The sequence below is a fragment of the Sceloporus occidentalis genome, unplaced genomic scaffold (genome assembly GCF_023333645.1).
Source record: "Sceloporus occidentalis isolate IW3139 unplaced genomic scaffold, rSceOcc1.0.p SCAF_39, whole genome shotgun sequence".
Taxonomy (NCBI): domain Eukaryota; kingdom Metazoa; phylum Chordata; class Lepidosauria; order Squamata; family Phrynosomatidae; genus Sceloporus; species Sceloporus occidentalis.
Genome location: NW_028317019.1, coordinates 8,643,335 through 8,787,513, shown reverse-complemented (window position 1 = coordinate 8,787,513; position 144,179 = coordinate 8,643,335). Strand labels below are relative to the sequence as shown.

The following is a 144,179-nucleotide window of genomic DNA, read 5'->3' as shown; positions in this document are numbered from 1 at the left end:
AGGGGAGGCCATAGATCAGATCTCTAAGGTAATGTAGCTCTTATTCAGCCCAGGAGCTACAGCTTCTCCACCTGGGACATAAAGCAGGTCCTCCCACTCCTCCTCTTTGTGAAAGAGAAGTCATGATGATAGAGTGACTTTGAGTGCTGCAGGGTTTCTAGTCAAACCAAGCCTAACCCTTGTCTCTTTTCTCAGGAACTTCATCTTGGACACCTTGTACACGGCTTTGGAGTGTCTTTTGTTGGAAGTGACCGAAGTGCAGGGCCACCAGGATCCCCCTTCCCACATGATGGCCAACACAAAGGCCAAGCAGAGGGAGCTGGGCTCCAACAGAAAGAGGCTTCAGAGGTACAACAACTCTTTGGTAAGTTGCCATTCTGACTGTTAGTTTCATCTGTGTTTGGGCCGGCTCATGAAAGCAAGCAGAGAACATACTGTCGCAGTTTGGCAGAGAGAGTCCTGGTTAATCCTCTGTCACCTCATTTTTTGAGGGGGCTTTGAAAATGTCCTATTTCACTCTCCTCCTCCCACTTTCCCCCTTCTCCTCAGGTCAGTTCAGCTGCTGCAAAATGTGTTCCAAGTTCAAAAGAGTGTGCGTCCCATCAACTCAAAAGAGGGGAGAGGGGAGGAGGGAAGGGGGCAGGATCTTTCCCTTTCCAGGAGTCGGAGCAAAAACAAACTTTTGTACCCTTCCTCACTTGTGTGATCATTATAATTAACAACTTTGGCCATCTGGACCACCTTCTGATGTTGCTTGTCCACATGAGTCTTTCTTTCCCAATCTGTGAACTGCTGGGGGATATGGAAGAATATCTCTGGACTTAAATTGAGGGTGGGCCCAGTGGCCCTCAGCCCCAGAGTGCTCCCCAGAACTGTTTTTTAAAAAGGAAATTTGCCTCTGAAATTAGGTGAGATATGGCTAAATGATTCATTGGTGACTAAATGTACTATACATGTTGACATAGTCAGTATCTTAATCAATCAATAATATTCCAGAAATGGCCTAATTTATATTGTTTATCATATTATATATTATATTGAAAGAATTTAAGACAAACTGGATCTCAAAGGCTGTAGCTTTTTCTTGCTTGCAGAATTTAAAGTTTATTTCCTGGAGTGATTTCTGCAGTGTTGAAATAATATTTGCAATGCACCATGTGCTTTCCTCCCCTTTTGTTTAGTCATTTTCTGGATGAGGGCTATTTTCTGTTGCAGGTGATCTTTGCGGATGTGGCAATATATTTCACTGAGGACGAATGGAAACTGTTGACGAAGAAGCAGAGACTGATGTACAGTTCTGTTATGATGGAGAATTATGAGAATGTGGCCTCTGTGGGTAAGGAACCTGAATCCATTTCCCTTCCTGTGAAGACTGAGGGCCCTTTCATAATTCACTGTCAGAGCGCTATGATTCCACTTTAGAATTATAGAATCAAAGAGTTGAAATAGACCACAAGGACCATCCGGTTCAATCTTCTGCAATCTTCAGACATTCAAAGCATCCCCAAGAGATGGCTATCCAGCCTCTGTTTAAAAACCTCCAAAGAAAGAGACTCCACCAAAATCTGAGGGTGTATATTCCACTGCTGAAGAGCTTTTACTCTCAGGAAGTTCCTCCTAAAGTTTAAGTTGAATCTCTTGTCCCTCTGGCTTGCATCCATTATTCCATGTCCTTTTCTCTGGAGTAGCAGAAAGCAAGCCTGCTCCATCCAGAATATGACATCTCTTCAAATATTTGAACAGGGCTGTCATATCCACTCTTAACCTTCACTTCTCTAAGCTAAAAATACCCAGCTCCTTAAGTCATTCCTGCGAGAGCATGGTTTCCAGACCGTTCTCCATTTTGGTTTCCCTCCTCTGGACATGCTCCAGCTTCTCAACATCTGTTTGAATTGTGGTGCCCAGAACTGGACACAGGATTATTGCAAGTGAGCCCTGACCAAAACAGAATAGAGTGGCACTATTACTTCCCTTGATCTTGACACTATACTCCTATTGATACAGCCTAGGATCACATTGGCCTTTTTAGCTGCTGCATCACACTCTTGACACATGTTCAACTTGTGCTCTACTACCATTCCTAGTTCCCTTTCACACGTAATTTAATTGACATAACAACTTCCTGCGGAATCATGAAATTTCTAGTTTTAGTGAGGAACTATTGTTCTCCACTTTGTAAAGTTTCTAAATATCCAATCCTAAACTGCCAATTCTGGAATGTTGTGGGACGCAAGAGCTATGCTTTTAGGGGATTTTGGTACTTAGCTCAATAGAGTGAAATAGTTTTACTGGGGCAATAGTGACCTCTGGACTCAGCCAATCTATAGCAGTTCCTGAATCAAACAGATCTTCAGAGGCATTTGAAATAGGTTTTTATGTTTTATTTAGGGGGAAAGCAAAACACACATACACATGCATATAAGTGTTCATGCACACACTCAAGAACTAGGTAACAAAGGTGGAGTGGTGAATAGATGTAAGACTTTGATAATGGTGATACGTTATCTATCCAGATCTTTATTCCAATTGCTGAGGATTTGAAATAAGGAGAGGTCAGTAGTTCCCATGACAATTGGGGTTGGTGAGTGCATTGAGGTGTTTAGCCATGAAAACAAACAGAGTGTCTATCTGTAACTGGACTGACACCGAAGAACAGGGCTGATATTTATACTGAAATTGGTTTCTGCTTGGGAGCAGAAACTGTGGGTTCAGAAAGGTTTATATCACTTTAGAATATTTCCTTTGTGGGGGAAGAATGGTGTGAAACGAACTGAATGCAATGGGTGTTTGATGCAAATACATCAGACAAAAGGCATTAGCTCACCGGCTCTCAGATTCTTGTTGGCTCTGAATTTTGATCGTGTTCACAAGCCAATGTACGCTACAATCTGAGGGTGATGCACCCAAATACAGCTCAAAAATATCATAGCAGAGTACGGACGCAAATATCCAGATATAGGCATTGGCAATGCAATGACCACTTTTCACACTTAAAAATAAGTCACAAACACAGTCGATTTCATTGAAATCCTTGGAGGTTCTCTATCTTGAGTTGCAAAATAATACAAATATTTGCAAGGTCTCCTCTCCAACTTCCATCAACTTCACCATCTCTTGCTCACACAACTCAGATCCAATCCACTCCAATCCTCATGTGAGCTGCATACTGTATTGGTTGTGAGTCCTCTCCTGGTGACAAACAGCATGAAGCATCCTCTGCAGTTAGCTTGCATCATGCCTTGGGCTCTGACTCAGCATTCAGTGGCCGTCTCACAGGATATGATGCCACCTGTCAATCAAAGTATTTTTGCACATGTTTAATTGAATATTTTTTTTCAACAGTCCTTTGACTATCTTCTTCTACTGATTCCCTCAAGGCAGTTCCCATATGGTCTCTTCTTTGCTAGCTCCTAGGAGTAAGAATGCAACTGTTCAATGGATTTAGGGGCATAAGCATCAGGGTCATGATTAGGTTACTCACAGCAACTTTATTAATTTAATCTCTAAGAAGGAGGGATTAATGAGGGCTAAATCATGCGGTAACACCCTCCTCTGTTAAGTCTGATTTTCAGTCTCATCTGTAATTGTCGTTCTTTACAGAAAAACATTTGAGTCATGAGAGAGTTCACACAGGAAAGAGGTCACATAAATGCCAGCATTGTGGGAAACATTTTGCTTACAAGTCAATCCTAGTCATGCATCAGAGAGTCCACACAGGAGAGAAGCCATACAAATGCCAGCATTGTGGGAAAGGTTTTTCTCAGACGTCAATCCTAATGATACATCAGAGAATCCACACAGGAGAGAAGCCATACAAATGCCAGCGTTGTGGGAAATGTTTTTCTCGGAAGTCAATCCTAATGATACATCAGAGAGTCCACACAGGAGAGAAGCCATACCAATGCCAGCGTTGTGGGAAATGTTTTTCTTGTAAGTCACACGTAGTGTCACATCAGAGAGTCCACACAGGAGAGAAGCCATACAAATGCCAGCGTTGTGGGAAATGTTTTTCTTGCAAGTCACACGTAGTGTCACATCAGAGAGTCCACACAGGAGAGAAGCCATACAAATGCCAGCGTTGTGGGAAATGTTTTTCTTGTAAGTCACACGTAGTGTCACATCAGAGAGTCCACACAGGAGAGAAGCCATACAAATGCCAGCGTTGTGGGAAATGTTTTTCTCAGAAATCAATCCTAATGATACATCAGAGAGTCCACACAGGAGAGAAGCCATACAAATGCCAGCGTTGTGGGAAATGTTTTTCTGAGAAGTCAAACCTAGTGAAACATCAGAGAGTCCACACAGTGGAGAAGCCATACAAATGCCAGCATTGTGGGAAATGTTTTTCTTCAAAGTCAGACCTAGTGAAACATCAGAGAATCCACACAGGAGAGAAGCCATACAAATGCCAGCGTTGTGGGAAATGTTTTTCTGACAAGTCAGCCCAAGTGAAACATCAGAGAGTCCACACAGGAGAGAAGCCATACAAATGCCAGCGTTGTGGGAAATGTTTTTCTTGTACGTCACACATAGTGTCACATCAGAGAGTCCACACAGGAGAGAAGCCATACAAATGCCAGCGTTGTGGGAAATGTTTTTCTCAGAAGTCAAACCTAGTGAAACATCAGAGAGTCCACACAGCGGAGAAGCCATACAAATGCCAGCATTGTGGGAAATGTTTTCCTCAGAAGTCACACCTAGTGGCACATCAGAGAGTCCACAGAGGAGAGAAGCCACACAAATCCTAACATTATATTTGTCAATAACGAATACAAAAAATATATTTTCAATCCAGCAGTGCAAAGGAAAGGCCCTTGTGATCTTATTTGTAAAAGTTGTCTGTCAATATGTCTCTATGTTTTCAAGTTGGATTTTGTTAAGTTTAGGTTTTAATTGCCAATAGTATAGATAATTGCTTTGGGTTGTCAATTTGGCTGGGGATTGTGGGTTGTGGTATAGGTTAGGTAGATGGGAGGTTGGGATTTGTTGCAGCTGGTTAGAATAGTTATGGGAATTATAGCTTTTGCAATGTGTTGGATTTTGGCTTAAGAAAGTTGGAGGCCGGCATTAAGAGAAAGGGCTAGTTTTTGGGAATGGCAAAAGGGGGCTTGTTACCTGTGGGGCAGAGACTGTGGGAATTGGAGGTGGGGGCTAGGTTTGGAAGAGGGTCATGTTTTTGGTTTTAGGGGTTTTAATGTATTGTTTGGATTGGAGTGGTCAGTTCTGGCTTAAACACTGAATTTCTATGTGTTCTCAATAAAGTTCTTTACTGTTTCAACACACTGGACTTTGATGCACAGAATTTCTGAATTTGCCCAAAACTGACCCTTTCTTCTCTCCTCAGTTCTCATCTCCATTCCCAGCCATAAGAACAGCACAGACACACAGACACAAACATACAGGATACACAGAGAGAGCTATATTTCCAAAGCAGAGCCTTCCTTTCCTGCCTTTCACTCCTGAGTCCAGCACTGCACCTTGGGCTCCATTGCAGTCTCCTCAAAGGAATACAGGAGGGAAGGAAGGGGAGGCCACTGAACCCTGGCGCATACCTTCTTTACCACAAAGGCCGCCAGCGGAATAAGCAGCAGCATCTAGGACCTGGCAATCCCTGCGCATGCTGAGGAGGGGCCTTTGGGACTATATGCGCCTGCACAGTCTCAGCCCCAGAAGCCATTTCTGCCCTCACAGTCTGTTCTTAGGGAGAAAAGTGGGGAGAGCCCTTGTTCATTCAGAGGAATGGCTGGAGGGGAGAAGCCCCTCTTCTCCCCCCAAAGAAAGGCAGGGGTCCTGCAAGGCCTCCTCTCCCTCTTTCCTTCCCTGCCCCCTCCTTGGGGGATTCCTTGGGTCCCGGGTACTTGGGGAGTTATTATGAGAAATGAAGGCCGGTGGGACCCTTGGAGAGAGTCATGGCCATGGAGGGGAGGGGGATCCAAAGGTAAAAAGGTCTTTGAGGAGCCCCCTCCCTTGTGGAAAGTGGGGCCGAGGAGAGACCCTCTCTTCTGATGCTTCATTTGGGGAAGAGTTTTGTGCCAAATAGAAAGCATTGCACAGGATAGGATTCAATAGCATTTTTCTTGGGGGAGGGGAGTTTTCTCTGGAGTCCTGAGGGAGGGGGCTCTGGGGGGGGAGAGAAGAGCCAAAATCCTCTTGGCCAAAGCCAAGAGGAGGGAGACGGAGGGACCTCAAAACTCTGGCAATCCCCTGTCAACCTGGGAACTAGGCTTAGAGACCCACAGGATCCAGATTGGGCACCCCCTCACATACTTACCTTTTCCTTCACAACAACCCTGCAGAGGAGGACCAACAGAGAGACCCACAGCCCCAGAAACACCCCCCCCCCCAGTTCTGGGAGCATACTGAAAGGGCTTTTGACCCCCTTGAAGACACGTTGTTATTATTATTATTATTATTATTCTACTTTTTCCTCAATGGAATCAAAGTGGATTACAGTAATAAAATAACATACAATTTAAGAAATACAATTAAAATTCCAAATCCCCAACCCTTCTCCCAATTATAAAAACATTAATCAACCTTTAAAAATCCTATTAAACAGAAAGAAAATTTAAAACTTTCATAATACAATACAGTAAAAAAGTTTTTTCGGGCGAGAAATGGGTTATTTTCTGAAGGAGAGGTGGGAGGGCAGGAACGATATACATCAATAGCAATTTCCATCACACTAACGATGGCAAGGGTAAGGGTCAGGAGGAGGGGGAGGCAAGTCAATAGATCTCATCTAGTCTGGAAAGAGGTCCGTCTTAATAGCCTTCCTAAAGGCTTCCAAGGTGTTAATAGGACGGATCTCATCCGGAGGTCGTTCCAGAGTGAACCAACACCTTGTATCTTGCCCCGAAACTAATGGGCATCCAGTGATGGGATTTAAGAACCGGTGTAATGTAGTCAGTTCTAGAAGAGCCCGTAACCAACCTGGCTGCCATATTCTGTATCAATTGAAGTTTCTGAACTTGGCACAAGGATAGCTCCATGTAGAGTGCGTTAACAGAAGTTGAACACATGTACTACTGTTTCAAGGTCTCCCTGCTCCCCGCCCCATGTCTCCAGAAGATCTCACATAACAGCTTCATGTAAATGTTGAATAGCATTGGGGACAGAATCACGCTTTGAGGGACGCCCGACTTGAGCTCCCTCTTGGACGAAGAACTGTCCCTAAGTCACAGGAATCTGCCTGAGATGTAGGACCTGAACCACTGGAAAGCAGTGCCCCAATTCCCAACTCTCCCATATGTTCCAGAAGGATACTGTGGTCAATGGTATTGAAGGCCGCTGAGAGGCCTTCAATAGCACCAGCAGGGTCACACTTCCCCTTTTCAAAGAGCTGTCGATGCTCAGACGGAGGTCATCGACTAATGTGACCATGGCTGTCTCAACTCTGTAACCCATCCTAAATCCAGTTTGAAATGGATGTAGAAAAATCCATTTCTTCCAAGACTGCTTGGAGTTGAATGGAGACTGCCCTCTCAATTGCCTTGCCTAAGAATATTAAGATCCAAACTGGCCTGTAATTGTTTCTGTCCAGAAGTCAAGGGGAAGGCTTTTTGTAGAAGTGGTTTAACCACCGCCTCTTTGAAGCAAGATGGAAGACAGCCTTCCCTGAAAGATGCATTAGTTATATGTTTAGCAGCATCTTGATGGTATCTCCCCTCTGGACGGCCAGCCAAGACGCCAAGGATCAAGAGAGCAAGTCCTCTTTTCATACTCCCAAGGAGCTTCTCCATATCCTCTGTACTAACTGACTCAAATTGATCCAGAATAACAGTATGGGTGGAGGCTCTGGATACCTCTCCTGTCACTTCTGTCGTAAGGCCAGCATCCAAATCGGCTCTCATCTGAGAGATTTTGTCCGTGAAGTAGTTATTAAAAGCATCACAACAGGCTTTTGTAGGTTCTAATAAAGAGTTCAGGGTTCTGGAAGCTATATATTAAATGGGACAGTGTTGAAAGATATGTAGTTTGGCAAATGGGTGATATAACCCAAGAAAAAGGTTTAGTTCACAGAGACTGGAAGAATCTTAAAGTAAAAGTTGAAAGAATAGATGTGTATATGCAGAACATGTTCACGTCTATAAACTTCTCTGTCAAACATACTGGTGGCGACCAGATGACAGACAAGCGTTGGTGGGACCCCAAAAGCCATCAACCAACTGGAAAAGGAGATTCAACAGAGGGAAAAAGACCAAAGATTGTGATGAACTATCTAGAGAACGGGATGATTTTGATAAGGGACACTTTACGGTCTACAGAAGAAGATGTAAAGATTGCTCAGCGCACTCAAGGAATGTGGTCCAGTGAAACAGGAGGAAGCAAAGACTTTTTACTAGATGAGGTGTTAAGTCCACAGCCGGTAAAAAGAAACACGTGGTCAGTTACAAGGACTGATCCAGAGAAGACTCCTAAAAAGGACAAGGATATAATTGAGTTGATAGACTGGAAAACCAATATATTGTTGTTTGCCATTAGTATAATGGAAGATGAAGTGTTTTCAAAACCATACTGGGAACGGGGCAAAGTAGTTGGAGATGATGCTCCATCAGCCTTTAATTCAATAAGAGAAAAGGGTTAAAGATTAAATATGTTTGATAAAAACATTTAAATGGAACATATAAAGCTCTAAAATTGGGGAAAAGGTTAAGTGTTATTAAAATATTAAAACCCAACAAGTGATGTGGGGTATGGATATAATATGCTAAACATATAAGAAAATGATGGTAAGTTGTTATAACAGGTAGAACTGATATTAGACATATGTTTAAAAGGGGAACATACAGGAAAATACCAAAGATATTTAAGTTGGAAATGGTTATTGATAAAACAAGTATATGAAATATATCACATGTGTCACCTGATGTGTGTATAATGTTATATATAATGGGTAAGTATAATTGATAACTGGGAGTTCCTTGGACCATAGAACCGTTTGGTTCTGTGTCTCAATGAACCTATTAAAGGGGGGAGGCGTGTGACGGACTGACTTACAAACCAGCCAATCAGAAGCCAGAGACTCTAAGCCAATCAGGTGCTGGCTGAGGAGTTTGAAGCTTCCGCTTGGCAGTTGGGTGGCGTCAGTTAGGGTTTGCAATCCTGAGGGATGAAGCGGGAGTTCAGTGGGAGATAGTGATAGAGAGGATGGGAACGGCAGAGTCCAAGAGAGGAGTGGGTTCCCATAGTTCCTGAGGGATGGTTACTTAAGGAACTGCTTTGTCCAGAGAGGGACAGGATTAGTTCTGGAGAGTCTAGAAGAGAGACTCAGTGGAACCAGACTCAGGAAGAGGGCTTTGGCTTACATCATTTCTTGAGTGATAGTATAGCCTGTGTGGCGGAGTTATTATTATTATTATTACTATAGAGTTAAAACCAGACATGTATATAAATAACAAAAGAAGACATAGTAACAACTCCATCTCAAAGATACCTTTGCCTATTCTGTGTTAAAAATAAACTTATATTCTTGTTAATCAGCCGCTCGGTCTGTGTTTTAAAATCCATCCACACGACTGTCCTTCAAACACCCAAAGAAGTGTCAGGTCAAAATAGAAGAGAGGATTGTGAATCGTTACGTCATCTATTAGAGAGTTAAATCTGATTCTAGGTTTTTTCCTGCCCAGATGGTTTTTTGCAGGTCCTTCTGCCGTTCTAAAAATGGTTTGTCATTAAGAAGGATAGTATAGTCTGAAATGAAAAGAGTAATTTAAGCCCTACATTCATTTTACCTGCCCTGATCCTTCCCAAGAGGGATAGGTTGAGTTTAGCCCATCTATTGGGATCTTGGTTGATATCACCCCATATTTTCTTGTAGTTGCTTTTAAAGAGGTCTCGGTTTTTAGAGGTGAACTCAACACCTAGATATTTGACCCTTTTTTCTACTTCAAAGCCAGTCTCCTCTTGTAGATTTTCCTGATCCTTCTTTTGTTAAATTCATTGGTAAAATTTTTGTCTTATCCCTCTTAATCTGGAAACCTGAATGCTGTCCATATTCCTTTAATTTATAAAGCAGGGGATTAACACTTTCTATTGGGTCAGATAAGTATATCACCACGTCGTCCGCATATAGTTTAAGTCTGTACTCTTCCGGTTTTATTTCCAGGCCTTTGGTCTTCTTATCTTCTTTAATGCTAGTCCTCAGAGTCTCTAAAGTGGCCATAAATAGCAAAGGTGAGAGGGGTATCTCTCATTACAGGTAACGCCTTCGCTTTTCCCCCATTAATAATAATTATCGCTGTTTGTTTTCAATAAATTGCATCTATCCAGCTGATAAAGTTATCTCCTAGAACCATGTTTCTTAAGGTTTCCAGCATGAAGTTCCAATTAACTTCATCGAACGTCTTTTCAGCGTTGAGAAAAATTATAGCTGCTTTTTCATCTATTTTCTTCTCATAGAAGTCTATAATATCTAGTAAATTTCTCGTGTTGTTTCTAAGGTGCCTTTTTGGGAGGAAGCCCGTTTGGTCTTCGTTTATGATATTTCGTAGGGTTTTTAAAAATCTTTCTGCTAAGATCATTGCGAAGATTTTATAATCGTTGTTAAGGAGAGAAATCCTTAACAGCTCCTTACTTTCTTTAGGAATCAGTGCAATATCAGCTCTCTTCCAAGAGTCAGGCGTTCTTCTTTGTGAGAGTCTATTTGTGATTTCTACTAGGGGTTTAATTAGCTCTTTCTGTAAGCTCTTGTAATATATTTCACTTAGGCCATCTGGCCCTGGAGCTTTGGGTGCCTTGGTTTTACTGGGCAGTCTCTTCTGTTTTGAGACCCAGGAGCTTACTCTAAACTTCTTGTCCACCTCAAGGAGAAAAGATTCATTATCTAGGTCCATAAATTCAGCCAAGGCTGGTATTATCCTTTTATATAGATCTTCGTCCTTCTGTTCGGGAAGACCTCTTATTCCAAGACATCTCTCCCTAAATCTTTGCTCTAATTTAATTCTTTCTGCTGTATCTTCAGTATGTTCTTTTGTTAATCTCTCTATCTCTTTTTCCAATTTTTTATATTCTTCCTCCAGGAATGTCACTCTTTCCCTGATTTGTGTTAATTCTGATGTTATCTTTTCCAGAGAGTATTTATGTTAAGCAACGGGGTGGACATTAAACCAACAGAATCCCCAGACTTTCCCTAGTCTTTAAGCTGAAATAAATACATTCGATGTGGTCCATCTTACAGATAGGTATCCTGGCCAAAGCAAGATTGGATGCATGGACCAAAGGGACGTCCCCTTACCTGCTCACTGACAGAGAACCCGGCTGGTAAGGCCTGAGCCCAGGTGGCTGAGCTATCTTCACCAGCCAGGTCTCCGTGAAACAAGCCAGGTCAGCCTCTTGGTCCAGTAGGAGATCATGGACTATGTGCATTTTATTTTTGACTGACCTGGCATTACACAAGAGCAGGGAGAAAAAAACTGTGCTTTTGCCTTTTGGGCTTATCCCTTTTGGGATAGCAGGGTGAATGGAAGGGGAGAGAGATATCTGTCAGGGTCCTAAGTGCAGCCTGTCTTGCAACACAAAAGGCAGTACTTTGAAAAAGGAACAGCTTTTATTGAAGAAGATACATACAATAGAAGTGACGTTTTGTCAGGAATGAAAGAACTTATAAACCTATCACTTTTCTAACCATATCAATTAACTCCACCCCATTAACCAATAAATTATTAATTGGATAGCCTTTTCCCACACAGTGTCCTCCCATATGGGATTCTGGCAGCGTTTCTAAAAACAATTAAGCTCTCATGTGCCTTGGACCATAGAACTCAGCCACACAACACTTTAATTAACATTATGGCTTAACGATGTGTGTGTGTGTGTGTGTGTGTGTGTGTATCTATATATCTCTATCTATCTATCTATAGATATAGATATATAGATATATTATGAAACCTCATCCATCCCAATCTAATACGATACCATATTTTTTTTATATATAGGTTGAGTTTAGCCCATCTATTGGGATCTTGGTTGATATCACCCCATATTTTCTTGTAGTTGCTTTTAAAGAGGTCTCGGTTTTTAGAGGTGAACTCAACGCCTAGATATTTGACCCTTTTTTCTACTTTAAAGCCAGTCTCCTCTTGTAGATTTTCCTGATCCTTCTTTTGTTAAATTCATTGGTAACATTTTTGTCTTATCCCTTTTAATCCGGAAACCTGAATGCTGTCCATATTCCTTTAACTTATAAATCAGGGGATTAACATTTTCTATTGGGTCAGGTAAGTATAGCACCACATCGTCCGCGTATAGTTTAAGTTTGTACTCTTCCTGTTTTATTTATTTTATTTATCTTTCGGCCTCTGAGGGAGAGAGAAGGCTGGCCCAGTTCCATCAGGGGCTAGCCTGAAGAAAGAGGCTCCTCCCTCCCTAACTGTCATCTTTCGGCCTCTGAGGGAGAGAGAAGGCTGGCCCAGTACCATCAGGGGCTAGCCTGAAGAAAGAGGCTCCTCCCTCCCTAACTGTCATCCTTCGGCCTCTGAGGGACAGAGAAGGCTGGCCCAGTACCATCAGGGGCTAGCCTGAAGAAAGAGGCTCCTCCCTCCCCAACTGTCATCGTTCGGCCTCTGAGGGAGAGAGAAGGCTGGCCCAGTACCATCAGGGGCTAGCCTGAAGACAGAGGCTCCTCCTTCCCTAACTGTCATCCTTCGGCCTCTGAGGGAGAGAGAAGGCTGGCCCAGTACCATCAGGGGCTAGCCTGAAGAAAGAGGCTCCTCCCTCCCCAACTGTCATCTTTCGGCCTCTGAGGGAGAGAGAAGGCTGGCCCAGTACCATCAGGGGCTAGCCTGAAGACAGAGGCTCCTCCTTCCCTAACTGTCATCTTTCGGCCTCTGAGGGAGAGAGAAGGCTGGCCCAGTACCATCAGGGGCTAGCCTGAAGACAGAGGCTCCTCCTTCCCTAACTGCCATCCTTCGGCCTCTGAGGGAGAGAGAAGGCTGGCCCAGTACCATCAGGGGCTAGCCTGAAGAAAGAGGCTCCTCCCTCCCCAACTGTCATCTTTCGGCCTCTGAGGGAGAGAGAAGGCTGGCCCAGTACCATCAGGGGCTAGCCTGAAGAAAGAGGCTCCTCCCTCCCCAACTGTCATCTTTCGGCCTCTGAGGGAGAGAGAAGGCTGGCCCAGTTCCATCAGGGGCTAGCCTGAAGAAAGAGGCTCCTCCCTCCCTAACTGTCATCTTTCGGCCTCTGAGGGAGAGAGAAGGCTGGCCCAGTACCATCAGGGGCTAGCCTGAAGAAAGAGGCTCCTCCCTCCCTAACTGTCATCTTTCGGCCTCTGAGGGAGAGAGAAGGCTGGCCCAGTTCCATCAGGGGCTAGCCTGAAGAAAGAGGCTCCTCCCTCCCTAACTGTCATCTTTTGGCCTCTGAGGGAGAGAGAAGGCTGGCCCAGTACCATCAGGGGCCAGCCTGAAGAAAGAGGCTCCTCCCTCCCCAACTGTCATCTTTCGGCCTCTGAGGGAGAGAGAAGGCTGGCCCAGTACCATCAGGGGCTAGCCTGAAGACAGAGGCTCCTCTCTCCCTAACTGTCATCTTTCGGCCTCTGAGGGAGAGAGAAGGCTGGCCCAGTACCATCAGGGGCTAGCCTGAAGACAGAGGCTCCTCCCTCCCTAACTGTCATCCTTCGGCCTCTGAGGGAGAGAGTAGGCTGGCCCATTTCCACCAGGGCTAGCCTGAAGAAGAAGAGCCCTCCCTCCAGTCCATCTGCCTTGGTCCAGGCCTCAGAGGGAGAGAAGAATGCTGGACCTGATTCCCTTCCTCCTCACCATTCCCTTCTCCTTTTGTGTCGTGTCTTTTAGATTGTAAGCCTGTGGGCAGGGAACTGTCTGTTATCCCCTCTATTGTAAACCGCTCGGATTCCCAGTGATTGGGCGGTATATAAATAAAACCTATTATTATTATTATTATTATTATTATTATTATTTCCAGGCCTTTGATCTTCTTCTTTAATGCTAGGACTCAGAGTCTCTAAAGTGGCTATACATAACAAAGGTGAGAGGGGTATCTCTCATTACAGGTAACGCTTTCGCTTTCCCCCATTAATAATAAGTCTCACCGTTTGTTTTCTGTAGATTGCTTCTATACAGCTTATAAAGTTATCTCCTAGAACCATGTTTCTTAAGGTTTCCAACATGAAGTTCAAATTAACTTCATCGATCACTTTTTTGGCCTCGAGAAAAATTATAGCTGTTTTTAAATCTATTTTCTTCTCATAGAAGTCTATAATATCTAGTAAATTCCTCGTGTTGTTTCTAAGGTGTCTTTTGGGAGGAAGCCCTTTTGGTCTTCATTTATGATATTTTGTAGGGTTTTTTAAAATCTTTCTGCTAAGATTTTATAATCGTTGTTAAGGAGAGAAATGGGTCTGAAATGTTTCACCTCCAGCACCTCCTTACTTTCTTTAGGAATCAGTACAATATCAGCTCTCTTTCAAGAGTCAGGTGTTCTTCTTTGTGAGAGTCTATTCATGATTTGTACAAGGGTTTAATTAGCTCTTTCTGTAAGCTCTTGTAATACATTGCGCTTAGGCCATCCGGCCCTGGCTCTTTGGATGCCTTGGTTTTACTGATTGCTTCTAGCACCTCAGGAGCTGTTATTGGTTTATTAAGTTCGAATCTCTGTTCTTCATCAATCTTTACTACATCTTGTCTGTCCAAAGATTCTTGTATCCTCTCCTGGGAAATATATTCTTCTTTGTGTAGGTTTGTGAAATATTTATATACACATTCTTTCATATGTTTTTGGTTGGAATGAATCTTGTTCCCTTCTTTAACCCTTGAAAAGATCCATTTCTCCTTTTCCTTTTTCAGTTTCCATGCTAAGCATTTGCCAGGTTTATTAGCATTCTCTAAGTGTCTCTGTTTGATGTCTCTTGATTTTTTCTCCTGGTCTTCTATTAGCCATCTGGATATTTCCTTTTGAATCTTCTTAATCTGTTGTTGATTCATTTTGTTTTGGGGGTTTTCTTTAAGGAATTCTTCCTTATCCTTTAACTTTCCCTGTAGTTCTTTCCAATTCTTTTCTCTATTTGTTTTCCCTTTCGTAAGATTGTTCCAAAGAGAAACCCCTCATTTCCGCTTTCCTTGTGTCCCAGACGATCTCTGGGCTGACTTCTCCATTCAGATTTTATTCAAAGAAGGATTTAAGTGGGTTTGTTTTTGCTTTATCTAGAATATTTCCGTCTTTTAACAAAGTCTCATCTAGTCTCCATATCAGTTCCTTAGGTTTATTCTTCAAAGACAATGAAATTGGATCGTGATCCAATAGGATTTTTAGTAGGGTTTCTACTGCTTCCACCATTGTGCTAATAGTTGGGGAAGTCAAGAACATATCTATTCTCCACCAGGATTGATGGGTGTTTGAAAAGAACGTAAATCCTTAGACAGACCATACTTCATTCTTCAGTATCTTCTAAAGTGAAGGCTTCTTGTAAGTCAAAGAAAGATTTCAGCAATTTCCCTTGCTTTAAGTATATATTGTTGTCTGCTTTTCTATCTATCTGGGGGTCTATCAGTCTATTCCTATCTTCCATCATTAAGGTCCTATCGCACATACAGTCTGGCATTTGTTTTTTCAATTTGTCAAAAAACACAGGCCTGTATTTCCTAAGGGTACATAAACTCCCACCATTAGGATCCTTTGGTCTTGTAAAGTAACTTCTACACCAACCAACTATCCATTGGCGTCTGAGAATACCTCTTTAGATTCTCATTTATCCTTCACATATATCACTACAGCTTTTCCCTTCTTTTTTGAGGCTGCTATGTATTCTTTCCCCAATTTGGCGTTTTTCAGCAATCTTATATCCTCTTTCTTTATATGGGTTTCCTGAAGGCAAATTACATCAAGTCTCTGTTTCCCTCAATAATGGAAAAGTTTACCTCTTTTTTTGGGCTGTTAATTCCTTTAACATTCAATGATAGGATGTCCGTCTTTTCCCGTTTCATCGTCATATTCTCCATCTATATCGTTCTCTCTTGTGTTTGGATCTGGTTTCCTAAACAGTTCTCCTTCTTCTGTTTCTTCTTCTAAGCTCTTTCCTCCTTATCCTCTTCTCCTTTTCCAGGGTTGTTTCTTCCTTCTTTCTGACTGTCCCCTTTATTAAGTTCTTTTTCATTCTCATGTAGAAAATGTCTTTCTTTTTGTACCGAGTTGATTTGGTATCTTTTTTGCTTGAATTGAAAAGATAGGCCCTGAGTTAGTTCCCTTTTGTACCAGATTCCATTGCTGCGCAAAACCTTAGTCAATGGTCCATATTCCTTCCTCTTCCTTAACACTTTCCCAGAGATAGCTTTAAACATTAAAATTTCATTTTCTTCAATTCTGAATCTTGTATGAAAGTGTTGTTGTAGAATTGCTTCTTTCATTTGAGTCCTAACAAAATAAATCACAATATCTCTGGGCAGTCTCTTCTGTTTTGCGACCCAGGAACTTACTCTAAACATCTTGTCCACCTCAAGGAGAAACGTTTCATGATCTAGGTCCATAAATTCAGCCAAGGCCAGTATTAGCCTTTTATATAGATATTCGTCCTTCTGTTCGGAAAGACCTCTTATTCTAAGACATCTCTCCCTAAATCTTTGCTCTAATTTAATTCTTTCTGCTGTATCTTCAGTATGTTCTTTTGATAATCTCTCTATCTCTTTTCCAATTTTTTATATTCTTTCTCCAGGAATGTCACTCTTTCCCTGATTTGTGTTAATTCTGATGTTATCTTTTCCAGAGAGTATTTATGTTAAGTAATGGGGTGGACATTAAACCAACAGAATCCCCAGACTTTCCCTAGTCTTTAAGCTGAGGCAAATATATTCGATGTGGCCTATCTTACAGATAGGTATCCTGCTCAAGGCAAGATTGTCTTTATGGACCAAAGTGACATCCCCTTACCTGCTCACTGATGGAGAACCCGGCTGGTAAGGCCCGATCCCAGGTGGCTGAGCTATCATCACCCAGCCAGGTCTCCGTGAAACAAGCCAGGTCAGCCTCTTCGTCCAGAAGGAGATCATGAACTATCTGTGTTGTATTTTTGACTGACCTGGCATTACACAAGAGCAGGGAAAGGTTCTGTGGTTGGTTTGGTATGCTCTCCAGCCCTTTTGGGATAGCAGGGGGAATGGAAGGGGAGATAGATATTTGTCAGGCTCCTAACTGCAGCCCCTCTTGCAACACAAAAGACAGTACTTTGAAAAAGGAACAGCTTTTATTGAAAAAGAAGATACATGCAATAGAAGTGACTTTTTTTGTCAGGAATGAAAGAAAGTATAAACATTTCACTTTTATAACCATATCAATGAACCCCACCCCATTAACTAATAAAGCTAATCAATTGGATAGCCCTTTCCCATGCAGTGTCCTCCCATCCGGGATTCTGGCAGCTTTTCTAAAAACAATTAAGCTCTCATGTGCCTTTTCTCAACCAATGCACCTGTGGCCTTGGACCACAGAACACAGCCACACAACAGTTTTTATATATATATATATATATAATAAAATGAAACCATATGAAAATATAATAAGCATAAACCCATAACTATATAATACGATATAAAAATACCAATAATAAATAAAATAAATAATTTTTTTAAACTTCTATCCCGCTTTTTGCCAGGCAATCAAAGCGGCGTACAACAGGTTAAAATACATCCATATATACATAATCCCCCCTTAAAACAAGCTTAAACAATATAAGATTAAAAACTACATATTAAAACCGACTAAGCTAAATAAAAATCATCATAGGCAGAGTTCGCTGGATGGGAAGTCTTATTTGTGGCCGAGAATTTTATTCCGGGAAGGCTTGCCAGAAGAGATCCGTCTTAATGGCTTTTTAAAAGCTCTCTAGATTGGTAATTTGACGAATCTCATCCGGCAGGCCATTCCATAAATTAGGAGCGGCTGCAGAGAATGTCCTCTGGGAGGTCGCCATCAACCTGGTCTTTAAGGGCTGTAAACTCTCTATGTTCCCCCTCCATTTACAGAGACCAGTCTTTTAAACTCAAGCCTCAGTTAGAAGAATGATTCCCACATGTTCCAATCCTAGCAAACAACCACATTCTCTAGCCACGATCTCCCCAACTCTTTCTAGTACCTTCTATTAAAGCACATATTAAAATATATTATTTTAACCCAGTATAATCCCCATCTATCTCAACTCTAACTTAAACCTAAACCTATAACCCTTATGGCATGAATTCTTAAATGAATAAATGAATAAATGCATGAATGAAGGGATTCATGACATATTGTGACTTCAGGCTGGTGCTCCTTACCTGAATGGGACTGGCCCATTGTGATCTCAGGCCAATGCTCCTTGTCTGCTGCCATGAAATGGGACCATTGTGAATTTAGGCTAGTGCTGATTACCTGAAGGACTGAGATGTGACCCTTTTGACTTCAGTCTTGGATGAAGGATTGTGACGGTACTATTGTGACTTCAGGGTGGTGCTCCTTACCTGCAGGATTAAGACTGGCCATTGCAACCTCAGGCCGATGCTCCTTGCCTGAAGGATTGAGATAGGAGAATTGTCACTACAGACTGGTGCTGTGTACCTGAAGGATTGAGACTGGCCCATTGCATGTCAGAAACAGTGTATAAGGGTTCTGTCATAAAGGGTAAAAATATTAGTTTGGTTATTAGAGTTAAAGTAGGAGTTATAGTTGTAGTTCATAGTAGGCACTTTAGAGTGATGGGTTATAGAAAGCATGTAGTGGAAAATGTTAGAAGGGCAGATGGAGTGACTTTTAGATGAAGGAGGGCGTTTGGAGAGGGGCTGGGGTTGCCGCTGGAGACTGGTTATCAAGGAGGAGTGAAGCTGGCTTGGGAACACCACTCTTCATGGTGAGGCTGTCTGGAAGAAGGGAAGGGAAGTATAGGCAACCTTGGTATCTATGCAACCTCCGCTTGTGTTGCTTTAGCTTGGGAATTGGGGGCTGGCTTAGGGAGGGGTTGAGCAAGTTCCTTTGGACTTCAGACTTCGCTTGGGAACACCGCTCTTCAAGGTGAGGCTGTCTGGGAAAAGAAAAGGGAAGTATAGATAACCTTGGTATCTATGCAACAAAACCCATGCAGCCTATTTCCCAGAAGAAGCCGAGAAGGTACGATGCGTGGCGGGGAGACTGGAAGGGGAAGCTGCTAGATGGCTGGTACAACTGTATGACAGAGGGGCACCAGAATTGCAAGATTTAGCCTCATTTATGACTGCACTGAGAGCCCAATTTGAAGACCCTTTCCGTGTCGATTCATTTCCTTTTCAGTTCTAAACCCTTAATATCTTTTTTTAAATCTTTTATTGATTTTGTGGTGCGTTAACCAGAATAATTATATTCCTTCTTTCTTTAATTCTTTTATTGTTTTCATCATTCCTCTTCCCCATCTTGAATTAAAATATTATTATAGGTGATCCATTTCCCTTTGCTAGATTTCTCTTCTTTATGGAAGGCTTGTAGTGCAGAAATCCATCTTGGTATTCTGATATATAAGTGTGTGTGTGTGTGTGTGTGTGTGTGTATAAATTTAATTTTTTTGTCATATTTTTAATAATGCTTTTCTTATTAGATGTTTATTGAAATTTTTCATAGTTTGTGACACCTTCATAAATCAAATATACTTTAATAATAATAACTTTATTACGGCCATTTGGCCAGCACAAAATCAAATATGCATGCCATCCTCTTTCCGGACCATCACTTTCTAGAGTCTTTTTTCTCTTAAATTTACCCAATCCATAATCCATGTAAATGCGCTTGCATTATAATATGTTTTCAAGTTTGGAAGGCCCATTCCTCATTTTCCTTTCAAATCTTGGAGCGCTCTCATTTTTATACTGGGCATCTTGCCTTGCCAAATAAATTTTTGCAAATCTTTAGACCAGACTTTAAAAGGTTTATTTAATGAAATTATAGGGATGGTCTGAAATTAAAAAAAAAATTGCCTGAAAGATTCAGACTGTCCCATTGTGACTTCAGTCTGATGCTCCTTGCCTGAAGGATTGAGACTGTCCCATTGTGAAGTTAGGTTGATTCTCCTTGCCTGACGTACTGAGATGGAAATAGTGTGACTTAAGGCTTGTGCTCCTTACCTGAAGGATTGACACGGGCCCTTTGCATCTTCAGGCTGAAGCTCTTTCCCCAAAGGATTGAGAATGGCCCATTTTGACTTCAAGTTGATGCTCCTTTCCTGAAAGATTAAGATGGGACTATTGTGAATCCTGGCTGGTGCTTTTTTCCTGAAAGACTGGGACTGATCCATTGGGCCCTCAGCTTATGCTCCTTTCCTGAAGGATTGAGGATGGCCCACTGTGATCTCAGGTTGATGCTTTTTGCGTGAAGGATTGAGACTGGCCCTTTGTGACTTCAGCCTGGTGCTCCGTGCCTGAAGGATTGAAATGGGACTATTGTGAGTTCTGTCTGGTGCTCCTTGAATGAAGGATTGAAACAGTACTATTGTGATTTAGGCCCTGTGCTCCTTACCTGAAGGATTGACACTGACCATTTGTGTCTTCAGGCAGATGCTCTTTCCCTGAAAGATTGAGACTGGCCCATTTTGAGTTCAAGTTGCTGCTCCTTTCCTGAAGGATTGAGACTGGCTCATTGTGACTTTGCACTGATGCCCCATGCCTCAATCCTTCTGGATTGAGATGGGACTCTTGGGACTTCAGGCTGGTGCTCCATAGTTGAAGGCTTGAGACTGTCCCATTGTGATCTCAGAATCATAGAATCATAAAATCATATAATCCTTGAGTTGGAAGAGACCAGTAGCGTCATCCAGTCCAACCCCTTGCCATGCAGGAAATCTCAATCAAAGCATCCCCAACAGATGGCCATCCAGCCTCTGTTCACCTCTTCTCCAGGCTAAACATCCCCAGCTCCCTGAGTCTTTCTTTATAGTGCATGGTTTCCAGACACTTCACCATGCTCCAGTTTCTCAATGTCCTTTTTGAATTGTGGTGCCCAGAATTTGACACAGTATTCCAGGTAAGGCCTGACCAATGCAGAATACAGTGGCATTATTACTTTTCTTGGTCTAGGCACTATACTTCTACAGATGCTGCCTAAAATTGCATTGGCCTTTTTAGCTACCACATCACACTGTTTACTCATGTTCAACTTGGGGTCTACTTGGATTCCAAGATCCCTTTCACACGTAGTTTCATTCAGCCAGGTGTCCCCCATCCTATATCTGTGCATTTCATTTTCCCGCCTTTAAGGGAGTAACTTACATTTCTCCATTTCGAATTTCATTTTGTTAGCTTGGGCCCAGCTTTCTTGTCTGTTCAGGTCATTTTGATATTTGATCCTGTCCTCTGGGGTATTAGTTACTCCTCCTAATTTGGTGTCATCTGCAAATTTGATAAGTATGTCCCCAATTCTGCCATCCAAGTCATTGATAAAGATGTTCAATAACACTGGGCTCAGGACAAAGCCCCACTGGACACCCCTCTGGTCACTTTTCTCCAGGATGAAAAGGAGCCATTGCTGAGCAACCTTTGGGATCGGCCAGTCAACCAATTCCAAATCCATGTAACAGTTACCTTATCTAGCTTGTTTTTGTGTTTGTGTTTTATATACTGTTTAATTTGGTTAACTGCTATTAAGAGACATAGCTATGAGATTCTATGATATGGGGTGCACTATAAACCTTTTATTAAATGAACAGGAATTGCAATCCTATATATACATATTATCAGACATAACTCCAGAGAATGTTAGCCTTTTGGATGCCAGAAGGTTCCTCTCCTTCTTCAGAGCAAGAAGCAACACCTCAGCTGCCTTCTAGAAGATAAAGCAAAAAGGCTTCCAAAAGAACTGAAGCCTTGGGCAAGTCACACTCTCTCAGCCTCAGAGGATGGCCATGGGAAACCCACTCTGAAGGAACCTGCCAAGAAAACCCCTTCAGAGACTCCCATAAGGTCACCATAAGACCTGGAAACAACTGGAAGGCAGACACCAAGAACAACATTGGAAATAGGTGCAAGCCTTGCCTTGGGAAAGTGCAATGACTGGGCTCCAGTCAATGGAGGTCTTCTTCAGGCAGAAAAGGGAGGTTTATGCAAATGCAGAATGACATCACTGCTATGGAAGGCTCTCTTGACCAATCAGAGAGCAAGATGAAGGTTCTTCTGGAAGCTTCCGTGAGAAGGAGATATAAGGCCTGAGAGACCAAGAGACAGTTGGGGGAATTGTGTCGGTTGGAGATAGAGAGAGAGAGAGTTAAAGAGCGGATCTTGGAAGTTAGTTTCAGAATTGGACGCTTAGGTTTATTTATTTTAATAGCTTGTAGGAATTGAATATTATATACTTACAAATATTATACTTGCAAGATTCTTAATATCTTGTATGACTTATATTTCAGTTATATTTTGTTATTAATAGTAAATACCTCCTTGCAGTATCTACCACTCGACGCTCCTTTTACACGTGTTTTGGCTCGGTTGATACTTGGGAAGATCAGTAAAGAAGTAGAAATAAGGTTCCTTAACTGGTCCCAGTGTAGGTTAAGGGAAACCCTTTTATATTTCACTGGATGATGGCAGCATGATTTCAGGAAGTTAAGGGTCTGCTGGGCTAAGAGCCATAATGTCTAAATGTCTAATTAACAATTTGTAAGCAAGCCACTCTGATAGCCTTTTGGCTGAAGAGAGGGGTATAAAACATTATTATTATTATTATTATTATTATTATTATTATTATTATTATTACAGGGCCGCGGTTTGGCTGCTTGGACCACCGGAGATCATCACAGTGAGTCAGTTGGAAAAGCCATCTCCAGAAAATAAAGGTACTTGAGGAGTTTGCACTCTACGTCTTTCTGTAATAATAGCTACAAAACTGATAATAGCATTTGGGACATTTAGTCTTTTAAAAACAAATATGGCAGATTTAAATGTTGCTTTAAAACCTCTTTCCATCTGCCAGCTTTGTGCTGGTTTTGGGGGGAAATGAGAAAGTGTTGGAAGGGAGGGACTGCCAACAGAATTAGGAGATGCATTGCAGGCTATGGACAGTTTGCGGCCAGGTAAGGTCCAAAAGACACGGCAGCAATAGTCCAGTTTGAGAGTGCTTTAACTGCCCTGTCCCAGTGCCATGGAATCCTGGGAATTGGAGTTTATTGTGGCACTAGAGCTCTCTGACAGAGAAGGCTCAATGTCTCACAAAACTACATTTCCCAGAATTCCTGAACACTGAGCCAGGGCAGTTAAAATGGTATCAGATTGGATTATTCCTGCAGTGTGTTTTGGACTTAGGTGAACCTTGTCAAGTCACACTCTCTCAGCCTCAGAGGATGGCAATGGCAATCCCTCTCTGAAGAAACCTACCAAGGAAACCCCATGATAAGGTTGCCTTAGGGTCGCCGTAAGTTGGAAACAACTTGAAGACACACATGAAGAACAGAAAATGTCTGCAGTTATTTCACAAGTTGTACATGGGAATGGGAGGCAGTGTGGTGCAGTGGTTTGAGTGTTGGGTTACAACTCTGGAGGCCAGGGTCCAGTGCCCCACTCCTCCATGAAACCAGCTGGGTCCCTTGGACAAGACGTCACACTCTCTCAGCCTCAGGGAAGGCAATGGCAAACCTCCTCTGAACAACTCTTGCCAAGGAAACCCCAGAAGAGGCTCCCCAGAAGTCAACAATGACTTGGAGCCACTCCACAAGAAACAACAAAGACTCAAGAAAGAGACAGCGTGGTTTAGTGGATGTAGCACTGGACTATGACGCTGGAGCCCAGGGTTCGAATGCCCTCTTGGCCATGGAAATGCACTGAGTGACCTTAGGCAAGTCACAATCTCTCAGCCTCAGAGGGAGGCACTTGCAAAACCACTTCTGGACAAATCTTGCCAAGAAAAGCCTGCAAAGGTCTTTTCTTACGATTGTCATAAGTCAGAAACAATTTGAAAGCACACAATGACAAACGAGAAGTAACACCACTAACACAAGGCAGCTAGGGAGAGAGAAAGAAAGAAAGAAAGAAAGAAAGAAAGAAAGAAAGAAAGAAAGAAAGAAGGCGTGGGAGTTGAAGTCTTTGTTTCAGAGGGACTGGAGGGGTCTTACTGCAGGGCAGGACCCCTCCTCTTTCTGGCCATGTGGATGCTGGGAGATCAAGTCCAGGAAATACACTGTAAATCCCATTGGCAAGAGAAAAGGCTACTACTGCCTTTCAGATCCAGTTTGCCCCAAATCCTTTTTGAGGCCAGAAACCCCTTTGTTAGGAAGCGAACCCCGAATATCTCAGGAAGGCCCTATATCTCCCAAGGCCCCCTCCCTCCAGGACCTCCTTCCTCTCTTCCCCTCAGTCTCTCTCTCTCTCCCCTGAAGGCCTCAAACTGCCAACTGCCAAGCGTTGAGGCAGAGGCAGCGCTTTTGTGTTCTGGCAGCCATTTTGTGTTCTGGCAGTGCTTTTGTGTTCCAGTGGCCATTTTGTGCTGCTTGTGACTGTGGGGAATAATGTTCTGGAACCTTCTCTGAGGCCTCAGTTGAACAGAGGCTTTTCTTTCTCTCCTGAGGCTCCAGAGTCAGAAGGAGGCCAGGCTCCTTGGGCCAAAAGGAAGGAAGTGTGTCCCTTTGTGCCTCTGACTCTCCATTTTGGGGGGGAGGAAGGAAAGAAGGAAGGGGCCTGTGGTGTCTGAGGAAGGGGAGGCTGGGACCCAGGGCCAGTGGGGAGGCTGGGCTTTGGGGGCTAGGAGAGGGAGGTGGGAAGAGACCCTCCTTTGGGCCCTAGCTGGGGAGGGTCTCACCGGTCCTTGCCTCCCCCTTTGGGAAAGGAGAGCCCCTCAGCCCCCTGGACTCACTTCTGTCACTCATTCCTAGAATGCCTGGGACTCAGAGGAGTTTCCTATGCATTGTCACCTTCTTCCCTCCATGGCCATTGGCACTGACCTTTCCCCATTGCCTTCCCTCCCTCAGCCCTTGGACCTCCTCCTCCTTCGCACTCAGAGCAACCCTTCTCTACGGCTGAGGGAACGGACTCTGACCCAGGGAAGCTCCAGCCATAAAGGACTGCAGAAGAGCCCTTTCTGGAGCTGCAGGAATCAGGGTCTTTGTATTGAAGGTAGGCTTTTATTCCTGGAGCTGGAAGAGGACCTTTGTTTAAATGTTTCAGTCCAGGATTGTATGGAAGGGTTGCAGCTGAGAGACTGAGCCCATGCTTTGCAGGAATAAAGTCCCAAATGCAGTCTCTAGCAGAACTGTCTTCCCAGAAGGTGGAAGTTAGATTTCCAGACCCCAGACACACAGTGCGCCAGTGAGTCCTTTGTGTGAGGACTGTGTGTATGTGGTGTTTGCTAGAGTTTTATGAGGTATTTGTTTCACTGGGTTTATAAAATGAGTTTACATACATCTTCACTTCCCCCAAATGAGCATAATCCACGGTTCAATGTTCAGTCATAAACATATACATTTATAGATTTTTGTTGTATAAGTGCAACATATTCAGCAGTGTGCATCTTTTTAAAAATATACAAGGAAAAGTGAAGAAATTGTCATTTTGACAATAGATCCATTCAGAAACAATGCACCCAAATGTACATGCCTCAATTTCTATGTGGCTTTAGCAAGCAGAGGGAGGAGGTGCATACTTCATGCTCCTGCTATGACTGACATAACAAAAACAGCAGTTAAGCTTAGAGAAATAGTATCATCTACAAAAATGAAATGATTATTTTGACCAGTGTCTAAATGGGGAGGGGGCCATGATGAGGGGAGGCCATAGATCAGATCTCTAAGGTAATGTAGCTCTTATGCAGCCCAGGAGCTACAGCTTCTCCACCTGGGACATAAAGCAGGTCCTCCTCTGTGTGAAAGAGAATTCAAATTCTCATCAGTCATGATGATACAGTGACTTTGAGTGCTGCAGAGTTTCTAGCCAAACCAAGCCTAACCCTTGTCTCTTTTCTCAGGAACTTCATCTTGGACACCTTGTACACGGCTTTCGAGTGTCTTTTGTTGGAAGTGACCGAAGTGCACGGCCACCAGGATCTCCCTTCCCACATGATGGCCAACACAAAGGCCAAGCAGAGGGAGCTGGGCTCCAACAGAAAGAGGCTTCAGAGGTACAACAACTCTTTGGTAAGTTGCCATCCTGACTGTTAGTTTCATCTGTGTCTGGGCCGGCTCATGAAAGCAAGCAGAGAACATACTGTCACAGTTTGGCAGAGAGAGTCCTGGTTAATCCTCTATTACCTCATTTTTTGAGGGGGCTTTGAAAATGTCCTATTTCACTCTCCTCCTCCCACTTTCCCCCTTCTCCTCAGGTCAGTTCAGTTGCTGCAAAATGTGTTCCAAGTTCAAAAGAGTGTGCAGCCCATCAACTCAAAATAGGGGAAAGGGGAGGAGGGAAGGGGGCAGGATCTTTCCCTTGCCAGGAGTCGGAGCAAAAACAAACTTCTGTACCCTTCCTCACTTGTGTGATCATTATAATTAACAACTTTGGCCATCTGGACCACCTTCTGATGTTGCTTGTCCACATGAGTCTTTCTTTCCCAATCTGTGAAATGCTGGGGGATATGGAAGAATACCTCTGGACTTAAATTGAGGGTGGGCCCAGTGGCCCTCAAGCCCAGAGTACTCCCCAGAACTGTTCTTTAAAAAGGAAATTTGCCTCTGAAATTAGGTGAGATATGGCTAAATGATTCATTGGTGACTAAATGTACTATACATGTTGACATAGTCAGTATCTTAATCAATCAATAATATTGCAGAAATGGCCTAATTTATATTGTTTATCATATTATATATTATATTGAAAGAATTTAAGACAACCTGGATCTCAAAGGCTGTAGCTTTTTCTTGCTTGCAGAATTTAAAGTTTATTTCCTGGACTGAATTCTGCAGTGTTGAAATAATATTTGCAATGCACCATGTGCTTTCCTCCCCTTTTGTTTAGTCATTTTCTGGATGAGGGCTATTTTCTGTTGCAGGTGACCTTTGCGGATGTGGCAATATATTTCACTGAGGACGAATGGAAACTGTTGACGAAGAAGCAGAGACTGATGTACAGTTCTGTTATGATGGAGAATTATGAGAATGTGGCCTCTGTGGGTAAGGAACCTGAATCCATTGCCCTTCCTGTGAAGACTGAGGGCCCTTTCATAATTTACTGTCAGAGCGCTATGATTCCACTTTAGAATTATAGAATCAAAGAGTTGAAATAGACCACAAGGACCATCCGGTTCAATCTTCTGCAATCTTCAGACATGCAAAGCATCCCCAAGAGATGGCTATCCAGCCTCTGTTTAAAAACCTCCAAAGAAAGAGACTCCACCAAAATCTGAGGGTGTATATTCCACTGCTGAAGAGCTTTTACTCTCAGGAAGTTCCTCCTAAAGTTTAAGTGGAATCTCTTGTCCCTCTGGCTTGCATCCATTGTTCCATGTCCTTTTCTCTGGAGTAGCAGAAAGCAAGCCTGCTCCATCCAGAATATGACATCTCTTCAAATATTTGCACAGGGCTGTCATATCCACTCTTAACCTTCACTTCTCTAAGCTAAAAATACCCAGCTCCTTAAGTCATTCCTGCAAGAGCATGGTTTCCAGACCGTTCTCCATTTTGGTTTCCCTCCTCTGGACATGCTCCAGCTTCTCAACATCTGTTTGAATTGTGGTGCCCAGAACTGGACACAGGATTATTGCAAGAGAGCCCTAACCAAAACAGAATAGAGTGGCACTATTACTTCCCTTGATCTTGACACTATACTCCTATTGATACAGCCTAGGATCACATTGGCCTTTTTAGCTGCTGCATAACACTGTTGACACATGTTCAACTTGTGCTCTACTACCATTCCTAGTTCCCTTTCACACGTAATTTAATTGTCATAACAACTTCCTGCGGAATCATGAAATTTCTAGTTTTAGTGAGGCACTATTGTTCTCCACTTTGTAAGGTTTCTAAATATCCAATCCTAAACTGCCAATTCTGGAATGTTGTGGGACGCAAGTGCTATGCTTTTAGGGGATTTTGGTACTTAGCTCAATAGAGTGAAATAGTTTTACTGGGGCAATAGTGACCTCTGGACTCAGCCAATCTATAGCAGTTCCTGAATCAAACAGATCTTCAGAGGCTTTTGAAATAGGTTTTTATGTTTTATTTAGGGGTAAAGCAAAACACACAGACACATACATATAAGTGTTCATGCACACACTCAAGAACTAGGTAACAAAGGTGGAGTGGTGAATAGATGTAAGGCTTTGATAATGGTGATACGTTATCTCTCCAGATCTTTATTCCAATTGCTGAGGATTTGAAATAAGGAGAGATCAGTAGTTCCCATGACAGTTGGGGTTGGTGAGTGCATTGAGGTGTTTAGCCATGAAAACAAACAGAGTGTCTATCTGTAACTGGACTGACACCGAAGAACAGAAGTCGGGGCTGATATTTAGACGGAAATTGGTTTCTGCTTGGGGGCAGAAACTGTGGGTTCAGAAAGGTTTATATCACTTTAGAATATTTCCTTTGTGGGGGAAGAATGGTGTGAAACAAACTGAATGCAATGGGTGTTTGATGCAAATACATCAGACAAAAGGCATTAGCTCACTGGCTCTCAGATTCTTGTTGGCTCTGAATTTTGATCGCGTTCACAAGCCAATGTACGCTACAATCTGAGGGTGATGCACCCAAATACAGCTCAAAAATATCATAGCAGAGTACGGACGCAAATATCCAGATATAGGCATTGGCAATGCAATGACGACTTTTCACACTTAAAAATAAGTCACAAACACAGTCGATTTCATCGAAATCCTTGGAGCTTCTCTATCTTGAGTTGCAAAATAATACAAATATTTGCAAGCTCTCCTCTCCGACTTCCATGAACTTCACCATCCCTTGTACACACAACTCCAATCCAATCCACTCCAATCCTCATGTGAGCTGCATACTGTATTGGTTGTGAGTCCTCTCCTGGTGCCAAACAGCATGAAGCATCCTCTGCAGTTAGCTTGCATCATGCCTTGGGCTCTGACTCAGCATTCAGTGGCCGTCTCACAGGATATGATGCCACCTGTCAATCAAAGTATTTTTGCACATGTTTAATTGAATTTTTTTTTCAACAGTCCTTTGACTATCTTCTTCCACTGATTCCCTCAAGGCAGTTCCCATATGGTCTCTTCTTTGCTAGCTCCTAGGAGTAAGAATGCAACTGTTCAATGGATTTAGGGGCATAAGCATCAGGGTCATGATTAGGTTACTCACAGCAACTTTATTAATTTAATCTCTAAGAAGGAGGGATTAATGAGGGCTAAATCATGCAGTAACACCCTCCTCTGTTAAGTCTGATTTTCAGTCTCATCTGTAATTGTCGTTCTTTACAGAAAAACATTTGAGTCATGAGAGAGTCCACACAGGAAAGAGGTCACATAAATGCCAGCATTGTGGGAAACATTTTGCTTACAAGTCGATTCTTGTCATGCATCAGAGAGTCCACACCGGAGAGAAGCCATACAAATGCCAGCATTGTGGGAAAGGTTTTTCTCAGAAGTCAAACCTAGTGAGACATCAGAGAGTCCACAGAGGAGAGAAGCCACACAAATCCTAACATTATATTTGTCAATAACGAATACAAAAAATACAGAATACAGAAAAGGCCCTTGTGATCTTATTTGTAAAATTTCTCTGTCAATATTTCTGTATGTTTTCAAGTTGGATTTTGTTAAGTTTAGGTTTTAATTGCCAATAGTATAGATAATTGCTTTGGTTTGTCAGTTTGGCTGGGGATTGTGGGTTGTGGTATAGGTTAGGTAGATGGGAGGTTGGGATTTGTTGCAGCTGGTTAGAATAGTTATGGGAATTATAGCTTTTGCAATGTGTGGGATTTTGGCTTAAGAAAGTTGGAGGCCGGCATTAAGAGAAAGGGCTAGTTTTGGGAATGGCAAAAGGGGGCCTTGTTACCTGTGGGGCAGAGACTGTGGGAATTGGAGGTGGGGGCTAGGTTTGGAAGAGGGTCATGTTTTTGGTTTTAGGGGTTTTAATGTATTGTTTGGATTGGAGTGGTCAGTTCTGGCTTAATCACTGAATTTCTATGTGTTCTCAATAAAGTTCTTTACTGTTTCAACACACTGGACTTTGATGCACAGAATTTCTGAATTTGCCCAAAACTGACCCTTTCTTCTCTCCTCAGTTCTCATCTCCATTCCCAGCCATAAGAACAGCACAGACACAAACATACAGGATACACAGAGAGAGCTATATTTCCAAAGCAGAGCCTTCCTTTCCTGCCTTTCCCTCCCTCTGCACCTTGGCCTCCATTGCAGTCTCCTCAAAGGAAGAAAGGAGGGAAGGAAGGGGAGGCCACTGAACCCCGGCGCATACCTTCTTTCCCACAAAGGCCGCCAGCGAAATAAGCTGCAGCATCTAGGACCTGGCAATTCCTGTGCATGCTGAGGAGGGGCCTTTGGGACTATATGCGCCTGCACAGTCTCAGCCCCAGAAGCCATTGCTGCCCTCACAGTCTGTTCTGAGGGAGGGAGGGAAGTGGGGAGAGCCCTTGTTCATTCAGAAGAATGGCTGGAGGGGAGAAGCCCCTCTTCTCCCCCCCAAGAAAGGCAGGGGTCCTGCAAGGCCTCCTATCCCTCTTTCCTTCCCTGCCCCCTCTTTGGGGGATTCCTTGGGTCCCGGGTACTTGGGGAGTTATTATGAGAAATGAAGGCCGGTGGGACCCTTGGAGAGAGGCATGGCCATGGAGGGGAGGGGGATCCAAAGGTAAAAAGGTCTTTGAGGAGCCCCCTCCCTCGTGGAAAGTGGGGCCGAGGAGAGACCCTCTCTTCTGATGCTTCATTTGGGGAAGAGTTTTGTGCCAAATAGAAAGCATCACACAGGATAGGATTCAATGGCATTTTTCTTGGGGGAGGGGAGTTTTCTCTGGAGTCCTGGGGGAGGAGGCTCTGGGGGGAGGAGAGAAGAGCCAAAATCCTCTTGGCCAAAGCCAAGAGGAGGGAGACGGAGGGACCTCAAAACTCTGACAATCCCCTGTCAACCTGGGAACTAGGCTTAGAGACCCACAGGATCCAGATTGGGCACCCCCTCACATACTTACCTTTTCCTTCACAACAACCCTGCAGAGGAGGACCAACAGAGAGACCCACAGCCCCAGAAACACCCCCCCCCCCCCAGTTCTGGGAGCATACTGAAAGGGCTTTTGACCCCCTTGAAGAGAAGTTGTTATTATTATTATTATTATTATTATTATTATTCTACTTTTTCCTCAATGGAATCAAAGTGGATTACAGTAATAAAATAACATACAATTTAAGAAATACAATTAAAATTCCAAACCCCCAACCCTTCTCCCAATTATAAAAACATTCATCAACCCTTAAAAATCCTATTAAACAGCAAGAAAATTAAAAACTTTCATAACACAATACAATAAAAAAAGCTTTTCGGGCAAGAAATGGGTCGTTTTCTGAAGGAGAGGTGGGAGGGCAGGAACGATATACATCAATAGCAATTTCCATCACACTAACAATGGCAAGGGTAAGGGTCAGGAGGAGGGGGAGGCAAGTCAATAGATCTCATCTAGTCTGGAAAGAGGTCCATCTTAATAGCCTTCCTAAAGGCTTCCAAGGTGTTAATAGGACGGATCTCATCCGGAGGTCGTTCCAGAGTGAACCAACACCTTGTATCTTGTCCAGAAACTAATGGGCAGCCAGTGAAGGGATTTAAGAACCGGTGTAATGTAGTCAGTTCTAGAAGAGCCCGTAACCAACCTGGCTGCCATATTCTGTATCAATTGAAGTTTCTGAACTTGGCACAAGGATAGCTCCATGTAGAGTGTGTTACAGAAGTCGATCCAAGAGGTGAGCAGCGCACGTACTACTGTTTCAAGGTCTCCCTGCTCTCCGCCCCATGTCTCCGAATGATCTCACCTAACAGCTTCATGTAAATGTTGAATAGCATTGGGGACAGAATCACGCTTTGAGGGACGCCCGACTTGAGCTCCCTCTTGGACGAAGAACTGTCCCTAAGTCACAGGAATCTGCCTGAGATGTAGGACCTGAACCACTGGAAAGCAGTGCCCCAATTCCCAACTCTCCCATATGTTCCAGAAGGATACTGTGGTCAATGGTATTGAAGGCCGCTGAGAGGCCTTCAATAGCACCAGCAGGGTCAGACTTCCCCTTTTCAAAGAGCTGTCGATGCTCAGACGGAGGTCATCGACTAAGGTGACCATGGCTGTCTCAACTCTGTAACCCATCCTAAATCCAGTTTGAAATGGATGTAGAAAAATCCATTTCTTCCAAGACTGCTTGGAGTTGAATGGAGACTGCCCTCTCAATTGCCTTGCCTAAGAATATTAAGATCCAAACTGGCCTGTAATTGTTTCTGTCCAGGGGCTCAAGGGAAGGCTTTTTGAAGAAGTGGTTTAACCACCGCCTCTTTGAAGCAAGATGGAAGACAGCCTTCCCTGAAAGATGCATTAGTTATATGTTTAGCAGCATCTTGATGGTATCTCCCCCTGGACAGCCAGCCAAGACGCACAAGGATCAAGAGAGCAAGTCCTCTTTTCATACTCCCAAGGAGCTTCTCCACATCCTCTGTACTAACTGACTCAAATTCATCCAGAAGAAGAGTATAGGCAAAAGCTCTGGATACCTCTCCTGTCACTTCTGTCGTAAGGCCAGCATCCAAATCGGCTCTCATCTGAGAGATTTTGTCTGCCAAGTAGTTATTAAAAACATCACAGCAGGCTTTTGTAGGTTCTAATAAAGAGTTCAGGGTTCTGGAAGCTATATATTAAATAGGACAGTGTTGAAAGATATGTAGTTTGGCAAATGGGTGATATAACCCAAGAAAAGGGTTTAGTTCACAGAGACTGGAAGAATCTTAAAGTAAAAGTTGAATGAATAGCTGTGTATATGCAGAACATATTCACGTCTATAAACTTCGCTGTCAAACATACTGGTGGCGACCAGATGACAGACAAGTGTTGGTGGGACCCCAAAAGCCATCAACCAACTGGAAAAGGAGATTCAACAGAGGGAAAAAGACCAAAGATTGTGATGAACTATCTAGAGAACAGGATGATTTTGATAAGGGACACTTTACGGTCTACAGAAGAAGATGTAAAGATTGCTCAGCGCACTCAATGAATGTAGTCCAGTGAAACAGGAGGAAGCAAAGACTTTTTACTAGATGAGGTGTTAAGTCCACAGCCGGTAAAAAGAAACACGTGGTCAGTTACAAGGACTGATCCAGAGAAGACTCCTAAAAAGGACAAGGATATAATTGAGTTGATAGACTGGAAAACCAATATATTGTTGTTTGCCATTAGTATAATGGAAGATGAAGTGTTTTCAAAACCATACTGGGAACGGGGCAAAGTAGTTGGAGATGATGCTCCATCAGCCTTTAATTCAATAAGAGAAAAGGGTTAAAGATTAAATATGTTTGATAAAAACATTTAAATGGAACATATAAAGCTCTAAAGTTGGGGAAAAGGTTAAGTGTTATTAAAATATTAAAACCCAACAAGTGATGTGGGGTATGGATATAATATGCTAAACATATAAGAAAATGATGGTAAGTTGTTATAACAGGTAGAACTGATATTAGACATATGTTTAAAAGGGGAACATACAGGAAAATACCAAAGATATTTAAGTTGGAAATGGTTATTGATAAAACAAGTATATGAAATATATCACAAGTGTAACCTGATGTGTGTATAATGTTATATATAATGGGTAAGTATAATTGATAACTGGGAGTTCCTTGGACCATAGAACCGTTTGGTTCTGTGTCTCAATGAACCTATTAAAGGGGGGAGGCGTGTGACGGACTGACTTACAAACCAGCCAATCAGAAGCCAGAGACTCTAAGCCAATCAGGTGCTGGCTGAGGAGTTTGAAGCTTCCGCTTGGCAGTTGGGTGGAGTCAGTTAGGGTTTGCAATCCTGAGGGATGAAGCGGGAGTTCAGTGGGAGATAGTTATAGAGAGGATGGGAACAGTAGAGTCCAAGAGAGGACTGGGTTCCCATAGTTCCTGAGGGATGGTTACTTAAGGAACTGCTTTGTCCAAAGAGGGACAGGATTAGTTCTGGAGAGTCTAGAAGAGAGACTCAGTGGAACCAGACTCAGGAGAGAGGTTTGGGTTACATCATTTCTTCAGTGATAGTACAACCTGTGTGGCGGAGTTGTTGCTGTTGTTGTTGTTGTTGTTGTTGTTGTTATTATTATTATTATAGAGTTAAACCCAGACCTGTATATATGTAACAAAAGAAGACATAGTAACAACTCCATCCCAAAGATACCTTTGCCTGTTCTGTTTTAAAAATAAACTTATATTCCTGTTTAACCAGCCGCTTGGTCTGTGTTTTAAAATCCATCCACACGACTGTCCTTCAAACACCCAAAGAAGTGTCGGGTCAAAATAGAAGAGAGGATTGTGAATCGTTACATCATCTATTAGAGATTTAAATCTGATTCTAGGTCTTTTCCTGTCCAGATGGATTATTGCAGGTCCTTCTGCCGTTCTAAAAATGGTTTGTCATTAAGAAGGATAGTATAGTCTGAAATGAAAATAGTAATTTAGGCGGTACATTCATTTTACCTGCCCTGATCCTTCCCAAGAGGGATAGGTTGAGTTTAGCCCATCTATTGGGATCTTGGTTGATATCAACCCATATTTTCTTGTAGTTGCTTTTAAAGAGGTCTCGGTTTTTAGAGGTGAACTCAACACCTAGATATTTGACCCTTTTTTCTACTTCAAAGCCAGTCTCCTCTTGTAGATTTTCCTGATCCTTCTTTTGTTAAATTCATTGGTAAAATTTTTGTCTTATCCCTCTTAATCTGGAAACCTGAATGCTGTCCATATTCCTTTAATTTATAAAGCAGGGGATTAACACTTTCTATTGGGTCAGATAAGTATATCACCACGTCGTCCGCATATAGTTTAAGTCTGTACTCTTCCGGTTTTATTTCCAGGCCTTTGGTCTTCTTATCTTCTTTAATGCTAGTCCTCAGAGTCTCTAAAGTGGCCATAAATAGCAAAGGTGAGAGGGGTATCTCTCATTACAGGTAACGCCTTCGCTTTTCCCCCATTAATAATAATTATCGCTGTTTGTTTTCAATAAATTGCATCTATCCAGCTGATAAAGTTATCTCCTAGAACCATGTTTCTTAAGGTTTCCAGCATGAAGTTCCAATTAACTTCATCGAACGTCTTTTCAGCGTTGAGAAAAATTATAGCTGCTTTTTCATCTATTTTCTTCTCATAGAAGTCTATAATATCTAGTAAATTTCTCGTGTTGTTTCTAAGGTGCCTTTTTGGGAGGAAGCCCGTTTGGTCTTCGTTTATGATATTTCGTAGGGTTTTTAAAAATCTTTCTGCTAAGATCATTGCGAAGATTTTATAATCGTTGTTAAGGAGAGAAATCCTTAACAGCTCCTTACTTTCTTTAGGAATCAGTGCAATATCAGCTCTCTTCCAAGAGTCAGGCGTTCTTCTTTGTGAGAGTCTATTTGTGATTTCTACTAGGGGTTTAATTAGCTCTTTCTGTAAGCTCTTGTAATATATTTCACTTAGGCCATCTGGCCCTGGAGCTTTGGGTGCCTTGGTTTTACTGGGCAGTCTCTTCTGTTTTGAGACCCAGGAGCTTACTCTAAACTTCTTGTCCACCTCAAGGAGAAAAGATTCATTATCTAGGTCCATAAATTCAGCCAAGGCTGGTATTATCCTTTTATATAGATCTTCGTCCTTCTGTTCGGGAAGACCTCTTATTCCAAGACATCTCTCCCTAAATCTTTGCTCTAATTTAATTCTTTCTGCTGTATCTTCAGTATGTTCTTTTGTTAATCTCTCTATCTCTTTTTCCAATTTTTTATATTCTTCCTCCAGGAATGTCACTCTTTCCCTGATTTGTGTTAATTCTGATGTTATCTTTTCCAGAGAGTATTTATGTTAAGCAACGGGGTGGACATTAAACCAACAGAATCCCCAGACTTTCCCTAGTCTTTAAGCTGAAATAAATACATTCGATGTGGTCCATCTTACAGATAGGTATCCTGGCCAAAGCAAGATTGGATGCATGGACCAAAGGGACGTCCCCTTACCTGCTCACTGACAGAGAACCCGGCTGGTAAGGCCTGAGCCCAGGTGGCTGAGCTATCTTCACCAGCCAGGTCTCCGTGAAACAAGCCAGGTCAGCCTCTTGGTCCAGTAGGAGATCATGGACTATGTGCATTTTATTTTTGACTGACCTGGCATTACACAAGAGCAGGGAGAAAAAAACTGTGCTTTTGCCTTTTGGGCTTATCCCTTTTGGGATAGCAGGGTGAATGGAAGGGGAGAGAGATATCTGTCAGGGTCCTAAGTGCAGCCTGTCTTGCAACACAAAAGGCAGTACTTTGAAAAAGGAACAGCTTTTATTGAAGAAGATACATACAATAGAAGTGACGTTTTGTCAGGAATGAAAGAACTTATAAACCTATCACTTTTCTAACCATATCAATTAACTCCACCCCATTAACCAATAAATTATTAATTGGATAGCCTTTTCCCACACAGTGTCCTCCCATATGGGATTCTGGCAGCGTTTCTAAAAACAATTAAGCTCTCATGTGCCTTGGACCATAGAACTCAGCCACACAACACTTTAATTAACATTATGGCTTAACGATATGTGTGTGTGTGTGTGTGTGTGTGTATCTATATATCTCTATCTATCTATCTATAGATATAGATATATAGATATATTATGAAACCTCATCCATCCCAATCTAATACGATACCATATTTTATATATATATATATATATATATATATATATATATATATATAATTAAAATATAAGAAGCATAAACCCATAACAACATAATACAATATAACAATATCAATAACTCTCTATGTTCCCTCCTCCTTTTACAGAGACCAGTCTTTTAAACTCAAGCCTCTGTTAGAAGGGTGATTCCTGCATATTCCAATCCTAGCAAACAATCACATTCTTTAGCCATGATCTCCCTGCCTCTTTCTAGTATCTTCTATTAAAGCACATATTAAAACATATTTTAATGCACCATAAATCCCAGCTATCTTAACTCTAATTTAAAGCTAAACCTATAACCCTTATGGCATGAATCCCTGAATGAATAAATGAATGAATGAAGGGATTCATGACATATTGTGACTTCAGGCTGGTGCTCCTTACCTGAATGGGACTGGCCCATTGTGATCTCAGGCCGATGCTCCTTGTCTGCTGCCATGAGATGGGACCATTGTGAATTTAGGCTAGTGCTGATTACCTGAAGGACTGAGATGTGGCCATTTTGACTTCAGACTTCTGCTCCTTGGGTGAAGGATTGAGACGGTACTATTGTGACTTCAGGGTGGTGCTGTAAACCTGAAGGATTGAGACTGTCCCATTGCAACCTCTGGCTGATGCTCCTTGCCTGAAAGATTGAGATGGGAGAATTGTCACTTCAGACTGGTGCTCTTTACCTGAAGGACTGGGACTGGCCCATTGCGTGTCAGAAACAGTTTATAAGGGTTCTGTCATAAAGAGTAAAAATATTAGGGTTTGGTAATTAGAGTTAATGTAGGAGTGATAGTTGTAGTTCATAATAGGCAGTGTAGAGTAATGAGTTATAGAAAGCATGTAATGGAAAATGATAGAAGGACAGATGGAGTGGCTTTTAGATGAAGGAGGGCGTTTGGAGAGATCGATGGGGTTGCAGCTGGAGACTGGTTATCAAGGAGGAGTGAAGCTGGCTTGGGAACACCACTCTTCAAGGTGAGGCTGTCTGGGAGAAGGGAAGGGGAAGTATACACAACCTTGGCATCTATGCAACCTCCGCTTGTGTTGCTTTAGTTTGGGAATTGGGGGCTGGCTTAGGGAGGGGTTGAGCAAGTTCTTTTTCAAAAAGGTGTTAATGGATGTTTCTGCCTGGATTCATCAATAAAACTTCTTTTGTTTCAAATGGGTTTTATTTTTTGAGCAGAGGACTGACTCCAGATCTCACCGTTTGTAAAGTCTCACAGTTTTAACTCCAATGGAGACCCAGGAACAAAAAGAGTCCTTGGGGAACCCGGTGGTTCTGGAGAGTCCGGTGGTGGAGGAGCAGGTGCCTTTTTCAGAGGAACTAGGGCCAAGCCCAAGACTGGGAAACCTCCTGAAGCTCACACCATCCAGGCCACCACTGGAGGAATTGGGTTTCCGGCCCCAGACTGGGAAAAGGAAGGCCGTCGGGGGGCAGAGTGACAGCCTGGGACCTGGCAGTGGGGGAGTCCCTTGATAGCCGCCCCAGCACAGAAGAACCCTAGGTAGACATTTATTGAATGGAGGAAGACATAAAGGAATTAAAGGACCTTATGAAGTGGATGGTGCCCAAGTTAAAGATGCGGAGGAGGAAGACGTCAGAGGCGAACCGAGGGAAGCTGATGCTCCTTGCCTGAAGCATTGAGACTGTCCCATTGTGATCTTTGGTTTCCAAACTCTTCACCATTTTAGTAGCCCTCCTTTGGACGTGCTCCAGTTTCTCAACATCCTTTTTAAATTGTGGTGCCCACAATATTCCAGGTGACCAAAGCAGAATAGGGTGGCACTATTACATCCCTTGATCTAGATACTATACTTCTATTGATGCAGCCTAAAATCGCATTAGCCTTGTTAGCTGCCGCATCACACTGTTGATTCATGTTCAACTTGTCGTCTAACTGGGACTCCCAGATCACTTTCACACGTAGTTTCATTCATCCAGGTGTCTCCATCCTATATCTGTGCATTTCATTTTTCCGCCCTAAATGCAGTACCTTACATTTCTCCATATTGAATTAAATTTTGTTAGCTTTGGCCCAGCTTTCTAGTCTATTCAGGTCATTTTGAATTTTGATCCTGTTCTCTGGGGTATTAGCTACACCTCCTAATTTGGTTTCATCTGCAAATTTGATAAGTATGCCCTCATTCCTGTCATCCAAGTCATTGATAAAGATGTTGAATAGCACTGGGCCCAGGACAGAAACCCACTGAACACTTCACTGGTCACTTCTCTCCAGGATGAAAAGGAGTCATTTTTGAGCACCCTTTCGATTCGGCCAGTCAACCAATTACAAATCCATGTAACAGTTTCCTTGTCTAGCTTGTTTCATGTTTTTATTTTATATACTGTTTAATTTGGTTAATTGCTATTAGTGAATTGCCCAGAGTGGCCACCAGATGGCGGTCCAGGATAGAAGTTGGTGAGAAGCCCACGGAGGCTGCAATGCCCTGAGTATCCACAAGAGGGCGGCGCTGTATTAGGAATGTTCTTGATTGATAAAACCGAAGTCTATGGGGACTAATGTGATTTTCCCATTGGCTCCCATTCCTGAGGGGGTGTGGCCTCCTTCCCTTTACCTGGACCTTCCTCCGCTCCCATTGGCTGCTGTTCACCCCCCTTGGTTGCCCTGAAAGCGAAAGGACCACCAGAAGGAAATGGGGGGACTTGCAGCGCTGCATTGTGGGAAATTTGCAACCGGGGGGTTTGCGGTGTTGAAACAGAGCAGAAGTGAAGCTGCATTCCACACCAGACCAATTCGGAGTGGAATCGGAGTGAGCTTGGAAGCGGTTCCTCCTTCCATTAACCCTAAAGCTTTGTTATTAGGAATGTTTGAAGATAATCTGGATAAGAAACATGAGAAAACCTTAATGTATATGGTTTCTATTGCCAGGATCCTGTATGCAAAGAAATGGAGATCGAAAGAGCAAGCCAGTCTTGAAGGATAACTATTTTCACCAAATTCAGAATTATAGTAAAGGGTAAACCTTTCCAACAACAAAGTAAACCAATTGATTTCTTCCAGCATGCTTTCAGAGAGAGAAAAGTAATCATCTCTTTAACCTCTAACATAGTATCCCAAGATGTAGCTGATAATAGCATATAATTATATCACCCCATTTCTTCCTAATGTGGTCTAAGACTTTGCACCAGTCCTTAGGAACAGTCTCCCAGGAGCCTTCTTTAATCCTACAGGAGAGTTTATCCATTTGTATCATTTCATATAAGTAAACAGACCATCTTCTAGAACTTATACTTCAAATGGACAACTGAACCGACAGAAGAGAAGTGGGTTGCAAGAGAGGACTAAGCTTTATAAATCAATGGTGGCGGAAGTCTTTTAGTGTGGAAGATGATAATGTTAGAAGAAGTAGTTGATAGATTAGCAAGGTGTGTAGAAGATGTATATTCAGAGGCAGATTCGTAAAGAGAAGAGATAAGATTAAGTAAGTGAAGAAGGTTAGAGTATGTATGAACGAGGAGGAAGAGACACGGGAAAGTGGGATTAGTTGGATGAGTGAGGTAAGAAAGATAAAAGGAGCGAGGAGCTGATCTGAAGAAGGTCTGAGATGGGAGAAGCCAAAGAACTGACTGTTGAACCTCTGAGGATAAAAGGCTACATACAAATATTGATATATCATATACCTTGTCAATGTAACTGTCGGTGGTTTTTTAGAAAGATGTATGTATGTATGTTTTATTTTAAACTCAATAAACTTTATTTAAAAAGAAGAAGAAAGGAATCGCCTGTGATAACACAAAACGTTGTCGCCTGAATTCGCATCGTTGGACCCCCAGTTGCTACGGATCTGAGCTGCAAAGAGCTGCAAAAGCCTCCGTGTGATAAACACAGTCTTTGAGATTTCACAAGGCTCTGTGGTTTTGGGAACAAGAAACTAATCATCATAATTGTTCTTAATGATAATAATAATAATAATAATAATAATAATCCCATTCATAAAGGGACACAACTGAAATTACAAGTTTAAGAAAACAAACTCTCTTTCCCTGGAGTTTGCACCCATTGCTCCGTCTCCCGGTCTCCTCCGCTGGGAGGAGGGAGAGCATGGAATTCTGGGAAAGGCTGGAGGTTGGCTTGGATTGAGCCTGAATAGGGTTCTAGAAGGCTGGTGGCTTTGACCGTTGGCTAGTTAGGAAGAAGAAGGGCTCCTTCTGGGTTTCGTTGGCAGGAAAGGGAAGGTGGGGGCCTCGAGATGGCGATGGGGGACCCCCAAATTTGGTTCCTCTGTGAGACGGATGGCTGAAGGGAAGAGCCCCCATTTTGGAGCCAAGGATGGGGGTCTGGAGGTTCTTCTGTAGGGAGGCAGCTTTGGGGGCCGGAAGCAAGGAAGCCCCCCTCCTCCTCCCCTCTTCTCCGGCTGCCAGGCCTCCTCTCCTCTCTTGGGAGTCTCTGTGGGGCCATGAGATTTTGGAGAGGGATCCAAGAGAATCAAAGGGAGGCTGGGACCAAGGAACCTCAGAATATGATCAAGATTGCAAGGTTCCTTCTGAGGAAGGAGAGGCAAACTAGGAGAGGCTGCAGCTGTTTTGCCTGAGCCTCTGGGAAGGGCCCCTCTTCTCATTTCTCCTTCACTGTCTTCATGGAGGGCAGACTCCTTTTGCCCTTTGGACTCAGTTTGCAGCAATGGCAGTGAGCTGAAGAGAAGGGGAGAAATGGCAGCAGGAGGAGGAAACTGTGGCCTTTGAAGAGCAGCTGAAAAGGTGGGAGGGCAGAGAATGAACCAGGGGAGGGTCCCTGCCAAACTGGAAGAGTTGGAGGGTATGCAGAAGGAGCTGGGCCTGGAAATGGAGGAGGAGAAGGGGGCTTATAAAATGACCTCCGTGGATGAGGAAGCTGGGCCAAGTCCATGACATACAATGGCCCAGTGAAATGATGTCCATGTTGTAGGAGCCAGTGTGGCCTAGTGGTCTGAGCATAGTGGAACTAGGACTCTGGAGATCAGGGTTTGAATCCCAGCTCCAACATAGAAACTCTCTGGGTGACTGGGCAAGTCACACTCTCTCAGCCTTAGGGGAAGGCAATGGGTCATTTAAATATTGCAGTTGCTATGGTTGTTGTTATTGGGTTGTTGTTGTTGTTGTTGTTATTGTCTATCATTATCATTTTATGTAGATTATTGCAAGAAAAAAATAGACCCATTAAAATCAATCAGACACATGATTCCCACCCAGCCCTCCTTTTATTGACATCTTTGGGAGTCATGAAGGCTGGGGCCAACCCTAGGACTCCAATCCTAGACCCATTTTCTAGAAATTAAGGGGATGTACAGGCCACCCCTTTTAGCGCCAGATCAAGGCCATGGCAAACACGCTGCTTTTTGCAGCTCTTTTTTGAACTATGATAAGGTACAGTGTGGCCCTGATGTGGCCTTTCCATGGTGCAAAAAGGAGCTCCTTTCTGCACTGGGGAAAAAGTGCCATATCCGCCAACGGTGCTTCTTTTCTGCACTCCTTTGGCAATGCGTCATCTGGATGTAGCACCAGAGGAACGCCGTGACATCACCTGCGATGTGGTGCAATGTGCAGCATCACACAGGCATGCGGGAAGAGTCAGGGAGTGCGCTGTGCAGACGCCATCTTCGCCCTCATGCCGGCTAAGAATGCTGGTCTCTACACCCCGAAAGGCCCAGTGAACTGTCTTAGTCTTCCAGCATTCACAAGATTCTCTCTCTGAGGGTTTGGAGGTGAGACTAATAATAGTAATAATAATAATATCATCACTAATTAATATCCTGCTTTCCAATGGATTTATTTTGAAGTTTAGGGAAGGTTCAGGTTTGATTTGCCCTTAGCGCTATTGAATTGTATTTTCGGTGGTCCATGAAAGATTGCATAAATGTGTGCACATAAAAACACTTTGTATTTTCTGCAGGTGTGGAAAGAACCAAGATGGCTTCCAAAGGAAGGGAGAGAAGAGAAACAGCCCTCAATTCCTCCTTTGTGAAAGAAACTGGAGGAAAGAAGACCTCCAGACAGGTTAGTGTCCAGACCTCCTTTTTTGTGGTGGAGCCATTGGGAATTTGACTGACTAGGATGCAATGGGGCTGTTATTTACAATCCTCTGTCTTTCAGCGAAGGCTATTTTCTATTGCAGATTACCTTTTGAGATGTGGCAGTGTTCTTCTCAGAGGAGGAAGGACCACTCTTGAGTCCAAAGCAGAAATTTCTGTACAACGAGGTGATGATGGAAACCTATGAAAATGTGTCCTCTGTGGGTAAGGACCCATTGCCCTTCCTATAGAATGGGGACAAGTGCTCTAGAACACTACATTGCATGCAACACTGGTTCCAATTTAATTTTTATAGCAACATCCTGTGAAATCATGGAATTTGTAGTTTGTAGTTTCTAGAACTGCCCACATTACACCGGTTCCTAAATCCCTCCACTGGCTGCCCATTAGTGTCTGGGCAAGATACAAGGTGTTGGTTGTAACCTTTAAAGCCCTACATGGCTTAGGTCCAGACTACTTTCAGGAGTGCCTTCTTCCACACAATCCTCCCTGCACTGGAAAAAGTCTCCTAAAGCCTAAGACTAGATTGGCTACAACAACCCAGAGGACCTTTTCTTCTGCCTCTCCTAGGCTTTGGAATGACCTTCCGGAAGAGATCCGTCACATCACCACCTTAGAAGCCTTTAAAAAGGCTGTTAAGATGGATCTCTTTTGTCAGGCCTTTCCAGATTAGGGCTTTTCATTGTCACTGACACAGTTATTGATACCGATACCTTGGCTAACTTGCATAGATATAAGTTCTCCCATCAGTCTCTCCACCCTAATTTTAACCCCTTTTTTCTTTTTCTTATCTGTATTGTAATTTATCTTACTTAGAGCCCATACAGACAGGCCAAAATAAAGCTCCTTCGGGTCACTTAGGAGGTATGCTATTTAAATGATGCATGTGTCCTAAGAGCCAAGAAGCCATGCCAAAGCCATGCTACAGTCCTAAGGACTGGAGTGCAGCTTTGGTGCAGCTTCTGGCCTCTTAAGACGCATGTGTCTCTGATCATACCTCCAAAGTGACCCGATGCAGCTTTATTTTGGCATGTCTGTTCAGACCCATCATTTACTTTTATAACTGGGACTGGGGTGTGGGAGGGAGGGTTAGGGTTTGGCTATTATTTTAAATGTATATTTTACACATATTGTATTTTATTACTCTTTCTTGTAACCCGCCTTGATTCCTTCAGGAAAAGGCGGGATCCAAATAAATTATTATTATTATTATTATTATTATTATTATTATTATTATTATTTATAAATTCACCCAGAGTTAGAGGGCATAAGAGTGGAGTGGAGTCATCACTGTTGTATATAATGATGCAGAAATGCATCAGTCATCCTTCAAAGGAGATAGAAGGAGATGACATTGTAGATTCTTTTCTGTGTATGAACTGAACTTTGGATAGAGTAGAAGAATGTAAATTGAGTAACAGCATAGAAGTGTAGTAGTAAAGTAAATATGAAATAGAGAAAGAAAGGAAAGTTATGATACATAGTAAAGTATAGACTAAATTAGAAGTGAGGAAGCTGAAATAAGATCTTCTTTCCTATTCTTCTAGAAGTGAGAAAGAAAGGGAGAAAGAAGATAGAGGTGGTAAAAAGAGAGTTATGTATGTAGTTGGAGGTATGTGTAACTGTAGAAGGTAGAAGTTGCAGTTGGGTAGAGTGGAATGATGAGTAAGAGAGTGGCGCAGTTGTGAAGGAGATAGAGAGAAAGGAGGAGAGAGGTGGAAAGAATGAAAAAGAAGGTAGTAGAAAGGTAGGATGACATGCAGTTTAAAGAATAGAGGAGGTAGGAAGGAGAAAGATGGTAATAATAAGAAAATAAGAAGAAGTGTGATGTATGTTTGAATTGTAATTTTATTGATTGTATGGTTGTTTATTCTGAAAATAAAAGGAATTTGAACATTATTTATAGTTTGACCTCAGTATCTGCTGAGGTTTGGTTTCAGGACCCCACTTAGTAACCAAAATCCGTGGATGTTCAAGTCCTATTACAAACAATGGGGTTGTAGTATGATGAACCTTACATAAAATGGCAAAATCAAGGTTGGCTTTGGGGGGATATATTGAGATGCAGAATCTGTGGATCCTGAGAGCTGACTGTGAAAGGTTAAAAAGCAGTTGAAATCATCCTGTTAAGAGAAATGTAACCCATGTAATTGGACTCATGGAGAAGTGGTCAGATGGAACCAAGGAGAACGTGTTTCTTTGGTTGGTTTCCCTGGAAAGAACTGAGAATCTTGACCAAGGAGGGAGTTGAGTCAGTTGAGGCTGAGAGAAGGAGGAGAGACCTCAGGACAAGAGCATTTCTCTGGGTTAGTTTCCCTGTTTCCTATTTGATATTAGTGTTTTGAGTACTGTCTTTCTTACAGTGGAACCTACTCCTGCTTTGTGAAGGCATCACAAGTTGGACTGGTTGATCTCACCTGAAAGCATCCTTCTTATTCATTCATTCCTATTGTACCTTCTTTGAACTGTATGGTTGTGTTATTTATTACATTTCATCCCACCTTTCTCCCATGGGTGGCTCTCAAGGTGGCTTAGAATTCAAAATGTAGAATCAAGAAAAGCATCTTTGGGTGTCCATTAGACAAAAATGACTTGGAGACACACCAGCACCACCAGCAGCAGCACCACAACAAGGCAATGTCACACCTTCTTCCCCTCCTTTCTTTCATTGGTCAGATCCCTGATTTTGTCACATCCCTAATTTTGCTTTAGGACTAATCTGCCCAGTTTTCTTCTCTCACAGGCCAAAGCGAGTGAGGCCAAAGTTGGAGATAAAGGGATCCCACCACAGGGCCCTTTCTACGTCTCAGCTGGGAGTGAGCCCATAGCTATTGTGGAACAGGAGGAAGAAGAGGAGGAAGAGCAACTGGACCTGGAAACATTTGACATTGGCGCGTTACAGACCGCCCCTTTTGGGCAGCCTGTAGGTGCTCCTTTCCTCACCGGATCAGGGCCTCAGCTGCCAGAGAAGCAGCCTCCAAGGCCCCGATCCGCCGCTTCCCCACGGCCTGGAAAGGAGTGTCCTTGGGGCTGTTTTCTTTCTTTCTTTCTTTTTTGCCCGAAGTGCAGTACCTTACATTTCTCCATGCTGAAGTTCATTTTGTTAGTTTGACCCAGCTTTCTAGTCTATTCAGGTCATTTTCAATTTTAATCCTGTCCTATGGAGTATTAAGTGCTCTTCCTAATTTGGTGTCATCTGCAAATTTGATAAGTATTCCCCCATTTCTGTCATCCAAGTCATTGATAAAGATGTTGAATACAACTGGACCCAGACAGATCCCTGTGGGAACCCAGAGCACCCAAGGGAGGGGACCTCAGTTGCTGGGATTTGTAGCACCCCAGGGACTTTGGGAAAAGGGAGAGAGAGGAAAGCAGATTCACTCCGGTTCCTGGATCTGCAACAATTCGGAGTCACTCAGATCGGAGAAGCCCCAGGCTGCTTCTGGCTCTTCAGGATCAGGATCCAGCCCAGCCATGCTGCCTTTGCAAGCCTTGAGTTGCCTGGGAGATCCGCCTCTTCCCAGGAAGAGTTTCCTTGCTGCCTCCCCTTCCTTGCTTAATAAGCAGACCCTTGGAAGGAAGGAGGGACCTGGGTTCGAGTCATGGCTTGGGCAAGAGATCTGGGACTGACTTGGCCAGATTCACAACTTCCAAGATGAAAAATAAAATAAAATATATAAATATATATATTTGCAAATGTGAATCTGCAATGCCTTCCAAGCGCAGGTTTTTATTTTATTTTATTTTTCATTTTGAGAGCTGTGAATCTGGCCAACTCAGATATCTTGCTCAAGCCAGGACTCGAACCTAGATCCATATATATATATATATATATATATATATATAATTTGCAAAATGCCTTGCCAAACTAGACATCCCAAATACGTAGAGAGCTTGCAGCCCCTTTGAGACTCACTGAAAGAGAGAGGTTGACAGAAGGAGCCTTCCTAGACTTAGGTCTTCTTCCTCAGATGCATTTATTATTATTATGTATAGAGATCTTGTAGCACCTTTGGGACTAACTAAAAGAAAGAAGTTGGCAAATGCATCTCAGGAAATAGACTTAAGTCTAGGAAAGCTCTTGCTGCCAATTTCTTTCTTTCAGTTAGTCTCAAAGGTGCTACAAGATCTCTGTACATACTGATTCTACTGACTTACATGGCTATGTCTTTGAAGAATCATAGAGTTGGAATAGACCACAAGGGCCATCCAGTCCAACTCCCTGACATGCAGGAACTCTCAATCAAAGCATCCCCGACAGATGGCCATCCAGCCTGTGTTTAAAGACCTCCAAGGAAGGAGACTCCACCACTCTCCGAGGAAGGAGTGTCTTTCACAGTCGAACAGCCCTTATTCTTAGGAAGTTCCTCCTAATGTTGAGGTGGAATCTCTTTTCCTGGAGCTTGCATCCATTATTCCAGGTCCTAGTCTCCGGAGAAGCAGAAAACAAGCTTGTTCCCTCAATATGACATCCCTTCAAGTATTGAAACAGGGCTGTCATATCACCTCTTAAACTTCTCTTCTCCAGGCTAAACATCCCCAGCTCCCTAAGTCGTTCCTCATAGGACATGGTTGCCAGACCCTTCACCTCCTTTGGACACGCTCCAGTTTCTCAACATCCTTTTTGAATTGTGGTGCAAAGAACTGGACACAGTAGTCCAGGTCCGGACTGACCAGAGCAGAATAGAGCGGCACTATGACTTCCCTGGATCTAGACACTATATTTCTATTGATGCAGTCTTTCCTCTGCCCTACTTTCCAGGAGGGAGAAGGCTCCTCAAAGCCCCTATTACATTTGGACCCTGATCCCCTCCATGGATATGCCTCCCTCCAAGGGTCCCACTGCCCTCTTTTCTCATAATAACCCCTGAAGTACTGGGGCCCTAAGGAATCCCCTGAGGAGGAGACAGGGAAGGAAAGAGGGAGAGAAGGCCTGGAAGGCACCCTGCCTTTCTTTGGGGGGAGAATAGGCCTTCCTTCCTACTTATGACCCCTCAAGTGCCCCCCAGAAGACCCTCCAGCCATTCCTCCATAGGAAAGAGGGATCTCCCCACTTCCCTACCTCCCTGAGAACAGCAGCAATGGCTTCAGGTCCGAGACTGCGCATGCGCACATACATCCAAAGGCCCCTTCTGATCATGTGCAGGGATCACCAGGGTCTTACTGCTGCTGCTGTTTGTTCCACTGGCGACCTTTGAGGGAAGGGAAGGAGTGCACTGGGGGTTCAGCAGCCTCCCCTTCCTTCCTTCCTTCCTTCCTTCCTTCCTTTATTCCTTCCTTCCTTCTTTTGAGGAGATTTTGAAGAGGCCCCAATAGAACCCAGGAAAAGCAGGAAAGGAAGGCTCTGCTTTGGAAACAGTCTCCCTGTGTATACTATATGTATATAGATAGATATAGATATAGATATAGATATAGATAGATGTAGTGTGTTTGCCTCCTCTGTTCTTATGGCTGGGAATGTTGCTGAGAACTGAGGAGAGAAGAAAGTGTCAGTGTTGTGCAAATTCAAACTTCTGTGCATCAAAGAGTCCAGTGAGTTGAAATAGCAAAGAACTTTATTGAAAATACATAGTCAGGAATTCAATGTTTAAGCCAGAACTGCCCTCCCCAAGCCAAAGAATATATTGAAACCCTAAAACCTAAAACTCCACCTTCTACCAAACCTAGCCCCCACCTGCAATTCCCACCATCTATCCCCCACTATAAACCAGCCCCTCTTTGCCATCCTTCTCACACGCACAATCTCTCCCTGCCCCAGACATTCAAAGAAGCTAGCTCCCTTTCTGTTACTACTGGTCCCCAACTTTCTTCAGCCAACATCCCTGCTCCCCAGCTACCTAACCTATATTATGACCCACAATCCCCAGCCAAATTCATAACCGAAAGCAATTGTCTATATTAGTAGCTATTAAAACCTAAACTTAACAAATCATAACTTTAAAACATAGACAGACATACAGACAGAAAAACCGTACAAATAAAATCATAAGGGCCTTTTCTTAGCGCCGATTAATTGAAAAAATATTTTTGCATTCCTTCTTTACAAAAATAATGTTTGTTCACTGCTTGGATTTGTGTGGCGTCTCTCCTGTGTGGCCTCTATGATGATTGAATAGGCATGACCTCCAAGAAAAGCATTTTCCACACTGCTGGCATTTGTATGGCTTCTCTCCTGTGTGGATTCTCTGGTGTTTCACTAAGTCTCCCTTCAAAGAAAAACATTTCCCACAATGCTGGCATTTGTATGGCTTCTCTCCTGTGTGGACTCTCTGATGTTTCACTAGGTCTGACTTTGAAGTAAAACATTTCCCACAATGCTGGCATTTGTATGGCTTCTCTCCTGTGTGGACTCTCTGATGTTTCACTAGGTATGATTTCAATGAAAAACATTTCCCACAATGCTGGCATTTGTATGGCTTCTCTCCCGTGTGGACTCTCTGATGTTTCACTAGGTTTGATTTCAATGAAAAACATTTCCCACAATGCTGGCATTTGTATGGCTTCTCTCCCGTGTGGACTCTCTGATGTTTCACTAGGTTTGATTTCAAAGAAAAACCTTTCCCACAATGCTGGCATTTGTATGGCTTCTCTCCTGTGTGGACTCTCTGATGTTTCACTAGGTTTGATTTCAATGAAAAACATTTCCCACAATGCTGGCATTTGTATGGCTTCTCTCCCGTGTGGACTCTCTGATGTTTCACTAGGTCTGACTTTGAAGTAAAACATTTCCCACAATGCTGGCATTTGTATGGCTTCTCTCCTGTGTGGCCTCTCTGATGTTTCACTAGGTGTGACTTCCTAGAAAAACCTTTCCCACAATGCTGGCATTTGTATGGCTTCTCTCCTGTGTGAATTATCTGATGTCTCACTAAGATTGCCTTCCAAGAAAAACATTTCCCACAATGCTGGCATTTGTATGGCTTCTCTCCCGTGTGGACTCTCTGATGTTTCACTAGTTCTGACTTTGAAGTAAAACATTTCCTACAATGCTGGCATTTGTATGGCTTCTCTCCGGTGTGGGCTCTCTGATGTGTCACTAGGTTTGACTTCCGAGAAAAACCTTTCCCACAATGCTGGCATTTGTATGGCTTCTCTCCTGTGTGGACTCTCTGATGTCTCACTAAGTGTCCCTTCCGAGAAAAACCTTTCCCACAATGCTGGCATTTGTATGGCTTCTCTCCTGTGTGGACTCTCTGATGTCTCACTAAGTGTCCCTTCCAAGAAAAACCTTTCCCACAATGCTGGCATTTGTATGGCTTCTCTCCTGTGTGGACTCTCTGATGTATCACTAGGTGCGCCTTCAAAGAAAAACATTTCTCACAATGCTGGCATTTGCATGGCTTCTCTCCGGTGTGGACTCTCTGATGCATGACAAGGATCGACTTGTACGCAAAATGTTTCCCACAATTCTGGCAGTTGTATGGCTTCTCTCCTGTGTGGACTCTCTCATGACTGACACGTTTTTCTGTAAAGAAGGATAATGACAGACAATACTGAATATCAGAGTTAAGAGAGAAAGGTGTTAGCCCAAGATTTATCCCTAAATTCACACCTCCCTATTTGATATAAAGTTGGACTGGAAGACCTAAGCATGACCCTGTTGCAGATGCCCCAAATCCATGAAACGATTATATCCTTACTCACAGTAGCTGGCAAAGAAGAGATTGTGGGGGAACTATCTTGAGGTAATCAGTAGAAGCAGATAGTCATACAGACTGTTGAAAAAAGATTCTTTTAAACATGTGTAAACATATTTTGATTGAAAAGTGGCCTCATATCCTGTGAGACGGCCAGAGAGGGTTGAGTCAGAGCACATGGCATGATGCAAGCTAGCTGCAGAGGACACTTCATGGGAGTTAGAGTATGTTGTGGCACCAGGAGATGACTCACAACCAATACAGTACACGGGTCACATGTGGATTGATTGGATTGGAGTTGTGTATACAAGAGATGGTGAGCATGATGGAAGTCAGAGAGGAATGCTTGCAAATGTTTTTATTATTTTCCAACTCAAGATAGAGAACCTCCAAAGATTCGAATGAAATCAGCTGTTTCTGTGACTTACTTTTAAGTGTGAAAAGTGGTCAGTGTATTGCCAATACCTGTATCTGGAAATTTGTTTCCATACTGTGCTAATATTGTTGAGCTGCATCTGGGAGCATCGTGTTCATATTGCGCTGTACATGGGCTTGTGAACAGGACTGGAATTCAGAGCCAACAAGGACCTGGGGACTGGTGTGCCAAACCCTTATGTCTGAGGTATTTGCACCAGGGCCGGCTCTTCCATATAGGCCACATAGGCAGCCGCCCAGGACGCAACAAGTTCAAGGGCACCATTTGCGCTCCTCTTGGAGCACGCACGTGTGCACGCATGCTCAGCTCCAGCCCCAGGCAAGCACCAGGGCAGCAAAAGCGCTCCTCCTGGCTTTGCTGGGCTGTGCGCCGCCCGGAGGAGATGAAAGGGCACTTGCTGGAGCGCGCACACATGCATACACACAGCCCCAAACAAGCACCAGGGCGCCACTTGCGCTCCTGTAGGCTTCAGGAGGAGCGCAAGTGGCACCCTTGCGCTTGTTTGAGGCTGCGCACAGGCACTCCAGCAAGCGCCCTTTCCTTTTCTCCTGGCCCTGACTCCTTTCTGCAAAGCCAGTAAAAAACCCTGAAGGAGAGGCTGAGAGGGACAAGAGGCTGCATCAGGCTGCATCCACACTGAAGAATTAACCCGGTTTGGCAGCGCTTTAACTCATTTCTGGCTCAAAGCTATGGATTCTAGGAGTGTGAGCATGTTGTGGGGCCCAGATATCAAGGCTTAACTCTTTTCTGGCTCATGGCTATGGGATTCTGGGAATTAGAGCATGTTGTGGAGCCCAGATATCAAGGCTTGACTCTTTTCTTGCTCAAGGCTATGGAATTCTGGGAGTCAGAGTATGTTCTGGGGTCCAGATATCAAGGATTAACTCTTTTCTGGCTCATGGCTATGGAATTCTGGGAGATGGGGTATGTTGTGGGGCCCAGATATCAAGGCTTGACTCTTCTGGCCTCTTTTTATAGGACACGTCCTACATTTCAGATTTCTACCCAGAAGGAATTTCAAAACACCCTTATTTTTTGTAAGATGAGCAGATGTCCTCCTTTTCTAGGACGTGTCCTATGTTTCAGCCTTCTGGCCAGGATGAATGTCAAAATGTCTTCCATTTTTGGTTGGATGACCACACGTCCTCCTTTATCCAGGATACGGCACACATTTGAGCCCTGCCCAGGAGCAATGTGAAAACATCCTCCATTTTACCAGGGTGACCAGACATCATCCTTTATCCAGGGCACATCCTACATTTCTGCCCAGGAGGAATTTCAAAACATCCTGGTTTGTTCAGAGAGTTTGCCTTTGCCAGTCTTTCCTTGAGGATGAGAGTGTGTGACTTACTTGCCTAGTGGGTTTTCTTGATTTGTTCAGAGAGTTTGCTTTTGGTGACTTGGGGGTGTGCGAGTGAATGGGTGTGTGCCTTCAAGAGGTTTTCTTGGGAGGTTTGTCAGAGAGGGTTTGTCTCTGCCATCCTCTGAGGCTGAGAGAGTGTGACTTGCCCAATGGTTTTCTTGGAAGATTTGTTCAGAGGGGATTTGCCTTCACCTTACCTTAAGGCTGAGAGAGTGTGACAAGCACTGTGATGTCCCTCGTGGGCCACACCATTTGGACACGGCGCATGAGCCACGTCATCGACACGTGCCCCATGTAAGATATTTAGCCTTCTCTGTTGGAGAGAATCAGATTTTCATTGAAGCCTGGTATCCAGAGTCATAGAATCATAGAGTTGGAAGAGACCCCAAGGGCCATCCAGTCCAACCCCATTCTGCCATGCAGGAACTCTCAATCAAAGCATCCCCAACAGATGGCCATCCAGCCTCTGCTTAAAGGCCTCCAAAGAAGGAGACTCCGCCACTCTCCAAGGGAGCGTCTTCCACTGTTGAACAGCCCTTACTGCCAGGAAGTTCCTCCTAGTCCAACACACAAAGCTATATCCCAACCTCCTACCAAGGAAGAATGTCAAAATGTTCTCCATTTTGAGCATGACTGAGAAACATGAATTTATATTGTTTTTTTATTAATGTTTTTGGCTTTTAGTTGGTTGTGTTCTCCATTTTTGAACGTCCTACAATTTGTCCTACATTTTATCGTACATAATGTCCTACATTTTCCCTACATTTTGAGGGCTTACCGGAGGGGGACCAAAATATTTCTCGCCTAGGGTGGCCAAATGTCTAGAGCCAGCCCTGATTTGCACCAAGCACCCATTGCATTCAATTTGATTTTGGACAATATTTTCCCCACCCAGGAAACATTCTAAAGCGATTTAAAGCTTATAGAAAACTCAGGTTCTGCCCACTAGCAACAATTTCAGTATAAATATACCACCTGGCTGTTCTTCAGCACCAGTCCAATTGCAGATAAACACTCTGTTGGTTTACATTACTAAACCCCTCACTACACTCGCCAGCTCCACTTGCGATGGGAGTTACTGACTTCTTTCCCATTCTGGACCCTCAGCAATTGGAATTAAGTTTCATCTAGGTTATGTATTACCATTAGCAAAGCCTAACATCTGTTCATCACTCCCACCTTTGGTACCTAGTTCTTGTGTGTGTGCGTGAACACCTATATGTGTGTGCATGCGTGTACAGTGCACTTGCGTCATACGCGGGCATGCCTTATGCGGATTGCAGCATACATTAAAAGCTACACTGAGAAAAGGGGTGGTGTGCACCATAAGGGTTAATAGCGAGTGTGCCTGTCAGGAGCGTGTCCGCTCCACTGCACGGAGCCCCATTCATTTAAAGAGGGCTTGAGAATACACTGAATTCTCCTAATGCCAGGGGGGCGGAACAGGATGACTACCGAGGTCACTGTTGCCCCACTCTCTTCTGTGAGCTAAGTATGAAATTTCCCTAAAAGCATAGCACTTGGGAGTATCCTCTCCAGACTCCAGCATTTCGGTTAACAAAGGGCTTCTGAAATCAACCATGGAGCTAAGCAAGCTCAAGTTGGAAAAGAAACATTAGAGAAAAAGGAATTTTGGTGTCGTCCTTTCTTCTCTTCATAGACATTGCTTATAATTTCTAAATGGAACCCCTTAATATGTTTCAAAACAAGGATCTGAGCTGGTTCTCACCATTTCAGGTCTTAAAATCTGTCAGGTCCATGGCTGCCTCCCAATCCCCAAGGCGCCTCTCCTGGCCCTTCCCAGATTCCCTTCCTCTCTGCAAAGAGCTAGGCAATCCTGGCTTTGCTCCTGCTTTCCCCTCCTGGCTCCCATCTGCCTGAGCCCCTTCCCTTTTTCCATCCGCTCTACAACAGGGACGTAGCCAGGATTTTAGGAAGGGGGTCCAGACCAAATGCCACCATTATATTGGGGCTTGGGTGCGGCAGAACCCCCCTTGGCTACGTCCCTGTCTACAATCTTCCCTCTTGCCTATCTGCACTGCTTCAGCATCTCATTTTCAGCATCTCTTCCCTGCCTTTAAATATTTCACTTTCCCTCCGTCTCTCTATTACAGACACATACCCACAGAGTGTGGTGCATAAAAGGGATTGGTTGAGGTCCATTTGTTGAGAAAGGCAGGATAATCAATATACAAATAACTCATTGGCAAAGGCAGAGCAAGGGGGCTGGGCCCGGACTCCAATTTTTGTGAGGGTCAAGGGCCAGGGAGGAGCCATAAAACATCTATAAGACAGGCAAGGACTACTGAGGGGGCCACCCCACATTGTATTGCTGGGGGGGGGGGGGATGAAATAATATTTTGCCCCTCAACATCCCACAGCATCCCTTTGGGGAAGTGGAGGCCATTTTGACACTGTTGGGCCCTCCCTGAGCCACTGCAGGCCCAAGAGAGGTCTTTCCACCAAGAAGACTCTTCAGAGCTTAAAAAGGATGGAAGAGGGGCCAAAAAAGGTAGGAAACTTGCTCAGGGATGTACTGAGGAACATTTGGGTGTGAAAAGCATTAATCTCCATGGCTTCTTTCCACAAAATCCTAGAATTGGCAGTTTAGGATGGAGTATTTACAATCCTTAGAAACTGTAGAGCAATAGTGCCTCACTGAACTAAAGATTCAAATATTCTACAGGATGTTGCTATCACAATTAAACTACGCTTTAAAGGGCTCTAGGACTCCTAGTAGACCGGAAGTTGAACAAGGGCCAAAAGTGCGATGCGGCAGCTAAAAAGGCCAATGTGATTCTAGGCTGCATCAATATGAGTATAGTTTCTAGATCAAAGGAATTAATGGTGCCACTCTATTCTGCTTTGGTCAGGCCTCACTTGGAATAATCCTGTGTCCAGTTCTGGGCCCCACAATTCAAAAATGATCTTGACAAATATTCAAAGGAGGGCAACCAAAGTGGTGAAGGCTCTGGAAACCATCAAGCTCTATGAGGAGCAGCTTAGAGAGCTGGGTATGTTTATCCTGGAGAAAAGGAGATAAAAAGTGGATATGATATCCATGTTTAAATAGTTGAAAGGGTGTCATGTTGCGCAAGGAGCAGGCTTGCTTTTTGCTGCTACAGAGAAAAGGAGACACCACAATGGATGCAAGACACAGGGAAAGAGGTTCCACCTAAACATTAGGAGGAACTTTGTGACAGTAAGAGATCTTTGACAGTGGAATATACTCCCTTAGAGTTTGGTGGAGTCCTCTTCTTTGGAGGTCTTTAAAGAGAGGCTGGATGGCCATCTCTTGGGGGTGATTTGAATGTGTATTCCTACATGGCAGAAGGAGGTTCAACTGGATGGCCCTTGTGGTCTATTCCAACTCTATGATTCTATAATTCTAGTGGAACCAAAGCGACATGATAATATAGTATGAAAGGGACCATAGTCTTTATAGAAAGAGCAATAGATTCAGGTTCCTTACCTACAGAAGCCACATTCTCATAATTGTCCATCATTACATAATTGTACAAAAGTTTCTGTTTCTTCGTCAACAGATTCCATTCATCTTCGGAGAAATATACTGCCACATCTGCAAAGGTCACCTGAAATAGAAAAAAGCCCTCATCCAGAGAGTGACTAAGCAAAAGGGGAGGAAAGCACATGGTGCATATTCAAATATTAGTATTTCATCACTTCAGAATTCAGTACAGGATATAAACTTTAAATTCTGTTAGCAAGAAAAAAGCTACTGCCTTTGAGATCCACTTTGTCTCGAATCCTTTCAATATAATATAATAAACAATATACAGTGGACCCTTGTTATATGCTGAGGTTCCAAGATCCCCCGTGTATAACAAAATCCGTGTATGTTCAAGTCCCATTAAACATAATGACATAGCAAAATGGTGTCCCTTATAAAAAATGGAAAATCAAGGTAAATTTATACTTTTTTGGAACATTCTCAAACCGTGTATGCTTGAATCCATGTATAAAAAATCCATGTATAAGAAGGGCCGACTGTAATTTAGGCCATGGCTGGGATATTGAGGATGAATTAGGATACTGACTATCCCAAAATATATAGTACAAGAAATGTCATTTTTAAAAAAAGAGTTCTGGGGAGCACTCTGGACTTGAGGGCCACTGGGCCCACCCCCAATTTAGATCCAGAGAGGATCTCCCATATCCCCATCATTTCACAGACAGGAAAAGCAAGGCACATGTGTGCAAGCAACACCAGAAGGTGGTGAGGATGGCCCAAGTTTTTATGAGAAAGTTCACACAAGCTAGGAAAGGCACAGCAGTTTGCTTTTGCCTCAGCTTCCTGGCAAGGGAAGACCCTAGCAACTTATCTCCTCTCCTCGCTCCCTTTTTGAATTGATGGGGTGCAAACTCCTTGGAAGTCATTTTGCAGCAAGCCAAGACAGCTGAGGAGAAGAGGCAAAGTGGGAGAAGGAGAGAGAAACCGGGACATCTTTGAAAGCCCCTGAAAAAGTGGGGTGACAGAGGATTAACCAGGACTTTCTCAGCCAAACTGGGACAATATGTTCTCCACTTGCTTTCATGAGCTGCCTCAGCACTGACACAAATGAAATTAATAGTCAGGATGGCGACTCACCAAAGAGTTGTTGTACTTCGACAGCCTCTTTCTCTTGGAGCCCAACTCCCTCCGCTTGGCCTCTGTGTTGGCCATTAGGTGGGCAAGGGGGGGGGGGTCCTGGTGGCCCTGCACTTGGGTCTCTTCCAGCAAAATATGCCCCAAAGCTGTGTACAAGGAGGCCGAGATGAAGTTCCTGAGAAAAGAGACTAGGATTAGGCTTGCTTTGTCACGAAACCCTGCATCACTCAAAGACACAGAGAACAGCATGCTGCTAGTGAGATGCCAATGCAGAGGTGAGCATCCCCTTCCTCCCTCTTCACCAAACAAAGCCCTCTGGACCTAGCATAGATTCACTGCAGCTCCCCCTACATAATAGCTTCTACATGTTAAAACGCTTTTGACGTTGCTATATTGCGCAACACATGAGGCAACACGTTAACATATGGCGCCAGATTCTCCACCTTGACTGTAGTCAGTAACTTGTGAGCTGAAGAAACACCTGTCGCTTTCTCAATGAGCAGAGAGACACTGTAATCTTCTCTCAGATGAGGCTTTTATTCCTATAAGAAGTTCCACTGTGTACAACACTATATACATCTACACCCTCCACTATCCACACCAGTAACAACCCACTCTGAGGCACACACTGTCTGACTCTTCCTCAGTGACAGTTGAGAATGACAGTTGACAGTTGCATCAACATTCCAATGATGCACTGTTTAAATGCTGACACATCTAACTGCCACTAGAGCTGTCAATGACTTCCACAACAGCTCCACCTAGTGACCACATGCATGTCATTTCCTCAGACCTGTTCACCATGGTCCTGACACTCCATGCCTTATGAGAGTGGAGGGGGGTCAGGGGATGGGAATTGGAGAGGACCCTGGCTATGTCCCTGTAGCTAGATGTGAAATGAGCGCATCATCTGCTCAAACCTCCTGACCTCCCCAGTGGCCCTCAGAGGAGAAGGCCTTCCTTTGGCTTCTGGCTAGAGAAACACAGCTGTATGCTTCTCCAATGCCTCTCACCCAACGCTCTCATCAGGCATGGAATGAACATGGAGCATGGCTTCCACAATTCCCATTTTGCATTTTGTATTCCTTCTAATTCCACATCTATTTTAAACCTCTCCCTCATTTGACGATAAAGATACCAGTGACAATCTAGGACAGATTCTTTAGGTTCTTCTTGTGTTTTGATCTCTAGTTTTCCTTGCGATTCTTTCAGGACATCCTTGTATCTTAACCATTTAGTTTTCTGGATACCTTTCCTCCCGAAAAGAGCCTCATGCGGCAAACACCATAAAGGTATTTTTGGACATATTCTACACTTGTTTTTCCCCCAGATCTTCAATAGAGATTTTCTTACGAAATTATTTATGCTTTCTTTATGAACTTTCTCTTTACCGTAAATTAGGTATCCATGCCACCCAAATCTTAAATGTTCACCCTTCAGACATAATAATTGTTCATTCTCTAACAAAACCCATTCTCTAATCCAAACTAAACAACAAGCAGCATAATAAAATTTTCAGTTTGGTAAACCCAGCCCTCCTCTACTTTTGTCATCACAAAGTATTTTCGTTTTTATCCTGACTCTTTTTTAATTCCAAATAAATTTTGAGATTTCCTTTTGCCATAGATTCAAGGGTTTTTCATTCTGGATGATGGGTATCGCTTGAAACAGAAACAGCATTTCAGGAAGGAAACTCATTTGGATCAGTGATATTTTTCCTAATAGCAATAAGTGTAATTTCCCCCCTTTTTCTAGGTCTTTTCTGATTTCCTTCCATGTGTCTCATAGTTATTGTGAAATGGATATGAGTTTTTATTATTACATTTATTCCTAGATATTTAACTTTCTTTCCCACTTTAAATCCACTAATTTCTTCCAGGATTTGTTCTTCCTTTTCCCCATATTTTTTGTTATTAATGTTGTTTTGTCTCTGTTTACTTTTAGTCCTGAAACATATTCCAATCCCACTATTACATCCATCAATTGTCTTGTGCTCTTTTCTGGGTTCTCCAGGGAATACAAATGTCGTCTGAGAAGACTCTCACTTTAAACTCAATGTATGTTAATTTTTATTCCATTGATCTTATTGTCTAATCTTATCCTATTATTCAGTGCTTCAAGGATCAGAATGAACAAAAGGGGTGAAAGTGGGAAAGCTTGCCTTGTACCTTTAGAAATCTTAAATTCCTCTGTTTTTTATAGTTAACAATTAGTTTGGCTCTTTGATCTTTATACATTGCCTTTATCCATCTTAAATAAGAAGCTCCTATTCCGATTTTTTCAAGTGTCGCAAATAACATATCCCATCCTATGTTATTGAAAGCCTTTTCTAAAAAGATAAGTGTTTTTTTCGTTGTGCCTTTGAAAATATTCAATTATATTTAAGATGTTTCATATCTTATCACTGAGTTTTCTGTGAGGGAGAAATCCTGATTGGTCCTTATGAATCCAGTCTTTAAGAACCTTTTTGAGTCTATGGGCCAAAATCATAGAAAATAATGTATAATCCATATTTAATAAGGAAATTAGCCTATAGCTTTTTACCTCAGTTGCATCTCTATCTTGTTTTAACAGCAAAGTTATATTAGCTTGTTTCCATGTTTCAGGATAATGGTTTTCTTTGATGGCATTTTCTTTGATGGCATTTACAGGAAGAAATTCCTTTAAACCCTTTGATCTTTTTGCTCAATATGACATGTAAACTGAAAAAGGAAGTAGCTAAAAGATTTCCCAGACTAATTTTGTAGATGGTCACTCACAGTATTGGAAAAACATCCAAATTCCTAAAATAGAGGAGTGGATAATTAAACTAAGAGAAGCAAAGGGATTGGACATTGTAACGCAATCATGAGGGATAAATCAGGTGAGAAAACGAAAGAGGACTGGTCATGCTTTGATTTATTTTGTAATACTAATTATTAATTTACGATCCCAGATATCATATGGAAAGTCTACATGAACATTAGAGGTTTAATACGTATGGATACCTTGTAGGAATTTAAGTAAATTAAATAAAAGGGTCATCTTAGCTTAACTGGGAAGTAACTTAATAGTACATTTCTGACAGTTTTGTATATCAGGATGTTATTTATTGCATGTTTTATGTGTATGTTATAGGTATTTGTACTTTTTTGTTGTTGTAGCTGTATTTGTTATGCAAATGTCTTGGTATGTTTTTTCATTTTTGTTTGTAAAGGATTGTTTATAAATAAATTACAAAAGAAAAAAAGTGGTTTCCAACCGGATTATTTCTGGAGTGCAGATACAGACTCAGTTGGTTATAAAGGACAGAAGAAGCCAAGTCGATTTTTATCCTGTTAAAAATGGTTTTGCTTTTTTTCAATAAAAGCAGTTTGCTTTTCTGTCTAATCCTTATTTTTTTTGTTCTTGTTTGTTTCTATGTTTGTTTGGTAATAATATGAGATGGTCTGGTCTGTCTCCTTCCTTCTTTCCTGAAAATCTCTTAATAAGGAAACTGGAGAGACTTTTAAAACCTCCCAAAGGAGCTCCTTTTCACCTTTTTGGGGGACTAGCCTCCTCTTAGAAACCAAAGCCCAATGTTTCTGAATAATAATAATAAGGCTTGTATTAAGACTATCCTCCCCATTTCTGATCCCTTTTAAAACCCATGTTCCCCAGAAGGAGCAGAGCTGTGTAATATAAAAACCCTCTCAGAAAAGAGACACACTTCCTTCCTTTTGGCCCAAGGAGCCTGGCCTCCTTCTGACTCTGGAGCCTCAGGAGAGAAAGAGAGGCCTCTGTTCAACTGAGGCTCAGAGAAGGTTCTGGAACATTATTCCCCACAGTCACAAGGAGCACAAAATGTCCACCAGAACACAAAATGGCTGTTGGAGCACAAGGAGGCAGGGACTGGGATTCCAGCCAATCAGGGCCAGGGATGGTGGGAGGGACTGGGATTCCAGCCAATCAGGGCCAGGGATGGAGGGAGGGCCTGGGATTCCAGCCAATGGCAGCCCTGAGGAGGCAATCATGTGTAAAATACACATCATAAAAACATCACAAAGTATAAACATTCCAATTACAGGAATCGCAGGGCAGTTATGCTGTTATGACCGGAAGTAAACATATACACAATTATAATTATATACACATGCTGATATTGACCAGAACCTGGGGGATATATACATGCACATATTTCTCCATGCATTTGCTTATGTTTAAATTGTATGCAAGTAGAAGAGTATATATAAATGTGTTTATATATATATATATATATATATATATATATATATATATGATCCAACATGTGCTGGCATATCTGTCTGTCTCTCTCTCTCTCTGTCTCTGTCTGTCTGTCTGCCTGTCGGTCTCTCTCTCTCTCTCTCTCTCTCTCTATATATATATATATATATATATTTAAATACGTTTGCGTACCCATGCAGACGTTCAGCCAGATATCTATGGGTATGTATAGATGTATCTATGGGCATTGTATGCAAGATCTATAGACTTGAAACATTCCATACACACACACACACACACGTACAGATGTATATGCAGAAACACACATGCACACATCCATCTGTTGCTGTCCATTGTTCTGGTCAATTGTTCCAGGTGATGCTGGAGAAGAGCCCTGCCTCCAGCGGAACCAGAGGCTGCAAGCGATGAGGAGAGGGACTCCTTGCCCAATGCATGGCTCACCTGGAGGGCCAGCACCAGGAAGGCCAGTCCCCCCACCTTCACAAAGGCCCCATTCCCACTCCCTCATTTGCCCTGGACAGAACTGGGCAGATCCAGGTGCCCCCATATCGAATCTCCCCGGAAACAAGTTCCTACTGCCCTTTACCTCAATCGGGGTCATCTACCCCCTGAACTTGATCCGATCATGACTGGGGCTGAGTTCATATTTGCCGGCAGCAGGGAAGAGCCGGTTGTTTTCAAAAGGAAAGGGTCAATAGTCCGCTTCCAGAAAACCACACTAAGGGGATTTGCCCTGGATCTCTTGCTCAAGCCCCTGATCGAGTTGTGTTAAAATCACTGCGAGTGTGAACTTCGAACTTTTAAACCGGTTTGGGAACCAGGGTAAAATGTAGTCTGAATGGCCCCTACATTTAAGGGTGAAGGGAGCAAGAAACAACAAGCAAAGTCTAAACACTTCCTTTGACCATTGCAGCGTTGGAGCGTGTCGCCACCCTCGAACTGTCAATGGCTCACCTGCAGCAAGGCCAGGAGCAGCACAGAATGTGGCTATACAACTCCGTGTGTGGCACTCCCCACAACAAGGATGTGGGTCTTCCTTTTCTTATTTTCATTTTTTTATTACACTGAGACATTCCCATGATAGCATTTAAATTACCAAATATCGACCAAACATTAACTATTAATTTAACGGAATGTTACCACCCTTTTCTTCAAATGTTTTAAGACAACTCCATTCCATTTCTAAATCTTCTTTTGGTTTCCCTCTTAGTAAGGCAGATACTATATCCATATGTCTAGCTTCATATATCTTAATCAACCAATGTTCGATAGAAGGATTAATTGTAGATTTCCAAATTTGAGCAAATAAGATCCTTGCACATGAGACCATATATAAAACAATTCTGTTGTATTTTACTGACTTTATGTTGTGTGTCATGTTTAGTAAAAATAAATTTGGTTCAAAGGGGATATTCATATCAAGTATGTTTTGGATGGTTCCATGAATCCTTTGCCAGAATCCTTTAGCTTTAATGCATGTCCACCAATATGAAAGAAGCTTCCCTCAGGTTCCCCACATTTCCAGCACTTAGTATTGCCAGTTTTGTATATCTGGTGGGTTTTGGGGGGTTAGATACCACCTCTATAACATTTTGATATCATTTTCTTTATAGTTTTGGCACAGAGTGAATTTATTTGTTCCTTTCCACGATTTTCCCCATTCCTCTATAGTTATAGTTTTATTTATATCACGTGCTCATCTTATCATGCTGTGTTTAATAATTTCATCTTATGGATCTCTTTCTTTTAATAGTTTATAACATTTGGATATGTGTTTACCTTTTTTGTCCATCATAATTTTATCTATTTCATTGATATCCATCGTTAACCCAGGAGATTTATTTTCTGCCTTAAAACGATTGTTTAATTGGTTCTATAAAAACCAGTCCTTCATGTTTCCTCTTTCATTAAGTTCTTCCATAGATTTCATATTGTATTTTCCTTCTGGTGTTTGGTTTATTAAATCTCCGTAACTTAGCCATGGAGTATCATTGTCCTTTGTTCTATTGTAATAGGCTTCTTGCAATTACACCCAAAATTGATTTCTCATTTTATACCATACTTTAAGCAATGATCTTCTTATAACATGATGGTTAAAAGTATCATTATCTTTTGGTTTTGTATACCACATATATGCATGTATACCAAGATTCAGGTTAGCTTTTTCTGTATTCAATAAATTCTTGTTTACTAATTTGAACCATTCTTCTAACCATTTGAGACAAGTTGCATAATTATACACCTTAAAGTTTGGTAAGTTACATCCCCCCTTGAAGCAAAGATAATTTACTAAGGCAACCATAACAGTTTCGACTCCGTATCCCATCCTGAGGCCAGTTTGAAAAAGACCGCTTGGAGATGAAGAGCAACTGCCCTCAAAATTATGTTGGTTAGAAATGAAAGATGGGAGACCGGTCTGTAATTGTTCATCTCCATGGGATCTAAGAAGGGCTTTTCCATAAAGGGCCGTAGCACCGCTTCTTTTAAGCATGATGGAAAATAGCCCTAACTAAGAGATGTATCTATGATATATTTCAGGTGATATAAAAAGGGCAAGGGTTGGGAGGGCAAGTTCTCCTCTTCACACTTCCAAGGAGCTTGTCCACATCCTCAGTACTCAGATTCAAATTGATCCAGTATGATCTTACTTATGGACACCTCACTTACAGCCTCTGCAATAATGCTGACGTCCAATTTGGCTCTTATCTGAGAGATATTATCTGTGAAATAGTCATTTAAAGCATCATAGTTAGCTGTGGAAGGCTCTAATAATGGGTTCCAGGAGGAAGGTGCCTGAAACAGGTCCCAGATCCAACCCCCCCCCCCCCCGACTTCAGCAGTCCCTTTATGCTTCTCTTCCCTTGGCACTTTCATTCCTGTATTCCTTCCTTCTCCTAACATACATCGCTTCAAGGGGGTCCAAGGTCCTTTCAGTGTGATCCCAGAACCATGAGATTCCCCCAAATGAATGAGGGCTCTCCCCACTTCCCACACTTAGAGCAGCTTCAGGGGCTGAGAGTCTGCATGCGCAGATGCCCCAAAGACCCCTTCTCAGCATGCGCAGGGATCGTAAGGCCTTTGCTGCTGCTGCTGCTGCTTATTCCGCTGGCGGCCTTTGGAAGAAGGGAAGGAATACGGCCTTTTTTTCCTTCCTTCCGGAATGGAGCCCAAGCTGCGGAGCTGGACTCAGGAGGGAAAGGCTGGGAAGGCTCTGGTTTGTACATATAGTTCTGTCTCTCTGAGTATATATGTGTGTTTGCCTCTGTTTTTATGACTGGGAAAGGAGCTGAGGGCTGAGGAGAGAAGAAAGGGTACATTTTGTGCAAATGCAGAATTTCTGTACACCAATGAGTCCAGTGTGTTGAAACAACAAAAACTTTATTGCAAACACATAATCAGAAATTCAGTGTTTAAGTCAGAGCTGCCCTCCCCAAACCAAACATTAAAACCCCAAAACCTAAAACATCACCCTCTTCCAAACCTAGCCCCCCTCCAATTCCCACAGTCTATGTCCCACAGATAACAAAGCCCCCTTTGCCATTCTCACAAACTAGCCCTTTCTGTTAATACCTGTCCCCAACTTTCTTCAGCCAACATCGAACAAATTCCAAATGCCATCATTCCCATAACTGTTCTAATCAGCTGCAGCCAATCCCACCCCTCTGTCTAGCTAACCTATTCCACCACCATGATCCCCACTCAAATTTATAAACTAAAGCAATAATCTATACTAATGGAAATTAAAACCTCAACTCCACAAAATATAACTGAAAAACATAAAGAGACATATGGACACACAAACCTAACACACGAAATCACAAGGGCCTTTTCTTATCACCACAGGATTTAAAATATATTCTTTAGTATTGCTTATTGACAAATATAATGTCAGTTCATTTCTGGGATTTGTGTGGCTTCTTTCCTGTGTGGACTGTCTGATGTCTCACTAGGCTTGATTTCAATGAAAAACATTTGCCACAATGCTGGCATTTGTATGGCTTCTCTCCTGTGTGGACTCTCTGATGTGCCAATAGGTATGACTTGGAAGAAAAACATTTCCCACAATCCTGGCATTTGTTTGGGTTCTCTCCTGTGTGGACTCTCTGATGTGCCAATAGGTATGACTTTGAAGAAACACATTTCCCACAATCCTGGCATTTGTATGGCTTCTCTCCTGTGTGGACTCTCTGATGTGCCAATAGGTATGACTTTGAAGAAACACATTTCCCACAACGCTGGCATTTGTAAGGCTTCTCTCCTGTGTGGACTCTCTGATGTGCCAATAGGTTTGACTTTGAAGAAAAACATTTCCCACAATGCTGGCATATGTTTGGGTTCTCTCCTGTGTGGATTCTCTGATGTGCCAATAGGTATGACTTTGAAGAAACACATTTCCCACAACGCTGGCATTTGTATGGCTTCTCTCCTGTGTGGACTCTCTGATGTGCCAATAGGTATGACTTTGAAGAAACACATTTCCCACAACGCTGGCATTTGTAAGGCTTCTCTCCTGTGTGGACTCTCTGATGAGCCAATAGGTATGATTTTGAAGAAAAACATCTCCCACAACACTGGCATTTGTAAGGCTTCTCTCCTGTGTGGACTCTCTGATGAGCCAATAGGTATGGCTTTGAAGAAAAACATCTCCCACAACGCTGGCATTTGTAAGGCTTCTCTCCTGTGTGGACTCTCTGATGAGCCAATAGGTATGGCTTTGAAGAAAAACATCTCCCACAACACTGGCATTTGTATGGCTTCTCTCCTGTGTGGACTCTCTGATGTGTCACTAGGTCTGACTTCAAATAAAAACATTTCCCACAATGCTGGCATTTGTAGGGCTTCTCTCCTGTGTGGACTCTCTGATGTCTCACTAGTTCTGACTTCCAAGAAAAACATTTTCCACAACGCTGGCATTTGTATGGCTTCTCTCCTGTGTGGACTCTCAGATGCATGACTAGGACTGACATGTAAGCAAAATATTTCCCACAGTGCTGGCATTTATGTGGCTTCTTTCTTGTGTGGACTTTCTTGTGACTGACAAATTCTTCTGTAAAGGAGGACAATGACAGGCAAAACTGAATATCAGTGTTAGGAGAGGAATGTGTTACCCCAAGATTTAGCCCCACGTTCACCCCTCCCTATTTGAGATTAAATTAACAAAGTTGGTGTGAGTGAACTGAGCATGACCCTGTTCTAGATGCCCCCAAATCCATATAATGACTGTATTCTTACTCATAGGAGCTACTAAAGAAGTGATTGAAGGGGAACTGCCATGAGGAAATCAGTGGAAGGAGATAGTCAGGCAGTTATAAAATATTCCATTAAATGTATATAAAACTATTTCAACTGAAAAGTGGCATCATTTCCTGTGAGACTGCCATAGAGTGTTGAGTCAGAGCTCATGGCATGATGCAAGCTAACTGCAGAGGTCACTTCATGCTGTTTGGCACGAGGATATGACTCACAGCCAATACAGTATACAACTCACATGCGGATTGGTGTGGGTTGGAGTTGGGTGTGTAAGAGATTGTGAAATGGATAGAAGTCAGAGAGGAAAGTTGGTAAATATTTGTTTTATATTGCAATTCAAGATAAAGAACTTCTAAGGACTTTGAGCAAATCAACTGTGTGTGAGTAATTTTTAAGTGTGGAAAGTGGTTTGTGCATTGCCAATGCCTATATCTGGAGAATTGCTTCTGTACTCTGCTATGTTATTGTTGAGCTCTGGGAGTGTCGCCTTCAGACTGTGCTATACACTGGCTTGTGAATCGGATCAGAATTCAGATCCAAGAAGGACCTAAGAGCCAGTGTGACAATCCTGTTTGGCTGAAGTATTTCACCAAGCACCCATTGCATTTATTTCAGTTTCAGACAATTCTTTCCCCACCCAGGAAACATCCTAAAGCAATTTAAACCTTTTTGAATGCTCGGTTTCTGCCCCCAAGCAACGACTTCAGTATAAATATCAGCCCCAACCGGCTGTTCTTTAGTTTCAGTCCAGTTGCAGACAGACAGTCCATTGGTGTACATCTCACTACACTCGCCAGCCCCACTTGCCACAGGACTTACTAACCTCTCTCCCCTTTCTGGACCTTCAGCAATTGGAATCAAGATCCATCTAGGTAATGTATTACCATTTGCAAAGTATTCACCACTCCCACCTTTGTTACTCAGTTCTTGTGTGTGTGTGTGTGTGTAAACACCTATATGTGTATATGTCTGTGTATGCGTGTATTTTGCTTTTCCCCTAAATAAAACACAAAAAACTATTTGAAATGCCTCTGGAGTTCTGTGTGCTTCTGGGCCTGGTATAGTTGGGATGAATCCCGAGGTCACTGTTGCCCCAATCTCTCCTTTGGGCTAAGTATGAAATTCCCCTAAAAGCATAGCTCTTGGGAGTGTCCTCCCCAGACTCCAGCATTTCGAGTGACAAAGGGCCTCTGGAATCAACCACGGAGCTAAGCAAGCTTAGGATGGAAAAGAAACATTAGAGAAAAAGGAGTTTTTGTGTTACTCTTTCCTCTCTTCATAGACATTGCTTATAATTGCTAAATGGAACCCTTAATATGTATGAAAACAAGGGCCTGATTTCAAGTTCAGTTCTTAAGTTCAGTGTTCTACATGGGGCTACCTTTGTACCAAGTTCGGAAGCTTCAATTAGTTCAAAATGCTGCACCAAATTGGTCACCGGAACATCTAGGTCAGACCATATAACACCAGTTCTAAAATCTCTATATTGGCTGCCAATTAGCTTCCAGGTGCAATACACAGTGATGATTATTACTTTTAAAGCCCTACATGGCTTGGGCCCGAGCTTCTTGAGGGAAGGCCTCTCCCTACACAATATGCCCCACACTCTCAGAACATCTGGGAAGACTTTATTAGATTACCCAAAGGTCAGGCTAAGAACAACTTCCCACAGAGCGTACATAGCCATGGCCCCCAAGTTATGGAACAACTTGCCGGAGGAGATCTGTCTTATCACCACCTTGGATGCTTTCAAGAAAGCACTTAAGACAGATCCCTTCCGGCAGGCTTACCCACCCGACCTCTTGTAAAGAACTTAAGGAAAAATCCCACTTCTGATCGCAATTGTGCATTTTATACAATGTTTTTATTTGTCCCGAATTGAGTTTTAAGCAACTTGTTTTTTTACTGTGTGTAAAAAGATGCTATTGTTGTTTTGTGGCTATTTTACAGGTAAATACAAATAAAACCTATTATTATTATCTGAATGGTTGCTGGCTGCCTCCCAATCCCCAAGGCCCCTCTTCTGGCCCTTCCCAGAGGTCCCTTCCTCTCCGCACAGAGCCAGGCGATCCTGGCTTTGCTGCTGCCTTCCCCTCCTGGCTCCCAGAGGCTGGATCCCCTTCCCTTTCTCCCTCCGATCTCCAACCTTCCCTCTTGCCCATCTGCACTGCTTTACCATTTAACCCTCAGCATCTCTTTCCTGCCTTTCTGTTTTTCACATTCCCTCCATCTCTCTATCACAGACACACATCCACAGAGTGTGATGCATAAAAGGGACACTTTGAGGTTCATTTCTTGAGAAAGGCAGGGCAATCAATATACAACTAATGCATTAGGAAAGGCAGAAGAAGGAGTCTGGGACCTGGTTTTTGATATTAGTGAGGGTCACGTGCCAGGGATGAGCATTAAAACAGCCTCTTCAGAGCCAAAAAAGGCTGGAAGAGGGGCTACAAAAGCCAGGAAACTTGATCAGGAATGGCATAAGGACCATTTGGAGGCAAAAAGCATTAATCTCCATGGCTCCTTCCCACAAAATTCCAGAATTGGCAGTTTAGGATTTGATATTTAGAATCCTTACAAAGTGGAGAACAATAGTGCCTCACTAAAACTAGAAATTCCAAGATTCCACAGGAAGTTGTTATGACAGTTAAATTACATGTGAAAGGGAACTAGGAATGGTAGTAGAGCACAAGTTGAACATGTGTCAAGAGTGTGATGCAGCAGCTAAAAAAGCCAATGTGATCCTAGGCTGTATCAATAGGAGTATAGTGTCAAGATCAAGGAAAGTAATAGTGTCACTCTATTCTGTTTTGGTCAGGGCTCACTTGCAATAATCCTGTGTCCAGTTCTGGGCACCACAATTCAAACTGATGTTTAGAAGCTGGAGCGTGTCCAGAAGAAAGAAACCAAAATGGTGAATGGTCTGGAAACCATGCTCTCTGAGGAATGACTTAGGGAGCTGGATATGTTTAGCTTGGAGAAGAGAAGGTTAAGAGTGGATATGACAGCCCTGTTCAAATATTTGAAGAGATGTCATATTCTGGATGGAGCAAGCTTGCTTTTTGCTACTCCAGAGAAAAAGACATGGAACAATGGATGCAAGTCACAGGGACAAGAGATTCCACTTAACCTTTAGGAGTAACTTCCTGATAGTAAGAGCTCTTCAAAAGTGGAATATACTCCCTCAGAGTTTGGTGGAGTCTCTTTCTTTGAAGGTCTTTAAACAGAGGCTGGATGGCCATCTCTCGGGGGTGTTTTGAATGTCTGTTCCTGCATGGCAGAAGATTGATCCGGATGGTCCTTGTGGTCTATTTCAACTCTTTGATTCTATCATTCTAAAGGGGAATCATAGCGCTCTGACAGTAGATTATGAAAGGGCCCTCAGTCTTCACAGGAAGGGCAATGGATTCAGGTTCCTTACCCACAAAGGCCACATTCTCATAATTTTCTATCATAACGGAACTGTACATAAGTTTCTGCTTCTTTGTCAATAGTTTCCATTCCTCCTCGGTGAAATATACCGCCACATCCGCAAAGGTCACCTGCAACAGAAAATAGCCCTCATCCAGAGAGTGACTAAACAAAAGCGGAGGAAAACACATGGTGTATTGCAAATAATATTTCAATACTTCAGAATTCAGTCCAGGAAATAAACTTTAAATTCTGCAAGCAAGGAAAAAGCTACAGCCTTTGAGATCCAGTTTGTCTTGAATCCTTTCAGTATAATAAACAATATAATAAAGAATATAATTTAGGCCATGTCTGAGATATTATTGATTGATTAAGATACTGACTATCTCAACATGTATAGTACATTTAGTCACCAATGAATCATTTAGCCATATCTCACCTAATTTCAGAGGCAAATTTCATTTTTAAAAAACAGTTCTGGGGAGTGCTCATGGCTTGAGGGCCACTGGGCCCACCTTCAATTTAGGTCCAGAGATATTTTTCTATAGCCCCCAGCATTTCACAGACGGGGAAAAGAAGACACATGTGGACAAGCAACACCAGAAGGGGATCAAGATGGCCAATGAAGATCACACAAGCGAGGAAGGGTACAGTAGTTTGCTTGTGCCTCCGACTCCTGGCAAGGGCTAGACCGTGCCACCTTTTCGCCTCCCCTCGCCCCTCTTTTGAGTTGATGGGATGCACACTATTTTGAACTTGTAACACATTTTGCAGCAACTGAACTGACCTGAGGAGAAGGGGGAAAGTGGGAGGAGGAGAGTGAAATAGGACATTTTCAAAGCCCCTGAAAAAATGAGGTGACAGAGAATTAACCAGGACTCTCTCTGCCAAACTGGGACAGTATGTTCTCCGCTTGCTTTCATGAGCCGGCCCAGACACAGATGAAATGAATAGTCAGGATGGCAACTTACCAAAGAGCTGTTGTTCCTGGGCAGCCTCATTCTGTTGGAGCCCAACTCCCTCTGCTTGGCCTCTGTGTTGGCCATCAGGTGGGCAGGGGTCCTGGTGGCCCTACACTTGGTCACTTCCAGCAAGAGAGGCCCAAAGCTGTGTACAAGGAGGCCGAGATGAAGTTCCTGAGAAAAGGGACCAGGGTTAGGATTGGCTTGGCAAGAAACACTGCGTCACTCAAAGAGAACAGGATCCTGCTGGTGACATATGCCTTCTTTGGGCCGATGCAGAGGTGGGCATCCCCTTCCTCCCTCTGCACCAAACAAAGCCCCCTAGACCTAGCATAGATTCACTGGAGTTCCCCTACAAAACAGATACTCCATGCCTTCTTAGGGTGGTGGGGGATCAGGGGATGGGGAATTGGAGAGGGCCCTGGTTATGTACCCATAGCTAGTTGTGAAATGAGTGCATCATAAATAAATAAATAAACAAATAAACCATCTGCTGAAACCTCCAGAGGTCCCCATTGATTTTCTCCAGCATCAGCCACTTTCCCAAGAAGGCTGCATCCACACTATAGAAATAAAGTACTTTGGCACCACTTAAACCTTTCAGTGCTATGGAATCCTGGGATTTTACCTTTGGGCCACTTAGCCTTCTGTGACAGATAGCTGATACCACAATGAATTACAAATCCCAGGATTCCATAGGATGGAGCTAGGAGAGTTAATGCGGTTTCGAAATGGATTATTTCTGCAGTGTAGATACAGCGTGAGTCGGTTTTAAAAGGATAGAAAGCACCCAATTCTTCTTTTTACCCTCCTAATAATGGTTTTCCTTTAAAAAATAAGTAATTTGTTTTAGTGCCTAATCCTTATTTTTGTTGTTATTTGTTTATATGTTTGTTTGTTTCATTCTTGGTAATATGAGTTATTCTGGTCTGTCTCCTTCCTTCTTGCCTGAAAATCTATTAATAAGGAAACTGGGGAGGCTTTTAAAACCTCCCAAAGGAGCCACTTTTGGCCTTTTTGGGGGACTAGCCTCCTCTTAGAAGCCAAAGACCAAGGTTTGTGAAGAATAAGAAGAATAAGGCTTGTATTAAAACTCTCCTCCCCATTTCTGATCCCTTTTGAACCCCATGTTCCCCAGAAGGAGCAGAGCTGTGTAATAGGAAAGCCCTCTCAGAAAAGAGACACACTTCCTTCCTTTTGGCCCAAGGAGCCTGGCCTCCTTCTGACTCTGGAGCCTGAGGAGAGAAAGAGAGGACTCTGTTCAACTGAGGCCTCAGAGAAGGTTCTGGAACATTATTCCCACAGTCCAAGCAGCACAAAATGGCCACCAGAACACAAAATGGCCTCCTCTGCCTCAGCGCTTGGCAGTTGGAGGCCTCAGCACAGCAGTAAAGCCTACCGCTTCCAGGCCTTGTCCTTCTCTTCTCTTCTCTTCTCTTCTCCTCTCCCCTCCTTCCTTCCTTCCTTCCCTCCCTCCTTGTCTTTTTCTCTTTCCTTCCTCCTTATCTCTCTCTGTCCCTTTCTCACTCTCTGCTCCTCATTCACTCTTCTGCGCACAGAGCTAAATAGGCAGAAGCTCCTCCCCTTCTTCAGTCTGGCCAATGAGGGCAAAGGAGCTGGAAGGCCCCGCCCCCTGCCCCACCCTCACAGGCTCCTCCTGCAGTTAATATGGAACAAGGCAGGAGGGACTGAGGGACCCTGGAGCCCCAGCCACACAGACACTGGCCAAAGGCACACATCCCCAAAGCCTAAGACCCATGAGATGGCAGCCCTATGCAGGGCAGGACCCTCCTCTCTCTGGCCCTGTGGATGCTGGGAGATCCAGTCCAGGGAATACACTGTGAATCCCATTGGAAAGAGAACATGCTATACTGCCTTTCAGATCCACTTTGCCCCAAATCCTTTATGAGGCCAGAAATCCCTTTGTTAGGAAGCGAACCCCAAATATCTCCCAAGGCCCCTCCCTCCAGGACCTCCTTCCACTCTTCCCCTCAGTCTCTCTCTATCTCCCCTGAAGGCCTCAAACTGCCAACTGCCAAGCGCTGAGGAAGAAGCAGCCATTTTGTGTTTTGGCAGACATTTTGTGCTCCTTGTGATTGTGGGGAATAATGTTCCAGAACCTTCTCTGAGCCTCAATTGAACAGAGGCTTCTCTTTCTCTCCTGAGGCTCCAGAGTCAGAAGGAGGCCAGGCTCCTTGGGCCAAAAGGAAGGAAGTGTGTCTCTTTGTGTCTCTTTTCTGAGAGAGTTTTCGTATTGCACAGCTCTTCTCCTTCTGGGGAACATGGGTTTTAAAAGGGATCAGAAATGGGAGGATAGTTTTAATACAAGCCTTATTATTATTCTTTACAAACATCTGTCTTTGGCCACTAAGAGGAGGATTGTTCCCCAGACAAAGCCAAAAGTACCTCCTTTGGGAGGTTTTAAAAGTCTCCTCAGTTTTCTCATTAAGAGATTTTTATGCATGAAGGAAGTTGACAAACCAGACCCTCTCATATTACCAAGAATGAAAGAAACAAAAGACAAAAATAAAAAATAAAATAAGGATTAGATAGAAAAACAAAGTGCTTATTTTTTGAAACGTAAAACCATTCATAAGAGGGTAAAGCCAGACTTGGTTTCTTGTACCCTTTTACAACCAACTCAGGCTGTATCTGCACATAACTGACCCCCATTGCATCCCAGTCTGCCAAATTCCCATTCGCTTCAATATAAAAAAGAAGAGCTGGACATTGACCTTCCCAAGGTCTCTTTTCCTCCAGTTTCTTCCTCGAAAGAGGAACTGAGGGTTGTTTCTCCTCTCTTCCTTCCTTTGGAGGCCATCTTGGTTCTTTGCACACCTGCAGAAAGTACAAATGGAGGTGTTTTACATGTGCCTTACACACTTATGCAGACTTCCATGAACCACCAAAAATAGAATTCAGTGGCTCTCAGAGCAAATCAACCCTCAACCTTTCCTAGAAAATAAAATAAACCAACGGGGATATAAATGATTAACCCTATGATTGTTACTATTATTAGTCCCTTGCCTCCAAAACCTCAGAGAGAGAGAGAGAGAGAGTCTTGTGAATCTCAAAGGCTGACAGAATCCACAGGGATTTACCTTCCAGAAAATGGGGCCAGGATTGCAGTCCAAGGGTTGGTCCCAGCCTTCATCATCCCAAAGAAGTCAATGGGAGGAGGGCTGGTAGGACTCATGTCTCTCATTGATTTCAATGTGCCTCTTTTTCCTTTTTTTTTATTCCGATCATCCATATAAATTCATGGTTTACAGATAATCAAACAACGATATCAACAAAAATCCATTAATAACAACCATAGGAAATACTATATTTAAATGTCTATAGATCTATATTCTTACGTTTCTTTCTGGTTTGTCATGAACTTTCTGAAACCGATATTATTACACTCTTGTAATGATAAGCATTTTCCCCTATTTGACTTCTATTCAATCTATTCCACCTCTAATAGTTGAATCCTCATCTCATCTAGAAATAGTACAAAATGTAATAGCTTGCGTATGAAAGAGAAACTGTCAATTGGTCTATTTTAAGCATGCCTACAAAATAAAAATAAACATATCAGCACTAAAAATAAAATATATTTATCAAAGCAGGAACAAGGGGAATGAAAATGCTGGTTTCTTTTTCTTCTGGTCTTACAGTGAGGAAATACCTTCCATTCCCGAAGCTTCAATCCTTTGAGGACGCCTTTAGTTGTGACACAAAATGGAGAAAGCCTTGGTGCCTTGTAAAGCCTAAAAGAGGCAGATAGAAAATCTTTAATGCTCTTGAATGAACGCTCTTAAGTAAGATAGGTTTCCAAGGTTGTTTTAAGAATGTATCTTGAATACAGGTATTATATGAAATATAATTCATACATCCTCTCTTTCTCTCTCTCTTCACACATAGACATGAATGGATAGATAGATGATAGACATACAGACAGACAGACAGAGGGTATCCCCCAAAATGTTTACCCACAGAGCAGGTTTTTTTCTTATACAAATAAGAGTTTTTCCCACAGAACCCAATGCACTTCAAGAAGGAAAGGCAGAGCAGAAGGGGATATTTTCCATTAGGTTTTTAAGGCTGTGCTTCTTGGGCTTTGCTTCCAGCCCCCAAGGCTGCCTCCCTACAGAAGACCCTCCAGCCCCTCATCATTGATTCCAAAATGGGGGACCTTCCCCCTCATTCATCATTCTCACATAGGAACCAAATTTGGAGGTCCCACATTGGCACCTTGAGGCCCCCACCTTCCCTTCCCTGCCAAGGAAACCCAGGAGCCCTTCTTCTTCCTAACCATCCAACAGTCAAACCCACCAGCCTTCTAGAACCCTATTAAGAATCCAAGCCAACCGCCAGCCTCTCCCAGAATTCCATGCTCTCCCCTCCCAGCAGACCCCCCCCCCCGAAACCCGGAGATGGAGCAATGGGTGGAAACCCTACAAAAGAGATCCTTCCCCCAAGATTTCCCCCTTTCCCCTTCTTCCCATTTCATGTCCCTTCCAGGTCTATCTGCTTCCACTTTCCAGAGGGAGAGCTGAGGTGGTTTAATACTGTTTTAATTTCTACGTTTGTACATTTCAATTCTATTTTAATAAATTTGTAAAATATGCTGTGTATCCCTATATGGGGGGAAAGCATTATATTTTTATTATTATTAGTAGTAGTAGTATTAGTCTCTTGCTTCCAAGTGTGAAAACTCAAAGACGAACAGAGGTCCAAAAGACACTGCAGAAATAATCTACTTTGGGACTGCTTTAATAGCCTTGGCTCAATGCTAGGGAATTCTTGGGAGTGTAGTTTTCTGAGACATTCAGCCTTCTCTGTTAGAGAGATCGAGTACCACAACAATTCCCAGGATTCCCTAACACTGAACAAAGGCAATTAAAGCGTTCCCAAACTGGATTATTTCTGCAGTGTCTTTTGGACCTCTGTTAGTCTTCCAGCTTTCATAAAGATCTGTGGTTTTGAAGGGAAGACAATCATCATCATCATCATCATCATCATCATCATTTCTGCAGTGTGGTTTGAACCAGAGTTCACTGGGATCTAACTTCCAGAAAATGGGTTCAGGATTGCAGTCCTAGGGTTTGTCCCAGCCTTTATCATCCCAAGGAAGTCAATGGGAGGAGGGCTGGTAGACTCATGTCTCTCATTGATTTCAGTGGATCCATTTCTTTTCTTTTTTATTCCAATAATCTATATTAAATCATATTGTACAGATAATTAAACAGGAATAATAAAAACAACCCAAAAACAACAACAATAGTAAATGTAAAATTTAATTGTCTATACTGTAGATCTATATTCTAACATTTCCTCCTGGTTTGTTGTTAACTTTCTAAAAATTTAATAAATTGTTATGATTATATTGTTGTGACTCCATTAAAAACATTTTTCCACATTTGAGTTCTATCCAGTCCACATCTAATAGCTGGAAATTATCTAATCTAGAAATGGTACAATATATAATAATTTTCCTAAACACAAGTTGAGAGGTTTGTGTATCAAAGAGAAACTTTTCAATGGGTCTCTTTAAAGCATGGCTAAGGGGGGAAATATCAAACCAGGAGCAATGGAAATGAAAATGCTGATTCCTTTTTCTTCCTGTCTTAGAGTAAGGAAATACCTTCCGTTTCTGAACCCTGAATCCTTTGAGGACACCTTTCGTTGGTCCACGAAATGCTTTGGACGGAGGGAGCGGTGAATGCCTCAAAACGCCTAAAGGTGGAAGAGAGAAAACCTTTAATCAGAGGTAGGCAACCTTTTTGAGCTGGGGGCCGGGTTGCTGTCCCTCAGACAATTGGGGGTCCGAAGCCAAAAAATAAATAAGTAAATAATTTTTTAAAAAATTAAATGAATAAATAAACCAGGACAAATGTAGGACAAAAATTTCAAATGGAAGACACTTTTTTTAAAAATGGAGGACATGCTGATTTTTAAAAAAATGTTAATATAAATGCATGTTTCAGAGACTTCTATAGACAATTGCCCCTCTTGCCTGCCACTTGCCCCCCCTTGCCCGCCTCCTCATGATAGGCCAAAGGCCCCACATCCTCACGCAAGAGGCCAAAGGCTCTGGCGGCAATCGGTGGCAGGACCGGGCTGGGGCCAGTCCTAAGGCCTTGTTGGGCCGCATCCGGCCCGCAGGCCGCAGGTTGCCTACCCCTGCCTTTAATGCTCTGTAATAGATGTTCTCAGTTAACGTAGGTTTAAAAGTTGTTTTAAAATGTGTCTTGAATACAGATATTATATAAAATATAATTCATGCATGTAGCTCTCTCTATCTTCACGCAGAGACATGGATAGATAGATAGATAGATAGATAGATAGATAGATAGAGGGCACCTCCCCCCTGAAATGTATACCAACTGGGCAGCTTTTTTCTCTTAAAAGTCAGAGATTTTGCCACAGAACCCAATGAACTTTGAAAATGAAGGAAAGACAAAAGGGGCAGAGAAGTGTTTTGTGGAACTGGAAGGGAAGCTTTTTTGTGAAGTTTTTAAGGCTGTGCTTCTTTGGCGCAGGGAGGGCAGCCCCAAGGCCTCCCAGAAAACCTTCCTTTCGGACGGGGCCTGTCCCTCTGAGGAAACCCTCCCCATGGCACTGGTTCTCCCATACAAGTGCATTGGGAGCCCAGCCACAATCCCACAACCCCCATTTGGACAATATTGGAATATTTTGGGATTCCAGATCAGGGAGATGGGACCTGTTCCTCTTCCTGAAATTGCAAACCCCTGAATTCCCTCAAATGGAGCCATGGCAACCAAAGGGGTATTGATCTGAGAGAGCCCTGCAGCATGGATCTGCTCAAATCCCAAATATTGCCCTCTCAGCAAAGCCTGGAGAAATTAACCTTTAAGGACCAGAGTGCCTCAAAGGATGACTTTTCCAGTCTCTCCTGAGAGACCCTCCTGGCCCCAGAGCAGCCCCAAAGGAAGGGGTCCCATTGAATGGGGGGGGGGCATGTCTTTCTGAGTCGGTGGGTTTGGAGCAAGAGGAAGAGGACTGTGTTCCAGGAACCTCTTCCTGACCTCACAAGGCAGCTCTTACCATCTGCCCAAAACTACTCTTGAACATGCAAAGATCAGGCAAGGAATGGCTTTGCTCTTTGCAAAAAAGATGGGAAAACAATGGGCCCTTGGTATCTGCTGGGATTTTGTTTGGATAGCAAAATCTGTGGGTGCTCAAGTCCCATTATATAAAATGGATGACCCTGGGCAAGTCACACTCTCTCAGCCTCAGAGGAAGACTAATTGTCAGGTGGAAGCCACACAACACACACACATCTACATAATAGAAATGCCATTTGTTCTGGGCCATGAAACCCACTGTGGGGAAACCTTTGTCAACAGACACTCTCTCAGCCTCAGAGGAAGACAAAGGGCAAAGTGGAAGGCAAACCTGAAGGCAAGGAAAACCTGGGAACAGGGTCACTAGACATGAGTTAAAGGCACGCAGCACACCCCCAACCTGCAAGGCACACTCTCTCAGCCTCAGAGGATGGCAATGGCAATCCCCCCTCTGACAAAACTGACCAAGAAACTCTTGTGACAGCGTTGCCTTAGGGTCTCCAAAAAGAAACTGAAGACACAAAACACTTTCCCCCCAAAGTCTGGGAGGACGAGGAGAAAGAGGAGGAAGGCTTATAGGTTTGGAGCGGCAGAAGAGAAGGTCCTCTGGGTAACTGCAGAGAGCCTACTTTTTGCTGGCTGCAGTAAGTTTTTACTAGAGGACCTCAATGTGTGGGGCAGATTATATGGGAGAAAGAGATCCCATAAGTAAGCTGGACCCAAGCCATGAAGGGCTTTAAAGGTTATAACCAAGATGTCGTATTGTCCCCGGAAATTAATGGGCAGCCATTATAGGTGTGATATGGGCACCTCTAGATATTCCATTGACCACTCTGGCTGCCATATTTTGGATTAGTTGAAGTGTCTGAACTAAGTGCAAGGGTAGCCCTATGTAGAGCTCATTGCAGAAGTCAAGACATGAGGTTACCAGTGCATGCATCATAGTTTTCATGTCCTCAGGGTCCAGGAAGAGGCGCAGTTGGCATATCAACCAAAGCTGATAACAGACACTCCTTGCTGTTGCATCTATCTGAGCTGACATTTGGAGACACAGATTCAGGAACACTCCCAAATTGCAAACATAGTCCTTTAGGGGAAGTGCGACCGCTTCCAGGACCGGTTGACAAACCTCCATACCTGGATTAGGACCTCCAACAATCAGCACCTCCATTTTACCTGGATTCAGTTTCAGTCTGTTTTTCCTCATCCAGCCCATTAATGCCCCAAGAAATTCATTCAGAGGGGAGATGCCTCCCTTAGTTGACACTGAGATATCTCTGGGTGTCATGAGGATACTGATAGCACCTGCCCCATGCCTCTGGATGATCTCTCACAGCGGTTTCATGTAGATGTTAAACAGCATTGAAAGAAAGCATTCTTGAAGTTGTGCATATATGGTACCTCACACCATACAACTTGCACGCCTTACTAAGAGCCCCACCTATGCTGTTGGAGAGGATGCACTAATAGAGGTATCTTCCTGCACAGATTCAAATTGATCCAGTATGATCTCATTCACAGAGTCACTGGGCACCTGACCTATGGCCTCTTTAATAATGCTGGCATCCAAGTCTGGTCTTATCATTTAAAGCAGGGGTCCTCAAAGTCCGGCCCTCCAGATGTTTTGGACTTCAGCTCCCAGAATCTCAGATCATTGGCCAAGCTGTCAGGGAGGGCATTATGAGGTAGGAAGGAAATTTGCATGTGGATGGTGATTGGCTGAGGGACAAAGAGGAAGGAGGAGCCTTTGTGGGGCTCTGGAAGTCTATTCAGAATGACAGTAGACTGCTGAGGTAGGAAGGAAATTTGCATATGGATGGTGATTGGCTGAGGCTTCTGGGAGATGAAGTCCAAAACACCTGGAGGGCTGGAGTTTGAGGACTCCTGATTTAAAGCATCACAGTGAGCTGTGATAGCTCTCACAATGGGTCCTGGGGGGTGAGTACATTAGTCTGGTCCAGGATACCCCCACCTCGCTTCAATAGTCCCATTATGCTTCTCTTCCCTTGGCCCCTTCCTTCCTTCCTTCCTTCCTTCCTTCCTTCCTTTCACCTCCAGCCAGCCAGGCAGAGAGCTGAGCCAAGCCAGAAGCAACCCTTTCTCTCCCCCAATTCCTCCAGGGGCCAAGGAAGGCAGCAGAGGCAAGGCAGCAGTGAGAGGGGCATGGCCAGGACTGTAGATCCCCCCCGAGGCCAGAGGATGCCAGCCAGGAGACAGCCTTCTCCCTTAACATCCCTGGCTCCCAGTGATAGGGACGCAGTGGTGAATGGTGGGTGAGGCTGTGGGTGACACTTTAAAGGGTCCCTTCAGTCTGCCCTGGGAACAACCCTCACCCGTTCGAAGACAGAAGATGCCAACTGGCTGGTACCTTTTTCATTTTGTATTTTTATTTCATATGTTCTTGGACAGATGCGTGGTGGGACACTTGGAGGGAGATGGGCATGGGCAAGGAGAATATGATTCAGATGGCAAATTGGGGGGGGGGAGATATTGACTGTGGAGCGGCTATACAAGATGTTCACGGTGTGCTAACAGGGTGAAATGTCGTTACAGCGGAAGGCGAGATTGATGTTTGATATCTATCTCCCCTTCCATTCATGCTGCTATCCCAAAGGAGCTGGAGAGCATACCAAACCAACCACAGAACCTTTCCCTGCTCTTCTGTAATGCCAGGTCAGTCAAAAATACAACGCAGATAGTCCATGATCTCCTACTGGATGACCTGGATGACCTGGCTTGTTTCACGGAGACCTGGCTGGGTGATGATAGCTCAGCCACCTGGGATCGGGCCTTACCAGCCAGGTTCTCCCTCAGTGAGCAGGTAAAGGGAGTGACTTTGGTCCATAAAGACAATCTTGCCTTGAGCAGGATACCTATCCGTATGATCGACCACATCAAATGTATTTACCTAAGCTTAAAGACTAGGGAAAGTCTGGGGATGCTGTTGGTTTAATGTCCACCCCGTTGCTTAACATAAATACTCTCTGGAAAAGATAAGAATTAACACAAACCAGGGAAAGAGTGACATTCCTGGAGGAAGAAAATAAAAAATTGGGAAAAGAGATAGAGAGATTAACAAAAGAACAAACTGAAGATACAGCAGAAAGAATTAAATTAGAGCAAAGATTTAGGGAGGGATGTCTTAGAATAAGAGGTCTTCCCGAACAGAAGAAGATCTATATAAAAGGCTAATACCGGCCTTGGCTGAATTTATGGACCTAGATAATGAAACCTTTCTCCTTGAGGTGGACAAGATGTTTAGAGTAAGCTCCTGGGTCGCAAAACAGAAGAGACTGCCCAGAGATATCGTGATTTATTTTGTTAGGACTCAGATGAAAGAAGCAGTTCTACAACAACATTTTCATACAAGATTCAAAATGGAAGAAAATGAAATTTTATTGTTGAAAGATATCTCTGGGAAACTGTTAAGGAAGAGGAAGGAATATGGACCACTGACTAAGGTTTTGCGCAGCCATGGAATCTAGCACAAAAGGGAACGAACTCAGGCCCTATCTTTATAATTCAAGCAAAAAAGAAACGAAATCAACTCGGTTCAAAAAGAAAGAAATGTTCTACATGAGAATGAAAAAGAACTTAATAAAGGGGACGGTCAGAAAGAAGAAAGAAACAACCTCAGAAAAGGAGAAGAGGATAAGGAGGAAGAGAGCTTAGAAGAAGAAACAGAAGAAGGAGAATTGCTTAGGAAACCAGATCCAAACACAAGAGAGGATGATATAGATGGAGAACATGACGATGAAATGGGAAAAGACGGACATCCTATCATCAAATGTTAAAGGAATCAACAGCCCAAAAAAACCAAGGTAAACTTTTCCATTATTGAGGGAAACAGAGACTTGATGTAATTTGCCTTCAGGAAACCCATATGAAGAAAGAGGATATGAGTGCTGAAAAATGCCAAATTGGGGAAAGAATACATAGTGTGGTGGAAATATTCCTTGTTGAAATAAAAAAGCTATAGAAAGATGGAGTCACCTTTGTCAGCCAGAGAGATGGTTTTTGAAATAAAGGCTTGGAGTTTAGAAAAACTAGAGCAAAGGAATAAGGAGTGCATCTTGACCTGGATGGAAGCTGGCACCAGTAAAAAGACATAACATAAACTACTGAGATAAGGACACATAGTTGACATTCAGAAGCAAGGTTAGGAGGAAAGCTACTAAATTCCTGCAGGAGGGGGTAAGGAGTGATGATGCAGTTTTAATGTATGCATGTATTTCTGTTCTGATTGTAAGAATTCTGTATGTTTAAATTGTAATTAGCCAATCAGGTGTATTGAAGAAGCTTCTTTGTCTTGAATAATATAAAAAGAGCCATTTTGTCTTGTTCGGGGTCTCAGCTTTTGGAACTTGAATTCCACTGAGTTCATTGTTTTCCTTTGTCGACAATTGGAAATAAACTTATGGATTTTCAATTACTAGGTCCTCTTGCCAATCCTATTGCTCTGCCAATCCTAGAAATTAAAGTTTCCTGAAATTTCTGTTACATATTTGGCGAGCCAGCCAGGAGCCAAGGCAAGCAGGAATTGGCAAAGAGTGGGAGAAATTAACTCTTTCCTGGCTGCACATGTTTCTACTATGGGTAGATTCTTATCAAGGCCCTGCGCGCACTTCAATACCTTTAATTGAAGAGGGCTAAAGATAAGGATTGGCTCAAGTGGTGGAGTCAGAGTCTAGCCAAGGAGACCACTTAGTAATTTGAAAATTCACTGGGGGAAAAGGAAAGGGAAAAGAAAAAATAGAAAAAGAATCATCTCTTCAGGAACAGGTAAAGTATAAAATATAGGGAAAAGTGCACTAAAAAGGGAGCCTCGTTGACCGGTCCAAATCTTTGGATGCGAGTGGGAGAAAGGACCCCCTCCCTGTGTTAGCTGAGCCAGTAGCAAAGGTTCTGCCCAGAGAAGCCTTCTTGCCAAAACTCAGGAACCGGGCCCCTAGGGAACATAAGCAAGGAACTGGGAACTGAAAGGAGGTAGATTGTGATGTAAGTATTGATTGCCAAAGTGTAGGATCAGTGTGGAAGTATAAGGCACTTGCTCAGCTGTGCTGGGGGTAGTTAATCTACTGATCTCCAAGTGCCAATAAATTGTTTTACCTTTTGTGTGGTGGCAAACCTTTCCCTTCTGTGGTATTTTGTTTTAAATAGCTAGAAGTTAGGTGCTGGTGGAGAGTTGGAGGAGAGCATTGGTCTATTGTGAGTATAAATTATGGTTGTGGTATTTTGTTTCATTCTGTCTGGTTGTGGTGGAGGCTTCAGTAAAGACTGTTGAGCTCCAGAAAAGAGTAAAACGTGGGTATATAACATGTGGATTTTGTCTGTATGTAGTGTCTGAGATTTGTGGGTTTTGCAATCTGTCCAGTGTGTACTTTTAAATCCTAATCCTATAGTGTTTGCGCCTGTTGAAATTGTGCTTGTGGTCTTTTGTTGTTTTGTGTCTAAGGATGGCTGAGGGAGGTAAAACTCCTTTGGATTACATTAGGAAAGGCATGGGGAAACATTTGAAAAAGGAGCGATTAATCTTTTTGTGTAAAGATGTTTGGAGTCAGATTTTGCGAAATTGGCCGAGAGAGGGTAGTATAGACATTGACATTGTCTTGCAGTTGTATTCTAAAACATTGGAGCCAGAAAGAGGGTTACTCAATGATTATTTGTATATTTTCTATTGGTATAAGACTGTTTTAAAAAGCCCACCTGGGTTGAATAGTTGCAGAGAATTGGTGTTTAAAAAGGATGAGAGATTAACTAGTATTAAAGAAGCTGTGTTCAAGGTTCAGATTGATTTGGCCCAAATTGTGGAAGAGATAGAAAAGATAGACTCTGTAGAGAGAGGTGCAAATCAGGGAAGAAGGCCCCCACATGACAAGAAAAGAGGATTTTGAATTAGCTTTGTGTGTTAGACAGTGGCCAGGAGCAACCCAGAGGTAGAAACTTGTTGTTTGGGGAAATTGAAATTGTTTAAATTATAAAAATTGGAAATTGCCTTTGTGTATATTGTAGATAAATTTTGGGAAAATTGGTGTTTTAACTTGAGGTTTTCATGATTTTAAATGATCAGTGCCTTTGGGAAAGTTCTGCCCTAAATCTGAATGCATACCCATTTAAAGCCAAAGGAAAATCTAAATTGAATATTAAGCCTGTGCCTTCCCAGAGACATTGCAAATTCTTTTGTCAGTGAAAGTTTTAAGAAGATGGGCAGAAATAAGTGCTTTATAGTGGTGTTGTTATGGCATAGTAATAATAAAATAGTGAGTTTTAAGCCTGGCCAGTAAGCTTCAGCTGTGGCCTGATTTTGTGAACTGGACTGTGGTTGGAAGTTATCTAAGAGTGGAGGAAATTGTGAGAAAGATAAAAGAAAGTGTTTGAAGGTATGAGGATGTGAAAATGTTTATGGTGTGTGAAAGGAGAAAGCTTATGGAGCGAGTTGATAATGGTTTGGAAAATGGTTGGAAAATGTTTACAGAGGAAAGTATAAACAAGGTTTGAATTGAAATTGAAGGCTCAAGAATGTTGCAGAAGGTTTGAGTATGTTTCAGTGGCTGAGAAAGATTTAGAAATGGGTTTGGTGCAGATGGACAAGCGGTTTGAGTTCTGGCTGGAGTTAGAGAGAGAAAGGGGGGTTAGGGAAAGCCCACGGTTTGCATTTTAAAACTTTTCCTTTGGCTAAAGCTAGAATAGTAGAAGCTATGTTGGAAAGAAAACCTGGAATGGAGTTTCGTGTTGCCAATCTGGTGACTTTCACACCAACATGGGTACTTTTCAGAGCTTTTGGTGTGATTTTGGTGATTGGTTTTAATAGTAATTTTGAAAGTTAAGCATTTGGTGAGTTTTGGCCAAACGTTTGGGGAATTATCTTCGAGGCTTGTTGGCTACACTGTTTGTGAGAAGTTTTTTCCTGGCTGCGGCTAAAGGAGATGGAGCAGCACAGCGTTGTAAGTTGTAAGTTCAAAGCTTGTTTTAAAAAAATTTCTCTTCCCCTCTGGCTGAGATTTTTGTAGACTATTTTTAAAGGCAAAGGATTTTTTCTTAAGTTCATAGAATAGATGTTGTGCTTTAGACTTAGATGAACAAATAGTAAATGTCTTGTTAAGGGTGATCTATGAAGATGCTTGTTAAAAGAGATTGCATTAAGATGGTTTGTTTTTCTTTGAGTGGGAAGTGTGTGTGTTTGTAGAGAGAGTTCATATTACATGAATAGCAGCCAGACTGGATTCTATCTGACCAGAGAATGCAAGCTTGTTTTTGATATTTTTAAATTTACAGGCAAGCAGCTTTTTGCTCAATATTTTGTTTTTATTTTCTGGCCTCAAGATGCTCTCATGGGTTTTTAAAATGAAGTTTAAGTTGTGCCTTTGGGAATTTATATATGTTTTTTTAATGCAATTGTTTTTAGTGAAGACCAAAGAGACTTTTTGTTTTTGAATTCTCCATTGTGCTTTTTGGGTTTTAAATTATAAACCTGCAATCTTCTGATTGGCAATCCAGCTAAATTATTTTTCCAATTAAAGTTGATAAGATTAGTGTGTTAGGCCTGAATTCTTTTGAAGCCTGGGGAAAAGTTAGGATGTTTTGGTTTTGTAAGGCTACAGCTGTGCTAGGCTGAAACAGCTGTTGCAATCATGAGCATTCGCCATGCAAACCTGGTTAGAATTGGTTTATTTTTTTATTTTTTGAGTTTTAAGTTGTGATCCATGAGTTTCCTGGCCTATTCCCTGGCCTATTGAATTTTCGCTTTTTCTGAATATTGTGTGCTTATTTTGTGCTTATTTCAACTGCTAATTTTTGAGGCCATATCATGAGCTGGCTTTTGTATTTTTGAGCTCAAAGATGCAAAGTCTTTCTAATGTCATGTTAAATTGGCTTGTTTTAAATCATTTTTTTGTTCCTGGTTTTAATTTTTAATTTTGCTCTTGAATATTTTGATTTGTTTTGATTCTTCCTTATTGACTCCAAGATAATTGTTTTTTTTTGTTTTAAATTTCTGGCCTAAAGTTTTTGAAATGATTTCTTGTTATAACAGACGCTGAGAACTATTTTTATATTTTTAAGTTTTGAGAATGGCCCATCCAAGAGGTTTTTGTATATTGTTTTAGCTTGAATTTTTATTTTTATTTTTATAATATCTAAATGTATTTTTGAAAGCACCCGAAGTTTCTTTTTGTGATTTTGGAACCCAGAGATCCAGAATATAATTGTTATATTCTGGTTAATTAGTGATTGTCAATTTGATTTACACTCATTGAAATTTATAATTTTTGTTATTTTGAAAAAATAACATGGCGAGCCAGTTGATCCTATGTTGAATTATTATGTGGTTCTGGAACGGAATAAGGAACGATATGAAAGTATTAAAGAGATTGGTATTCTACTATATTGTAGCAAGAGAAAATTTGGAAACACTTTACAAATTCAAATTCTGGTTTCCACTTCCAGATTTAATCAAAGTTAATCAAGTTAAACTCAAGCCAGCATGTGTGAAATTGTATCCTAATTCCAAGCTAGAATATATCATTTTGGCCTGAGAGGAGTGACTAAAAAAAGAGCATGAACTGATTTTCTGAGTCCTGAGTAAAAAGCAAAGAAGTCACTCTATCATAGTTTTGTTTTTCCTGTTCCCTGTTCTGTTGTCAAACTGTTGTGGATTCAAATGAGATAAAGCTGTGAGTACATTGGGTCAGAGTTAAAGTTTCATATTCAGTATGTACATATAAATGCAGTCTGTAAAATTAAGGTTACATATGTATTTAAAAAAAAGCATTCAAAAGGTCCAAAGATGCAAGCATAGATAAAAACCTAAAGCATAAAGAGCTCAGAATGACCCAAGAATGATCCAGGGGATCTGTTGTTAGTTAGAGTTAGCAGTGAGACATAAATTCTAGAAGAGAAATATCTTAGCAAAGCCTATAAGAGGGGAGTTAATGAAATGTGGCTAAAGTATACCTTTAATGTATTCATAACATTCTAATAACTTGTCAATTAGTATTTTTCAGTGTTTTTGCTTTTCCTTTGCCTGGGAAAAAGGGGGGGCACAGACAAGAGGATCGAAGTTTAAGCCCCACTTACAACCGGAAGCTGAGTGGGCTCTACTTCGCCATCAATCAAGAAAAGCTAGGCTGCACCTTTCCAGGACTTCAGGTGCTCTACGCCAGCTCCTCTGAGAGAGAGATTTCCAATGCTCTCTATCACCCCTTTTCTCTTTTATGATTTCCTATATGTTTGTTATAAGTGATGCACAAAAATAATAAAGAATACACATACAGGTGCATGTCCCATTTTCACACCCCGGAAGCTGAAATGGGCACCACCTTGGACTTCAATCAAGTTTGAGCTGAAGCTCCATCAAAATATTATTTTTTTCAGAGACATTGCCTCTTTTTCTTGTCTATATTCCTTCTTTGTGTACTCTATTCATGTTTCTGTTTGTTGTCTGAGGTTTTTATAAGTGATTAATGCTAAAACTGATAAAGTTCAATCATACATATTCTCAAATCAAATCACATCCCAAAACATAAGCCTACATATACATGCACATATGTTCCTGACATAAGCAATAACATATGATTTTCACAATAAAGTTAATAAAGCAACCCTATTGAAAAGAAGAAATAAGCTCATCAAGCTCCATGATCAAAGACATAATTGTGTTTGTCGTCAGGATTCCTATTGTTAACTGTGGAATTGGCATGAAATTCAAGTCAAGCATGGTAAGTTTTTTCTCAGGACGCTCTTTGAAAGGAGGGAGACTTTTATACATCTGGAGATAGTCTTAAAGTGTGAAGGCCAGATCTATTCTGATTAAATGGCATTACACAACAAGAGCTATTCCATAGTGATCTCCCTGAGGAAACGTGAGATGGAAGATGCCCCTGGAGTGGAGGAACATCTGAAACATGGTGGCACCCTGGGCATTCCTATTCTGTTATGAGAGTAGTCCAGAGAAGCATAGTAACAGTTGCTTGGCAAGAGTCTGTAACATCAGGCTAAAAATTATAGTTTCTCATTGAGATGTGATTCTGACAGCAGATACAATATTCTTTATAATGGAGTTCTCCTATTGAATCATGAAACAAATATACAGTACATCACTATCAGAAGATTAGCTTGGTGTCAAGAGTAAACTCCAGAGAATCAAAAGTGTCAAAGGGTTAAAAGCAATGAGAATATGTGTGTTTAATTAATGCTATACACTGTCTTTCTGAAATTGGACCGACTGGAAGATGTTATTGCCTGCTGATGGTAAGAATATTAATATTTTGGTAACTGCTAGACAGGTTTGTTTTGTTCTGAGTTTAGAGTGTCATATAAACATAGTTAATAGTTGATAGTATCATGCAATATGAATATTGATGAAACATCAAAAGGGGGGAATGTGGTGGAAATATTCCTTGTTGAAATAAAAAACTATAGAAAGATGGAGTCACCTTTGTCAGCCAGAGAGATGGTTTTTGAAATAAAGGCTTGGAGTTTAGAAAAACTAGAGCAAAGGAATAAGGAGTGCATCTTGACCTGGATGGAAGCTGGCACCAGTAAAAAGACATAACATAAACTACTGAGATAAGGACATTCAGAAGCAAGGTTAGGAGGAAAGCCACTGAATTCCTAAAGGAGGGGGTAAGGAGTGATGATGCAGTTTTAATGTATGCATGTATTTCTGTTCTGATTGTAAGAATTCTGTATGTTTAAATTGTAATTAGCCAATCAGGTGTATTGAAGAAGCTTCTTTGTCTTCAATAATATAAAAAGAGCCATTTTGTCTTGTTCGGGGTCTCAGCTTTTGGAACTTGAATTCCACTGAGTTCATTGTTTTCCTTTGTCGACAATTGGAAATAAACTTATGGATTTTCAATTACTAGGTCCTCTTGCCAATTCTATTGCTCTGCCAATCCTAGAAATTTAAGTTTCCTGAAATTTCTGTTACAGACCCTCCAGCCATTCCTCTGAACAAACGAGGCCTTCCTCCACTTCCCTCTCTCAGAGCAGGCTGTGAAGGCAGCCATGGCTTCAGGGGCTGAGACTGTGCATAGATGGATGCCCCCAAAGGCCCCTCCTCAAGCATGTGCAGGGATTGCCAGGGCCTAAGCTGCTTATTACGCGGGTGGCCTTTGGAGGAAAGGAAGGTATGCTCTGGGGGTTCAGCGGCCTCCCCTTCTTTCCCTCCTTTCTTCCTTTGAGGAGACTGCAATGGAGCCCAAGGTGCAGAGCTGGACTCAGGAGGGAAAGGCAGGAAAGGAAGGCTCTGCTTTGGAAAGAAAGCTCTCTCTGTGTATCCTGTATGTTTGTGTGTGTATCTTTGCCTCTGTTGTTCCTACAGCTGGGAATGGAGCTGAGGACTGAGTAGAGAAGAAAGGGTCAGTTTGGGCAAATTCAGAACTTCTGTGCATCAAAGAGTCCAGTGTGTTGAAACAGCAAAGAACTTTATTGAGAACACATTGAAATTCAGTGTTTAAGCCAGAACTGCCCACTCCAATCCAAACAATACATTAAAACCCCAAAACCTAAAACTACACCCTCTTCCAAACCTAGCCCCCACCTCCAAATTCCCACAATCTATGCCCCACAGGTAACAAGGCCCCCTTTGCCATTCAAAGAAACTAGCCCTTTCGGTTGATACCGTCCTCCAACTTTCTTCAGCCAACATCCCAAACATTGCAAAAGCTATCATTCCCATAACTATTCTAGACAACTGTAACAAATCCCAGCCCCCCATCTACCTAACCTATACCACAACCCATAATCCCCAGCCAAATTTACAACCCAAAGTAATTATCTATACAATTAGCAATTAAAATCTAAGCTTAACAAAATAGAACTTTAAAATATAGACAGACATATGGACAGACAAATAAAATCATAACGGCCTTTTCACCGCTGACAAAAATAATGTTATTTCACTGCTGACATTTGTATGGCTTCTCTTCTGTGTGGATTCTCTGATGTCTCAAGAAAAACATTTCCCACAATGCTGGCATTTGCATGGCTTCTCTCCTGTGTGGACTCTCTGATGTATCACTAGGCTTGACAACCGAGAAAAACATTTCCCACAATGCTGGCATTTGTATGGCTTCTCTCCTGTGTGGACTCTCTGATGTATCATTAGGGTTGACTTCTGAGAAAAACATTTCCCACAATGCTGGCATTTGTATGGCTTCTCTCCTGTGTGGAGTCTCTGATGTATCACTAGGCTTGACATCCGAGAAAAACATTTCCCACAATGCTGGCATTTGTATGGCTTCTCTCCAGTGTGGACTCTCTGATGTCTCACTAGGGTTGACTTCTGAGAAAAACATTTCCCACAATGCTGGCATTTGTATGGCTTCTCTCCTGTGTGGACTCTCTGATGTATCACTAGGCTTGACAACCGAGAAAAACATTTCCCACAATGCTGGCATTTGTATGGCTTCTCTCCTGTGTGGACTCTCTGATGTATCATTAGGGTTGACTTCTGAGAAAAACATTTCCCACAATGCTGGCATTTGTATGGCTTCTCTCCTGTGTGGAGTCTCTGATGTATCACTAGGCTTGACATCCGAGAAAAACATTTCCCACAATGCTGGCATTTGTATGGCTTCTCTCCAGTGTGGACTCTCTGATGTCTCACTAGGGTTGACTTCTGAGAAAAACATTTCCCACACTGCTGGCATTTGTATGGCTTCTCTCCAGTGTGGACTCTCTGATGTCTCACTAGGTGTGACTTCAAAGAAAAACATTTCCCACAATGCTGGCATTTATGTGACATCTTTACTGTGTGGACTTTCTCTTGACTCAAATGTTCTTCTGTAAAGGACAAGGACAGATAAGACTGAAAATCTGAGTTAAGAGAGGAGGGTGTCACCCCATGATTTAGACCTCATGATTATTTGTAGCATAAACTTTTTGAAACAGTTGCAGAAACACCCAAGAAATATCTTGAAATAATTATGACACAGAATCAGGCTATTACATTTTTATACAACTTCCTTTTTGGAATTAATAGGATTTTCTATGGTGTTTTCTGCACTATATTTAGTTGACTGTTCTGTTTTATATGAATCTTTTAGGAGTTTGAAGTGGATGAGTGGGTTGCCACTATAAACAAACCTTGTGTAGCTTGTATTCTGCCCGAAATGTTATATAACTCAGCTTGGGAGGTACTCGATTAGGATACAACTTTCTAAGCGACCCTGCCAATGCTACTATTTTAAGTCTATATTTCTCAAAGTTATTTAGGACAATGTTTACCTGCCAGGTTTAGGATTTCATTTTATGAACTGATGTTTACTCTTATTGCTAGAACACAAATTACTTCTTGTGATGCTTTGTAATACCCATATTTTCTGGCGTATAAGACGACTGGGCATATAAGATGACCCCCAACTTTTCCAGTTACAATATAGAGTTTGGGATATGCTCACCATATAAGACTACCCCTCTTCCAACGCACATCAAATAAATCTTTTTTTAAAAAAACATCAAATTTGATTTCAATATGGTAATTTAAATTCAAATGCTTATGACATGCAGGTACTTATTAAGAAACCTTGTTGTATACAAAGCCTGCTTGGATTGGTCAGTTCTCCCTGCCTGCCCAGTGCTCCCTGTCTCCAAGACTATCAGAGCGGTAGCAGCTTTCATACGATCGCTGCATATGGTGGGGATGTGGCCCCAGCCGTTTTTGATCTCCCCCCACCATATATGGTGACCGCAGATTCTCCAGTCCAGCTCGGAAGTTTCAGCACCTGCCGTATAAGATGATACCTGGCATGTAAGATGACCCCCAACTTTTGAGAAGATTTTCCCTGGGTTAAAAAGTAGTCTTATATGCCAGAAAATACAGTACTTGTATTTATTTTTGTGTCCCCCTTTCCTCCCTTCATAGATATTACTCATGACTGATCATAGAATCATAGAGTTGGAAGAGACCACAAGAGCCATTCAGTCCAACCCCCTGCTATGCAGGAACTCTCAATCAAAGCATCCCTGAAAGATGGCCATCCAGCCTCTGTTTCAAGACCTCCAAGGAGGGAGACTCCACTACACTCTGAGGAAGGTGTATGTTCCACTATCGAACAGCCCTTACTGTCAGGAAGTTGATTTGATTCTGTAATTCTAAAGTGGAAACAAAGCACTGTGACAATGAATTATGAAAGGGCTCTCAGTCTTCACAGGAAGGGCAATGGATTCAGGTTCCTTACCCACAGAGGCCACATTCTCGTAATTCTCCATCATTACAGAACTGTACATAAGTTTCTGCTTCTTCGTCAATAGTTTCCATTCTTCCTCGGTGAAATATACCGCCACATCCGCAAAGGTCACCTGCAATAGAAAATAGCCGTCATCCAGACATTGACTAAGCAAAAGGGGAGGAAAGCACATGGTGCATTGCAAATATTATTTCAACACTTCAGAATTCAGTCCAGGAAATAAACTTTAAATTCTGCAAGCAAGAAAAAGCTACAGCCTTTGAGATCCAGTTTGTCTCGAATTCTTTCAATATAATATAAAATATGATAAACAATATAAATTAGGCCATTTCTGGGATATTATTGATTGATTACGATACTGACTATCCCAACATGTAGTCACCAATGAATCATTTAGCCATATCTCATCTAATTTCAGAGGCAAATTTCATTTTTAAAAACAGTTCTGGGGAGTACTCTGGGCTTGAGGGCCACTGGGCCCACCCTCAGTTTAGGTCCAGAGATATTCTTCAGTATCCCCCAGCATTTCACAGATGGGGAAAGCAACACACATGTGGACAAGCAACACCAGAAGGGGGTCAAGATGGCCAAAGTTGTTAATGATAAAGATCACACAAGCGAGGAAGGGTACAACATTTTGCTTTTGCCTCCAACTCCTGGCAAGGGCAAGACCCTGCCCCCTTTTCTCCTCCCCTCTCCCTTCTTTTGAGTTGATGGGATGCACAGTCTTTTGAACTTGGAACACATTTTGCAGCAACTGAACGGCCCTGAGGAGAATGGGGAAAGTGGGAGGAGAAGAGAGAAATAGGACATTTTCAAAACCTGTGAAAAAATGAGGTGACAGAGGATTAACCAGGACTCTCTCTGCCAAACTGGAACAGTATGTTCTCCTCTCGCTTGCATGAGCTGGCCCAGACAAGGATGAAAATTAGAGTAAGGAAGGTAACTTACCAAAGAGTTGTTGTACCTTGGAAACCGCTTTCTGTTGGAGCCCAACTCCCTCCGCTTGGCCTCTGTGTCGGCCATCAGGTGGGCAGGGGTCCTGGTGGTCTTGCACTTGGGTCACTTCCAGCAAAAGGTGCCCCAAAGGTGTGTCCAAGGGGGCCGAGATGAAGTCCTGAGAAAAGAGACCAGAGATTCAAAAAAGGACACAAATTGGATCTCCTATAAATAATTCATGCAAATAGATAGAGCTGGTTATAGAATAAAGACACGAGAAGATCCTAATGATCAGGGTTATGATCTTTCATGGTTCTTTTACAGACAATTAAGAGAGCTCTTCCTAATGGATAAAAAACAATACAGTATTGGCAAATCAGTCTCTGATCTAGAACAAGAAATAATGTTGAATAAAGATGCCTTGTTAGCAAGACTTTATAATTGTATTCTTAAAATCTGTACATAAGAGGAAGTTAATAAAGAAAATGTGATCAGATGGTCTCAAAACTTTGGTTTTGCAATTGAATTAGACCAGTGGGAGTACACTTGGAAAACAGATTGAACTATACTTGCAGCCAAAACATCAAAGAGAGTTATTATAAAATATTTTTGATGGTATTTAACACCAGAGAGAATAAGAAAGATGTATAAGAATTGCAGTAATTCATGTTGGAAATGTGAAAAGGAGCAGGGCTCAGTCTATCAAATGTGGTGGAATTGTGGGAAAGCGATACAATTTTGGAAGTTGATTTATTATTAGTTTCCGGGCCTATTAGTTTCCGGGCACAGTACAAGGTGTTGGTTATAACCCTTAAAGCCCTACATGGCTTGGGTCCAACCTATTTGAGGGATCGCCTGCTTCCATATAATCCACCCCAATGCACCCTCAGGTCCTCTGGGGGGAATCTATTGCAGCCTTTAAAAACCAGACTAACTGCTACTTCCCAGAGGGCCTTCTCTGCAATTGCTCCCAAACTATGGAACGGTCTTCCAGACGAGATCCGTCAAATTGCCAGCTTAGACAGGCCTTTCCTGAATAAAGTGCCTGGCCACAGAATGACTGCCCCCCACATCATGGATTATTAGCCCACCGCTCTGTCCTTGTTATATTTTATTGTGTTTTATAATTGTGTTTTTAATAGATATTTTAGTTGTACATGTTTAATCCTGTTTTAAGGGGGGAATTTGGGACATAATTTTGTAAATGTGGATTTTAATATGTTGTGAGCCGCTTTGATTGTCTTGTAACAGAAAAGCGGGATATAAATAAAAGTTTTATTTATTTATTTATTTATTATTTTGAAATTAAGAAAGTTGTAACTATACCTTTTAAATTCTCGCCTGAAATTCTTTGCTTAATATAATAGAACAATCCATAGGGAAAAAACATGGTTTAATATTATTTTATACGTTGTCATTTGCAAGAACAGTGTCTGCTCAGAGATGAAAGCCATATCTTCTGAATGCCTTCAGAAGAAGATTGGATATTTAAGCTGCTGGACATGATAATAATAATAATAATTATTATTATTATTATTATTATTATTATTATTATTTGTATCCCACCTCTCTGAGAACAATTGGGGCGGCTAACAAAGTTAAAAATACAAAACATATAAAATCCCTGGTACCCTCCCCTCCTTAAAAAAGTATTAAATCCAAAGCAATATTTAAAAAACAGAAAAAACAACAAACAAACAAACAAAATGGACAAACTCTCAAGAGGAATTAGATAGGAGCCTCCTTCTCTCTGGAGCCTCAGGAGAGAAAGAGAGGCCTCTGTTCAACTGAGGCCTCAGAGAAGGTTCCGAAACATTATTCCCAAAAGTCACAAGCAGCACAAAATGGCCACTGGAATACAAAATGGCTGCTTCTGCCTGAGCACTTGGCAGTTGGAGGCCTTCAGGGAACCCAAAATGGAGGATGAAAGGGCCCCAAAGTTGGAAGGGTCCTCAAACAGGATTTCCAAAACTTAACAACACCTAAAATGCCAAACGAAAAGTACATTCCCAGAGTTCCATAGCATTGAGCCATGTCCATTACAGTGGTGCAGGACAAGAATGCCCAGCGATGGTGGCATTAATGATGATTAAGGTCTGGCAGCAGCTCCATCCCTCCCCCCCCCCCCCGGCCTGATAATATCATCATCATCATCATCATCATCATCATCATCATCATCATCCTCATTGCTACAGCATGAGAGCCACCATTAAAAGCATTGAAATCCCCTTTGGGGACCCCACTCTCCCACCTTCAGAGAGAGAGAGGGCCTTGCCTAGAAGGGCTGCTGGGCCTCCTTCCTCCCCTCCTTAATGGCAGTGGCCAAAGAAAAGCAGCAGCAGTAGACCCAAGCCAGGCCCAAGCAGACCTCAGTGCAGCAGTGAAGCCTAGTGGCTCCAGGCCTTGTCTCTCTGCTGCCCCTCCACTCCTCTCTCTCTCTCTCTCTCCTTCCTGTCTGTCTCCTTCTCCCTCTTAAACTCTACTCCTTTCTCCTCATTCTCTCTTCCGCGCACAGAAGTAAATAGAGAAGCAGAAGCTCCGTCTCTTTTTGAGGCTGGAAGACCCCGCCCCCTGCCCCAGTCTCACATTTTGTGTTCAGGCGGCCATTTTCTGCTTCTTGTGACTGTGGGGAATAATGTTCCAGAACCTTCTCTGAGGCCTCAGTTTTAAAGAGGCATCTCTTTCTCTCCTGAGGCTCCAGAGAGAGAAAGAGGCCAGGCTCCTTGGGCCAAAAGGAAGGAAGTGTGTCTCTTTTCTGAGAGGGTTTTCTTATTTCAGAGCTCTTCTACTTCTGGGGAACATGGGTTTTAACAGGGATCAGAAATGGGGGGATAGTTTTAACACAAGCCTTATTCTTCTTTTTCACAAACATGGGCTTTGGCTTCTAAGAGGAGGATTGTCCCGCAAAAAAGGCCAAAAGTACCTCCTTTAGGAGGTTTTAAAAGTCTCCCCAGTTTTCTTATTAATAGATCTTTACGCATGAAGGAAGTTGACAAACCAGACCATCTCATATTACCAATAATGAAACAAACAAACAACAACAAAAATAAAGATTAGACAGAAAAACAAAGTGCTTAGTTTTTGAAAGTAAAACCATAATTAAGGGGGTAAAAATGAGACTTGACTGCTTCAACCCTTTCACAACCAGCTCAGGCTGTATCTGCACTGCAGAAATATTCTCTTTCGAAACTGTGTTAACTCTCCTGGCTCCATCCTCTGGAATCCTGGGATTTGTAGTTTGATGCAGCACCAGAGATCCAGAGCCACTCCAAGGCAAGGCTCTCCAGGGCTCTCTTGCCCCTCCTTTCCTTGCAAATACTGACTATCTCATGGAGTCTCTATATTAGAGCATCAGGAAAAGCTTTAGGTATTGTTAAGGTTGGGAAATCCTGTTTGGGGTCACTTCTGACTTTAGGGACCTTACATCCTCCATTATGGGTTTCCTGAAGGCCTCAAACTGCCAACTGTGAAGTGCTAAGGTTGAGGTGGCCATTTTGTGTTCTGGCAGCCATTTTGTGGTCCAGCGGCCATTTTGAGACTGGCCCATTGTGACCTCAGGCTGATGCTCCTTGCCTGAAGCATTGATAGTGTCCCATTGTGATCTCAGGCTGATGCTCCTTGCCTGAAGCATTGATAGTGTCCCATTGTGATCTCAGGCTGATGCTCCTTACCTGAAGCATTGATAGTGTCCCATTGTGACCTCAGGCTGATGCTCCTTACCTGAATCATTGATAGTGTCCCATTGTGACCTCAGGCTGATGCTCCTTACCTGAAGCATTGATAGTGTCCCATTGTGACCTCAGTCTGATGCTCCTTTCCTGAAGCATTGATAGTGTCTCATTGTGATCTCAGGCTGATGCTCCTTTCCTGAAGCATTGATAGTGTCTCATTGTGATCTCAGGCTGATGCTCCTTGCCTGAAGGACTGAGACTGTCCCATTATGATCTCAGGCTCATGCATCTTACCTGAATAACTGAGACTGGCCCATTTTGATCTCAGGCTGATCCTCCTTTCCTGAAGGATTTAGATGGGACTATGGTCACTTCAGACTGGTGCTCCATACCTGAAGGATTAAGATGAGACTATTGTGACGTCAGGCTGATGCTCCTTTCCTGAAGATTGAGACTGGCCCATTGTGATCTCAGACTCAAGCTCCTTGCCTTAAAGATTTAGATAGGACTATTATGAGTTAAGGCTGGTGCTCTTTACCTGAAGGATTGAGACTGGCCCATTGTGACTTCAGCCTGAAGCACCTTCTCTGAAGAATTGAGAATGGCCCATTGTGACCTAAGGCTGATGCTCCTACCCTCATGCATTGAGTCTGCCCATTTTGATTTCAGGCTGATGCACATTGCCTGAAGTATTCGGATGGCGCTATTGTGACTACTTCAGGTTGCTGCTCCTTACCTTAAGCATTGAGACTGTCCCATTGTAATCTCAGAATCAGAGGATTAGAGAGTCCTTTAAATCCAGGGAGGAATTAAAAACTGATGGGTTTAATTTAAGTTGGTTTAACTACTATCAGGTTCAAAATAAATTTAAAGAGGACATGAAAAGGGGAGGAATTGAAGATAAAATGAATGAATTAGATATATTATTTTGGCAACCTGATAAAAAGAAGGTCTCAAAGTTTTACAAACTGTTACGCAGCCGTATTTTAGAGCAGGAAATGGTTAAGTATATATGACGAAATGGGCACAAGACTTGGGGAAAATAATCAATTTAAATGAGTGGCAAAATGCCTGGAAAAAAACCTATGACTTTACTATAGCACAGGAACCCAAAGAGAATTTATTAAAAATTATGAACAGGTGGTATTATACACCGTGGAGGATTAAAAGAATGTGTAAGTTGAAACACGGGAAATGCTGGAGGTGTAACAGTGATAAGGGTAACCTGATTCATATTTGGTGGAATTGCAAAATTATTCAAGGCTTTTGGAAAGAAATTCATAAATTGATTCAAAAAATATTGGAAATAAAATTTCCGCTAGACCCAAAAATTTACCTTCTGAACATGACAACAGTGTTAAAACCAGAGGATGAAAAAATTCATTGGAGGACAATACTTTATATGATTACAGCGGCAAGAGTTGAGATTGCTAAACTGTGGAAATCAAGCAAAACCCCTACAAGAGATACTTGGTTGATGAAAGTTAATGATTACAGAATATTAGACATGCTTTCCTGTAGTGTAAAAAATTTTAGCAGGAAAAGATCAAAGGAAGATTGGAGAAAGATAACCGATTTTTTGAAAAAAGAATGGAGCTTGGAGATAGAACTTAATGAAGTTTAAATGGGAGGAATTAAGAACATTAAATTTTGTATAGTTTGTGGAATTAATAGAGTGGATTTGGCTTTAACTATCTTCTCCCTTTCTCTCTCCTTCTTTTATATAATTTTTCGACCTTGGTAGCCATAATTTAAAGAAGAAATAGGCTACGAAACAAAGTGGTGCTGAAGAGCGTGTCCAAAAGAAAAGGGAAATTGAAAAGGCTAAAAGTTGTAACCAGAGAGTTTACCTTTAACTGTAATGAGTTGTATACAATTTTAAGTTTGTATGATCCCAAACTTGGATGTTATATGTAAGTTACCTTAGATTTGTCCCAGGCGTTTTCCCAATATTCCAAAGGTATTTCATGTCCTATTTCTGTTGCCCATTTTATCATATATGTGGATATTATTTCCTGTTCCATTTCTCTCTGAAGAAATAGGTTATACAGCTTGGAAATTTTATCATCACAAGACTTGAAAGAGAACTGTATAAAGACCACAAACAGATGATATTATACACCAGTAAGAATTGTGAAGCTATATAAATTGAAAAATGATAAGTGTTGGAGGTGCCAAAAGGAAAAAGGATCTTATTTCCACATGTGGTGGTCCTGCCCAGTAATAAAGAACTACTGGTTAAAAATTCATAGGAATATCAGACAGAGTTTGAAGATTGACTATCCTTTTGTACCTGAATTGTATTTACTAAATATGACCTCTGTGGTGGGAACGAAAACGGAAAAACAATACTGGAGGATTATACTGAATTTAGTAACCGGCGCAAGAATCGTGATAGCTAGAAATTGGAAATCAGTATATGTACCCTCTACAGATGAATGGTGGTTAAAGGTTGTGGAACTCAAGACTATGGAATGCTCTACAGCACTGTGTGATGATAGTTTAAATGAGAGTACTAAGGAAACAAGTAATAAAGAAAGAGAATGGGAACCTATTACAGAATATCTTACTATAAGATGGGAAATGGATCAGTAGGGAAATGTTACACGATGGGTAGGATAGGTTCAGAGGGGAAGATATGTATAAAAAGATAGAAAGTAAAGTTAAAATAAAAATAAAATATAGATACTTCAAGATAATTAAAGTAAAGAGGCTTTGAAGATACAGTGTCTATAATACTTATAGGGAAGCGTCTCAAATGGTGAAGATGATATCGGAAGATTGTTGAAGATAACATATATATAAGGATGTATATAGATTAAGTTCTATTAGGATTCTTCTTTTTTTGGACTGTAATGTATGAAATCTGTAAAAACTAATAAAAATAAATTAAAAAAAAAGTAGGTTACCTTAGGAATGTACAGAATTATAATTTTGGAATTATTATTATTGTAACTAAGGGAATTGACCAAACATACAAAAGATGAGTGATAAAGACAACTGTGTTACATACTAAACGTTGCAACAAATGTTGAATTAGCTTGTACTAAGCTTTGTTACTTTCCAAGTCCGGGACAGAAGGAAGTTTACTTATGAAGGGTTTATTAAGATTAGAAGAGATACATCTAGCTATTAATGGTTGTATGGAAATTTATTTTAGTCTTTTTTTCTGTGTTTGTAATGGATATACAGGTATGATGGCTTACGTGTGTTGGGATTTGTCAATTTTAATGGAAACTAATAAAGATTATCTTAAAAAAAAAGAAAAGAAAGAAACCATAAAGCCCTATGAGAAGAGACTTAGGGAGCTGGGTATGTTTAGCCTGGAGAAGAGAGACAGTTAAGAGGGGATATGAAAGCCCTGTTGAACATCTTTGAAGGGATGTCATATTGAGGAGGGAGCAAGCTTGTTTTCTGTTCCTCCAGAGAACAGCAAAATGGAGCAATGGATGCAAACTCCAGGAAAAAAGCTTCCAGCTCAAAACTAGAAAGAACTTCCTGACAGTAAATTCCCTGAAGTCACCATGTTGGGGCCAGCAAAAGTGTGGGTCGAAGGCTGCAGAAAGTGGTGGCATGTGGGGGGCTTGGAGGGGAGGCTTTTTGGAGGATGATTTGGGTGAATAAAACAAAGGGTCTCCTATTCCCTCCCTGTTTTGCTGTGGGAGGGAGGTGTCCTGATGCACAAACATATTCCCCCACATTTGACTGCAAAGCTCCCCCATCTCTGCCTCCCTCCCAGCCCAATGCTATTCCAACACAAGAAGAGAGATGACAGGGGTTTAATGCCTTTAAAAATGTTCAAGGATTTGTCCATGGAAAAGAACATTCAATACTAGAAACCAGCGGAAACCAGAGACACCTTTTCAATCAGGCAAAAAGAAAAAAACATACTAGTGCTCCTACAGAAAAAGAGGAGGTTGCTTGTATTTATTTTGTGGGGCCAGCTCACCCGCCCATTAAATTAGGTGACCTGCTCAAATAGATGAACTGATACTAAATAAGTGTTATTATCCCTGTGTTTGGGAATTGATGGAGGACGTTTCAAGACCAAAGGTCTTCCTCAGCCACAATGGAGCAGGTTGTCATCTGAGATACTCTAGTTCTTCCTCCTTCGAAAAATGTGCCAGATACGTCATTTGCAGCCAATCTTCCTATTCTCTCCTGCATGAAACCTGTCCTGGTTTTGGGATCTTCTGGAGAGGCCCTGGTTGCTGTCCCACGGACTTCTCAGGTGCATTTGGGGGGGGGGGAGGCAGGAGAGGGCTGCTCTGAGGATTTGGGACCCCTTCTTATTCTTGCCATTTTTATTAATCCCTCCCCTTTTCAATGTAAATCCTCTGTACATATTTCCCCAGATATTACCATTTCTTTCCTACAATACATAGTAATCTTCATTATAATATTGGCGCTTATAATCTTATCATCTCCCCTCCGTCTATGGGGCCTGCAAAGGGTGGGGGCTTCCTTTCCTGGGGAGGGCATGATCTAGATCTTCTCTGTCTATGGGGCTTGCAGAAGAAGGCTCCAGGGCAGAGGAGAATGTGGCCCAATATAGGGACCCTAATGTTTTCCCCAAATGAGCACATTCTCCGTCTCTCTGTCCAGAGGCAGAGCCCTCTTTCCCAAAATGGCTGCTGAGGGATTCCTATCCAGATGCCCCCTTTATGCCATCTCTTCCCTTGGCACTTTCCTTCTTTCCTTCCTTTAACCTCCATCCCTTCAAGGAAGGGGACTTTCAGGCAAAGAACTAACAATGGCTTCCATGTCCTTTCTGCATGTTCCCAGGAGGAGGACCATTAATCTCTCTGCTGGCCCTCCTATGCAGGCTTGTTGTGAAGGGTAAGTAAAGGATGTGTGTGTGTGTGGGGGGGGGGGGGGCGGGGGCTACTCCAGATCCTGTGGGCCTCTAAGCCTAGTAGCCAGGGAGTGTCCCTCTCCCCAGAAGGGGCTTTGAGGTCCCTCCGTCTGCCAGCTCTTGGCTTTGGCCTAAATCTGGGCTCTTCTCTCCCACTCAAACAGAGCCCCCTTCCCCCAGAGAAAACCCTTTCCCCCAGAAAACTGTTGTTTCCAATGCTATTGAAGCCTATGCTGTCTGGTGCTTTTTATTTGTCACAAAAGTCTTTTGACTGGGAGCCTCCGCTCTTCTGAACCCCATCCCAGCCCCCCAGAGATGAAGAGGGTGCCCCATTGGAAGACCAAAGAAAGGGGCTTACCAGTCCTCATCTCCCCCCAAATGAAGAGGAAGGGAGGAGGGCCTCTCCTCTGCCCTACTTTCCAGGAGGGAGGGGCTCCTCAAAGCCCCCGTTTCCTCTAAATGACCCTGCCCCCTCCCCCCATGGCCATGCCTCTCCTCAAGGGCCCCCTGCCCCCTTTTTTCATACATTGCCATACACTTTCTTCCTTTGAGGAGACTTGGAGGATGTGTTTGCCTCTGTTCTTCTTATGGCTGGGAAATGAGTTGAGGACTGAGAAGAGAAGGAAGTGTGCTTTGTGCAAATTCAGAACTTCTGTGCATCAAAGAGTCCAATGTGTTGAAACAACAAATAACTTTATTGAGAACACATAATCAGAAACCCAGCATTTAAGCCAGAACTACCCTCCCCAAGACAAAGAAAACATTGAAACCCACCCTCTTCCAAACCTAAACCCCACCTCCAATTCCCAGAGACTATGCCCCGCAGTTAACCAGGCCCCATTTGCCATTCTCAGAAACTAGCCCTTTCTGTTAATACCAGCCGACAACTTTCTTCAGCCAACATCCCACACAATGCAAATGCTATCATTCCCATAAATATTCTAGCCAGCTGCAAAACATCCCAGCCCCCCATCTAGGTAACCTATACCACAAATCATAATCCCCAGCCAAGTTTATAATCCAAAACAATTATCTATATTACAGCGCACCCGCATCACATGCGGCTTTCAGTATATGGTGAAAGCTACGCAGGGATGCAAGGGGTGGTGTGTCCCATTCGGATGATGGGGGCGCGGGCCCGTGGTGCATGGGGGTTGCCACACCATCGCATGCACGAGCCCCATTCACTTAAATAGGCCTTGAGCATGTGTGGTATTTGGCTTACGTGGGGTGTGTGTGTCCGGAATGGACCCCCCACGTAAGCCAAGGGCAGAATGTAAAGGCAATTATAACCTAAACTTAACAAAATATAACTTTAAAACATAAACAGACATATGCACAGATCTACCACAGACATATGGACAGAAAACCTTACAAACAAAATCATAAGAGCATTGGTTTGACTGGATTGAAAATATATTTTCTGTAATCCTTCTTGAAAAAAAATATTAGTTCACTGCTGGCATTTGTTTGGGTTCTCTCCTGTGTGGACGCTCTGATGTCTCACTAGGTATGACTTCAGAGAAAAACATTTGCCACAATGCTGGCATTTGTATGGCTTCTCTCCTGTGTGGACTCTCTGATGTCTCACTAGGTATGACTTCAGAGAAAAACATTTGCCACAATGCTGGCATTTGTATGGCTTCTCTCCTGTGTGGACTCTCTGATGCATCTCTAGGACTGACCTCCGAGAAAAAAATTTCCCACAATGCTGGCATCTGTATGGCTTCTCTCCTGTGTGGACTCTCTGATGTCTCATTAGGTCTGACTTTGAAGAAAAACATTTCCCACAATGCTGGCATTTGTATGGCTTCTCTCCTGTGTGGATTCTCTGATGTCTCACTAGGTGTGTCTTTGAAGAAAAACATTTCCCACAATGCTGGCATTTGTATGGCTTCTCTCCTGTGTGGATTCTCTGATGTCTCACTAGGAATGACTTATAAGCAAAATATTCCCCACAATGCTGGCATTTATGTGACTTCTTTCTTGTGTGGACTCTCTCATGACTGACAAATTCTTCTGTAAAGGAGGACAATGACAGACAAGACTGAATCTCAGTGTCAAGAGGAAAGTGTTACCCCAAAATTTAGCCCCACGTTCTCCCCTCCCTATTTGAGATTAAATTAATAAAATTGGTGTGAGTGACCTGATTATGACATTGTTCTGGATGCCCCCAAATCCATATAATGATTGTATCCTTACTGATAGGAGCTATCAAAAAGAGATTGAAGGGGAAGTGTCATGAAGAAATCAGTAGAAGCAGATAGTCAGGCCGTTGAAAAATATTCCATTAAATATATGTAAAACTATTTGAATCGAAAAGTGGCATCATTTCCTGTGAGACTGCCATAGAGTGTTGAGTCAGAGCACATGGCATGATGCAAGCTAACTGCAGAGGATGCTTCATGCTGTGTGGCACCAGGAGAGGACTCTGGAGTTCTGTGTGCTTTCAGGCCTGGTATAGTTGGGATGAATCCCGAGGTCACTGTTGCCTCAATCTCTCCTTTGGGCTAAGTATGAAATTCCGCTAAAAGCATAGCACTTGTGGGTGTCCTCCCCAGACTCCAGCATTTCGAGTGACAAAGGGCCTCTGGAATCAACCACGGAGCTAAGCAAGCTCAGGTTGGAGAAGAAACATGAGAGGAAAAGGAATTTTTGTGTTGCCCTTTCCTCTCTTCATAGACATTGCTCATAATTGCTAATGGAACCCTTAATATGTATGAAAACAAGGGCCTGATTTCAAGTTCATTTCTTAAGTTCAGTTCTTGGGCTACCTTTGTACCAAGTTCGGAAGCTTCACTTAGTTCAAAATGTGGCACCAAATTGGTCACCAGAACATCTAGGTCAGACCATATAACACCAGTATCTCTACATTGGCTGCCAATTAGCTTCTGGGCACAATACAAAGTGTTGGTTATTACCTTTAAAGTCCTACACTGCTTGGGCCCAAGCTACTTGAGGGAAGGCCTCTCCCTACACAATCTGCCCCACAATCTCAGAAATTCTGGGATGAATCTATTAGATCACCCAAAGGTCAGGCTAAGAACAACTTCTCACAAAGCATACACAGCCATGGCCCCCAAGTTAGGAAACAACATGCCGGAGGAGATCCGTCTTATCACCACATTGGATGCTTTCATGAAAGCACTTAAGACAGATCCCTTCCAACAGGTTTACCCACCCGACCTCTTCTAAAGTATTTAAGGAAAAATCCTACTTCTGATCGCAATTGTGCATTTTAAACAATGTTTTTATTTGTTCCGAATTGAGTTTAAGCGACTTGTTGTTTTACTGTGTGTAAATTGAATGCTATTGTTGTTTTGTGGCTATTTTATGGTTGGAATACCATCTTGATCCGTTGGGAGGTGGGGGGGGAAATACAAATAAAATTTATTATTGTTGTTGTTGTTGTTGTTGTTGTTAAAATCTGTTAGGTTGTTGGCTGCCTCCCAATCTCCAAGGCCCCTCTCCTGGCCCTTCCCAGAGGTCCCTTCCTCTCTGCACAGAGCTAGGCATTCTATCTTTGCTCCTGCCTTCCATTCCTGGCTCTCAGAGGCCTAGAATCATAGAGATAGAAGAGACCACAAGGGCCAAACAGTCCAACCCCATTCTGCCATTCAGGAATCAAAGCATCCCCGACAGATGGCCATCCAGCCTCTGTCTGAAGACCTCTAAGGAAGGAGACTCCACCAAAATCTCCGAGGGAGTTTGTTCCACTGTCGAACAGCCCGTACTGTCTGGAAGTGCCTCCTAATGTTTAGGTGGAATCTCTTTTCCTGCAGTTTGCATCCATTGCTCCACGTTCTAGTCTCTGGAGCAGCAAAAACAAGCTTGCTCCCTCCTCAATATGAAATCCCTTCATATATTTGAACAGGTCTATCATATCACTTCTTAACCTTCTTTTCTCTAGGCTAAACATTCCCAGGTCTCTAAAGCGTTCCTCATAGGGCATAGTTTCCAAATCATTCACCATTTTAGTTGCCCTCCTTTAGACATGCTCCAGTTTCTCAAAATCCTTTTTGAATTGTGGTGCCCAGTATTCCAGTTGAGGCCTGACCAAAGCAGAATAGAGTAGCACAATTACTTCCGTTCATCAAGACACTATACTTTTATTGATGCAGCCAAAAATCGCATTGGCCTTGTTAGCTGCTGCATTGCACTGTTGACTCATGTTCAACTTGTGGTCTACTTGGACATCTGTAAGACAGTTATGGGCTACTGTTGGGGATAGAGGGGTCACATTGGCCCCCAGGGGATCTCACGGGCAACCGCACATTGTATTGCCTTAAAATAGGAATAATGTTTTGCCCTTCAATATCCCATTGCATCCCTTGGGGAAGTGGAGGCCATTTTGACACTGTTGGGCCTTCTCTGAGCCATTACAGGGCCAAGGGAGGTCTTTTCCCCAAGAAGCCTCTCCAGAGCCTCAAAAGGCTGGAAGAGGTCCAAAAAAGGTAGGAAACATTCTCAGAGATGTGCTGAGTACCATTTCGTGGAGAAATGCATTAATCTCCATGCTGTCTTCCCACAAAATCCTAGAATTGGTGTGATATCTCGGGGTGGAACTAAGTTTCAGAATTAAAAAGTCCTTCGCTTGCACCAAAAGGTTAATTGAGAAACTCAGGCAGAAGCGTCCATTCACACGTCTAAGCAGTCTCTGAAGCGTCAAAACCTTTTCCCTCTGTAGTTAACTACCTTCACACTCCCCCCTTTTCCTCCCCCTTCAGCTCCTAAACAGCCCGGCTGCCAAGGTACCTCTTGCATTCTTCTTCTTCCACCATTCACATACACCTCTCCCCCTGGGGGCATGTCTGTCACTCAAAGCTCACAAACCAGTCTATTAAGAGCCTCCACAACTGCTTCTTTCCCCCAAGCCATTCTAGGCCCCACTATCCTTACCAACTACTTAAAACTACTAGCATTTACACGACTAACAATTCCCCCCCCCCCCCCCAAAACCCCAATACCATTCTGGATGAACCACAGAAGCTGGTTCTGACAATTGGCAGTTAACAATGGGGTATTTAGAATCCTTATAAAGTGGAGAGCAATAGTGCCTCACTAAACTACAAATTCAAATATTCTACAGGATGTCGTTATCACAATTAAACCACGCTTGAAAGGGATCTATGACTCCTAGTAGACCACAAGTTGAACATGGGCCAACAGTGTGATGCGGTAGCTAAAAAGGCCAATGTAATCCTAGGCTGCATCAATATAAGTATAGTTTCTAGATCAAGGGAAGTAATAGTGCCATTGTATTCAGCTTTGGTCAGGCCTTACTTGGAATAATCCTGTGTCCAGTTCTGGGCCCAACAATTAAAAAAGGATGTTGACAAGTTGGAAGATGCCCAGAGGAGGGCAACTAAAATGGTGAAGGATCTGGAAACCATCAAGCCCTATGCGGAGTGGCTTAGAGAGCTGGATATGTTTACCCTCAAGAAAAGAAAATTAACAACGAATATGATATCCATGTTTAAATATTGGAAAGGGTAGTCATATTGAGGATGGAACAAGCTTGTTTTCTGCTGCTACAGAGAAAAGGAGACACCACAGTGGAGGCAAGCCAGAGAGAAAGAGGTTCCACCTAAACATTAGGAGAGACTTTGGGACATTAAGAGCTCTTCGACAGTGGAATATACTCTCTTAGATTTTGTTGGAGTACTCTTCTTTGGAAGTCTTTAAACTGGATGGTGCTTGGAATGTGTATTCCTGCATGGCAAAAGTGGGTTGAACTGGATGGCCCTTGTGCTCTATTCCAACTCTGTGATTCTATAATGCTAGTGGATTCCGGTTCCTTACCCACAGAGGCCACGTTCTCATAATTCTCCATCATTATATAACTGTACATAAGTCTCTGCTTCTTCGTCAACAGTTTCCATTCGTCCTCAGTGAAATATATTGCCACATCCGCAAAGGTCACCTGCAACAGAAAATAGCCCTCATCCACAGAGTGAATAAGCAAAAGGGGAGAAAAGCACATGGTGCATCCAAATATTATTTGATCGCTTTAGAATTCAGTCCAGGAAATAATCTTTAAATTCTGTCAGCAAAAAAAAAGCTACTGCCTTTGAGATCAGTTTGTCTCAAATCTTTTCAATATAATATACAATATAGTACACAAATAATCTAGGCCATGCCTAGGACATTGATGATGGGTTATGTGATACTGACTATCCCAACACATACAGTACATTTCACCACCAAAGAATTATGGTGCATTTAGACATTTCTTGCCACCTTTGAGAGGCAAACGTCATTTCTGGGGAGCACTTGGGCCTTGAGGGCCACTGAGTCCACCCCATATCTATATGCAGAGACGTTCTCCCATATCCCCCAGCATTTCACAGATTGGAAAACAAGATACATGTGGACAAGCAACCCAGAAGGCAGTGAAGATGGCCAAAGTTGTTTATGAGGAAGATCATACAGCCTAGGAAGGGCACAGCAGTTTGCTTTTGCTTCAGCCTCCTGGGAAGGGCCATATCCTGCCTCCTTCTTTCCTGTCTTCTCCCCACTTTTGAGTGGATGGGGTAGAAATTGGGATGTAAAGAATGTTCTCCAAAATTCGAAAAATAGTAGAAATATGTCTAATTCGAAAATTTCGAAAGCATTTTATAGAGAAGAAATTCTGATCACTTCTCAATCATGAGTAAGAATATTGATTTTTAATTATTTCCAAATGAAGTGAAGAGACAAAACTTTCAGCTGACAATGGCCGGGATTTGGGGCATTTTGCGTAAGAAAAGCTACCATTCATCCTGGGTTTTACCAGCGGCTATTTCCTTTGTTAGGGTGATTCCCCCCCTAACTTTGCTCACTCACAGTTTTCCTTTGAAAAAGGAAGGCATTTTGTGTGTTGGTGGTAGATAAGACATTCTGCCCTTTATGCCATACTCTTTTTGGATGCATCACACACTCTTATTCATGGATATTTTGAACTTCCTTTGCCATATATATATATATATATATATATATATTGCAAAATAAAAGTAGGTTTGCCTTAGCATCACCTTGAGAGAGCTGGAGAGAGGTTTGTCATGCCTTGCCTCTGAGACTGAGAGAATGTGCACTCTCCTTGCCACTTATTATTATTATTATTATTATTATTATTATTGCATGACCTTAGCATCACCATGGGAGAAGCGCAGAGTTAGTCATGCCCTGCCTTTGAGGCTGAGAGAGTGTGACCCTCACAAAAGAGAAGAAGGGGCAAGGTGGGGTGCAATGGCAGGAATTCTGCCATGATGGATAAAACCTAGCATTCGAAGGGATTCCAAGAGGTCATCCAACCCCCCCCTCTTCTACCATGAAGGAATGCCTAGGAGTTGGAGTTGAAGCTGAGAACATGTGACTTGCCCAAGGTCAGCCAGTGAATTTTTATGGTGAACTGGGAGAATGAAGATCTACTGAACTTTTCCCCTTCCCCACTGCCATTCCCTTCTCCTTTTGTCTCTTGTCTCTTTAGATTGGAAGCCTGAGGGCAGGGAAATGTCTAACAATTTGTAAGCTGCTCTGATAGCCCTTTGGCTGAAGAGCTGGGCAATAATAATAATAATAATAATAATAATCACAGCTCAGCCAGGTAAATGCAGAGGTTTCCCTGGGTAAGTCATATTGTCTCAGCCTCAGGGACATTCTGAACCATCCTTGCCCAAAAGCAAACCAATCATAGAATAAATAAATAAATAAATAAATAAAATGTAACTTTATTATTTAAAGAGGCTTTCTTGAAATGAAACAAAACCAAAGGCCAGAACCATCAGCATTCATTCATGAAGGAGACAAAAGGAGAAGGGAATGGCAGTGGGGAAGGGGAAAAGTTCAGTAGATCTTCATTCTCCCAGTTCACCATAGAAATTCACTTGCTGACCTTGGGCAAGTCACTTGCTCTCAGCTTCAACTCCTAGGTCCCCTCAACTCTACCATTTCTTGTTGGGGCTTCAATCACAGTTTATTTATTGAGACTGGGCTTTTTTCCCCCTTTTGTGTGTGTGCCTTCAGGTTTTTTTAAGCATAGGAATGTTCTTTAAACATCTTCCAAACTTCCTTTTGACATGGCAATTGAGTTTGTAATGCAAAGTAATTAGCATAATTTTTCGAGTTGGCTTTTAGTTATTTTTATTTTTATTGTATGTATCTTTATACTAATGTATGTTGTTTATTTGTATTGTTGTTATTTTACTGTGAACCGCCCTGATCTTTGGAAGGAGCGGTATAAAAATAAAAATTTTATTTATTTTTATTATTTTATTGTCATTCGAGAAATCTGTGAAAAATATTTCGCTAGCTGCTGGAAGGGAGAGAAGAAATTACCTTTTGGAAGGGGTTTTTGTGGAAAGAATATTTTTTAAAGAAATTCTCTTCAAGTTCTCAATGAATGAGAAGAAAAACATGGGTTTCTCCAATCACTACTTGGAAGAAACAGATTTTCTAGATCCATTTCAAACTGGATTTAAGGCAGGTTGTGGAATTGAGACAGCCATGGTCGCCTTAGTCGATGATCTCCATCTGGGCATCAAAAGCTCTTTGAAAAGTGGAAGTGGGACCTGCTGCTGCTTTTGGACCTCTCAGCGGTCTTCAATACCATTGACCACGGTATCCTTCTGGAACGCCTGGGAGAGTTGGGAATTGGGGGCACTGCTTTCCAGTGGCTCTAGACCTACATCTGTCACTTCAGGACAGCTGTTTGTCCAAGAAGGAGCTGAAGTTAAGCATCCCTGAAGGCGCGATTCTGTCCCCAATGCTATTCAACATTTACATGAAGCTGTTAGGTGAGATCATCCGGAGACATGGGGCGGGCAGCAGGGAGACCTTGAAACAGTTGCACATGCGCTGGTCACCTCTCGGCTAGACTTCTGTAACGCACTCTACATGGGGCTACCCTTGTGCCAAGTTTGGAAACTTCAGTTGGTACAGAATATGGCAGACAGGTTGGTTACGGCCACTTCTAGAACTGCCCACGTTAGACCGGTTCTTAAATCTCTCCATTGGCTGCCCATCAATTTCCGGGCAAGATACAAGGTGTTGGTTCAATCTGGAACAACCTGCCGGATGAGATCCGTCCTATTAACACCTTGGAAGTCTTTAAGAAGGCTATTAAGATGGATCTCTTTCCAGACTAGATTAGATCTATTCACTTGCCTCTCCCTCCCCATGACCCTTACCTTCGCCATCGTTAGTGTGATGGAAATTGTTATCTATCGTTCCTGCCCTCCCCTCTCACCTTCAGAAAATGACCCATTTCTTGCCTGAAAAACCTTTTTTATTGTATTGTGTTTGGAATGTTTTAAATTTTATTGCAGTTTAATAGCTTTTTAATGTTTTTATAACTATGAGGAGTTTTGGGAGTTGGGGTTTGTAATTGTATTTCTTAAATTGTATGTTATTTTATTACTGTAATATGCTTTGATCCATTTGAGAAAAGGCAGAATATAAATTATTATTATTATTATTATTATTATTATTATTATTATTATTACATCCCTTCAAGGGGGTCCAAGACCATTTCAGTATGCTCCCAGAACCAGGATGGGGGGACAATATTTCTGTGGCTGTGGTTCTCTCTGTTGGTCCTCCTCTGCAGGGTTGTTGTGAAGGAAAAGGTAAGTATGTGAGGGAGGTTGCCCAATCCAGATCCTGTGGGCCTCTAAGCCTAGTTCCCAGGTTTCCAGGGGATTACCAGAGTTTTGAGGTCCTTCCGTCTCCCTCCGCTTGGCTTTGGCCTAGATTTTGGCCCTTCCCTCCCCCTAGGACTCCAGAGGACCCCCCCCCCCGAAAAATGTTGTTTCCAATCCTATTGAACCCTATCCTGTGTGATACTTTCTATTTGGCACAATACTCTTGTCCAAATGAGGCATCAGAAGGGAGGGTCTCTTCTCTGCCCCACTTTCCAGGAGGGAAGGGGCTCCTCCAAGCCCTTTTTACCTTTGGATTTTGCTGGTCAATGACCGAATAAACTTTATTACATTACATTACCTTTGGATCCCCCTCCCCTCCATGGCCATGCCTCTCTCCAAGGGTCCCCCCTGCCCTCTCTTCTCATAATAACCCCCCAGGTTCCTGGGACCCAAGGAATCCCCCGAGGAGGAGGCAGGGAAGGAAAGAGGGACAGGAGGCCTGGCAGGACCTCTGCCTTACTTTGGGGGGAGAAGAGGGGCTTCCTTTCTTTCTATAAGCCCCCAAAGGCCCCCCAGAAGACTCTCCAGCCATTCCTCTGAATGAACCAGGGCTCTCCCCACTTCCCTCCTTCCCCCAGAACATACTATGATGCCAGCAATGGCTTCAGGGGCTGAGACAGTGCATACGTAGATGCCCCCAAAGAAGACAGCATGCGCAGGGATTGCCAGGGCCTAGATGCTGCTGCTGCTTTTACTGCTGTTTATTCTGCTGGAAGCCTTTGCAGGAAAGGAAGGTATGTGCCGGGGGTTCAGCGGCCTCACCTTCCTTCCCTCATTTCTTCCTTTAAAGAAACCCCAATGGAGCCCAAGATGAAGAGCTGGACTCAGGAGGGAAAGGCAGGAAAGGAAGGCTCTAGTTTAGAAATAAAGCTCTCTCTGTGTATCCTGTATATTTGTCTGTGTGTGTGTGTGTGTGTGTGTGTGTGTGTGTGTTTGCCTCTGCTGTTCTTATGGCTGAGGACTGAGGAGAGAAGAAAGGGTCAGTTTTGGGCAAATTCAGAACTTCTGTGCATGAAAGAGTCCAGTGTGTTGAAACAGCAAAGAACTTTATTGAGAACACATAGAAATTCAGTGTTTAAGCCAGAACTGCTCACTCCAATCCAAACAATATATTAAAACCCCCAAACCTTAAATATCACCCTCCTCCAAATATAGCCCCACCTCCAATTCCCACAGTCTATGCTCCACAGGTAACAAGGCCCCTTTGCCATTACCACAAACTAACCCTTTCTGTTAATACCTGCCCCGAACTTTCTTCAGCCAACACCCCACAATTTCCAAAACCTACCATTCCCAAAACTATTCTAACCAGCTGCAACAAATCCCAGTCTCCCATCTACCTAACTTATACCATGACCCACAATCCACAGCCAAATTTACAACACAAAGTAATTATCTACATATACTATCAGCAGTGAAAACCTAAACTTAACAAAATACAACCTTAAAACATAAACAATCATACGGACAGACAAACTGTATAAGCAAAATCACAAGGGCCTTTTCTTAGCACCACTGGATTGAAAATATAATTTTTGTATTCCTTATTGACAAAAATAATATTAGTTCAGTACTGGGATTTGTGTGGCTTCTCTCCTGTGTGGACTGCATTATGTGTCAATAGATATGACTTCGTAGAAAAGCATTTCCCACAATGCTGGCATTTGTATGGCTTCTCTCCTTTTTTCTCTCAAATGTCTTGTTTTTACCCTCCTAATACTGGTTTTCCTTTAAAAAAATAAGTCTTTTGTTTTAGTCTCTAATCATTATTTTTGTTGTTCTTGTTTGTTTCTATATTTGTTTGTTTGTTTCATTCTTAGTAAAATGATTTATTCTGGTCTGTCTCCTTCCTTCTTGCATGAAAATCTATTAATAAGGAAACTGGGGAGACTTTTAAAACCTCCCAAAGGAGCCACTTTTGGCCTTTTTGGGGGGTCAATCCTCCTCTTAGAAGCCAAAGACCGATGTTTGTGAAGAATAGTAATAAGGCTTGTATGAAAACTATCCTCCCCATTTCCGATCCCTTTAAAACCCATGTTCCCCAGAAGGAGCAGAGCTGTGTAATAAGAAAACCCTCTCAGAAAAGAGACACAAAAGACACACTTCCTTCCTTTTGGCCCAAGGAGCATGGCCTCATTCTGACTCTGGAGCCTCAGAAGAGAAAGAGAAGCCTCTGTTCAACTGAGGCCTCAGAGAAGGTTCTGGAACATTGTTCCCAACAGTCACAAGAAGCACAAAATGGCTGCCAGAACTCAAAATTGCCAAGGATGGTGGGAGGGACAGGGATGCCAGCGAATCAGGGCCTGATTTATACACACACACACACACACACACACGTGTGCGCACACGTTCAGACAGGTATCTATGGGTATGTAGAGATGTATCTATGGGTATTGTATGCAAGATTTATAGACTTTAAACATTCCCTTTATGTGTGTGTGTCTTGTGTGTGTGTGTGTGTGTAGGCTCTTAAAAGTAAAAGTCTGAGTACACTTAGATAGAGATGCCTCCACACACACATATATATACACATATATCCATATATGTATATGCGCAAACACACATGCCACATCCATCTGTTGTTGTCCATTGTTCTGGTCCGTTGTTCCAGGTGATGCTGGAGAAGAGGCCCTGCCTCCAACGGAACCAGAGGCTGCAGGCGATGACCCAGCCCCCATATTTTAAACCAAACCTTGCGGTTAGCAGTGGCCCAGAACTCCAAAGCCTGTCTCTTATAGTGGAATTGTATTGGGTTAACAAAGGAAGTGTGTCCCCACTGCTTGGTTAGTTCTCTTTCCGCTTTCAGGAATCAGTGCAGAAGCTCCAGAAGGTGAAATGAGAGATCACACACCTGTCACCAATCTAGGTGTTCTTCTTTACATCTAGAGTGGTGAGTAAATACAGAATTGGACTATAAAACCTTTAATCAGACACATAAGAGACCAGATCTGGGTTCAAACACTTTGTATGTAACATTTATTCTAACATTAGGGACATTCATTCTAATATATTACATATCAAGAGGCCTCAAATCATGCACACATTCATACAATGCTTATGCACACAAATCTTCCCAGAGGTTGGTCAGTTTCCTGAAGGAGCAATGGGTGCCAGTTCCAGCTGATTTTGGCACACTAGCACCATGGTTTTGAATATTCCTTTATGCTTTTCAATATGTGCATCATTTTTCCTCATGAGTGACTTCTTGTTCCCATTCCGTTCTTCTTCTGGTGCTCTTTACATCAAGTTGTGTTATACACAGTCCATTCTTCTTTTAGTACATTCATTTTCATGTCCTTGCATTACGGTGTCTTTATCTTTTGCACATTCCTTTTCGACTCAGCAGTTTGAGCTTTTCTTGCTTCTCTGTGCCAGATCCTTCATCTCATACTTCATCTTCTAATTCTGTCACAATAACACATAACACACCTACCCACCATGCTATGTCTTCCTGTATGGCAGGGGCTTGGACTAGATGGCGCTTGTGGTGCCTTACAGAGCCAGAATCCTATAAATCCATGCTTTGTCATCCTGTGTGTCGGGGGTTGGACTACATGGGTCCTGTGGTTCATTCTTATTCTAGAATTCTATAAAACAACAACAACAACAACAACATACAAAAATCAATAATTTTATGAACAGAAAACCCTTACAAACCAAATCAGAAGGGCTTTTATCACCAATGCATTGAAAATATTTTTCTTGTAATACTTCTTAACAAAAACAGTGTTAGTTCACTGCTGGCATTTATGTGGTTTCTCTCCTGTGTGGACTCTCTGATGTATCATTATGTATGACTTCGAAGAGAAACATTTCCCACAATGCTGACATTTGTATGGCTTCTCTCCTGTGTGTACTCTCTGATGTTTCACTAGGTCTGACTTCTGAGAGAAACCTTTCCCACAAAGCTGGCATTTGTATGGCTTCTCTCCTGTGTGGACTCTCTGATGTTTCACTAGGTCTGACTTCAAAGAAAAACATTTCCCACAATGCTGGCATTTGTATGGCTTCTCTCCTGTGTGGACACTCCGATGTCTCAGTAGGTGTGGCTTCCAAGAAAAACATTTCCCACAATGCTGGCATTTGTATGGCTTCTCTCCTGTGTGGACTCTCTGATGTCTCACTAGGTCTGACTTCTGAGAGAAACCTTTCCCACAATGCTGGCATTTGTATGGCTTCTCTCCTGTGTGGACTCTCTGATGTCTCAGTAGGTGTGGCTTCCGAGAAAAACATTTCCCACAATGCTGGCATTTGTATGGCTTCTCTCCTGTGTGGACTCTCTGATGTGTCACTAGGTCTGACTTCTGAGAGAAACATTTCCCACAATGCTGGCATTTGTATGGCTTCTCTCCTGTGTGGACTCTCTGATGTTTCACTAGGTTGGACTTCTGAGAAAAACCTTTCCCACAATGCTGACATTTGTATGGCTTCTCTCCGGTGTGAACTCTCTGATGTTTCACTAGGTTTGACTTTGAAGGAAAACATTTCCCACAGTGCTGGCATTGATGTGGCCTCTCACATGTATGGACTCTCTCAAGACTGACATGTTCTTCTGAAAAAAAAAAGAAGAATGACAGACAAGACTGACTCTCCAAATTAAGAGAGGAATGTGTTACCCCCAGATTTAGCCACCTGTTAACCCTTCCCTATTCGATATAAAATTAATAAAGTTGGAGTGGGTGACCTGAGCATGACTCTGCTGCAGATGCCCTGAATTTAGCATTTTTGCAGGTATGGACCCCTACTCATAGGAGGTAGGAAAGAAGAGATTGTAGGAGAACCTGCCTTGAGAAAATGAGTGGATTTAGCTGCATGATCCATTTATGTCTGTAGAGGTTGAAGGGATTATGGCTAAGGAATGGGACTGGAAGGAAATAGTCAGAAAAAGGTTCTGAGAATCGGTGTGCTAATCCTTTTTGTCTGAGGTACTTGCACCAATAATAATGATGATGATGATGATTTCTTTATAGCCTGCCCAATCACAAGGAATCCGGGTGGGTTACAACAATAAAAATAAAGAGAATAAAATAAAATACAAAAATAAATAAAATACAGTAAAATAAAACAGAGCGATGTGAGTTACAGTAAAATTCACAGTTAGGCCTGATGGAAATTGGGCCTGTCTTTTTCACTCCCTCCTAGGTCTGATGATGACAGTTGGGGCGGAGGGAGGGCTCTTCTTTTTGAGGCCAGAATATAATTTTAATTTAATTTAATTCTCCTCATTACTTTAAGAGAAGAAGTGATGGACAGAGTGAAGGAAGTCACAGTAAATGGGGAGAGCTTAAACCAAGCCCTCATTGCATTAAATTTGGTTTCAGACCATTCTTTCCTCACCCAGGAAACATTCTAAAGCAATTTAAACTTTTTGTACCCTCAGTTTCTGCCACTAAGCAACCATTACAGCATAAATATCTGCTCCTAGTGCTGTTCTTCAGCCTCAGTCCAGTTGCAGGCAGACACTCTGCACCCTATTGCATGGGGTAAGAAAGCCAGGTTACCTTCCCAAAGAGAATTTTAATTAGGGCTCTGTCTGGGTCCAATCATATGTAAATCACTGCTGAATCTATTGGCCAAATCCATCCCAGATGTAGCCTGGGTCCGAGGCATGCTCAGCCATCCCCCTCTTTTTTAAGCGGAAGCTTCCAACATTAATAACATGGCTTCTGAAATGCTGCGGGGATTCGGGCTGAATCCAGGATGGATTTGGATGGTGGATTCAGCGGAGATTTACATATGATAGGACCTGGATGCAGCCCGAATCAGAATTCAATTCAGAAAAGTTAAGCTGGCTTTTTTATCCCATGCGATAGGATCCTCTGTCGGTTTACATGGCTAAGCACCTCAATACACTCTCCAACCCCACTTGCCATGGGAGCTATTTATTGACTTCTCTCCCCATTCCGGATTCTCAGCAACTGGGATTGAGATCCATCCAGGCAACATATTACCATTAGCAAAGTCTTACATTTATTCACCACTCCCACCTTTGTTACCTAATTCTCTGTGTGCATGTGTGTGCATTTTGCCTTTCAAATGCCTCTGGAGTTCTGTGATTGCAGACCTGCTATAGCTTTGCTGGATCCTGAGGTCACTGTTGCCCCAATCAAATTATATCTCCCCTTTGAGCTAAGTATCTAATTCCCCTAAAAGCATAGCACTTGCAGGTGTCCTCCCCAGCATTTCAGGTAAAAAAGGGCCTAAGCAAGCTCAGGTAGGAAAAAGAAACATTAGACAAAAAGAAATTTTTGTGTTGCCCTTTCCTCTCTTCATAGACATTGTTCATAATTGCTAAATGGAAGCCCTTAATATGTCTCAAAACCAGGGCCTGAGCCGGTTCTCACCAGTTCAGTTCTGAAAGCCTGTCAGGTTGGTGGCTGCCTCCCAATCCCCAAGGCCCCTCTCTTGACCCTTCCCAGAGGTCCCTTCCTGTCCACACAGAGCTAGGTGATCCTGGCTTTGCTCCTGCCTTCCTCTCCTGGCTCCCAGTGGCCTGGTCCCCTTCCCTTTCTCCCTCTGCTCTCCAACGTTCCCTCTTGCCCATCCGCACTGCTTTACCATTTCTCCTTCAGCATCTCTTTCCTGCCTTTCTGTTTTTCCCATTCCCTCCATCTCTCTATCACAGACACACACCCACAGCATGTGATGCACAAAAGGGACACTCTGAGTCCCATTTGTTCAGAAAGGCAGGATAATCAATATACAAATAAGTCATTGGGAAAGGAAGAGCAAGGGGGCTGGGACCTGGACTCCAATTTTGGTGAGGGTCAAGTGCCAGCCTTAAGGCATCTATAAGACAGGGATGGGCTAATGTTGAGGATGGGGGGGGGGGGTCACACTGGCCCACAGGGGATCTCAGGAGCAACCTAACATTGTATTGTCTGGGGGTGAAATGAAATACTATTTTGCTCCTCAATATCCCACAGCATCCTTTTGGGGGGAAAGAGGCCATTTTGCCACTATTGGGCCCTTTCTGAGCTATTGTAGGGTCAAGGGAGGCCTTTTCCCCAAGAAGACTCTCCTGAGCCTGAAAAGCCTGGAAGAAGGGCCAAAAAAGGCAGGAGACTTAGGCCCTTTCCAGAAGGGCACCCTAGTAGGTACTGTGTGTGTACTACGGTTGACGGGGAGCATCTCTTTCAGATGCCCCCAACTCTAGTATGTACACAGTAGGTACAAAATGTTGGCACCCATTCTACATGCAGATGGTGGTGCCCCTTAGGACGTCACGATCGCGCTGCCTCCAAACAGAGTGGCATGGACGTGACGTCCTGGCGTCACCAAAGGGCGCTTGTGGAGCCCTTTCCGCGGCGCAGGAAGGAACTCCGTTTCGGAGCTCCTTCCTTCATTTGTGTCACTGGCACAGCCTTTAGAAAGCTGCGCCAGCGATAGAAAAGAGAAAGGGGCTGAGGGCCCCCTTTCTCCTTTCGCCGCCACTGTTGGGGTGTCCTTGGGGTTTGAAGCCCCAAGGACACCCTTTCCAGGCCGCGGCCTGGAAAAGCAGCGGATTGGGGCCTCAGGGCTGCCGCTGTGGCAGCTGAGGCCCCGATCTGTTGATGAAAGAGGCGGGTACAGGCCACCCCAAAGGGGCGGTTTTTAAACAGCCCTACTCAGGGATGTGCTGAGAAGCATTTGGGGGTGAAAAGCATTTATCTCCATAATTTCTTCCCACAGAATCCTAGAATTGGCAGTTTAGAATGGGATATTTAGAATCCTTAGAAAGTGGAGAGCAATAGTGCCTCACTAAACTACAAATTCCAAGATTCCACAGGATATTGTTATGACAATTAAACTACGTGTGAAAGCAGTTTAGGACTCATAGTAGACCACAAGTTGAACATGAGGCAGCTAAAAAGGTCAATATGATCCTAGGCTTTACCAATAAAAGTATAGTGTCTAGATCAAGAGTGCCACTCTATTTTGCTTTGGTCAGGCCTCACTTGAAATAACATTGTGTCTAGTTCTTGGCACCACAATTCAAAAAGGATGTTGAGAATCTGGAGAGTATCCAAAGGAGGGCAACCAAAAAGGTGAAAGAACTGAAAAGCATAAAGCCCTATGGGAAGTGGCTTAGGAGCTGGCTATGTTTATCCAGGAGAAGAGAAGGTTAAGAGTGGATATAATAGCCCTGTTCAATTATTTGAAGAGATGTCACCTTGATGGATCAAGCTTCCTTTCTCCTATTCCAGAGAAAAGGAGAGGAAAAGTGGATGCAAGCCACTGGGAAAGAGATGCCACCTAAATATTAGGAGGAACTTCCTGACAGTAAGGGCTGTTTGAGAGTGCAATATACTCCCTCAGAGCGTGGTGGAGTATCATTATTGTTATTATTGGCCTGGTACAATGGGTGCATTGTGGCATGCCGGCGGTGATTTTAGGGCTCGGGAGCGCACAGTAACCGCACACTCCCAAAGCCTAATACTTATGGGCAGCACAATCTTGATGCAGTGCCATCCATACGGCGCACGCATCCATGACGTGTCTTGTGTGACACGCCCAAACAGCACTGCGCATAAGACATATCACCGTGACACCCCAGGGTGCAAATGGCGCCTTGGTGGCATCACAGGAAGGAGCTCCATTTCTGAGCTCCTTTTGGCTGCAGATCGTTCTTGCGGCCATGAGGTTGCTGCGGCAATGATCCAGCGGAGAAAGGAGAAAGGGACAGCCTCTGGCCACCCCTTTCTTCTAATCTGTACTGAGCCATTGTTATTATTATTAAGATTTATTTCTAAAGCGTTCCTTCTTTGGAGATCTTTAAACAAAGGCTGGATGACTATCTGTTGGGGGTGCTTTGAATGTGTATTCCTGCATACCAGGGGTTTAACTGGATGGCCCTTGTTGCCTATTCCAACTCTATGATTCCATAATTCTAAAGTAGAAACATAACACCATAACAATGTAGTATGAAAGGACCCTCAGTCTTCACAGGAAGGGCAGTGGAGTCAAGTTCCTTACCCACAGAGGCCACATTCTCATAATTCGCCATCATAACATCGCTGTACAGAAGTCTCTGCTTCTTTGTCAAGAGTTTCCATTCATCCTCGGTGAAATATATCGCCACATCCGCAAAAGTCACCTGCAATAGAAAATAGCCCTGATCCAGAGAGTGACTAATAAAAGGGAAGGAAAGCACATGGTGCATCCCAAATATTATTTCATTACTTCAGAATTTATCCCAGGAAACAAACTTTAAATAATGTTAGCAAGCAAAAAGCTACTGCCTTTGAAATCCAGTTTGTCTCGAATCCTTTGTGAGGCTACAAGCCCCTCTGTTTGGAAGAGAAAACTGAATTTCTCAGGCAGGCTCCATGCTTTTACACAGGAAAACTTGTAGGTGTTGATAAGGTAAAACATGCCAATGCTGTCCCAATTTAAAAGATATTTTAAAACCTTTGTTGGAGGTAGCAACCTCCAATAGTACAGGTCCCATCCATTGGCCTTCTCTTTATCATTCTCCCGTGAAGCCTAAAATGTGGTATATTCACATCCATATAACATATCCGATATCCTACATTTGTGGATTTGGGATGCTACTGCTATATGGCCAACATGGCTCCCGCTGGATATGTCAATTGTGTGTGTGTTTGTGTAGGATAAAATCTGGGAAGCAAAGCTCTGAGTTTCTGACATTCTCTGGGTGTCAATAGGAAGGTCTTTTCACATCATCCTGTTTCCCATTCATTTCCTCCTGGGTTCACCCCACTCCATTTTCTTCCAGAGCCCCCCAGCTCTCTGTCCCCTCCAAGGGACTGACTGGGTCTGTGGCCTTCAAGTATGGCCTCCTTTGGAGGAAATGGTGAGCTAACAGGGAGGGCTGAAGGACAAACTCTGCCAGAGCTGGAGAACCATGGTGGCTGCATTACTGGCTCTGGTCGAAGGTGGGGCAGCCCTTGAGGAGGGTGAGGAATGCCTGGAAAAGACACCCCAGCCCCACCATCACCAGAGGTTAGAAGTCAGTTGCTCTGCCTTCCCTGAGGCCATCTCAGTAGCAAGAGCCCCACAGAGTGAGAGTCCAAAAGGACAGGGGGCTACCTGGGTCTCGGACATTTCCTATCCCTTCTTGTTCCTCTCAGGAATGGTCTTGTGCAGTTGCTTGCATGGCCAGAGGAATGTAGCCCATAGCAATGTGTTGTGGCTGGGAAGCCCCGTTTCCGTCCCACTGACCACTGGGGCTGAGCTCTGAGGGGGTGAGAGGAGAGGGTCAGGGGGCTGTTGCCAGAGGAAGGGGCACAGACCAGGTTCAATGCTGCAATATCTTTCACACAGTTGGTCTCAAGGGTGCTGCAAAATCCCTCTGCACACAATCACTACATCTTATAAGTATAACCCATCCAATCATATTTGATTCACTATTATTCAGTCTGAACCATCAAATGATTTTCATTACCATGATAAGGGCCTGAATCATACTGTTAGTCTCAGTGCAAGAAGACCTATTGATCCCATAGGATTTACAACCATGTGTGGAATAAGCTGAGTTTCACAAGTATTGTGATTTCACATAAGCAAAACTGCCTCTGGTCCTCACCAGAGTAGACCCACTGAATCAGCTGAATTTACCTATCTGTTGAAGAATCGTTTAGTAGTTGATTGAAAGGGTCTATTCTAGCTCAATATACACAATATATCATATATAAACCAAAGATAAGATAAAAACAAAATAATTTAGGCTATGGCTGGGATACTGAGGATAGATTAAGATATTGACTATAACAAAACATATACTACATTTAGCCACCAAAGAATTATAGTGCATTTATGCATTTGTTGCCAAATTTCAGTGGCAAATGTCATATTTAAAAAACAGTTCTGGAGAACGCTGTGGGCTTGAGGGCCACAGTTCAGATCCAGAGACATTCCCCCATATCCCCCAACATTTCACAGATGTGGAAAGAAAGACACATCTGGACAAACAACACCAGAAGGTGGTCAAGATGGCCAAAGATGTTTATGGGGAAGGTCACAAAAGCGGGGAAGGGCACAGCAGTTTGATTTTGCCTCAGACTCCTATCAAGGACTCCCTGCTCCCTTCTTTCCTCTTCTCTCCCCACTTTTGAGTTGCTGGGGTTAAAATCCCTTGGCACTCATTTTGTAGGAACTGAAGTGAGCTGAGGACAAAGGGGAAAGTGGGAGGAGGAGAACAAAACAGGGACATTTTTGAAAGCCCCTGAAAAAGTGGGGTGACAGAGGATTTACCAGGACTGTCTCTGCCAAATTGGGAGAGTATGTTCTCCACTTGCTTTCATGAACTGGCCCAGCAGTGAAACACATGAGACTAATAACCAGGATGGGGACTCACCAAAGAGCTGTTGTACCTCCGCAGCCTCCTTCTCTTGGAGCCCAACCCCCTCTGCTTGGCCTCTGTGTCGGCCATCAGGTGGGCAGGGGTCCTGGTTGCCCTACTCTTGGGTCACTTCCAGCAACAGAGGCCCAAAGCCGTGTACAAGGAGTCCGAGATGAGGTTCCTGAGAAAAGGGACCAGGGTTAGGATTGGCTTGGAAAGAAACTCTGCAGCACTCAAAGACACAGAGAACAGAATCCTGCTGGTGACATACGCAGGTGAGCAGAGCTGTGTAATAGGAAAACCCTCTCAGGAAATATACACAAAAGACCCACAAAGAGACACACTTCCTTCCTTTTGGCCCAAGGAGCCTGGCCTCCTTCTGACTCTGGAGCCTCAGGAGAGAAAGAGGAGCCTCTGTTCAACTGAGGCTCAGAGAAGGTTCTGGAACATTATTCCCCACAGTCACAAGCAGCACAAAATGGCCACCAGAACACAAAATGGCTGCTGGAACACAGAATGGCCACCTCCACCTCAGTGCTTGGCAGTTGGAGGCCTCAGCACAGCAGTGAAGCCTACCGCTTCCAAGCCTTGTCCCTCTCCTTCACTCTCACTCTCTACTCCTCACTCACTCTTCTGCGCAGAGAGCTAAATAGAGAGGCAGAAGCTCCTCCCCTTCTTCAGTCTGGCCAATGGGGGCAGAGGAGCTGGAAGTCCCCGCCCCCTGCCCCACCCTCACAGGCTCCTCCTGCAGTTAATATGGAACAAGGCAGGAGGGACTCTGGAGCCCCAGCCACACAGACACTGGCCAAAGGCACACGTTCCCAGAGCCTAAGACCCATGAAATGCAGGGCAGGACCCCTCCTCTTTCTGGCCATGTGGATGCTGGGAGATCCAGTCAAGCAAATACACTGTAAATCCCATTGGCAAGAGAAAAGGCTGCTACTGCCTTTCAGAACCAGTTTGCCCCAAATCCTTTATGGGTCCAGAAACCCCTTTGTTAGGAAGCAACCCCAAATATCTCAGGAAAGCCCTATATCTCCCAAGGCTCCTTCCCTCCAGGACCTCCTTCCCTCAGTCTCTCTCTCCCCTGAAGGCCTCAAATGTCAACTGCCAAGCACTCAGGCAGAGACAGCCTTTTTGTGTTCTGTCAGCCATTTTGTTTTCCGGTGGCCATTTTGTGTTTTGGAGGCCATTTTGTGTTCCAATGGCCATTTTGTGTGCTGTTTGTGAGTGTGGAGAATGTTCCAGAACCTTCTCTGAAGCCTCAGTTGAACAGAGGTTAACACTGTTGCCAATTTTGTGACTTTCACACGGAAATTGGGATTTTTGAGTGCTTTCCGTATGATTTCTGTGCCTGGCTCTATTCTGTGGAGATCCAGGGACTTTTGCACATTTCAGCTCCAGCCCTGAAAAAAAACAACCCAATTTCCGGGACAAATCCCCGAAATTGGCACCAGTGGCCCTGACTCTGAGAGCGAGGCTACAGAGCAACCAGTCCTGTTGGGAGTCACACTGAGAGTTTTCAGGCAATCAGAGAGAGGAGAGTAGTCGTCCACCCCCCCCCCCCCGCCCTCAGGAAAAGCTCAGCCAGGGCAGACGTGCGGGAGACAAGGCTCTTATACACACACACACACACACACATATATATATACACACAACACACACACACATATATACACATACATGTCACAACAAACTACAATTCCCAGGATCCCCTGGTTTGACAAGGGAATTGCCTCCACACTTAGAGATCACAGCCCCAGAGAAAGAGTCTACAGTACATCAGTGTTGCCAATTTAAGTCCACTTCTTAGCTGCATTTGGATTTAATAATGATAATAATAATGGTGATGATGATAGAGAGATAGATCTTGTAGCACCTTTGAGACACACGAAAGAAAAGTTGGCAGCATGAGCTTTCCTAGACTTAAGCATACTTCCTCGTATGCATGGGAATTGTAGTTTATTGTGGCACCAGAGCTCTTTCTCAGAAAACTCCAATTCCCAGGGTTCCCTAGCACTGAGCCAGGGCAGTTAAAGCAGTCTCAAACTGGATTATTTCTGCAGTATGGATTGGATCTTGAGCATTTATAATAACAAAGGTCCAAAACACACTGCAGAAATAATCCAGTTTGAGACCGCTTTAACTGCCTTGGCTCTGTGCTAGGGAATCCTGGGAATTGTAGTTTGTTGTGGCACCAGACCTCTTTCTGATAGAGAAGGCTAAATGTCTCACAAAACTACAATTCCCAGGGCTCCCTAGCACTGAGCCAGGGCAGCTAAAGGGGTGTCAAACTGGATTATTTATGCAGTGTGGTTGCAGCCGAACACGTTTCTATTTGGCACAAAGCTTCCTGGACCCCCTTCATGTCAAAATAAATAGCTTAAAGGTATTAGAAGGACTGAAAGATTCTTTGTTTGGTCCAATGGTAATTTTGAGAGTTGAAATAAGTTACAATTATTTTTATTCAATTAGGGTTACGTTTATTTGCAAAAGATCCGCCATATTAATAAATATATAAATACATCCTATTATTATTATGATTATTATTATTAACATTACGGGAACGTTACAGGGATTTTGACTGAATATTCCGTGTAATATTTGGGGGGGGGGGGGATTCCGTGGATTTTGGTAAAACATGCCGGGAAATATTTTCGAGGATTGTTAGCAACACTGGTCCTGCCCTCTGAACCGAGGACTACAACTCCCACATCTTCTTTCTTTCTTTCTTTCTTTCTTTCTTTCTTTCTTTCTTTCTTTCTTCCTAGCTGCCTTGTGTTAGTGGTGTTACTGCTCTTGTTGTCGTTGTGTGCCTTGAAGTTGTTTCTGACTTATGGCGACTGTAAGGGAAGCCCTTCGCAGGCTTTTCTTGGCAAGATTTGTCCAAAAGTGGTTTTGCAAGTGCCTCCCTCTGAGGCTGAGAGAGTGTGACTTGCCTAACTCAGTGGGTTTCCGTGGCCAAGAGTGCATTCGAACCCTGGTCTCCAGGGTCATAGTCCACTCATCCAGCCACTGAACCACGCTGGCTCTTTCTTGAGGCTTTGTAGTTTTTTGTGGTGTCATTTCCGACTTCTGGGGAGCCTCTCCTGGGGTTTTCTTGGCAAGAGTTGTTCAGAGGTTTGCCATTGCCTTCCCTGAGGCTGAGAGAGTGTGACTTCTTGCCCAAGAGACCCAGCTGGTTTCATGGAGGATTGGGGCACTGGACCCTGGCCTCTAGAGTTGTAACCCAAAACTCAAACCACTGCACCACACTGCCTTCCATTCCCATGTACAACCTGAGAAATAAGTGCAGACTTTTTTCTGTTCTTCATGTTGTCTTCAAGTCGTTTCCAACTTGGTGGCGACCCTAAGGCAAACTTATCATGGGGTTTCCTTGGCAGGTTTCTTCAGAGAGGGGTTGCCATTGCCATCCTCTGAGGCTGAGAGTGTGTGACTTGCCAAGGGTCAACTAAGTCCAAAACACACTGCAGCAATAATCCAATCTGAGACTGCTTTAACTGCCCTGGCTCAGTGCTAAGCAATTCTGGGAAATGTAGTTTTGTGAGACATCGAGCCTTCTCTGTCAGAGAGCTCTGGTGCCACAATAAACTCCAGTTCCCAGGATTCCCTAGCACTGGGACAGAGCAGTTAAAGCGCTCTCAAAATGGACTATTGCTGCCGTGTGTTTTGGACCTTTCTTGGCTGCAAACTGTCCATAGCCTGCAATGCATCTCCTAATTCTGTTGGCAGTCCCTCCCTCCCAACACTTTCTCATTTCCCCCCAAAACCAGCGCAAAGCTGGCAGATGGAAAGAGGTTTAAAAGCAGCATTTAAATCTGCAATATTTGTTTTTAAAAGACTAAATGTCCCAAATGCTATTATCAGTTTTGTAGCTATTATTACAGAAAGACGTAGAGTGCAAACTCCTCAAGTACCTTGATTTTCTGGAGTGAGATGGGCTTTTCCAACTGACTCTCTGTGATGATCTACGGTGGTCCAAGCAGCCAAACTGCGGCTCTGGAATAATAATAATAATAATAATAATAATAATAATAATAATATTTTTATACCCCTCTCTCTTCAGCCAAAAGGCTTTCAGAGTGGATTACAAATTGTTATTTAGACATTTAGACATTAGGGCTCTTAGCCCAGCAGACCCTTAAATCATGCCTCCATCCAGTGAATTATAAAAGGACTTCCCTTAACCTACACTGGGACCAGTTAAGGAACCTTATTTCTACTTCTTTACTGATTTTCCCAAGCATCAACCGAGCCAAAACACGTGTAAAAGGAGCTTCGAGTAGTAGATACTCCAAGGAGGTATTCATTATAGATAACAAAATTTAAGTATAATATAAGTCCTACAAGATATTAAGAATCTTGCAGGTACAATATTTGTAAGTATATAATATTCAATTCATACAAGCTATTAAATAAACCTAAGCGTCCAATTCTGAGACTAACTTCCAAGATCCGCTCTTTAACTCTCTCTCTCTTGATCTCCAACCGACACAATTCCCCCAACTGTCTCTTGGTCTCTCAGGCCTTATATCTCCTTCTCACGGAAGCTTCCAGAAGAACCTTTATCTTGCTCTCTGATTGGTCAAGAGAGCCTTCCGTAGCAGTGATGTCATTCTGCATTTGCATAGACCTCCCTTTACTGCGTGAAGAAGACCTCCATTGACTGCAGCCCAGTCATTACACAAAGACTTCAAGGGTTTCTGCCTAATGCCGACTAAACCGCTTCTAAACTGCATCCAAACCGCTCCTAGTCTCCTGGACACTCAGAAACGCCTCACGAACAAAGCCGTAAGCGGCATACCATAAGTGGAGAGACAAGACGCGCCGCTTAAGGAAAGCTAGAGCGTCCGGCAACAACGCCGTCTTTTTGCCTGGAGCCATTGCAGGGGAATTTCCATCCTTGGAGCCAAATGGGGCATTTTAAAAATTAATTATAAATTAATGAAGAACGAAGGAAGGAAAGAGAGATCAGAAACACCCCCCCCCCTTTAGGGTCTCCTTTCCTTTTGGGGGGGAGGGTGTTATTGGGGGGAAACCAAACCATGTTGGGGGGGACTAGGTCCAAATAGGTTTATTGGTCACCAAGTGAACATGAAGCATGTAATGGCAAGGTAATGTTATGTAATGAGAAGAAACGGTGTATGTACAAAGAGCAATTATACTACACAAATCAGCTTCAATTGATCTAGTCTGAATAACATACTGATGCCATGCAGAAGAACATCTAAACAATGATAATGTAAGCGCTAACATAAGTTTATTACTATGAATCACCTACTAATCTAGGTAATACAGAATAATGTCTACAAAAATAATATAAACAAGGGCAGTTGTGAGTACAGGTACACAAAGGCTTCAATACAATGACAATACACATCGATAAGAATGGACTACAACAAAAAAAACGAAAGGAACAATTAGAAGACACAAACTGCCTCCAATATCTCTGCTCTAGGTGACCTGCTAAAATAGATAGACTGAAACAAAATAAGTGTTATTATCTCTGTCTTTGGAAATTGATGGAGGACGTTTCAAGACAAGAGGTCTTCCTCAGCCACAATGGAGCAGGCTGTCATCTGAGATTCTCTAGTTCTTCCTCCTTCAAAAAATGTGCCAGAGATGTCTTTTGCAACCAATCTTCCTCTACTTTCCTGCATGAAACCTGTCCTGGTTTTGGGATCTTCTGGGGAGGCCCTGGTTGCTGTCCCACGGACTTCTCAGGTGCATTTGGGGGGAAGGCAGGAGAGGGCTGCTCTGAGGATTTGGGACCCCTTCTTATTCTTGCCATTTTTATTAATCCCTCCCCTTTTCAATGTAAATCCTTTGTACATATTTCCCCAGATATTACCATTTCTTTCCTACAATACATAGTAATCTTCATTACAATTTTGGAGTTTATAATCTTCTTATTTCCCTCCATCTGTGAGGCCTGCAAAGGGTAGGGGCTTCCTTTCCTGGGGAGGGCATGATCCAGATCTTCCCTGTCTATGGGGTTTGCAGAAGAAGGCTCCAGGACAGAGGGGACGGTGGCCCAATATAGGGACTCTAACGTTTTCCCCAAATGAGCACATTCTCCATCTCTCTGTCCAGAGGCAGAGCCCCCTTTCCCAAAATGGCTGCTGAGGGATTCCTATCCAAATCCCCCCAGAAAACTGTTGTTTCCAATGCTATTGAAACCTATGCTGTCTGATGCTTTTAATTTGTCACAAAAGTCTTTTGACTGGGAGCCTCCGCTCTTCTGAACCCCATCCCAGCCCCCCAGAGATGAAGAGGGTGCCCCATTGGAAGACCAAAGAAAGGGGCTTGCCAGCCCTCATCTCCCCCCAAATGAAGAGGAAGGGAGGAGGGCCTCTCCTCTGCCCTACTTTCCAGGAGGGAGGGGCTCCTCAAAGCCCCCTTTTCATCTAAAGGACCCTGCCCCCTCCCCCCATGGCCATGCCTCTCCTCAAGGGCCCCCTGCCCCCTTTTCTCATACATTTCCATACACTTTCTTCCTTTGAGGAGACTTGGAGGATGTGTTTGCCTCTGTTCTTCTTATGGCTGGGAGCTGAGTTGAGGACTGAGAAGAGAAGGAAGTGTGTTTTGTGCAAATTCAGAACTTCTGTGCATCACTACTGAAAATCTTCACCTATCTTTCTCTGGTAGAATAGCTGCCATAAAAATGAATATTCTTCCCAGATTTATTTATCTTTTTCTAAATCTTCCGATTATTTCTGCTGAAAATCATTTTGTGATATGGCAGAAGGAATTTTCTAAATTTTTGTGGGAAGGGAAACGCGCTAGGATAAAATGGAAAATTCTGACGGACGACTGGGAAAGAGGGGGCTGTGCACTCCCAAATCTCAAGCTGTATTATTTTGCTGCTTGTTTATGCTGGCTAGAAAATTGGTTTTCTTTAACTAATGATAAAATGCTGAACTTAGAAAATTGTGACCTGAGGTATGGATTACACGCTTATCTGTGGTTTGGGAAGTGCAACGAACATAAAGAGTTTATACATCACTTTATTAGAAGATCTTTATTATGGGTTTGGATTAAAATTAAAAAGATTTATTATACCAATCTTCCATATTGGGTTTCTCCACAAGAAGCTTTTTATAATAGAACTAAGGATAACTCATCAAAGTGGATAAGATATGGAGATTTAATAGACACGAATGATAAAAGGCAATTTATTATGAAAACCAGGGAACAACTAAGCCTGTTGGGATTTAAGATTGAATGGTATTTATACCTCCAATTAAGTAGTAGATTCAAAACCGATTTAGACAAAATGGGTATTACTACTGTGAAGAATGATTTGGATATTATCATAGAAGATAAAAAAGGGAAACATTTATCGATGTATTACAAATCCCTTAAAGAAAGGAACCTAGAGAATGAGACCATAAAACACACAATGATTAGGTGGGCTCAAGATGTGGGGAGCCCTATTAAATTTGAAGAATGGGAAAAATCCTGGAGGGTAACAAAAAATTTTACCGCCTGCCAAAATTATAAGGAGAATTATGTGAAGATGTTATATAGGTGGTATCTGACTCCTACTAAGATTAATAAGATATATAAAACGGGATGCGTTAAGTGTTGGAAATGTGGTATTAAAGAAGGAACTTTCTTCCACTCTTGGTGGGCATGTTCAATATCTACTGAGTACTGGAAAAATATTCATAGCAAAATGGTGGAGATAATGTGTACTGATATTCCTTTTGATCCATTATTATTTTTGCTAAATATGACCAATAAACTAGATAAGGTCACAGAGATGAAATATTCAAAGATAATTTTATATATGATTACACTGGCTAGAATTTTATTTGCACAATGTTGGAAAAATCCACACTGTCCCAAAATAGATGTCTGGATATCCAAATTGAAAGAAGTTAGAAATCTTGATTTGTTAACAGCCGCTCTGCAGGATAAGGTGATAGATAAAGTGAAAGAAGAATGGTTATGTGTAGATTTGTATTTGAATATATGTATATAATAAGTATATTATAGGCATTTCCCAGCAATTATGAAAATTTTGAAATTTATATTCCATTATTTTATTTCCTATTTGCTTTTAATTTCTGGTGGTACTATTTTATATAAAAATAATGATGGTAAAAGAGATTTCTTTTTGTTAAGTTATGTGAACCTCTTGTGAAAATTATGTAATCTGGCACTAGAAGGGAGACTTGGAAGTTGATTGATAGAAAAATTAATATTTGGAAATAATTTTTTTCTGTTGTTGTTTGTGAAATTATGTTGTTTGTACGTATGTCTTTTTTGTATGTATATTCCCACTGTCTTTTACTTCAAAATACAATAAAATAAAATAAAAAAAAAAAAAAAAAAAAAGAACTTCTGTGCATCAAAGAGTCCAACGTGTTGAAACAACAAATAACTTTATTGAGAACACATAATCAGAAATCCAGCATTTAAGCCAGAACTGCCCTCCCCAAGACAAAGAAAACACTGAAACCCCAAAACTTAAAATCCCACCTTCTTCCAAACCTAGCCCCCACCTCCAATCCCCAGAGGCTATGCCCCACAGTTAACCAGGCCCCCTTTGCCATTCTCAGAAACTAGCTCCTTTCTATTAATACCAGCCAACAACTTTCTCCAGCCAACATCGCACACATTGCAAATGCTATCGACATATTCCACAAATCATAATCCCCAGCCAAGTTTATAATCCAAAGCAATTATCTATATTACAGTGCACCTGTGTCATGTGCAGCTTTCATTATATGGTGAAAGCCACATGGGGGCACAAGGGGTGGTGCGTCCCATTCGGATAATGGGGGCATGGGCCCATGGTGCATGGGCGCTGCCGCACTACCACATGCACGAGCCGCATTCACTTGAAAAGGACTTGAGCATGTGCGGTATTTTGCTTACATGGGGGGGTCTGGAACGGATCTCCCACCTAAGCCAAGGGTAGAATGTTAGGGCAATTAAAATCTAAACTTAACAAAATATACCTTTAAAACATAAACAGACATATGCACAGATAAACCACAGACATATGGACAGACAAAGCTTACAAACAAAATTATAAGGGCCTTTTCATCACTGGATTGAAAATTGTCTGTAATCCTTCTTGAAAAAAATATTAGTTCACTGCTGGAATTTGTTTGGCTTCTCTCCTGTGTGGACTCTCTGATGTCTCTCTAGGGCTGACTTTGAAGAAAAACATTTCCCACAATGCTGGCTTCTGTATGGCCTCTCTCCTGTGTGGATTCTCTGATGTGTCACTAGGTTTGACTTCGAAGAAAAACACTTTCTACAATGCTGGCATTTGTATGGCTTCTCTCCTGTGTGGACTCTGATGTTTCACTAGATCTGACTTTGAAGAAAAACCTTTCCCACAATGCTGGCATTTGTATGGCTTCTCTCCTGTGTGGATTCTCTGATGTGTCACTAGGTTTGACTTCAAAGAAAAACATTTCCCACAATGCTGGCTTCTGTATGGCTTCTCTCCTGTGTGGACTCTCTGATGCCTCACTAGGGCTGACTTTGAAGAAAAACATTTCCCACAATGCTGGCATTTGTATGGCTTCTCTTCTGTGTGGACTCTGATGTGTCACTAGATGTGACTTCCAAGAAAAACCTTTCCCACAATGCTGGCATTTGTGTGGCTTCTCTCCTGTGTGGATTCTCTCATGATTAAAATGTTTTTCTGTAAAGAAGGACAATGACAGATAAGACTGAAAATCAGACTTAAGAAAGGAGGATGTTACCCCATGATTTAGCCCTTATTAACCCCTCCTTATTAGCGATTAAATTAAGAAAGATTCTATGAGTAACCCAAGCATGACCCTGCTGCTTATGCCCCTAAATCCATTGGATGGTGGTATCCTTACTCATAGCAGCTAGCAAAGAATGGGGACTGCCTTGAGGAAATCAGTGGAAGCAGGTAGTCAAAAGACTGTTGAAAAAAATATTCCATTAAACATGTGTAAAAATACTTTGACTGACAGGTGGCGTCATATCCTGCGAGACTCCCATAGAGTGCTGAGTCAAAGCCCAAGGCATGATTGAAGCTAACTGCAGAGGATGCTTCATGCTGTGTAGCAGCACCATGAGATGACTCACAACCAATACAGTATATAGCTCATATGGGGATTGGTGTGGATTGAACTGGAGTTGTGTGTACAAGAAAAGGTGAAGTTGATGGAGAGCTTGCAATTATTTGTATTATTTTGCAGCTCAAGATAGAGAATCTCCAAGGATCTCAATGAAATCAACTGTATTTGTAACTTATTTTTAGTGTGAAAAGAGGTCAGTGCATTGCCAATATCTATATACCTGGATATTTAGTTCCGTACTCTGCTATGTTATTTTTGAGCTACATCCGGGAGCGTCACCCTCAGATTGTAGTGTACATTGTCTTGTGAATGTGATCAAAATTTAGAGCCAACAAGGACCTGAGAGGCGGTGTGCTAATCACTTTTGTTTGAGGCATTTGCATCAAACACCCATTGTATTCAATTTGTTTCACACCATTCTTTCCATACACAAGAAATATTCTAAAGTGATAGAAACCTTTCTGAACCCTCAGTTTCTGCCCCCAAGCACCAATTTCCGTCTAAATATCAGCCCTGACTTGCTGTTCTTTGGTGTCAGTCCAGTTATAGACGGACACTCTGTTTTCATAGCTAAGCACCTCAATGCACTCTCCAACCCCAATTGTCTCAGGAACTACTGACCTCTCCCATTCCAAATCCTCAACAATTGGAATAAAGATCTGGATAGACAGCCTTTATCAAAGCCTTACATCTATTCACCAATCCCACCTTTGTTACCTAGTTCTTGCGTGTGTGCGTGAACACTTATATGCTTGTGTCTGAGTGTTTTGCTTTCCCCCTAAATAAAACACAAAAAGATATTTCAAATCCCTCTAAAGTTCTGTTTCATTCAGGAACTGCTATAGCTGGGCTGAATACAGAGATCACTACTGCCCCAGTAAAACTATTTTGTTATATTGAGCTAAGTACCAAATTCCCCTAAAAGCATAGCACTTGTGGGTATCCTCCCCAGACACCAGCATTTTGGGTAACAAAGGACCTCTTGAATCAACCATGGAGCTAAGCAAACTCAGGTAAGAAAAGAAACATTAGACAAAAGAAAGTTTTGTGTCCCCCTTTCCTCCCTTCATAGATATTACTGATAATTGCTAAATGGAACCCCTAAATATGTCTGAAAACAAGGATATGAGCTGGTTCTCAGAGGTTCACTCAATCCAGTTCTTAAAATCTGTCAGGTTGGTGGCTGCCTCCCAATCCTCAAGGCCCCTCTCCTGGCCCTTCCCAGAGGTCCCTTCCTCTCTGCACAGAGCTAGGCGATCCTGGCTTTGCTCCTGCCTTCCCCTCCTGGCTCCCAGAGGCTTGATCCCCTTCCCTTTCTCCCTTCGCTCTCCAACCCTCCTTCTTGTCTATCTGAACTGCTTCACCATTTCACCATTTCACCATCAGCATCTCTTTCCTGCCTTTCTGTTTTTCACATTGCCTCATCTCTCTATCACAGATACACACCCACATAGTTGTTATGACAATTACATTACGTGTGAAAGGGAACTAGGAATGGTAGTAGAGCACAAGGTGAACATGTGTCAACAGTGTGATGCAGCAGCTAAAAAGGCCAAAGTGATCCTAGGCTGTATCAATAGGAGTATAATGTCAAGATCAAGGGAAGTAATAGTGCCACTCTATTCTGTTTTGGTCGGGGCTCACTTGCAATAATCCTGTGTCCAGTTCTGGGCAACACAATTCAAACAGATGTTGAGAAGCTGGAGCATGTCCAGAGGAAGGAAACCAAAATGGTGAACGATATGGAAACCATTCTCTCTGAGGAATGACTTAGGGAGCTGGGCATGTTTAGCTTGGAGAAGAGAAGGTTAAGTGTGGATCTGACAGCCCTGTTCAAATATTTGAAGAGATGTCATATTCTGGATGGAGCAGGCTTGCTTTCTGCTACTCAGTCTTCACAGGGAGGGCAATGGATTCAGGTTCCTTACCCACAGAGGCCACATTCTCATAATTCTCCATCATCACATAACTGTACAAAAGTTTCTGCTTCTTCGTCAACAGTTTCCATTCCTCCTTGGTGAAATATACAGCCACATCCGCAAAGGTCACCTGCAACAAAAAATAGCCCTCATCCAGAGAGTGACTAAGCAAAAGGGGAGGAAAGCACATGGTGCATTGCAAATATTATTTCAACACTTCAGAATTCAGTCCAGGAAATAAACTTTAAATTCTGCAAGCAAGCAAAAAGCTACAGCCTTTGAGATCCAGTTTGTCTTGAATCCTTTCAGTATAATACACAATACAATAAAGAATATAATTTAGGCCATGTCTGATATATTATTGATTGATTAGGACACTGACTCTCCCAACATGTATAGTACATTTAGTCACCAATGAATTATAGTACATTTAGCCATATCTCACCTAATTTCAGAGGCAAATTTCATTTTTAAAAAGATGTTCTGGGGAGTATTCTGGGCTTGAGGGCCACTGGGCCCACCCTCAGTTTAGGTCCAGAGATATTCCTCAATATCCCCCAGCATTTCACAAATTGGGAAAGACACATGTGGACAAGTAACACCAGAAGGGAATCAAGATGGCCAAATTTGTTAATGCTAAAGATCACACAAGCGAGGAAGGGCCCAGATGTTTGCTTTTGCCTCTGATTGCTGGCAAGGGCAAGACCTTGCCCCCCTATCTCCCCCCCTCTCCCCTCTTTTGAGTGGATAGGATGCACACTCTTTTGAACATGAAATACATTTTGCAGCAACTGAACTGACCTGAGGAGAAGGGGGAAAATGGGAGGAGGAGGAGAGTGAAATAGGACATTTTCAAAGCCCCAGAAAAGATGAGGTGATAGAGGATTAACCAGGACTCTCTGCCAAAATGGGAGAGTATGTTCTCTGACTGCTTTCATGAGCCGGCCCAGACACAGATGAAACTAATAGTCAGCATGGCAACGTACCAAAGAGTTGTTGTATCTTGGAAACATCTTTCTGTTGGAGACCAACTCCCTCCGCTTGGCCTCTGTGTCGGCCATCAGGTGGGCAAGGGATCCTGGTGGCCTGCACTTGGTCACTTCCAGCCAGAGAGGCCCCAAAGCCGTGTACAAGGAGGCCGAGATGAAGTTCCTGAGAAAAGGGACCAGGGTTAGGATCAGCTTGGCAAGAAACCCTGCAGCACTCAAAGACACAGAGAACAGCATCATCCTGGTGACATACGCAGGTGACATATGCCTCTTTTGGGTCGATGCAGACGTGGGTATCCCCTTCCTCCCTCTGCACCAAACAAAGCCCCTGGACTTAGCATAGATTCACTGCAGCTCCCCTACACAAGAGATACTCCATGCCTTCTTGGAGTGGTGGGGGATGAGGGGATGGGGAATTGGAGAGGGCTATGGTTATGTCCCCGTAGATAGATGTGAAATGAGTGCATCCTTAATAAATAAATAAGTCATCTGCTGAAACGTCCAGAGGTCCCCAGTGCTTTTCCCCATCATCAGCCCCTTTCCCAAGAAGGCTGCCTCCGTACTATAGAAATAAGGCACTTTGACACCGCTTTAACCCTCAGTGCTATGGAATCCTGGGATTTTATCTTTGGACACTTAGCCTTTTCTGCCAGAGAGTTCTCATGCCACAACAAACTACAAATCTCAGGATTCCATAGGAACGAACCAGGAGAGTTAACACACTTTAGAACTGGATTATTACTGCAGTGCAGACACAGCCTGAGTCAGTTTTAAAAGGGTAGAACCACCCATGTCTTGTTTTTATCCTCCTAATAATGGCTTTCCTTTAAAAAAAATAAGTAGTTTGTTTTAGTCTCTAATCCTTATTTTTGTTGTTCTTGTTTGTTTCTATGTTTGTTTGTTTCATTCTTGGTAATATGAATTATTCTGGTCTGTCTTCTTCCTTCTTCCCTGAAAATCTCTCAGTAAGAAAACTGGGGAGACTTTTAAAACCTCCCAGAGGAGCTACTTTTGGCCTTTTTTGGGGGACTAGCCTCCTCTTAGAAGCCAAAGCCCAGTGTTTATGAAGAAGAAGAATAAGGCTTGTATTAAAACTATCCTCCCCATTTCTGATCCCTTTTAAAACCCATGTTCCCCAGAAAGAGCAGAGCTGTGTAATAAGAAAACCCTCTCAGAAAAGAGACACACTTCCTTCCTTTTGGCCCAAGGAGCCTGGCCTCCTTCTGACTCTGGAGCCTCAGGAGAGAAAGAGAGGCCTCTGTTCAACTGAGGAACCAGAGAAGGTTCTGGAACAATCTTCCCAACAGTCACAAGCAACACAAAATGGCCGCCAGGACACAAAATGGCTCCCTCTGCCTCAGCGCTTGGCAGTTGGAGGCCTTCAGGGAACCCAAAATGGAGGATGAAAGGGCCCCAAAGTCAAAATGAACCCCAAACAGGATTTCCAAACCTTAACAACACTAAAAGGCCAGACCAAAAGTCTGTTTGGGGAGTCACACTCTCCCTCCTTCAGAGAGAGTGGCTCATGCCTGGAAGGCCTGCTGGGCCTCCTTCCTCCCCTCCGTGGGGGCAGTGGCCAAAGCAAACCAGCAGCAGCAGCAGTAGACCCAAGCCAGGCCCAGCCAGCCCTCAGCACAGCAGTAAAGCCCACCGCTTCCAGGCCTTGTCCTTCTGCTGCCACTACACTTACTTACTTACTCGCTCCCTTGTCTCTCTCTGTCCCCACCTCAGTCTCTCTTCCACGCACAGAGCTAAATAGAGGCAGAAGCTCCTCCCCTTCTTCAGTCTGGCCAATGAGGGCAAAGGAGCTGGAAGACCCCGCCCCCTGCCCCACCCTCACAGGCTCCTCCTGCAGTTAATATGGAAGAAGGCAGGAGGGACTGAGGACCCTGGAGCCCCAGCCACATGGACACTGGCCAAAGGCACACATTCCCAGAGCCTAAGACCCATGAAATGGCAGCCCTATTCAGGGTAGGACCCTCCTCTCTCTGGCCATGTGGATGCTGGGAGATCCAGTCCAGGAAACACTGTAAATCCTATTGGCAAGAGGCTACTACTGCCTTTCAGATCCAGTTTGCCCCAAATCTTTTATGAGGCCAGAAACCCCTTTGTTAGGAACCCCGAATATCTCAGGAAGGCCCTATATCTCCCAAGGCCCCCTCCCTCCACGGCCTCCTTCCTCTCTTCCCCTCAGTCTCTCTCTCTCCTGAAGGCTTCAAATGTCAACTGCCAAGTGCTGAGGAACAGGAGGCCATTTTGTGTTCTGGCAGCCATTTTTTGTGCTGCTTGTGACTGTGAGGAATAATGTTCTGGAACCTTCTCTGAGCCTCAGTTGAACAGAGGCTTCTCTTTCTCTCCTGAGGCTCCAGAGTCAGGAGTCAGGGCTCCTTGGGCCAAAAGGAAGGAAGTGTGTCTCTTTGTGTGTCTTTTGTGTCTAGGGTTGCCATAGTGCCGGACCTCCAAACCGGGAAAAATGTAGGACAAAATTTTCAAATGTAGGACACACAAAATGTGTCCTACATTTGAAAATTTTGTCCTACATTTCCCCTCGCGATTGCGGCGGGGAGAGGAGGCCAAGCGGTGAGGGAAAGCCTCCACTTAAGGAGGCTTTCCCTCCCCGCCTGGGCCCCGGGCCTCGCCGCGATCGGAGGCCAGGATCAGGGCCTCGCCTCCTTCTTGGCTCCCGCAGGGACCAGGAAGGAGGCGAGCAGGCCGCCGGCGATGGCCGGGGCCTCACCTCGCTCCTGGCCCCCGCGGAGACCAGGGAGGAGGCGAGGAGACCGCCGGCCATCGCCGGGGCCTCACCTCGTTCCTGGCCCCCGCAGGGACCAGGAAGGAGGCGAGCAGGCCGCCGGCGATCACCGAGGCCTCGCCTCCTTCTTGGCCCCCGTGGAGACCAGGAAGGAGGTGAGCAGGCTGCCGGCGATCACCGAGGCCTCGCCTCCTTTTTGTCCCCCGCGGAGACCAGGAAGGAGTCGAGCAGGCCGCCGGCGATCACCGAGGCCTCGCCTCCTTCTTGGCCCCCACGGAGACCAGGAAGGAGGTGAGCAGGCCGCCGGCGATCACCAAGGCCTCACCTCCTTTTTGGCCCCCGCGGAGACCAGGAAGGAGTCAAGCAGGCCGCCGGCGATCACCGAGGCCTCGCCTCCTTTTTGGCCCCCGGGGAGACCAGGAAGGAGTCGAGCAGGCCGCCGGCGATCACCGAGGCCTCGCCTCCTTCTTGGCCCCCGCGGAGACCAGGAAGGAGTTGAGCAGGCCGCCGGCGATCACCGAGGCCTCGCCTCCTTCTTGGCCCCCGCGGAGACCAGGAAGGAGGCGAGGAGGCCGCCGGCGATCACCAGGGCCTCGCCTCCTTCTTGGCCCCCACAGAGACCAGGAAGGAGGCGAGGAGGCTGCAGGGAGGCGGGGAGGTTGGCGCAGCTGCGCCCAAGATGCGCCGCCTCCCTGCAGCCTCCTCCGCCCCAGGCCTCGCTGCCCTCCTTTTCCTCCGTGCGGCCATGCGTGGTGGAGGAGGAGGAGGGCAGCGAGGCCCCGAAGGTTGCCTAGCAACCCCGCTGCAACTGGGCTTTTCCCGGTTTTTGGCTGCACCCGTGACGTGACCGGGCAGGTGCCGCCAAAACCGGGAAAAACCCGGTTGCAGCCGGGTTATGGCAACCCTATTTGTGTCTCTTATCTGAGAGGGTTTGCTTATTACACAGCTCTGCTCTTTCTGGGGAATATGGGTTTTAAAAGGGATCAGAAATAGGGAGGATAGTTTTAATATAAGCCTTATTATCATTATTCTTCACAAACATTGGGCTTTGGCTTCTAAGAGGAGGATAGTCCCCCAAACAAGGCCAAAAGTAGCTCCTTTGGGAGTTTTTAAAAGTCTCCTCAGTTTTCTCATTAAGAGATTTTTATGGATGAAGGAAGTTGACAAACCAGACCATCTCATATTACCAAGAATGAAACAAACAAATATAGAAACAAACAAACAACAACAAAAATAAGGATTAGACAGAAAAACAAAGTGCTTATTTTTTGAAAAGTGAAACCATTATTAAGAGGGTAAAGCCAGACTTGGGTGCTTGTACCCTTTTACAACCAACTCAGGCTGTATCTGCACTGCACATAACTGAAGCCCATTGCATCCCAGTCTTCCCAGTGGCTTCACTACAAAAAAGGAGGGCTGGACATTGACTTTCCCAAGGTCTCCTTTCCTCCAGTTTCTTCCTCGAGTGTGGTTTCTCCTGGCTTCCTTCCTTTGGAGGCTATCTTGGTTCTTTGCACACCTGCAGAAAGTGCAAATGGAGGTGCTTTACATGTGCTTTACACACTTATGCACTCTTCTGTGAAGCACCAAAAGTAGAATTCAATGGCTCTCAGAGAAAATCAAGCCTCAGTCTTTCCTAGAAAATAAAATAAACCAACAGGGATATAAATGATTAATCCTATGATTGTTCCTATTATTAATCCCTTGCCTCCAAAACCTCAGAGAGAGAGAGAGAGAGAGAGAGAGAGAGAGAGAGTCTTGTGAAGCTCAAAGGCTGACAGAATCCACAGGGATTTACCTTGCTTCATTTATGTGTTATGTATTTTTTTGTAATTTTGTAAACTGCTTTGATCTTATTGGAAAGGCGGTATATAAATATATTATTATTATTATTATTATTATTATTATTATTATTATTATTCCTAACCAGCCAACAGTCAAACCCACCAGCCTTCTAGAACCCTATTTAGAATCCAAGCCAACTGCCAGCCTCTCCCAGAATTCCATGCTCTCCCCTCCCAGCAGACCCCCCCCCCCCCCCCCCGCAGAGACCGGGAGATGGAGCAATGGGTGCAAACCCCAGAAAAGAGATCCTTCCCCCAAGATTTTCTCCCTTTCCCCTTCTTCCCATTTCACATCCCTTCCTGGTCTATCTGCTTCCACTTTCCAGAGGTAGAGCTGAGTTGGTTTTCTTTTTCAGGGAGGCACTGGACACCTCAGCTATAGCCTCTGCAATCATGCAGGCATCCAAGCCAGCTCTTATCTGAGAAATTGTATCTGCAAAATGGTCATTTAAAATGTCAGTGAGCTGTGGAAGGCTTTTATAATGGGTTCCTGGGGGAAGATGCCTGAATCAGGTCCCAGATGTCCCCCCTCAGTCCCTTTATGTTTTCCTTTGCTTGGCAATTTCACTCCTTCCTTCTTTCCTTCTCCTCCTTTAACCAACATCCCACAACCGATGGGACAAACAACCTTTCTGGGGCCGTGGGTCTCTCTGTTGGTCCTCCTCTGCAAGGTTGTTGTAAAGTGAAAGGTATGTATGTGAGGGGGTGCTTAATCCAAATCCTGTAGGTTTCTAAGCCTAGTTCCTAGGTTGCCGGGTGGTGTCCCTCTCCCCGGAAGGAGCTTTGGGGTCCTTTTTCTGCCTCCTCTTGACTTAGGCCTAGATTTGGGTTCTTCTCCCCCCCAGACAGAGCCCCCTCCCCCCAAGGAAAATTATTCTCCCCCCTCTGAAAAATGTTGTTTCCAATGCTATCCCGTGTGATACTCTGTATTTGACACAAATGCCTCTCCCAAAGACGCATCAGAAGCGAGGGTCTCTCCTCTGCCCCACTTTCCAGGAGGGAGGGGGCTCCTCACAGTCCTTTTTACCTTTGGATCCCCCTCCCCTCCATGGCCATGCCTCTCTCCAAGGGTATCTCCTGTCCTCTTTTGTCATAATAACCCCTGAAGTTCCTGGGACCCAAGAAATCCCCAGGAGGGCGCAGGGAAGGAGAGGGAGAGGAGGCCTGGCAGGCCCCCGACTGCAATGGAGGCCAAGGTGCAGAGCTGGACTCAGGAGGGAAAGGCAGGAAAGGAAGGCTCTGCTTTGGAAAGAAAGCTCTCTCTGTGTATCCTGTATGTTTGTGTGTGTATCTTTGCCTCTGTTGTTCCTACAGCTGGGAATGGAGCTGAGGACTGAGTAGAGATGAAAGGGTCAGTTTGGGCAAATTCAGAACTTCTGTGCATCAAAGAGTCCAGTGTGTTGAAACAGCAAAGAACTTTATTGAGAACACATAGAAATTCAGTGTTTAAGCCAGAAGTGCCCACTCCAATCCAAACAATACATTAAAACCCCAAAACCTAAAACTACACCCTCTTCCAAACCTAGCCCCCACCTCCAAATTCCCACAATCTATGCCCCACAGGTAACAAGACCCCCTTTGCCATTCAAAGAAACTAGCCCTTTCGGTTGATACCGTCCTCCAACTTTCTTCAGCCAACATCCCAAACATTGCAAAAGCTATCATTCCCATGACTATTCTAGACAACTGTAACAAATCCCAGCCCCCCATCTACCTAACCTATACCACAACCCATAATCCCCAGCCAAATTTACAACCCAAAGTAATTATCTATACAATTAGCAATTAAAATCTAAGCTTAACAAAATAGAACTTTAAAATATAGACAGACATATGGACAGACAAATAAAATCATAAAGGCCTTTTCACCGCTGACAAAAATAATGTTATTTCACTGCTGACATTTGTATGGCTTCTCTTCTGTGTGGATTCTCTGATGTCTCACTAGGTGTGACTTCCAAGAAAAACATTTCCCACAATGCTGGCATTTGTATGGCTTTTCTCCTGTGTGGAGTCTCTGATGTCTCACTAGGGTTGACTTCTGAGAAAAACATTTCCCACAATGCTGGCATTTGTATGGCTTCTCTCCTGTGTGGAGTCTCTGATGTATCACTAGGCTTGACATCCGAGAAAAACATTTCCCACAATGCTGGCATTTGTATGGCTTCTCTCTTGTGTGGACTCTCTGATGTGTCACTAGATGTGATTTCAATGAAAAACATTTCCCACAATGCTGGCATTTGTATGGCTTCTCTCTGGTGTGGACTCTCTGATGTGTCACTAGATGTGATTTCAATGAAAAACATTTCCCACACTGCTGGCATTTGTATGGCTTCTCTCCAGTGTGGACTCTCTGATGTCTCACTAGGTCTGAATTCAAAGAAAAATATTTCCCACAATGCTGGCATTTATGTGACATCTTTACTGTGTGGACTTTCTCTCGACTCAAATGTTCTTCTGTAAAGGACAAGGACAGATAAGACTGAAAATCTGAGTTAAGAGAGGAGGGTGTTACCCCATGATTTAGACCTCATGATTATTTGTAGCATAAACTTTTTGAAACAGTTGCAGAAACACCCAAGAAATATCTTGAAATAATTATGACACAGAATCAGGCTGTTTACATTTTTATACAACTTCCTTTTGGGAATTAATAGGATTTTCTATGGTGTTTTCTGCACTATATTTGGTTGACTGTTCTGTTTTATATGAATCTTTTAGGAGTTTGAAGTGGATGAGTGGGTTGCCACTATAAACAAACCTTGTGTAGCTTGTATTCTGCCCGAAATGTTATATAACTCAGCTTGGGAGGTACTCGATTAGGATACAACTTTCTAAGCGACCCTGCCAATGCTACTATTTTAAGTCTATATTTCTCAAAGTTATTTAGGACAATGTTTACCTGCCAGGTTTAGGATTTCATTTTATGAACTGATGTTTACTCTTATTGCTAGAACACAAATTACTTCTTGTGATGCTTTGTAATACCCATATTTTCTGGCGTATAAGACGACTGGGCATATAAGATGACCCCCAACTTTTCCAGTTACAATATAGAGTTTGGGATATGCTCACCATATAAGACTACCCCTCTTCCAACGCACATCAAATAAATCTTTTTTTAAAAAAACATCAAATTTGATTTCAATATGGTAATTTAAATTCAAATGCTTATGACATGCAGGTACTTATTAAGAAACCTTGTTGTATACAAAGCCTGCTTGGATTGGTCAGTTCTCCCTGCCTGCCCAGTGCTCCCTGTCTCCAAGACTATCAGAGCGGTAGCAGCTTTCATACGATCGCCGCATATGGTGGGGATGTGGCCCCAGCCGTTTTTGATCTCCCCCCACCATATGTGGTGACCGCAGATTCTCCAGTCCAGCTCGGAAGTTTCAGCACCTGCCCTATAAGATGATACCTGGCATGTAAGATGACCCCCAACTTTTGAGAAGATTTTTCCTGGGTTAAAAAGTAGTCTTATATGCCAGAAAATACAGTACTTGTATTTATTTTTGTGTCCCCCTTTCCTCCCTTCATAGATATTACTCATGACTGATCATAGAATCGTAGAGTTGGAAGAGACCACAAGAGCCATTCAGTCCAACCCCCTGGTATGCAGGAACTCTCAATCAAAGCATCCCTGAAAGATGGCAATCCAGCCTCTGTTTCAAGACCTCCAAGGAGGGAGACTCCACTACACTCTGAGGAAGGTGTGTGTTCCACTATCGAACAGCCCTTACTGTCAGGAAGTTGATTTGATTCTGTAATTCGAAAGTGGAAACAAAGCGCTCTGACAATGAATTATGAAAGGGCCCTCAGTCTTCACAGGAAGGGCAATGGATTCAGGTTCCTTACCCACAGAGGCCACATTCTCGTAATTCTCCATCATTACAGAACTATACATAAGTTTCTGCTTCTTCGTCAATAGTTTCCATTCTTCCTCGGTGAAATATACCGCCACATCCGCAAAGGTCACCTGCAATAGAAAATAGCCTTCATCCAGACATTGACTAAGCAAAAGGGGAGGAAAGCACATGGCGCATTGCAAATATTATTTCAACACTTCAGAATTCAGTCCAGGAAATAAACTTTAAATTCTGCAAGAAAGCAAAAAGCTACATCCTCTGAGATCCAGTTTGTCTTGAATCCTGTCAATATAATATACAATATAATAAACAATATAATTTAGGCCATTTCTGGGATATTATTGATTGATTAGGATACTGACTATCCCAACATGTATAGTACA

At 43.1% G+C, this 144,179-nt stretch overlaps 3 protein-coding genes and 1 pseudogene across 4 annotated transcripts; all 4 read right to left on the bottom strand.

Moving 5' to 3' along the window:
• Positions 1–48,399: 48,399 nt before the first annotated feature.
• LOC149290533 (uncharacterized) lies at positions 48,400–51,232 on the bottom strand. The gene has a single exon (XM_089489380.1). It carries the CDS (start codon positions 50,129–50,131, stop codon positions 48,821–48,823), a length of 1,311 nt encoding a protein of 436 aa, XP_089345506.1. The 5' UTR covers positions 50,132–51,232; the 3' UTR covers positions 48,400–48,820.
• Positions 51,233–64,440: 13,208 nt separating this feature from the next.
• On the bottom strand, positions 64,441–94,233 carry LOC149290532 (uncharacterized). Its single transcript, XM_089489373.1, has 6 exons — positions 94,187–94,233; positions 92,873–93,038; positions 91,913–92,033; positions 89,765–90,515; positions 70,709–70,716; positions 64,441–65,990 (listed from the first exon to the last, which is right to left on the bottom strand). The coding sequence occupies exons 2-6, from the start codon at positions 92,945–92,947 to the stop codon at positions 64,924–64,926; spliced, it is 2,022 nt and encodes a 673-aa protein (XP_089345499.1). The 5' UTR covers positions 92,948–93,038; positions 94,187–94,233; the 3' UTR covers positions 64,441–64,923.
• Positions 94,234–114,033: 19,800 nt separating this feature from the next.
• LOC149290531 (uncharacterized) lies at positions 114,034–121,474 on the bottom strand. Its single transcript, XM_089489365.1, has 2 exons — positions 121,454–121,474; positions 114,034–115,712 (listed from the first exon to the last, which is right to left on the bottom strand). The coding sequence occupies exons 1-2, from the start codon at positions 121,472–121,474 to the stop codon at positions 114,801–114,803; spliced, it is 933 nt and encodes a 310-aa protein (XP_089345491.1). The 3' UTR covers positions 114,034–114,800.
• Positions 121,475–130,729: 9,255 nt separating this feature from the next.
• LOC149290530 (uncharacterized) lies at positions 130,730–143,820 on the bottom strand (annotated as a pseudogene). Its single transcript, XR_016277244.1, has 5 exons — positions 143,786–143,820; positions 141,831–142,387; positions 135,332–135,436; positions 134,355–134,475; positions 130,730–132,017 (listed from the first exon to the last, which is right to left on the bottom strand). The product of XR_016277244.1 is annotated as an uncharacterized LOC149290530 (transcript).
• Positions 143,821–144,179: the final 359 nt, after the last annotated feature.

Excerpts from the sequence above, each read along its gene's own strand:
- LOC149290533 (XM_089489380.1), bottom strand. The coding sequence starts at position 50,131 with ATGCATCAGAGAGTCCACACCGGAGAGAAGCCATGCAAATGCCAGCAT.
- LOC149290532 (XM_089489373.1), bottom strand. The coding sequence starts at position 92,947 with ATGGCCGACACAGAGGCCAAGCGGAGGGAGTTGGGCTCCAACAGAAAG. Across the intron at positions 92,034-92,872 it reads CAAGGTACAACAACTCTTTG|GTGACCTTTGCGGATGTGGC; the intron begins GTAAGTTACCTT and ends TTTCTATTGCAG. Across the intron at positions 90,516-91,912 it reads CGAGAATGTGGCCTCTGTGG|AAGAACATTTGAGTCAAGAG; the intron begins GTAAGGAACCTG and ends TGTCCTTTACAG.
- LOC149290531 (XM_089489365.1), bottom strand. The coding sequence starts at position 121,474 with ATGATTCAGGCCCTTATCATG. Across the intron at positions 115,713-121,453 it reads TGATTCAGGCCCTTATCATG|GGAAGGGTTAACAGGTGGCT; the intron begins GTAATGAAAATC and ends TATATCGAATAG.